General features: G+C 41.3%; 6 protein-coding genes across 9 annotated transcripts in view; 4 read left to right on the top strand and 2 right to left on the bottom strand.

Moving 5' to 3' along the window:
- The window catches only part of RAB29 (RAB29, member RAS oncogene family), a 4,533-nt gene extending 1,114 nt beyond the window's left edge, over positions 1–3,419 (top strand). The window contains exons 2-5 of the mRNA XM_053457718.1: positions 11–82; positions 1,766–1,947; positions 2,234–2,355; positions 2,866–3,419. Coding sequence (XP_053313693.1) covers positions 11–82; positions 1,766–1,947; positions 2,234–2,355; positions 2,866–2,980 — 491 coding nt within the window. The 3' untranslated portion in view covers positions 2,981–3,419. The remainder of the gene's footprint in view (positions 1–10; positions 83–1,765; positions 1,948–2,233; positions 2,356–2,865) is intronic.
- Positions 3,420–13,526: 10,107 nt separating this feature from the next.
- SLC41A1 (solute carrier family 41 member 1) lies at positions 13,527–39,411 on the bottom strand. Of its 2 annotated transcripts, none has more exons than XM_053457708.1 (11): positions 39,355–39,411; positions 36,660–37,236; positions 21,561–21,668; positions 16,634–16,705; positions 16,267–16,411; positions 15,999–16,145; positions 15,665–15,812; positions 15,410–15,489; positions 15,174–15,308; positions 14,085–14,233; positions 13,527–13,840 (listed from the first exon to the last, which is right to left on the bottom strand). In XM_053457708.1, the coding sequence occupies exons 2-11, from the start codon at positions 37,029–37,031 to the stop codon at positions 13,655–13,657; spliced, it is 1,542 nt and encodes a 513-aa protein (XP_053313683.1). In that variant the 5' UTR covers positions 37,032–37,236; positions 39,355–39,411; the 3' UTR covers positions 13,527–13,654. The 2 variants fall into 2 exon arrangements, with proteins under 2 accessions (XP_053313683.1, XP_053313685.1); XM_053457710.1 differs by lacking the exon at positions 39,355–39,411 and adding an exon at positions 39,086–39,135.
- A 4,573-nt stretch (positions 39,412–43,984) lies between these two features.
- PM20D1 (peptidase M20 domain containing 1) lies at positions 43,985–66,935 on the bottom strand. 2 transcript variants are annotated; one of them, XM_053457712.1, is made up of 14 exons: positions 66,496–66,910; positions 65,312–65,398; positions 63,197–63,429; positions 61,844–61,930; positions 61,406–61,539; positions 60,271–60,390; positions 59,571–59,646; positions 59,401–59,462; positions 59,238–59,316; positions 56,956–57,027; positions 56,621–56,786; positions 50,204–50,303; positions 44,149–44,310; positions 43,985–44,030 (listed from the first exon to the last, which is right to left on the bottom strand). In XM_053457712.1, the coding sequence occupies exons 1-13, from the start codon at positions 66,689–66,691 to the stop codon at positions 44,181–44,183; spliced, it is 1,542 nt and encodes a 513-aa protein (XP_053313687.1). In that variant the 5' UTR covers positions 66,692–66,910; the 3' UTR covers positions 43,985–44,030; positions 44,149–44,180. The 2 variants fall into 2 exon arrangements, with proteins under 2 accessions (XP_053313687.1, XP_053313686.1); XM_053457711.1 differs by lacking the exon at positions 43,985–44,030 and having other exon boundaries at positions 44,043–44,310; positions 66,496–66,935.
- A 12,098-nt stretch (positions 66,936–79,033) lies between these two features.
- Positions 79,034–86,487, top strand: NUCKS1 (nuclear casein kinase and cyclin dependent kinase substrate 1). The gene is made up of 8 exons (XM_053457715.1): positions 79,034–79,499; positions 81,322–81,365; positions 82,991–83,096; positions 83,217–83,272; positions 83,629–83,775; positions 83,886–84,047; positions 85,506–85,652; positions 85,959–86,487. Exons 1-8 carry the CDS (start codon positions 79,483–79,485, stop codon positions 86,159–86,161), a joined length of 882 nt encoding a protein of 293 aa, XP_053313690.1. The 5' UTR covers positions 79,034–79,482; the 3' UTR covers positions 86,162–86,487.
- A 39,393-nt stretch (positions 86,488–125,880) lies between these two features.
- SLC45A3 (solute carrier family 45 member 3) lies at positions 125,881–129,103 on the top strand. The gene is made up of 4 exons (XM_053457707.1): positions 125,881–126,063; positions 126,599–127,408; positions 127,637–127,902; positions 128,532–129,103. Exons 1-4 carry the CDS (start codon positions 125,886–125,888, stop codon positions 128,922–128,924), a joined length of 1,647 nt encoding a protein of 548 aa, XP_053313682.1. The 5' UTR covers positions 125,881–125,885; the 3' UTR covers positions 128,925–129,103.
- Positions 129,104–142,744: 13,641 nt separating this feature from the next.
- The window catches only part of LOC128475251 (Krueppel-like factor 15), a 10,484-nt gene continuing 9,049 nt past the window's right edge, over positions 142,745–144,179 (top strand). Inside the window, exon 1 of one of the 2 annotated variants that reach the window (XM_053457723.1) lies at positions 142,745–143,040. In XM_053457723.1, coding sequence (XP_053313698.1) covers positions 142,868–143,040 — 173 coding nt within the window. In that variant the 5' untranslated portion in view covers positions 142,745–142,867. The remainder of the gene's footprint in view (positions 143,041–144,179) is intronic. The other variant, XM_053457724.1, reaches the window with a different exon arrangement.

Genomic DNA, 144,179 nt, shown 5'->3' on the forward strand with positions numbered 1-144,179 from the left:
TCTCGTACAGTGGATTTTGCCTTAAAAGTTGTGCAATGGTCAGATATGGAGACTATTAGACTTCAGCTATGGGATATTGCAGGTAAGAATAAACGCAAGCACTTCTACCCAATTGCATCCTTTCCCATGTCTGTATACTAGAATAACCTTTGTAACAGTGGTTTGATAATAATTATATATATATACTATACTATACTATGCGTACCTGAGAACTAACCGCTCATATAGGAAGCAGAAAGGTGGATGAGTATAGGTGGGAATTGGAGTAACTAAAGCTGTCCCCTCTTGTCTGGCAGAGATATATGTTGGGAAGGTGTATGATAAATGGAGATGGGCAATGTGTTGGAGGGGCCTTTATCAGGGTCCTGGTTATGTCTCAGCTGTCATTGTATTTGGTTCTTTCAGAGGTATTCGCAGGTATTTTTGGTGCAATGAATAGTTTTTACAGAGGTGCATGTTTTTTTAATCATGAAAATCTCCATTCCCTTTTGAATAGTGAGAAGGTATCTTGTGTGCGCTGGGTACCAGCTGTCGTTAATTCTTGTTTTCAGGATCTGAATGACCCCCCCCCCCCCCATTACATTATATATCTCCCTCTCTTCTTTTGTTAAATTGGGGATCGGTTCAGGCTGCTTTTGTAAAGCTGAGGAGAGGTGAGAGAACTTCAGACCTGGAAATTGATTAGACATGCTAGGCTAGCCCTGTTGGGTTCTGCTGCAGATCTCGGCTTCACTGTGGTGAATTTGAAAAGTAAGAATCGGGTTAAAATTTAGCAATTTAAAATTATGCTATTTGCTACATCACGTTAATGGTACAGTAGCCATGACAAATGTGTCAGAGGCTTATTCTGCTGGCATCTAGGTTCAATACCACAGGCTCTAAATTGTGCCTAAATGATGCCTAAATTATGCGGCAAAATCTGTTTTTTTTTATCTTTATTTTAGTACTTTGCCATAAAATGATGTCCTTAAGTCAAATCTGATTGTGTATATCTTTTCCTTAGAGTTTAGTGATATCGGTGCTATTCATGTAGATTACAAAGTCGCTATGAGGAATGGAATAACATCAAATATATATTTCTGAAGAATACCAAATTGTAAATGCAGCCTACTTTTATTATCTTTTATTGATATAGCGCCAACAGTTTACACAGCGCTTAATACAATACATATATTCAAGGGGTATGACAAGACAAGAATTGGCAGACTAAGGCAACCCGATACATTAGGTGGAGAGAGCCCTGCTCGCAAGCTTACAATCTTGACAAATAAAGGGGAAAAAAATGAAAATATTGGCAAAATGAAATGCCTTTTTGGTAGGCAATGAAGGTAATGTGTGTTTGTGGGGAAAAATGGTCTCTTTCCTTTAGACAATGGAGTAAAGAGTCACTACTTCTTTATAGTGGGGCCGAGTCTGGAATGCTTGGTCAACCCTCCTTTCTGCCTTTTGAGTTATGTCACACAGCCTTGGAACTCCTTTGATAGATTAATAATTGTGTTTTGGAACCGTAAAGCATTATGTAAATCAACTGAATTGTGCCACATACGGTCTTTGTCTTACTGGACAAGATATAAAACTGTGGACTGACTGACTTCTGGTTTTGTATCTTTGAAAGCCAATGGTTATATATTTTGATTTAATGTATTTTTTTTAAATATACATAAAGGTAAAGTATGCCCTAGATTGCTAACATCTGTTTCGTTTAGTGTCATGTTGCCCATGTATTCAAAAATATGTGATGCTTTGTCATTTGTATCTTGCTCAGGTCAGGAAAGATTTACATCGATGACCCGACTGTACTATAAACAAGCATCAGGTTGTATAATTATGTTTGATCTCACTAATGCTGACTCGTTCAGGAGCTGCCAGATGTGGAAGGAAGACTTGGACAGTAAAGTGGCGCTACCTAGCGGGTCGCTTGTGCCATGTATACTGCTGGCCAATAAGGTAAAATGCATGTGCTGACCTGTTGCTCTTTATCTGTGTTTACATGGGATTCTGTTATCACATATACATTTTTTATATTTTGTGCCAAGACTGAGTGATCTTGCACACATTTTGCTTGCATGTAGAACCACATACATTTGAAACCTTTATTAAGGGGAAAAAATATGTATGCAGCTTTAGAATAGCTCCTTAAGGGATATTGTTACGCTTCTCGTACCTCACTTTAGTGTTTGAAGCACTGTTGACTGTAATGTTTGACTATTTTTTGTGGTTTTGTCCCTCGTAGTGTGATATGACCCAATGGGCAGTAAGCAGAGAACAGATTGACACATTCAGTAAAGAGAACAACTTTATTGGATGGACAGAGACATCTGTGAAAGATAATATAAATATCAATGAATCTATGAGGTAAGTGTAATGAGCAGATATGTATCATTGAGCAAAAAGTAATTCCTTGTACTGATATGCATCACACTGAACATTTTAGTCATTTGTCCTTTGTAGTATTTCACAACCATGTGTAAGGTCTGAGACACATGCAGAAATATCTGTTGTATTACATCGTCCATGATGCTCAATTCAATGGACACTTTAGGGTCACAGTCAGCCTTACCTTAATAATATAAATAAGGAGCCAATAAACAGCAGGAAGGTGCTCCCATTGAAATCGGTGGAATAGTTTATTGAACATGCACATGGCGGGAACCTTCCCTGAACCATCGCTGGAACATACTGGAGATGGGTAGTCACATGGCCGTTGGTAACAGGAGACATCCTTTTAACAACTTTCCTCACCTGCTGCAAAACCGGCAGATAACTACAGCATACACTTACTACATCATACTGCAACTTGTCTTATTTCTGTCATCCTGTAATTGATTTATTATTATTATTATTTTTTTTTTTTACTTATTGTAGAGTCCTCATTGAAAGAATGATGGAGTCAAGAGATTTAAACCAAACATCTTCCCCACCCCAAGGAGAGTATATTAACCTAAAGGACATTTCTGGTTCTGGTTCTGGTTGCTGCTAGGACAGAATGCTTAGGACTTTGGGAGAATTGTGAGAGACACTGACTGGTACATTGTTTTGTTATGCAAGGGCATTGTCTAACCCTAGCAACAGTTCTTCGTTCCAACAGCAACTTATTTTGTTTTGTTTTGTTTTAACATTTTTTGTTTCATAATATCCCTTTTTTATTTTCTGCTTTTTTTATTGCTTCATTTTGATATATTTGGAATTCTATTTATAAAAATAAATCCAAATATATGGAACTCGTATATGTGTGTATGTATATATATACGTGTGTGTATATAATATACACACACGCACACATAGAAGCACTTTGTTATTGTATTATGCTCTGGTAGTTCTTGAACCTTAAATTCAAGTATAAATACCCCGTTGTGGGGCAGCTGGTTGAAATGCAATAAAATGCTTCAATGGAAAGAGATGTCATGACTGTAAGGCAATGTTGCGCTTTGTAGTGCGTTCTCAGGCTGTACGGATTTTGTTTGGTGCCGTTGTACAAGGGGGGCACAATTTGCAGTCCCTATAACCATATACAGCTCCACTGTAAAAATGTTGAAATTTATTGAAGGACTTAAGACAAGGGGAGAGTTTCACAAGCACGGGTTGGGAGTTTCAAAGAGGCATAGGAAAATGTCTCTATGTGCGTGAGAGATGAGGGAATCACTATGAAGAGCTTTGTGTGTGACAGAGTTTTAAGTTGAATCCTGAGGTGTACAGGCATCCATTGAAAAGACAGAAAAGGGGGGAGAGAGGCTTATATTTGTTGCCGATCAGCAGCATTCATGATGCGTTGTAATGGAGCAAGATTGGTATAGGGGAGACAAGCTAAGATTCTGTACGCAGGACTGGACTGGGGTTGACTAGGTGGCCCAGGCCAGTGGGCACTAAATGACATAAGTGCAGCTTCCAGTTGAATATGCATGGCTGAAATTTTTAATCATATGGCCGCAGTCAGTTACCTGAGAGTCGGGGTAATGAAGATGGAACATAATAGATGCTTTAGTCCTTTAGTTGTATCTGTGCTAAACTGTCAATATGGCCATATCTTTTCTGAGGACAGCTACTTAATGAATTCACTAAGCGTTATAGCCATACACCCAACATGTATCTGCCTCAATGGCTTAGCTGGCTCTGCATATTTCAGTCAGTCACATGACCTTCAAAAAATCTTATCTAAAGGTTTTACACCGGGGCCAACCAAGCTTTTATGGGAGGAGAAGCTCACCGTCGTGGCATCTTTAGAGAGCAAACCCAAAAAGAAGTAATAGAAGGGCTTATTGGTCTTTATCTGCCAGCTTTTAGCACAACTACATTAATTTATTAGGACTTCCCATATAGCATGTATGAAGGGACACCTGCCAACCTACGCTTCCTCCTACACCAGCGGTTAACCTTTTCAACACCAGACAGAACCAGTGTTGTAGAGAGAAGGGGAAAGCCGTTGCACAGGAGCTGCGTTAGTGCTGTGGCTAGCTGTAGCTTAACATATTTAGTGCATGTACTGTACTGAAAAGAACAGTGAGTTATTACAACAGCCCACCCCAAGCATCAGACAGCACTAATGTTGAGGTGAAAACAGGGCTCAGTTTTATTGAAAATACACCAGTATTTAAACCATACAAGGGGGTAATTTACATACAATAGACACAGCAAACCACACATAGTTCTCCATCAGGCCCTCCATTTCACACAGCTCAGTATTTGCACTCGGCCCACCTCAGCCCAGTAGGGGGTCGCTATTGTAGTATGTGGGGAAGGTGGTAAACACGGCAGTTCCCTGACTTCTGGCTGAAACCAGCTTAATATCAGATCTTAGTGCAAATACTAGCGATGGAGGTCTTTGTCCTGTAAGTCTTCACCTGATGGAGAGTAACAGCACACATAAACCCCCTCCCTAAATGCAGGTGCTCCAAATATGCGTCCGAGCTTTACAGTCTTTAGAGTCTCTGGTACTTGGGATACGTGGCACTCTGTTCTAGGGGTAAGAAGTAGACCCAATGGACCCCCTGTACCCACCTCCCACCCAAAAAAACAGAGCCCCTTCCAAGGTCAGGGCCCATAGTCTGTAGGAAGGAGACTGGCCTCAGGCCCCTTCAGGAACCCATGCCACAGAGGCTTTCGTGACAGTGTGCTTTGTGTCCTGGAGTTCTTTCTTTTACTTACCACCTTAAAAAGGCTTCCTGAATCAATCAACAATAACCAAGGGTGGATTAACAATGGGGATAAATGGGTGTTAGCTTCAGGATCTCATAGTGGCAATGGAATCTACTAGCCTACTTATATATTTCCTGGCCTTTAAAACAGAAAGCTAATGCTTGCTGTGGGTGATCTGGGAGCCCACTAATTGCATTGGATACTTCTCCTGCAGCTACAGAACAGGTGCCGGGCTGTGCCGTTGATGGCTAGATTTTGCAGCTGCTGTCCTTAAGGTGCCAGGACAACTAGGCACCCCCAGTCCAACCCTGCACACACATTTTTTTTAAATTAAAGTGATGGCAAAGAGAGATTCACTTTGTTTTTTTGTGATAGGATCAGCCATTAAAAAAAAATCCTTGTTTACCTGCTCGTGTCACCACTAGGTGGCTGTAAAAATCTCCCATGCTCCGGGTTACTGACGCCTCTGCCACAGGTCCTCCAAGGTAGTAATCTTGCTCCGCACTGATCTGCTACTTTCCCTGGTGTGCTGTCTTTGCAGTATGTCATGTCACACCTTGTGACCTTCGATAAACTTGTTTTTGGCTTGGATTTTTTTATTTAACTTTTATGGCATTCAGTCTCAATTTGCCATTGTTTTTTTTTTTGACCTCCTACGCAGTTCATAGCACGTGATGATAGTCACATGCTCTCTGTAGCATCAGTAACTACATGTCCAAACTGGCCGACTGTGTGTCCTAAGCCTTATAAAATCAGTTATCCTGCTAAAAGAGGCCAATGAGATTAGGGAATGCCTTGTCCATGAAAGGGTGTACATGGTCTGATACAATGCTTAAGTAGGTAGTACGTATCAAAGTAACATCCAGATGAGTGGCAGAACCCAAGGTTTCCCAGGAGAACATTGCCCAAAACATCACACTGCCTTCGTCAGCTGGCTATCTTCCTTGGTGTCATGTGTCCTCCGCGTAAGTAAAGCATGCAATCCACGTGATGTAAAACAAAATGTCATTTATTAGACCAGACCGCCTTCTTCCATTGCTCCATTGTCCCGTTCTTATGCTCACATGCCCATTGTAGGTACTTTCAGCAGTGGACTCCTGATTGGTCTGTGACTATGCAGCCCCATACACTGCAAAATGCGATGCAAGGTGTGTCCTGACACATTAAATCATTAACGTTTTCAGCAATTTGAGCTACAGTAGCTCGACCGTTGGTTTTGACCATACAGGCCAGGCTTCATCCACTGCGTGCATCAATGAGCCTTGGCGGCCCATGACCGTGTCACTGGTTTACTACTTTTCCTTCCTACTGACCACTGCAGACCACGGACTCCCCACAAGAGCTGCAGTTTTTGAGATGCTCTGACCAGGTCATCTAGCTATTACAATTTGTCCCTTGTCAAGGTTGCTCAGTTCCTTATGTGTGCCCATTTTTCCTGCTTCTAACACGTCAGCTCTGAGGATTAAATGTTCACTTGCTGCCTAGTATATTCCTCCCACTGACAGGTGCTATGATAACAAGATTATCAGTGTTATTCACTTCACCTGTCAGTGGTCATAATGTTCTGGTCGATTGTAAGTTAATGAAAAAATGCCAACATTTTTAAATTAGGCAGAGAACGATCACCTGACACATTTTATCTGCATCTAATTGTAGGTCTGTCCCAGCTTGATCAGGGTAACTATAAACTCTGGGCACACATTTGGAATTTTAGATACGTTAATTAAAAGGAATGTCCACCCTGCATAAACACTTACCATGACGATATAGAGGTAAACAAGTAAATGTATACAAGTTTGTATACCCAGTCTACATAAACGATCCCAAAGAAATACAAAATGATACATTGAAACCAGAAAAAGGAGAACAAAGTTTCCATATAGCACATTGATTCAGCATTTGGTACCATTTTCTGACAGATGGCAATATTATGTAAAAGATCATAGGAACTGATTCGTTAGAGTTGAAGGGAAATTTTTTTTTTTTTTTTTAAATATTTAAGTGAGAAAATTGATAGACACCGTATAAAAATTAATACTTTTAACTAATACTATATAAAGTTAATACTGGACTCCCCCCTGACAGCAGAAGCCAGCGTTGCTGGCTTTCTGCTGCCCGATCTCCAGTTGGAAATGCCCGACCGGGTGATCGGGCTTTCCCTTCCAGGTCACGTCACTACTGACGTCACCCGGAAGTTCACGGGAGGACAGAGTATCCCCTGCAGGGTCTGTCTAGACCCTGCTACCTGATCACGCTGATGAGGGACCTGTAACAGTTTCCGGCACGAACGCCGGTAACATCTATGCCCGATCGCGCATTCTCTCCGGACTGCTCCAGTGCCACACATCCGGCAGTAACGTCACACGATCGCTGTAATGACCAATCACGGCGATCGTGTGACCGTTACTGCAGATACTTTTCCTCTCTCCTCCATCATTGCGATCTGGAGGAGAGAGAGACAGAGCATCGTGAAAGAACAGCAGTATATATACAAAAATAAAACACAAAAATCAAAAATAGGTTTAGTTTGGTGGGTGGTTAGAAGGAATTGGGGGTAGTGTAGGGTTTAGAAATAGGGTAGGTAGGCTAGCGTCTAATGGAGCACCGTGTCTTCAGCGCTGAGGAGGCTTACGTCTTCCTCACTCAGTCTGATGACACAATTGCAAGTCCTGTCTTCCATATGTTGAACCAAGTATAGTATATGCTATTTTTTATTTTCTTTTTATATATTTATATAAATTATAATAAAAGCAGAAGGTTGACAAGTAAAAAAAAAACAAATGTCTGTAAGGCCAGAAAAAGTATAAATTAAAGTGGCACTAAACTTTTTTAACCCTTGTTAAAAGTGTGGTTTGAGCAAACATTTTCTTAAGAGCTTGTTCAATGAAAACCTTTACTTACCTAACAATACTGAGGGACGCAGGGCAGGGCCAGACTGGGGATCACATAGCGGCCCTGGCGCTTTAAGGCCTGTTGCCACCAAATGACACAAATGTGGCTGCACATATCCAGCCGGTTACATTTTAATGCTTACTCAGTGTGCAGTTGGGCATAACGAGTTGGAACATGCACAATACTACACCTGATTTGCTGCGGGAGCACCAAATCGGGTTAGTATGGGGTGCATTTGCCTGATGCTCCAGATCGTTACCAGAAATAACTATAGCACGGTATCAAGAAAAAACACAGGTCAACATGGTCCTTTCCCACAATGGGCCAATAACCTGTCACAAAACTGGCTTTAATAAAATATCATAAAATTATATGTATGATGTACTGGGCTTGTTTGTGTGGCATTGGAATGCTATCTTGCCAGTGGTTGGAAGGTGTCAACCAGCTCTACAGAGTGTTTCAAAATGCTCCGCATGGCAAGCATGGGTCTTCAATTTTTACTCAAACAGGAATAGTTGTGTGAAAAATAAAATGACAGAACTGTGTTTAGACATGCCCATATAGGCATAAGTGCATTTTCTTTATTTTGTCATTTTGTAATATTTTGATTTAAAAAAAAAAACATGCACACTTAACTTGTTATGATTAATAAAATTAAAGGTAAAATAATAATACTATTAGTTGAGTGCTTTCGGTGAATTTGTATTAATAATGATCATATGCAAAAAAGAACACCAATGGCCACTGGGAGGCATAAGAATTACTACAGTTAACGGCCTAAGATTAACATTAATATGGAATTGGAAGGGAACCGCTGTACATGGATCAGCTGTCCCTGGGATTACTGTGAGAACCATTACGGAGTCACTATAATAACATTTTTTATGGTCTAATAACGATTTAAGAGCCTCAGGGTTCAGCCGCTTAGTCCCCAGGTATGGTAATTAGTCTAGAGAAACGCACACTTTTCAGAATGTGACGATAAGAAAGTACGGGGAATGATGCTTAGCACAGTAAGATAAATGAACAGTATTAGCTTTGTACAAGTAGTAATATGTAGCTCATTTCAAGAATAATAGTTCAAAACAGTAGTTAGCGTAGTAAGGGAAATACCTATTGTTAGTGGGAGACAGAAATAGATAAAAGCTGAGTACGAAGACACGAGTGCACACAAACCAGACAGGAAATGGCCAGGACAAGAAGACAAATATAAAAAGGATAGGATATGATGTGTTCACAGGTGCACAATTCATTACGCTCTGAACTTAAAGTGCGAGTCCTCCATTTCTGCGAGATACGATTCAAGAATAAACTACACATCATAGAAACACCAGCAGATAAGTTATACAGACATTCCTTATTGTCACATCAGCATACCTGGGAACTTTCTAAACGAGCTGACCCTGAGACGCTTGGAATATTAACCATTTAATAGCCCATTGATAATATTTTTATGTAGTGACTTGCCAAATGTTAACCAAATGGCTCTAATACCGGTTCTCATGGGAACATTGACGTCAATTTTTGAAGATACACTAAATTAAATCATCTACTTTCATTCAGGGATATCAAACACAATATACTGGTAGCAAGAACTCCAACTAGGAGTCTTATATATGATCACAACAGTGTAGAATAGGAAGCAGTCAACTCTAGTCTGTGTGACCCTAAGAATCTGCCTCAGAGGTGGGTAAAGAAATCTAAAAATGGTGGAAAATGATACCCCATATGGAAAAAGTGTGCTTCCTCATGCTAGTTTTCTTGCATGCCATGTTTTTTTCTCATCATGGCACATACATGTGATGTTTAATAAGCAGCATTCTATTTTTCCACATTACATCAGTTTTGCTAAATGTAGACAGTTCTTTAGTTATTTACGGTAAGTACTCCTGCTTGGAAGGCTCTATGTTTTAACATGCACCAAGTGAAAGGTTTAAGGGGTTATATTTCACAGCAGCTAATCAGCAATAGAAAGAAATGTTTTTAACAAAAATATGAGGAAATGCATTTACTACCCACTAAAAGTACCCTTCCAGATATAAGGAACAAACCGTAAATATAAATTGAACTCCTCCCAATGGATTCTGAATTGAGTTTTCTAGACAATGGAATTAGGTATACCAATGATTCTGTTGGAACAATACTCTGTTTGGGTAGCTGTCCAAAGGGGAGCAGATTTAACCACGTCACTGGAGTCACTGCTTTTTTTAAACCTGCTTCTTGCCTGACTGACCTTTCCGAAAACACCTAGACGCAGGGTGATTCTGCGCAGTCATGCTTAAATTTCCATTTACAATGGAACACTCTTTTGACATGTTTGTTGACCCTTTTGTAAATTAACAGCTTGCAATCTATAACCTGACATGTATCTCTAAGTTAGCATTATACTAACCTACGTACCACCTCCTTCATGGCCCACTTCAAATGCACTAATCATTTCTGCCTGAAAATCTCATCATAATTAAACCAAGCTAAATCACCAAAATAAGCTTTACATGCTGCTTTTGAATGTTGAAACAACCCTAAGCTATGTTCTGTATGCCTCTTAAAGTATACGCTGTAAAAAATACGAAAATCTTGCAACTAGTTATTAAATGATCTGGCTACTACTCTACATCTATCTTCATTTTCATGTTTTCATAGAAATTCTTTTGAAGAAGGCAGCAATGACAAAATATCCACATATTTTCATTCTAAATTTTCTCCTTAACCAAAAGGAGAATTCTCACAAGAAAGAGACTCTTTCATACAAAACTCATTTATAAGATTAACTTTAGTGCTAGCAATCTGCTTATCCCAAGGCTGAACCGGACTTGTACTTTTTTGCACTCACCCACTGCAGCACCAGTTCTGCTTTTCCCTTGTAACTCAAACTCCTGGACTATATCCTGCAGCTGCTCGGACCCATGTTCTGCCTGTAGCTGATACCTGTACAACTGTCCTGCTGCTTGACACCGTTCATTTCTTCTTGCGTTGGCTGCCTCTTCCTACTGCATGCCCCATTCCTTACTAACGACAAGGGCCTCTTTTAATGAGGTCACCCTACTCTTCCTACTTCCTCAGTTGCCTTCTTAACAAGGCTTCCCTTACGTTTCAGGTCGTTCCTCTATCTTCTCGTGATGAAAGTATATTCTCCCGCGGGACTTCTGCTGCCGATGATGCTTCATCTACCGGCTCCAACTCAGTTTTCCATCCAAGCCAGCAGGGACAAAATCCGAACTCCTCCTCAACAATTCTTCTTCTTCCTGCTGCACATTCCCAAAGTCTATTGAGCAGCTCCTACAGCACCCATGGCTCTCCTGCGTCACCACTTTTCAATAGACTCCAAAAGGTCAGTACAGGTAGCTAGCAGTTCACCTTGGCCACTGCCTAGCTCCCACATCACACCTATTTATATTCTCTTTTCCAGCCACTAGAGCAGTACAAGCTAGTCAAAAGAACTAAAGCAGGCAAAAAATGCAGACAATTCTTATTTTTTTTAAATTACCTTTTGACCTTACCCTAAACTTCACTTAACCAAACTTCTCTATCCCCACAAACACTATGGAATCAGGGCTTCTCTTAACATAATAACATGACCAAAGCAAAACCCCAGCAGACCCCTGCACGGGACTGTTCTTCTAATCCCGCTCCCGCTGAATTTCTGACCATTACCGCCTCCTCCCGCAAACGTGTCCAAAAACGCCCACCCCCCTACCTGAACTGCAGATTTCCCATGCACTCCCGCAAGGCTGCCTTCGCTTTGCTCGCACACACTGTCTCTTGTCCCGCCCAAGAACCCAGCGGAGTCACGTGAAGTGACATAAATTCACGCGACTCTGCTGGGTTCCTGCGCGGAACAAGAGAAGAGACGGGGTGTGCGAGCAATGCGAAGGCAGCCTTGCGGGAGCGCGTGGGATTACTGGGACACACAGGTACATTGTCTGAACGTCCGCATCACCCGGAAAACTGCCCGCAAGTTTTTTTAATGGGTCCCACTGGACCCGCATCTCGATGCAGTCCTCTAAACCCCAGTACTAGTTTGTGTCCAGCAAATGATTATTCCAGAAGGCATTTCCATGGAGAGAGTGCTAAGGCTACCTCAGACCCACTCCTGCCTTTCCCAGAAGGCCGAGCCAGTTCATCCAGTCTTGTATGTACAGTGGGTTTATAAAGTTAGAAGTGTATTAATATGAAAAACACCAAAATGTTTTATTCATAATGTACTGTAAAAAGCAACCTATTGAATGATTCACATGTCACTATATTGTACAGAAAACATTGTCCACTGTATTTGCCTCTGTATTAACTCTAATATTAGCCAATGGAGCGGTAATGTAAGAGCCATTGGACACTGAAGAAAAAAATACTGCCATCCATGTTGTATTTAAATAACTTTATTTTATTAAATATATCTTAATTTTTCTTACACAAATATTTAGTCAATTTCATTCATTCAACATCCCTCAAATTTTTTTGTGCCTGAAAGAAAAAGAAAAAGAAGTTGACCACTACTAAACTAGTGGGTTAATGTAGACATTTGCTTCCAACAACTAAAGTCCCAAACTCCATAAAAGTAAGGAGGGAAGAAAAAAAAGTGAAACCAGCAATTGATCTTACGGCTCAATAAACCAATTGATCTGAAATGCGAAACTGACTTGTTTGAAAAAAATGTAGGCCAACTGTAAGGTTAACACAGCAAGCCGCATTAAATCAGACATTGGTCCAATGCTTATTGTACACCAACAAAGTGTCAGGATTATCTTTTTGTTTTTTTGGAAAATATGTTCTACCCTATTTGTAAGCATACCCCCCTCCATAAAAAAAAACAAGTGGTATAATGACACCAGAAGTAAATAAATAGGGATGTAGGCATTGATTACTAGGACCCTCTTTTATTTTACTCTTGAAAAGGAATACCGCTGGCTACATTAGCCTGAAACACAAGGGGTCTGGTTACCGCAGCATTTACTGTGCGAAATTAATTTTGTGTCTTGCTATGCAGATTGTTAAGATATCAATACCATGAGATGTCAGTGTTGTAAAATGAAATGCCAATACTAAACATCATTGGCAGAGATTTGTGATCTGTAGAAAAATGTAATTATGTAACTGAATTGTTTTCCAAATGTTAACTTTTGGGTCAAAATTAGATGGTAAATGAAGGCATGTTTTACAAGCTATGCAGATATGAATGTAAAAATGGTGTGGAAAAAAGAATTTGTGGTGATGAATGGGTTAATGAGGTCAAAGTCAGGAAGCCACAAAGATACTTTCATCACACTGGAAAAGGAAGACTAATGACAAAAAAAAAAAAAAAAAAAAAAAATCAATGGTCCGTATTACAGCTTCCCTGTGGCAAAAGTGAATCACTTTCATAATTACTTTAAAGAACATTTTAGAAGTCCCAGCTGCAACCTTTATACAGGTTGTAGTGCAATACAAAATCTGGGAGCTTCCAACTTCACAATAAACACACATTGCCTCATACAGACGCCTGCATGCAGAACTAGCAGGGAAATTGCACTTCCAGTTTTTTTTTTGTTTTTTTTAATGAGGAGGTCCTTCAGACAGACGGTGGTGCCCATCTGTTGAACCAGAGACCAACTGTCCAAGTTAAGAAAGACATTCACATATAAAAAGGTATGAATCAATCTCCAACATCAGTGTCTCTGTCCCCGATAAGCCACAACACATGAAAGCTGAGAGCCAGAAGCCCAGTTCCGAGAAGGTCTCCCAAAGCAGTGAGATATGGGATTGAGTAGTTATCTGGATCCATCCCTCTGCGCCACATCCAGTGTACCATCCAGTCAGCAATGTAAAGGAGAATCAAAACCTGTATCAGAAAGAACAAGTCATCATTCACCATAATGAAAACAAGATCATAGGACGATCTGATATATAAAGGGGTATATGAACTTTACGCTTTTTTGGTACAAAATCATAACAGAAAGAAACTACAGATTTTCTCTTTGTATGCCATCCAAAGGCTTGTTCTCTCATAATTAAGAGAGGAGATTACTAGGCTGAAATGATTCATGTTTTATGGGTTATTATGCAATGCAGCAAAATATACAAACCTGAAACAATGCTGCCGCCATGTAGAAACCAATGAAGATAGGAGTCATAGTGGTGTGCCCACCCTGCATTGAGCTGATAGTGTATAGGAAAACAAGATGTCCAGGTATTACCAGTAGGAAGAGAACACGTGTGGAGCGGGAGTTCACATCTATGGGGGAAATCAAAATTAAGCCCAGAACCAGCGTTTAGTGCAAATAAACAATGTGTAATCAATGTGGGCACTGTGGAATATTGACCATTTGGATTTAAAATGCAGCAAAAAGAAAACACCCCTAGCATGTATACCCTCCAAACATGCCTACAACACAAAAAAGGAGGGGGTGCACATCTAATATTCCTCCACCCTACGCTGTGATGTCAACGAGTTTCGCCATCAATGCTTCATCGATGTACTTCTCCATTGGCGTGTTGACGTAACCGCGTCAGGTGGAGGAACACGGAGAGGAGGAGTTAACGGGGCCAGGGAAGCTTCCACGACAAAGAAGCTGAAACCTCAACTCACGCTACAGGAGTACATTCGGAGACTGCTTCCCAAGAGTGGGATAAGCGACTCTTGTTTTTACAATACTTTAACTTATTTATTTTTACCACACATTTATAAGGCACACAGTGTCATATTAAAGCTATTTTTAAATACCAGTTACCTTTTCCACTATCCCTGGTTTTAGTGGCAAGTTAATTGCCAAAATCTATGACGTTTCCTCCTGAATGCTGGATATCTTTGAGTCTAGATCCTAAAGGGTGCATGATTGTGAGTACACTTAAAGGAGGATTTGGGTTCCTCATTTGAACATGCTTCACCATGAGGTACTCTATGCCTTATTATCTAACATTTCCCTGAAAGATAAGTATTGTCTTTAATATTGTATGCACACTACCACTTTTCACTTTGTCCCAGAACCAATATTTAGATTACTCCCCATCTTGGAGGAATTGGAAAAAAAGACAAACCAACCAACAAAGATGGGGTAGCTTTTTTATGTTCTAAATCGTTGGGATATTTTGTGTTTGCTACCCCTGTTCCCCCACACATTTAGGCCGGACATTGTAGTCACGTTACAAAAATCAGAAAGCACTAACTCGCTAACCTGAGCTGAAGAAAGTCTTGCATGGACTCGGGCACTTGCGAGGAATGAGTCCAGAATCTTCTCCTGGAGACCCTAACATATGGAGGTAGGTGGATATGCGGCTGGCCTGAACAGCAACAAGGTTTCCCCCAACACCTGTAAAGGTGAAGAAGGTGTGTAATGGTAAATGTTTTTCTTGCTAGAAACAGACAAGTGACAGAACAACTAGATATTAGATAAATAACAAAAACACTTACCATTTATAACAGGTGTAAAGACAGCCATTCCCGCAAAATTTGGATTGGACACAGTCTTATCCAAAATCAGCCCTCCGATACTAAGATTACAAACATTAGAAGATAACTTAACAATGTGACAGCAAAGCCACATTTCATCTGCCTCCAAACAATTTGACCTTTCCAGAAAAGGCATTTCATATGGGAAGTCCTACTGACTACAGTGATAGTATGAATAGAGTCTATTGGCTATGCATAACAGCATCATATACAAACCTGCTAATGGCCATGGCAATGATCACCGGCTCCCATCCTGAAGCAAGCACTTCTCGTGTTGCTGGGTTCTTCCTTGCAATCACTATCCAGATGGGCAGCAGGCCAATAAACAGCACACAGACAATTGGATTGATATAGATATGATTTTCTATGAAAGTTAAAAATAGACATCATAAAGGTAATTTATTCACATAAAAAACTCTTATTGAGCCAAGACGCCCCACCTCAGCATATTTAAGATCTTTATTTATACAAAAAAGGTACCCCTTGAGCATCCAAGTACCCCCACGGGGACACAGGTTCCCTTACTCAAGTGCATGGATATGACACTTACTCATCTCTTTATAGAGTCTCCAGCTGATGCTAGACAGCAATGCCAGTGTGACCAGGTCTCCTAAGCTAGCAGCAATGGGTGTTGCAACATTATCTGGGTTAATACCCAACTTCTTGGACCCAATAATCACAGCAATCATCACCAAGCCTGCAAAAGGTATATATTGATATTAGGAACAAAAGTGTGATATTTGACTAAAACCAAAACTATGGCAATGAGGTTTGAAATGCTGAACAAGAAAACGCAAAACAGAGGCCAACATACTCACCCAGGACCAGGGAAGCTATAAACGCAGTGGAAACACTACTTGCACACAACAAGACAGCATGGCTGATGATAAAGTGGCCATCAGGAATCCAGCCAAAAATAACTGCAGCTATGGAAGCTAGAAAACCAACAACTGTGGCTTGAACCTGAAAAAATATGAAATTTCTCTAGAATCCAATCTCACACACAAACACTAGAAAGGCCTCAAATAAGAATAAACGCAAAATATTTGTAAAATTAAATTAGGCAATGCAATCTGTTATTTAAACTCACAATGCTTACCGTTTATGACAAAGGTAATAAAAGTTCTTTCCCTTATATTATATAATACAATTTAAACAACCCATTCACATAATGGTGCAGCCTACCTGTATCAATGCCATGTTGCCAGTAATCATTGCCCACTTTTCTTTGGCAGTTTCCATTTGACCAATGTTGGCCTACAATGAAGATATAGACAAGTATTTATTTCTATGATAAACGTTCCCATCTGTATTTCTGAAGGTATGATATTAAATACACAAAAAGGACGGGTAAATAGTTCCACAAAATATTTTTTAAATACTACTATAGGAAAAATTCCTTTAGGAGGGGGTTAATGCAAGGGCCAGAGACAGCATTTCACCATCATTTGCTCCTGGACACCTGAGAACAAAACTGTTCATAGCACAGCAATTGGGTTTGGCAAAAGCAGAATTTCTCATAGCCTACAGCGATGTTCTTGAAAGCATGCAGTTAAGTCTTATTAGCCCACAGAACCTAATGGAAAATCATTTACCATTTATGATTTAGTCGGTTTAACTGTCTGGAAGATATCGGGCTTAAAAGAGTATAGTTTGCCAAAGATCTACAAGCAAAAAAGTAGGGAAATAAAAATAGGCACAACCCTAAAATATGTTTCTAACAAATCATATTGGGGTGTATCCTAATGGAGAATTCACATTTAGTTGCTGTAATGGCTAAACATGCCAAATCCATAAGGAAGACTACAAGCAGCCAGGTTATGCCCTTGAACATATTTTAAGAATGGTGTTTCCTATCCACTACATAATTCATCCACTGGTAGAAGCTGGTCAAGTTCCTTTAAACAACTGGCGGTCAGAATGGAATCGGCTTTCTGTTCCATGTAGGGGGTCGCTTCCAATACAGGCAGGTCGCCTACTCCAAATGGCAATACGTGCTGTGAGGTCTGTTGCAGAAAATAGCCTACTGCTTTGCGTAGGACCAGCTGTATACCTCAAGTCTTCAGTCCAATACAATTTCTGGAAACCGTATCAACTGGGGGTGTTTCAGAGCAGACGATTATTCTTATTCAGCCAAGTCAAAAATAACTCACTCAACTTTTAGGACTAATTTGTAGACAAATCTCTAGAAAAAAACGGGTATGAAATCCTTTTTAACACTCATTAGTGGCTGTGCCCATTTCTCTTTAAGAAAAGGACTGCCTTTTTTGTAAACATTTTTTTAAAACAATGTCCTATGACCTGCTGCGGTCAAGCGCTGGTACGATTTGAATCAGCAGAGATGACACTAGGGTTATGTGACCAGGTCATTGTGACCACAGAAAAAATTCAAGATAGTAAGGGCAAACTGAGCAAATGATCAGTTACAGATGTACATGGATTGTGGGGGGTGGATTTGTTCTATACACAGACTCACTAATACACATCCTATTTTAATGCATGCTCAGAAAGGAAAGGAAGGGGAAAGCAAATAAGAAAAAAAACCATTAAAAACAACCTTAAAAATCTCTTTTTATCAGCTGGGAGCCAAGTATTACATTTTAGCTCTCAATATTAAAGACAGATTATATGCTGTTTAACCTAAGGACCAGAGCATATTAATATACGTAAAACATTTCTCATAAATAAAATAGTTAAAAACAAAAACATTTATTCACAATTTTACAGGTATATAAACGATACACAGCTAGTATTAACGGGGAAAAAAATACTAAAAATATATTCAATCTGCCTGATAAATAAAGGAAATAAAACCTTAAAATGTTTATTTTTTTTTAACCCTAATTCTCCACTAACCTTCACCACATTAACTACATGATATTAAGTAAAACTTAAAAACTTTAACCCTTTAGGTAAGGGGAGGTGTTTTGAAACATAGGTCTTGGGACCTAGATAACCACCGTTTCTTACGGTTCTCTGGTTTTCTCCAGCTCACAATCATAGTGAAAAGAAGGGGGCAGACATGGCTAGACCAGTAGGCTGGTCTTCAAATTATACATGCTTCTGCAACTTTATTGGCGACCTCAACACAGATGAAAGTTGCAGGCTCATGGCTCATAAGAGAGAAAGCTGGGGCGAGGTGAGGGAGTGCTCTGTATGTACGCATGTATGTATGTATATATGTATGTAGGTATGTTAGAATGAGAAGGTCAGCCATAACATTATGACCACTGACAGCTGAAGTGAATAAGGTTAATCTTGTGGCACCTATCAGTGGGTGGGATATATTAGGCAGCAAGTGAACATTTCCTCCTCTAAGCTGATATGTTAGAAGCAGGAAAAACAGCTTAGCCGATGGGTCATGCAGGGTCTTTTTGCAGGAAGAGCATGCTTTATGTTTGGTTTTCCCCGTAAACTTTTTATGAGGGGAGTTCTCTGTCGGGTTGTCAAGATTTTTATCAGACATATCTGAGAATAAAACAGAAAGAAGTTACCAGCAGGAGGGATAACAGAGAAAAATCCCTTTCCAACTTAAAAGCTAACCAGCACATACTCTAGCAAGGACGCCAAAGTCCTAAGGCACAGGCACAGCAGAGAAGACACAGCAAAAGCAGAAATACATGCAACACAGAGACAAGGAAAGATCTCACCCATATTGGCGTTTTAAGTGTACAGGACCGGAAGTACACCATTTCAGGAAGGCCCTGCTTCAAATTGACCTTCCGTGACCTGCTCCATGCGCCGGAAGTGACGCGCGATGGGCAAAAAAGGGAAGCGATTGCACTAGGGGCGGACCAATCCCAGTGTGTGCTTGGCGCGAACGCCAGAAAACTGCAAGGACGACTTCTGTCCATGGGTGTAGGAACCCCTAAAAATCTGGGGGGGGGGACAGCATGCTATCTACCCTCTCCCTACCCCCCCCTTCTCGCTAGCTACCCTCTCCCTACCCCCCTTCTCGCTAGCTAACCCTCTCCCTACCCCCCTTCTCGCTAGCTAACCCTCTCCCTACCCCCCTTCTCACTAGCTAACCCCCTTCTCACTAGCTACCCTTACCCTTCCCCCCTTTGTAGGTCACTTACCGTGCAGTCCTGTGGTGGGAGCGCGTGGCCTCTGTCTCGCTGCTCTGCCACGATACGCGCAGCTTCACTGCTGAGTGCCGGCATATGAAGTCTCACGCTCCCACCACTGCAGTCGGGTGGCAGCAGGGAGCAGAGGTTGCTGAAAACGACCGCTCAGCACCCCTCTCTCTCTTCCTGCGGCGTTTCCTACGGCCCTGGGGGGGGTTTCTTTATTATCGGTCCCCCCCGCATGAGTTACTGGGGAGATCTGTCCCCCCCCCGTCCCGCCAGGGTTCCTACTCCAATGCTTCTGTCCTGCAAAGCTTCGTTCCTCCGTCAGAAGGTGCCCGGTGCCTATAGATAATCCCAGGAAGCCCCCTGGGCTGTGGGTAGTGCCGAACGAGGGATGAACCACCGTGACCATCAAACTGCGACATCGCGGTACCGCTGCAGCACAGTTCCCTGGATCCTCTACGGGACCTCTGCCGGGAAAAATGGACCCCCCCCCCCGGGGCTCCAAGAAAACAAAAAATGTAAGGAGCAAAGCTACAGACTCCTACCTCAGTAGGGCAGGAAACAACAGGTCTCCTTTCCTGCCCTACCTGGTAGACGGAGCCTTCTTCACCTGTGCCACCTGGAATGGCAAGGATAGGTACAGAGATAATGAGAAGTTATTTTAAGGGGCATGAAGATGGAGGGGGTGATTGTGGTGTCATATAGGGTGATAGGGATCTTGCTTTGTGCACCGAGTCATGCTGAAATGGAAAAGTGTCTTCCCCAAACTGCTCCCCCAAAGTTGGAAGCATAGCATTGTCCAAAACATCTTGGTATGCTGAAGCATTAAGATTTCCCCTCACTGGAAGTAAGGGGCCTAGCCCAAAGCCTGAAATCAATAATTAAGATGTGCATCCCAATACTTCTGTCCATGCAGTGGTGCACAAAACAAGGTCCATAAAAGACACGGTTGGAAGAGCTTGGTGCGGAAAAACTTGACTGGTCTTCACAGAGTCGTGATCTCAACCCAATTGAACACCTTTGGGATGAACCGAAACAGAGATTGGGAGCCAGGCCTTCTCATCCAAAATCAGTGCATGACCTCACAAATGCTCTACTGGACAAATGGGCGAAAATTCCCACAGAAACAGTCCAAAATCTTGTGGAAAGCCTTCCCAAAAGAGTGGAAGCTGTTATAGCTGCAAAGGAGGGGGATTTCAACTTCATATTAATGAATATGTATTTAGAATGTGATGTCATAAAAGTCCCTGTTGGTGTAATGGTCAGGGATATCCATACACTCTGATAATCGATGTAGCTCGCACATGTTCCCCCTCCCTCAGGCTCCCTCTTAAACCTTTAGCTCTAATTAATTTTTGGGAGCGCTACATGTTTATTTGCACCGTTTATTACCTACTGTGAAAATAACCATTTTCAGTCATTTAAATACATTTAAAAACTTAATATGTCCCCCCCCCCATACTGGTGCTCTCAGTTGGTCCCAGCCCATTACATGATATCTTGGGCCACAATGATACTAGGATACTATGTATTTCATATGTATTTTACTGAAGACTATTGTATTTTTTCAAATATATTTTAAAATGCGGGTTTTGTCCCTGTCCTGCACAAAAATATTGGGGCTAGAACCTGATATGTGCAGTGTGCCGAAAAATGGCTCCAGGAAATATGGGGTTTGTATTCAATTATTTCCAGGGGTGGTTTTAATTCCCAGTCCGGCCCTGGAGCCAGAGAACAGAGGTAAAAGGAAAGCTTGTCATCTTACTGTATCAGTGCATGTGTTCGCTGTGGATCACATGCAGGCGACCCTGCAATCACAGTGAGGCAGGACCCTTTTTAAATCAAGACATACCACATACGTCACTGGTTCTATAGGGACATTTTTTCATGAAGTACCTGGCACGTCGTTGGTCACAAAGGGGTTGATACATACAATAGAAGAGTGTCCTTGTTAAATTATTTATTTCCTCACTTACTAGTATATTTCAGCAGGACTTGCCCAACCTTTCCATAATAAAACAAAATAAATTGGAACTTACTGCAGTAGAAAGGCGAGATGCCAGTGTCATTTCCAGGTTTCCCTTCAAGCCTAGCAGAGCCGGGACTAAGATAAAAACTTCTGTCACCTCTGTGAAGACATCCCAGTGCTGAAAAATAGACAGGGAAAGATTTTGAGCCAGATATTAAAATTCTGTAGGGAATCGCTACCAAAATATACAAAGGAGTAAGAGCGGTGAATGCTGTCCCAAAGCAGGTAGAGACCTGCGCGGGACGGCTTTTTTAATCCTGCTCCTGCTGATTCTTTTCCCGCTCCTGCAATGTGGGTGTTCTGCTCCCACCACATTTGTGGCCAATCCCACCCACCTCCTTACCTGGACTGCAGAGTTCCCGCGCAGTCCTGCAAGGCTGCCTTCTCGCTGCTCCCTCACAGCTTCTCTTGCTCCGCCCAGGAATAAGGCAGAGTCACGGGAAGTGACGTCACATCACGTGACTCTGTTTTGTTCCTGGGCGGAGCAAGAGAGGAGACACTGTAAGGGAGCAGCGAGAAGGCAGCCTTGCGGGACTGCGCGGGATTACCGGGACCTGGAGGTACAGTGCCTGACCGCCCGCTCCCACCCGCCTCCCAATGCAGTCCTCTAAAAGCAGGGATTAAAAGTCTGGTGCTTTACAGTGAAAGTTTAGATTTTCTACATGAAACCAAGCTGTGGACCTCAAAGTGCCAACACTGCATGTTGGTGCCTACCCCTGGTGAAGTGCAGTGTTTTCACCCTCCAGAAGAACAAAAAACAAATACACACACACACATCAGATAGCTTGGCAGATACCGTTTATTTTGGCAAGACAGATAAATGATTCTGTTGGGGATAAATGCAGGAATTTGAAGAATAAGCTGCATTATGTTTAACCCTTCTTTTCTTATATCTTAACCAACAAAAAGGCAGTGGTAGCAGCACAAGGGTTCCATCTGAGAAGCCACCAAATGCCTTGTACCATCCTGTTTAAATGTATATAAATATATGAATGGATTTAGATTAAATAGGACGGGTGCAAGGTGTTTGGTGGCTTCTCAGATGGAACCCACTCTCTCTCCTCAATATCATTCTCTGTATCTCTCCTCTTTCTCACTATCACTCACAATCAGTGCACTGTTTCAGAGCAGTGAAACAGTGGTCTGTATGAACAGACCACGTGCTCCTTTTATTTTGGGACAATTTAAAAAAATTAACCAGTCAGTCACCAACCAGGTCGCATGGCACAACAGAGGCCTTGATGTGGTTGGCCATCACCGGTTTGGATAGTGATAGCATCCCTGCCCCTGCTTATGAGCTGTATTCACCACTGTACTCTTGTAAGTCTTCCAGGGTGTCTAATGATCCCACCAAACACGCATTCGCACCAACTGATTACAATGGGAGCACTTTATTGCCAACAAAGACTGGTGCGAACATTGCACAATGGAGGTGGTGCTGTGCCCACACACTAGAACTAAAGTGTTCCTATAGAACCTATAGAGTTTGATTACAATTCCAGGGCCTGAAATCATATCGTAATTGTAAGAATCTCACAATTATGGCTCCAATCCTGTCAACATGCTATGTACACAATGCCACAAACAAAAGTATGGGATCACTCTCCTTTATATATATATGACTGACAATGTCACATGACCCTAAACAACACTGACTGCACGGGAAAGGGGTTGCTGAGGGAGAGACACTTACGCAGATGTTGCCCATGTGGTTGCATGTGCTTTTTTTCCTCACTCGCAATTTTGCAAAGACTGACGTTTTTGGTGAAATAAATGTATTTAGGACTTCATTAAGCATGGGAGGCAGCCCCTAGATACACTGGGTTGTTTTCCTTTCTATCATCGAGCGTGAAATCGGTTTTCCATGCTCATCAACACTGGCTCTTTGAGGGTCACACACTTAAAACTAGATAAATAACACCATTTCCAGGGCTATGGAATTTGATGGCGCTACATAAAACAAATATTTTCATTTTGTGGATTCAGGGCTTTTAAGTTATTTCGGCAATTTTATTTTATGCTTTAAAAGTTCAGTGTAATTGTTTTCATGTTTTTATGCATTTATTGTGGACAATCAAGTTCGGGGGCTTTTCGCTCTAAAAGTGTATAAGAACAGGCGCTGCTTCCGATGTGAATGATTTTCCAGCTTCTGTCACCCTTATACTAGTCACTGTGTGAAGGCTCAGAGCCAAAAGCTTTAAAAAGTTGCTGATAGCCTTCATCCTGAGCTTACACACAAATTTAAAGCGCATCTGTCCCACCACTACATTATAATTTACACTAAATAAATCTAGGAAGCAATGTTAAAATGGGAACAACTCTCTTAAAAAGGACACACTAGCCATCCAATGCACTTTAATACAAAGCTGGAGCTCCTTATCTCCTCCATAGTCCAACGATTTTTCCCACAGATCGGCTACTTGGCTGTGCAACCTTTGCTTAGTGCTACAGCCGATTAGCAGTAAGTTTATCGCCTGCCAGGAGATGTGTTAGGATGAATGCAGAAAATAGCTGGGGTTTCGAGCAAAGGGGCAAACGCATATGCACTTCTGCAAAGGGGAACAGCATTTAAATTTCAATGGACTTCTCAGCTATCATGTGCATTAAGTGAGGAAACCACGGTTAGGTGAGATCATTCACTCACTGTAACCCCCTGCCACTTTATCATTAAGTAGAACAATGGGATATGATGTCAGAAAGCAGTTTTGTTTCAATATACAATGAGGTTGGTACATGTTTGCTGCAGCTGGGGTCTGTGTTGACCAGATATTTTTCCAAGGTCAGCTGCTGTAGTCTCTATTTGCACCATATACAATAATAGTGTAACGGGTTCACCAAGAGCGCTGTAGTAACTCCCAGAGATCACCCACATGTATCCTCCTGTTGTCCCCGGAATCACTTCCAGCACCAGTCAGCATGCGCACCTTGGAACCCTGCTATGTGTACCCAATAAGTAGACACACAACTACCTTGAACTGAGTAAGGCAGGAATGAACAGTTTATTGTAGTAAAACATAGACTCATATAGCCACAGAACGTCATTAACATAAATTAACAGATACATGTATTCAACCCAACCTTTAATCCCCAATCAGCAATCGTATTGATGGGATTAATTAAACAATGGAGTTCCTGCCTGTTTGGCAGCCAGGCTGGAGCCATCTCTGAGTACCTTGAGCCCCTGTATGACAGGTCATTCTGTCACAAATAGCTTGTTATAAGAACCAATATAAGAACTAGAACATCAGTGCTTCTGCGAAATATATATATATATATATGTATATGTGTGTGTTAAGTAGCGCACATTATAACTATAATTAACAGGTGTTTTTTTTTTTTTTTTACCTCGCTATGTACCCTTTCAATTCTCCTCAACTTCTTTCTAAAAATATGGAGAGTGTACTATTACTGTTAAGGCAAAGATTACAAATAGAACCACAATCGTTTGAGCGATTCCTGTTTTTAGGATTGGAACTAAATTTGTACCATGTGATTTTCCTCCCCAAGTCATGCAACGTTCTTGTAGTGGAACGGTTAAACATTATTAAGGGCGAGTGGGAATCATACATCCTGTAGATGACAAACACGTCAAAAGGCGACAGACACGTGTCACGGAACAGGTCACCTCGGTATATCCCCTGCACGTCCAGTTCCAACTGCCTTGGCAGGTCTGGTGTAAAGTTATCCGAGTGAGCTTTAACACGTGTGACACGAAAATGACAGACATACCCATGACTTATCCTGCCACATGGGATGGTGGGTGGAGGAAGGGGACATGGAGAGGGAGTCAGGGAGAGAGGCAGATTGTCATAAAGCGGATACATTTTCGATATCAAAATATCACGGAAAACAGGCAGACTAGATGGAACGAATGGTTCTTATCTGCCGTCAAATTAATATATATATATATTTGTGTTAGGGGGGCAAACGAATAGGATTAGTGGAACGGAGAACCAGAGACCAAGAGAGGGTCCATTCGGTCTGAAGTGTGCCATGACCGACGTACCAGGTAGGCCTATAGAGGGCCACACCATAAATAGAAAATGAAAGAAAGGATAGAGGAGAAAACAGGAAATAAAAGGAAGGAAATAAATAACCATAGCCCCTCCCACAACCACAGGCTAATATACATTAGCCTTCACATTTGTGCTAGGGGCAAACGAATAGGATTAGTGGAGATAATTGGGCAAAAGAGAACTAGCTCTCAGGTTCCCAGTCAAAACCCAACAAAAAAACAAAACAAAAAAACAGTGTACCCAATGGCATCAGTGCAAATATGCAGTAGCCTGCATAGACTAAAATGGCAAGGGGGGGGGCAACTGCCTAGTTCAAGGAGACCGACTACCTATGCGGTGACGTAACGAGGTCTCTGTAATAGAGGATATTTCCTCCTATCTGACTCACTAAACATGACACTCTAAGGTTAGCAACCCCACGGAACATCTGTTTCTTCCAATTATTGGAAGGGGCCCGGTTGTAATGACAGGAACTGACCTGCCGGCAATCTAATTATAGGAATGGGAAACCAGACAGCGAGATAAAACCAAGTACCTCAATAAGCAACAAAAGGAAAAAACAGTACCTAAGGAGGCAAGTCCCCTCGAAGACTGCTTAAGAGGTGACCTATAGCAGAAAGTACTGGAAGATCAAAAGCAACAAATCACGTGACCTGGACACTTATCCTAAATAACACGCAGCACAGTGAAAACATAAAAACCTACACGACTTATCACACGGCCAAGCTGTAATTGTGTCGAGTAACGTGAAGAAAAATTTCCGAGCGGGACGGTTGATACGTGGAACCGCCTCCCAGCAGAAGTGGTAGAGGCCAACCATGAATACCCGAATTAGCAGCAAGAGGCAAACAGCAGTACCTGAGGTGGCGGTCCGCTTGGTAACTGACTAGACGACTAGGTAAGACCTATAACAGAAAGTACTTGAAGACCAAACGCAACAAATATACATAAACAAACCACGTGACCTGGGCACTTGTCCTAAATAACAAGCACCAATAATGAATAAAAAGGGGGGCCAGCGAGCGAACAGCAACAGTGCCTACAACCAGAAATACACAACAAATGTAACCTGCACATACAAGAACCAGCACAGAGAATACATAAGAACATACAAGATTTATCACACGGCCAAGCTGTAATAGAACCTCTGTAAAAGTGCAGACATAGTAACATGAGCTCAACAGTATAAAAGCATGAAGGAAAGAGAGCGTGCTTAATGATGTGTAGTGCAGGACAAGAGCTATCTAACAGGTATCAGTAGTAAAAAGGTTAAACAGGCTTAGTAAAGTTTGAGTATGAGAACTGTACCTGTGTAGCCATGCATCCATATAAACAATTCAAACCAAGAAAAGTACCCAGCATAGCTCCAGTGTACTGCTAACAGTAAAAACACCTTTAACACAGATGTTATAATTAGGCACTGTTAGTAAAAGGAACACAGAGATTTTAAATAACGTGTAAGAGGCTTGGGAAGGTTTATGTTTGAATTAACAGCACCTGCGTAGCGCCATGCATACACAAAGCAGTCTGTACCAACAACAAAACCCCATGTAGACCCCGTAAATGAGTTAATAAATGACCAAGCAAGCAACGAGAAAACAAAGTATAACCGGAAGGGGATGCCCCCTCTCGAATAACCCGAAAAAAAACCTGATTTGCAAGCAGTGGCGATACCACAGTCAAACTGGGGGGGGCATTAATAATTTCCACCATTAAATCATACCACTGAACAAAACTAATATATATATATATATATATATATAGTGCCAAAAGTAATGTGCTATGGAATGATACTTTTGTTATTGGACTAACATAATACTTGATCATTCAACATGGGAAGCCTGAAGCCACAATTTAGTGCGACTAATCCTTGAAATAAATATTATAACACAATAAATAACTTTTCCACTAAATGATTTTAGGGTCTTGAACGTTTTGTCCCCTGAAGTCACTACAACTTCAGGAGGGCATTTTATCTCTGGATAAGTATAAATTAAATAATTCCTATTGTAAGTTAAGTGCCAGGAAACAGATGACCAAACACACACACCAACACATGCTCTGTCACACCGACACCCAGACACACACACCAACACCAACACCTATACACACACACACACCCCCCAGGACAGGCTCTGCTACACTGATAACCAAAAACACACAGACAGCAGGACACAATCTACGTCACAGACATCTACATCAGGATGGATTTTTCACACTGCATTGTTGTTTATACCCCCTTAGTGTTTTTGTGCCCCAGCCAGCACCCTTTTAGTGTAGATTAATGTGGTGCCCCCACACCCTTGTATGATCACCACCAGCCACCACTATTTGTATTAATGCCCCGAGCAAGCCCCTCCCTTTATTATTGATTTATGTGATGGCCCCATCGTATATATACCGTGTTTCCCCGAAAGTAAGACAGTGTCTTACTTTCTTTTTATCCCTAAAAGCCCCACTATGTCTTACTTTCGGGGTATGTCTTATATTGGGAAAAAATTGAGTGATGGGAGTTATGATGTACTTTTAGAGCATAATTAGATCATGAAAAAGACATTGGAAATGGTACAGCATAACACCCATCACTCTCACACACTTACCAATCAACACACCTACCAATCCACACGTATACCAATCCACACACATATACACCAATCCACACGTATACACAAATCCACACACATATACACTAATCCACACACATATACACCAATCCACACACATATACACCAATCCACACACATATACACCAATCCACACACACATATACACCAATCCACACACACATATACACCAATCCACACACACATATACACCAATCCACACACACATATACACCAATCCACTCTCACTTAATGCTTTCCTACCTTTCCTTTCTTCTTTCAGCTTCTTTTCCTCCTCTTCGCTCCTCTTCTTCAGTTCTTGTCTCCTTCCGGGTCAGAGGGCACGGACAGCGGTGGGCGCGGCTTCAGTGTTGTGCGCCGGGATCTGACAAGAAACCCCGGCGCACAACAGCTGTTGCCGCGCAGATCACAAGGGAGCGGTATCGGAGGTCATTAACAGACCTCCGGCTCCCTTGAGTGATTTTAAGCCGGGTTGAACCCGGCTTAAAATCACTCAAGGGAGCCGGAGGTCTGTTAAAGACCTCCGATACCGCTCCCTTGCGAGCCTGCTCCTCCAGCGGCGGACATTACTATCCGTCTCTGGAGGGGTGCCGGGTGCCGCAGGTTGGCACCCCCTGGAGTGTGGCGCCCTGTGCGGTCGCACACCCCAAAGGTCGGCCCTGCTCTAAGGGGCCGGCCTTAGGGGTCTGCGGCCGCACAGGGTTTAAATAAAAACATCGGGGTTTTTTTTCAACTTTATTTAACATCCTCCATGTTAAATAAAGTTAAAAAAACTTTATTTAACATCCTCCATGTTAAATAAAGTTTTTTTTAACTTTATTTAACATGGAGGATGTTAAATAAAGTTAAAAAAAACCCCCGATGTTTTAATTTAAATCCTGTGCGGCCGCAGACACGTAAGGCCGGCCTTGGTGGGGACTTCCCGGCCCCTTAGAGTGGCGGACCCGGCAAATCCCCCGTGTTTCCCCGAAAGTAAGACATATGTCTTACTTTCGGGGTACGGCTTATATTAGCTGACCCCTCTGAAACTCCCGATACGTCTTACAATCGGGGGTGTCTTACTATCGGGGAAACACGGTATATATATGCGTTAGACATGCATTTTTAACTACATAATTGGTACTTATCTCTGAAGTAAAGACTATGATTGAAACATTATTTCAAAATTACAGCTGAACTGGCATATTCGTTAATATTAGATCCTGCTGCATATATATATATATATATATATATATATATATATATATATATATATATATATATATATATATATATATATATATATTCGCCCCTGCTGCAGATATATATATAAATATTAGACCCTGCTGCCTATAGCAGGTATAGATCAACACACAAACCGAGCTTTGCATGTATAGATCAATTGAAATTCACTTGTGATCTCAGCACTGAAGGTATATATCAAATAAACAGAATCAGACATACAAATCCTGTATTTGCAGGTATACAATAATAATATATGAAACATAGCATTACAGGTATAGATCAAATAAATACATGGAAACAGCATTGCAGGTATTAATCAACTGAATAAGACATAAAAACCCTGTATTTGTAGGTATACATAAATAATGCATGGAAGCATAGTAGATATGGATCTACAGAAAAACACAAAAACCCAGCTTTGCGGGTATAGATCAATTGGAATTCACATACAAACACGGCATTAAATGTATATTTAAAACCCCTGAAATTACAGGCATAGATCACAGGTTGCACACCCAAAGCCAGCCCTGGCGTCCACACTGCCCACACTGCCAGCACTCAGATAACATACATAAGATTTGCCATCTTTGTCCCAAAACAGTCCAGCACAAGGTAACTTTGTCCCATATACACCCTGCCTGTGCCATCTTGGTCCCCAAGGCTCAAACATCTTGCTAGTGCCATCTTTGCCCGTCCACAATTATACATCTATGATACACACAAACACTTTTACAGTCACTCACTAATTCACACTTTCATTCAGACAATTCATCCACACATTAACTCACGCTCGCCCTCATTCAGACAACTCATCCACATATTAACTCATGCGTTCCCTCACTCAGACAATGCATCCACACATTAATTCACACTCTTTACTTATTTCAATATTCTTACTACCCTCTTCCTATCTACCCCCTCTCCCTCTGTAATCACTTTCTACCCTCTCTCCCTCCCCACTCCCCCTTTGTCTTCCTGCTCTGCTGCGGTGCCTACTGCTTCACTGCTGAGCACGAGAATATGATGTCATATTCCGTCGCTCAGCATGAAATGCTGGCACCGCGACGGAGGTAGAGGCCTCGCAGAGGAGAATGAGAGGCGCCGAGCAGTTCCTAGGCGCCCCTCTCTCTCCTCTGCATAAAAAAAAAAACAAAAAACGGGATTTAAAGTCGCATTGCAAAGTCGGCGGGGGGGCAAGGAATAACCTGTTTGCAGGAGTCGTTTGGCTCCTGAAACACAGACATGCCGCACTGCCAATACTAGCCGAAAAATGGCAATGTCCCTTCCTGAAGTTCCGTGACATCACTTCCTGTATAGCATCAGCCAACGTTAGGCGCTGTAACGTAGCTGTGGAAGGGAGAGGCGTTGGTTAAGTAACCATAGCCCCTCCCACAACTACAGGCTAATATACATTAGCCTTCACACACACACACATATATATTCCTACACACATGCAAACTTTTTGAACCACTATTGAAAAAGCTATTTTTTCTTAGTGTAGACATGCAGTGGCATTGGCAGGGGGAAGCCAGAGGGGGCCATGCACCCCCCTACATCATGCTGTGCCCCCCCGTGTGCCCCCCAAATTAAAACACCATCTTTTTTTTTTAGTAATAGACACTGAGGAGAGGCGCACAGAGTGGTCGCTGAGGAATACGTTTTTAGCAACTCTCATTCTTCTCCGCGAGGCCATATGACGTCACATTCCGGCTCTCAGCAGTGAAGCCGCGCGCACCGCGGCAGAACAGTGAGACAGAGGCCTCGCGATCCCACCGCTGAATTAGTGAGTGACTGTAAAAGTGTTTGTGAATCATAGGTGTATTATTGATTTGTCAAAAAAGCAAAGATGGTATAAGCAGGATGTTTAAGCACTGGGGACAAAGATGGCACAGGTAGCATGTTTATGGGACAAAGATGACGTACGCTCAGCTGTTTGGGGACAACGTTGACTCATGCTGGGCTGTTTGACGACAAAGACGGCACGTCCTATGTATGTGTAATTTGGGTGCTGGTCAGGTTCTATGTGGGCAATGTGGACCCCAGGGTTGGCTTTGGGGTGTGCGACCTATGATCTATGCCTATAATTTAGGAGGTTTTATCTATACCTTTAATGCAGAGTTTATATGTAATTTCCAGTTGATATGTACCTGCAAACCTGGGTTTTGTGTTATTCTGTAGATCTGTATCTGCTATGTTTCCATACATTATTTATGTTTACCCGCAAATATAGGATGTGTATGTCTTATTCAGTTGATCAATACCTGGAGTGCTGTTTCCATGCGCTGTTTATTTGATCTATACCTTCAGTGCTGAATTTACATGTGATTTCCAGTTGATCTATACCTGCAATGCTGGGTTTGTGTGTTCTGTTGGTTTATACCTGCAATGCTATGTTTCCATACATTATTTATGTATACCTGCAAATATAAGGTTTTTTTGTCTTATTCAGTTGCATGTGCTGTTTCCATGTGTTGTTTATTTGATCTATACCTGAACTACACGGTGTAAGTAAAAGAGCGGTATGGCTTAGTGACTGAGGGGACAAAGGGACTCTGCGGATGATTACAGGGGAGAGGACCTCTCAATGTCACGGTGCAGTCAGGAGGAGGGAAGACTGCACTCACTCTCACTGTTTTCCCCTGATCTGCAGTCAGTGTGGCAAATATATTTTTTTTGGGGTGGTAGCGGAGGGAGTGATTGCATGCAGGTCCAATTTTTTCACTATAAAATATACAGGCAATAGGGTCTAATATTTATATATACCGTATTTGCTCGATTATAAGACGACCCTGATTATAAGACGACCCCCCAAAATCTGAATATTAACTTAGGAAAAAAAGAAAAAGCCTGAATATAAGACGACCCCAAAGGAAAAAAGTTTTACCAGTAAATGTTAATTCATGTAAACTATTTTTTTTAATAAAAGCTATGATTGAGAAAAAGATTTTTTTTGTTTTTATTTCTTGTATTTTCCAACCTGTCCCCCAGTTACGCACATCTGCCCCCAGGCTTGCCACTCCAATATGGCACTGTGGCCCATGATATGCCTTTTAACCGTCTATATGCCACTGTGCCTCCAGAAATGCCTTATACCCCTATATCCCATTCTGGCATTTAGGGGGTTAAAATGCATATTATGCGGCAGAGTGACATATAGGGAGGTATAAGGCATTTCAGGAGGCAGAGTGGCATTAAGGGAGTTAAAAGGCATTGTATAGAGCACTCTGCCTCCAGAAATGCCTTATACCCCTATATGCCACTCTGCCATTTAGGGGGTTAAAAGGCATATTATGGGGCAGAGTGGCATATAGGGAGGTATAAGGCATTTCAGGAGGCAGAGTGCTCTATTAAATGCCCCCTTAACGCCACTCCAGAAATGCCCTATGCCCCCATTTAACACACACACACCCTATACCGGCACCGGTGCGGGGAACTCTGATCTCTGACAGTCGGGGAAGGTCTATGCGACGGACGCAGACAACCCCCGCTGCTAGCCACACCTCCTTCCGGCTGCAGCGGACGTTGTCTACGCGGATCGCGTAGACGTCAACCTGCTGCCCCGGCAACATAGCAGGAAGCACCGGTAAGTGTGTGTACGATGGGGGGGGGGGTCGGTTGAGACAGGAGGATCCAGGTCCCCTGCAGCGGTGCGGGGGATCTGGATCTTAGTCTCCTAATCAGACCTCTATTTGAGGTCTGATTAGAAGACGACCCCGATTAGAAGACGAGGGGTATTTTTCAGAGCATTTGCTCTGAAAAAAACCTCGTCTTATAATCGAGCAAATACGGTATATTGGCAGCAGGGGCAAATATTTATATATGTTTTGGCAGCAGTGCTAGTATTTATTTATATATTGGCAGCAGGGTCTAATATTTGTTTATATATTGACAGCAGGGTTTAATATTTTTATATATATCAGCAGCAGGGGCTAATATTTATCTATATATTGGCAGCAGGGGCTAATATTAACATATATTGGCAGCAGGGGTTAATATTAACATATTGGCAGCAGGGGTTAATATTAATATATATCGGCAGCAGGGGCTATTATCAATAAATATTGGCTGCAGGGGCTGATATTTATATATATATATTGGCTGCAGGGGCTGATATTTATATATATCGGCAGCAGGGTATAATTTGTATGTATATCCGCAGCAGGGGTTAATATTTATATATATATTGGCAGCAGGGGCTAACATTAAAGACTGAAAAATAACTGCCAGTTCAGCTATTATTTTGAAATCATATTTCAATCACGGTCTTTACTTTAAAGAGATAAGTACATATTATGTCGTTAAAAATGCACGTATAACTCAATATATATTACCGTATTGGCTCGAATATAGGCCACACTTTTTTCCCCCACTTTAAGTCTTTAAAGTGGGGGTGCGGCCTATATTCGGGGTCTAGCGCCCGACGCCCGGAACATGCAGTCCCGGGCGCCGGGCAGGCAGCAGGGTTAGGATACAGATCCCCTGCATCGGTGCAGGGGACCTGCATCCTACTCCCCGATACGCTCAGACAGCCTCCCCTGCCAGCACTTCCCACGGGGGGGGGGTGCCGGCACGGGAGGTTGTCTAAGCGCATCGTCCGCACGATGCGTTTTACCACCCCCCTTGACTTACCGGAGCAGACTCCCGGGTGTCTTGCGGGGCCGGCGGGGGACATCTACGCAATACGCGTATACAACTTCCGGTGCTGGCACATCCAGTGCCGGCACCGGAAGTTGTATTGCGTAGATGTCCCCCGCCGGCCACGCAAGACACCCGGGAGTCTACTCCGGTAAGTCGGGGGGGGGCAGAGGAGGACAGTGGTAGCATATCTCGGGGAGGGAGGACAGTGGTAGCATATCTCGGGGAGGGAGGACAGTGGTAGCATATCTCGGGGAGGGAGGACAGTGGTAGCATATCTCGGGGAGGGAGGACAGTGGTAGCATATCTCGGGGAGGGAGGACAGTGGCAGCATATCTCGGGGAGGGAGGACAGTGGCAGCATATCTCGGGGAGGGAGGACAGTGGCAGCATATCTCGGGGAGGGAGGACAGTGGCAGCATATCTCGGGGAGGGAGGACAGTGGCAGCATGTTTTTTTGGTGCTTTTTTTAAAGAAAAAAAACTTTCTTTAAAAAAGCACCAAACTTTTAGAGTGCGGCCTATATATGAGCCAATACGGTATATAGAGTGTATATGTACCATTTATAATTGGCCCCCCTACTTTGGTCCCTGGCCCCCCATTGTGCCCCCCCCCTAAATATGAAAGCTGGAGACACCACTGTAGACATGAAGCCAACTGGCCCTGTCATTTCACATAGCTAAGAAGGAAGGCTCAGATTTCTCTCAAGGGACAGAAAGGTAACGGGGAGTCTGTAGGAAGATACAGATCAAGAACGGCATAGCTCTAGGTCAACGCTGATCCTAGTTACCAGTAACACAAACAGAGTGAAAAGCCCACGTAAAAGTTACGCAAGGAAGTGCCAAAGTTACATTTAAAATGGTCTCTCAGATTTAACAAAAAAATGAAAATAATAAAAACGGATCAAGTTGAATCACCGGTTTTGCAAGAGAGGTTTAAAATAAGAAATTATTAGTATTCAAGAATCAAAAGTGATTCAATTGAAACAAGGAATATAACTAACAAGGTCCCTCTGTTAGCCAAACTTTGCGTTCCAAACCTACTAGGATTTAGAATATATAGTTTAATGCTGGATATAACCAGAATGTTATTTCATATTACATCCAATGTTCTTGCACTCCTTTCTCAAAACATGTATTAGAAATTATACACTTTGTGCTTTAACCTTACACTCAAATATTTTTTCCTGTAAAGCAAACAGAGTTGGCTTCTTTGATTTGGATGAAATCTGATCATCGTTTCAGTGAACACTCTGCTTGTTTTCCTTCCCGGTTGCCTTGCTTGGCAACGTCATAAAGACGTACAGCAGGCCATCAGAGGTCCAAGAATCTAGAACTGGGGGTAGAGGTACATTTTTGCTGTGCGAGTGGCCAGGGCATTTTTTTTTTTTATTTTTTTTTTAAACCGATTCTCTTTAGAGTTTTGCTACACAGTTTAATACTTTAACTTGGGAAACCAATATAGTGTATTTGTTTCAGGTCATATTAAGCTATTCAGAGATACCTAGTAAAATCTGATAGACACATACACACATTCTTCCCCCTTGAATTCCCCATAAATTCCAAACTAACCAGTAACTTAAACAGAATAAATTTTCTTAAAAGTATTCAATAGATGTGGTTTTACATTCATGTATATTGTACATACAGCCGATGAAGGTCACAGTACACAATATAGCATAGAGTAGGTACAAACTCTAGGGAGAAAACGCATTTGACCCACAAAGGTAAGCGGCGGCATTAGAGTTCCGTAAAGGGGAATCCGTAATCTCTTTCTATAATGATATAAATCTATTTATTCCTAATCAAACAATAAAAGGTATGGTGACACACTTTTGCAACATCTCTGGCTCAGTGTCCTCTTTAATGTTTGATTAAGGATAAAGTGATTTATATCATTATGGAAATAGATTACCGATTTCACTTTACGGAAATCTAGCACCGCTTACCTTTGTGGACTGAATGCATTCATGTGGAAGGTCTCAATTCGACCTTCAGGTTTGCAGAGCACCAATTGTTCCTTTTGGGGAGGTGGATTTTCCATTTGGAGTGGAGACACTGGGTGATTGGGAGTATTTTCAGAAAATGCATTTGCCCTTGAGTATGCCAACCTCTTTACACCTATAGGCCAGGCCGCAATAACGGCGGAGCAATTGCGTTCTGAGGGGCCCTGCACCAATTGCTCCAGGTCCATATCTCTCACCCGTCTGCCAAGAGGCAATAATCCTCCCTCACTGACACTGCGTGCCTGGAAATGTTACCTCTTCTCTGCGCACAACGTCAGTGAGAAAGGATGAGCAGAACGTCAAATGACACGCAAGGCAAAATAACCCCTCTTGGTCAATGCCTCTCACTAGGATTTGTCTTTCATAACAAAGGAGTTTGTCAAAATTGGTAATTGATCACATTTTCGAAAAAATGAAAGTGTTTCGCCAAATTATTAGGCAACCATATTATTATGTAAGTCAGCATTTAAAATGTGTATTTTCACACATTATTGACAGTACGAAGGCAGCAATTGCCACTCAAAGGAGCTATCTGTTGTCAGTATAATAACACCTAACACTAGCAATCATCTTAAGGGTTAAGATTCATATTTTATTTTTCCTCACCTGCACTATATCCAGAACCATCCCCGCTGCCACCGTTCCAAATCCAGCCAACAGAAACGGGAAGAGTACTTGTAGCCCTATGGAGACAGAGGTCTCTTTCAGAGGCACCACTGGATCGGAAGCTAGGTCTGTGTTGGGGTCCTCAGATTCTGTACTCTGGCTCCCATTTTCCAGCAAGGCATCCTCCTCCTGCACCCCTTTGGTGTTAGCTCTGGATCCTATGATAATTACTTGTGTTTCTTCTGGACCCAGAAACCCTGGAGTCGCAATTAAAGAGTCATTTTCTACATCCAGCTCTTGAAGGTTCTCAAGAGCAGGATGGACTTCCACATTGGTTGCACACTCTTCCCTATGATCTATAACTGGTGCCATGGTAACAACCTCTAGCAGTTACCAAAGTCAAGACAATATTTGCCCTTTGAGGACAACACTAGCCAGCACTCCAGAGAGAGCCTTCCAATATAGCCTGTGCCCCCGCTGGCTGTGAAGAGTGAAGAAACAGGAGTGCTCCCCATTAATCACCCAAGTGGGATATGGAGTGAGTAACAGAAATCCACAGGTTTCCAGGAACACGGTCCTAAAACAGAGCAGAACAGAGATACATGCATTAATGCACAGAATGCCATCTTACCATCCTAGCAAAGAACTAAAACTAAGCAAACTTGTGATTTATTCTTCCCAGTGACAAATATTCAGATAAAATTCATACATTCTAGAGCAGTGCTATCTAGACTGTTATGTTAGCATTATACCTAATGTTCAGAAATGTGAGCAGCAATACATGAGCATTCAGCCTACAAACTGGACACCATTTTGGATGTCCCGCCTGGTCCCTTAAGCGATATAACTTAGTTATTTCAGCATATTTATTTAGCACATTACTAGGATCAAGAAATAATCTTATACAATAATAGTCTAACACAGAGTTTGCAGTCTACAAGCACAGATGAATATTACACTCATAAAGCAAGAGGACCATATATAGCGCTATCATATTCAGTAGCACTGTACAATAGATCTGGTACCATCTACAGTTCGGGCTCCTTAATAGGATTTAACTTTCGCATATACCCATGTGCTAGCATTTTGTTTCTATGTTGCGGAAAAATGAATGGGGCATCCAAGGCATGCACTTGTTTTCAGGATAGTACTAACAGCATTGAGCCCGGGAAGGGGGGGGGGCAAATCCAGCAATAAAGCACATCAGATGAAACCCTCAATATGTACTATTTAGTCCTGTTTAAAAAAACATTTAAAAATAATACATAGGAAGCCATTAAAAAAAAGCACAAAATGGATCCACATAGGATGTAAATGCCTACTTTAGGGTTGTGTTATCCTAGTAAGTAGAACAGAAATGCTTCAGAAGCAGGTCATGGTGGTAATGAGGGGCTGACCTCAGGTGACCTCATGTCACCCCTCCATTCAACAACTTAGACAGGAACTTTATTTAAAGTAACAAGAAGCTTCCACCCCAAATCTGCATTGACTGTCCTACAGAGACATAATGAGTCCCAGAATATCTCGAAAGCACCCACCAAAACACTTTGTTAAACTAGATTCCAGCATGCATACTTCTTGGGCATTTCGCTTATACGAGACTGATGACAAACATAACTTGCGCCCGAAAAATTTTCAGCAGACTAACTTCTAATGCAAGTGAACCTGAACAGTAATTTGATCTCATCTGCAGTGCAGATTCCTAGTTACAAATACAGTCTGGCTATCTGCAAACCACCAATTACCGTACCTGGGAACTCTCAGGGTTTTCGCTCCAATCCCAGGCTCACACAGTCTGGAGCTGACTCTTTTATACTCTACATTGATCTGATGATACCTAGAACTCCTAATTAGAGTGTTTGCTACGAGTATGTCACCGTTCATATCCCTGCTTGAACGCAGGTGACTCAAATCAAGCGTACATCTTTAAATAACGAGGGCTGATATTAGAGCCATTCGGGCAACGCACTTGATGAGTCAATACATGCAATCTTCATGATGGGCTATTAAGGGGTTAATCCCAGGGTCAGCCCATTTACAAAGTTTCCAGTTATCCTCATCAGATATAAAACAAGAGCATACAAAGCCAACCCTGTTATGGAACAGTGTAGCAATTCTCACTTTTGCTGAGACAACATACAATCCCCACATGTCCTAGAGGGAAAGGATCTGAAGGATTTCCTGCAGTGTCTGCCATCCTAGCTGGTGGTGCCACAGGGCCAGTTAAAAGATCCACTGGGGTCCCACACAGTGATAGACACATATAGATTGGGGGATATACAGTATACGCAGGACAGGGCTGTGAAATAATTGCCAGAAAAGAGTTAGTCTTTAAACTAAAAAGAACTGGCCCCGAATACCTTTACATTATGACATATAGTAAAATACATAAGGCGATCGCCGCCGAGCCACACATTGTCATATACCTTTAGAAAGCAACAGGGGAAATGCACATGAAATCATCTGTTGCTACGGAATCCGTTCACCAACGCAGCGCCTATAGACAGGAGAATCTCTCCAACTAGTACTACATACATTCCATCGGTAAACGCGTTACAATACACAATGCCCAAGTAGTGATATTAAACGCACGTTAACCCGGACCGGGGTTGGGATTCACACCGGCAGCTTCACAGCAAGACTCAGCACAATCGGCAAGCACTGCAGAGACGTGCGATAAGCTCTTTACACCCACCTCCTTCTCCCCAGGCTGGCAGCTCAAACACTGCAACGTTTGGCCACTTCACTTCCAGTAGGACCTCAGATGACATCATAGGTCATGTGACTGTGGTAGTCACATGATGCAGGCAGCTACAGAGGAGAAACCAGAGTGGGCATTTGAAAAGAATTTGGGCATTTTTTTTATTTATTTATTTATAGGGATTAGCATCCCATACAGCTCCACCAGTGAAGAATACATTGTAATTTGTATGCTTTACTAGTATGGGTGGGAAAACAATATGCCACTTACCTTAATGAGAAGTTGCAGCAAACTATGCCTTCCATGGCAGCTTGAAGCAATCAGTTTTATGAAAGCACTTCTGCTGAAGTCAATGGAAGCATTTTCTGTGCATGCATGCGGGTGGTTCATGTTGGAGCTCATGAAATGCTCAATAAGCACCACCTAATCTTAATAATACTGTAACAGAAGGGATGTAGGAAGGAACAAGGCTGATAGAGAGACCATTCTTTTTTTGTGCCACTGTTAACCACTTGAAACGGCCAATCAGAAACTGGGAAGCAGTCCCATTGTCATTTCTGTCTGGCGTGTTCTTTTAACAACAATACGAATTCAGACTGACATGAACCATCTAAATGTTGATGACTTCTCTAGGTTAAGAAAGAGAAACAGTGTTCCGGTTATTTATAGTTCATAGGTTTATAAATCATACAGAACATTCAACTTTAACTGATCCTTAGTATTATTATAATTCCCCCTAAAGGACAATGGGTTGTCCTTAAACCCATTAAAAACAATGCATTGTGAGCCCTACATGTACGGGCTTTGTCATGAAGGGGTTAATATAGAAGCATCGTATTCCTCAAACAAATGGCGTGTGATAAAGGTAATTGTTGCAAACTTTCCAAACTTAGCACACTTTCCCATACCCCGTTCCAGTTTTTTCTTGAAATATTGCAAAGTAGGTGTCATGCAGGGTATGAATTGTTGGTTCTGATACATGAAGGGTTAACCTCCATATGGCTTGTGTTTTCAGACATTCTAGCTTTATCGGGGACAACCCATTGAGTAACCTGCCATAAAACTGTATTCCCCTGGGTTATTTACGTTTGTCTACTGTCACCAGCACCGTGGCTTAAGATGTTGGGCGCCAGTCATTTAGAGGGCACCTCAGGAGCCTACATAAATAGCCTGGAAGAAAGACGTGACAGGGGGGATACAATAGAAGCATTTAAATACTTAAATGGAGATAGTTTAGTTAATAGGAGAAATACCACAAGAGGAAGTAGCCTTAAGCTACTTTTGCTACCAGTATGTTATGGTCTAATGAAGTCAGGGCTTAACAAATTTGTTGTGAATCTAGGCGCAAGCTAAAAAAGTTAGGAGCCAGGATTTTTTTTTTAAACTAACAGTTGGTCAGGAGTGATCTGATCATCATCAGCCCACTTACTAAACTCACAGCGCTTGACCTGGAAGCACCCTGGACTTTCAGGTCAGTGCAGTTTTTTTTTTTTTGATATATTTTTTTTTAACTCTTTCAATGCTGGTGTTCCATTGGAGCACATCATTGACTGATATTTAGTCCCCACAAGCTTGTGGGGGACAAATGTTAACCCCTGCAATGCCACAAATGTGTCATACACAATTGTTGCATTGAAGAGGTTAACGCTGCACTGTCACTCTCATGGAGCGATCAGGCAGCAGGGGGATGTTGTGTCAGGTCCCCACCCCCTTTCCTGAAGCTGTCTGTGGCAGCTGAAAACGCAATTGCTGATTTGCCGGCAATCGCGTTTTCAACTTACAGAATCAAAGGCTCGGGGTGGCTGTGCTGGTCTGCCCAGACATCTGGGCAGACAGCAGCTGCGCCCCCGCGATCACCACGATTGTGGCAACAAGGGGGCATTTTTTGGGGATGTAACAGGCTGACAAACACCTAGGCGCCAGGACAAAATTCTCAGTTGCCATGGCGACCTGTGATTTGTCGAGCCCTGAATTAAGTGAACCTTTTAATAATGATGTCAATGTTCCCATGAGAACCGGTATTAGAGCCATTTGGTTAACACGTTTGGCTACATCACTACATAAAAATCTTGTCAATGGGCTATTAAATGGTTAATATTCCAAGCGTCTCAGGGTCAGCTCGTTTAGAAAGTTCCTAGGTATGCTGATGTGACAATAAGGAATGTCTGTATAACTTATCTGCTGGTGTTTCTATGATGTGTAGTTTATTCTTGAATCGTATCTCGCAGAAATGGAGGACTCGCACTTTAAGTTCAGAGCGTAATGAATTGTGCACCTGTGAACACATCATATCCTATCCTTTTCCTGTCTTGTTTGTGTGCACTCGTGTCTTTGTACTCAGCTTTTATCTATTTCTGTCTCCCACAAACAATAGGTATTTCCCTTACTACGCTAACTACTGTTTTGAACTATTATTCTTGAAATGAGCTACATATTACTACTTGTACAAAGCTAATACTGTTCATTTGTCTTACTGTGCTAAGCATCATTCCCCGTACTTTCTTATCGTCACATTCTGAAAAGTGTGCGTTTCTCTAGACTAATTACCATACCTGGGGACTAAGCGGCTGAACCCTGAGGCTCTTAAATCCTTATTAGACCATAAAAATGGCATTATAGTGACTCCGTAATGGTTCTCATAGTAATCCCAGGTTAAAGGAGTTATCGGTCAAATAATGTTCAGTAAAGCAGGGACAGCTGATCCATGTACAGCGGTTCCCTTCCAATTCCATATTAATGTTAATCTCAGGCCGTTAAATGTAGTAATTCTTATGCCTCCCAGTGACCATTGGTGTTCTGTTTTTTTGCATAGGGAGATCATTATTAATACTAAGTCACCCAAAGAACTTAACTAATAGTGTTATTATTACACCTTTTGAGTTTATTAATCATGTGTTAAGTATGTCTGTTTTATTTTTAATCAAAATATTACAAAATTGTAATGTATAATATTTTGAGTTGTATATATGAGTTTTAATGCCCGATATATAATTCTATGTTTTTTTCAAAGCCAACTTTGTGACGGGTCAATATTGATCCATAATGGGAAAGGACCACGTTAACCTAATGCTTAGTTTTTTTCTTGATACAGTGCTATAGTGACTTCTGACCAGGCCTGGTCATCTGGCACAACAGGCAAATGCCTGGTGGGTCGCTGGCCTATAGCACCCCAAATTCACAAAAAAAAAAGTAAAAATGTAACCACCTGGAAACACACAGCCACACTTGCAAACTCAGGTAGTTTAATCTTATGTTCAGCAAGTTTCCCCAGGAACAAAAGCATGCATAGATCATGGCCCCCTCTGGAGAGATACCTACATTAAGTTGATTACGAAGCAGACAAATAAAATAGAATAACGGATGAGAAACAAAAATCTTTATTCACAGAAAACAATTTAAATAGTATTAGATTTGTTATATTAGTTTTTATTTATACTTCTGGTTTGCTGTTTGCACTAATTAAAATAAAAATTCATGTCACTTTTTTATTTTACAGCATTTCATAAAAGCAAACACAAATTGCCAAATAAAGTTAAAAAGCAAATTTGTAAAATAATTGTTCGGGTCACAACTGAAATGTTACTATAGTAACAATAGATTTAATGATTGCAATAAAATAGGCATCAAACTATATCTTAATTAGACTCATAACTGCCTATGGTCATTGTACAGCTATGATTTTATATATCATACTAACGGGATACAGCATACTTGTCATTCTAAAACCTTTGAGTGTAAAAGTGTAAGGACACTCTTTTCCCCCAGGCAGTTCTGCAGTATTGCTATAGGGAATTTTAATATATATATATATATATATATATATATATATATATATATATATATATATATATATATATATATATATATAAAAAATTTGCTTTGAGTGTGTATTTTCTACTTTAATAAATGCAGAATTTAATAAATAAAACCAAAAATAGGTTTATGTACATTGTTGTGGTTTAGCTAATAAATGTGAGGCTTTCCTCGCTAATGGAAGACTCATGGATACACTAACACATACAGGACTTCTGTAAGGAGGTAAGGTTTGCTACAGGAACAGATTTAGAACATTCACTTGTAGCAACTGCCACTATGGACGACGTGACAACACTTTTATTTCTCATGTCTTAAAATTTCCCAAATGCCAATTTTTTTAGGCAGTGAAAATCAGGGGCCAACTAGGGTAATCAAAGATTTACCTGTGACTGTCCCACTGAGCTGTAGGAGCAACTGTGGTCGGTGTGTTTGCGGCATAGACTTTAGAGACCTCATGTGGCTGCCTCATGACCTATTGACGTGTACAGTCAGAATATGACACCACATCCTGAATTTATGCTTCAACGGTTCACAAGGAGCAGTAAGTTTTACTTTTCTCCTTTTAAGGACCTGAATCTGACTGCCCCCCCATCAAAGCCGCCACCATTCGGGCACCACAAATGTTGGAGGGTATATAGAGTATGTTAGTAGCTAAGTAATCTCATACAAGAAAAAATAGGTCATACTTTCTAAAATGTTTGGCAATTTTCTTAGTACCTACATTTGTGAATGGAATACATTTTGTAACGAGAATAACTGTCTTCTACTACAGTATTATCGACTGAGCCAGTGGATCTCCACAGTTTTTTTTGTTTATGTATTGTTTTGATGGCCAAATCTTTTACATTATTCTAGTTACCCATAAGAATGATAAGCAGATAAAAATCATTAACTTTTTTAGACTGCTGCTTTTTTTGGTATTGCATGGTATAATGTAAGCAGCCTAACAGATGTTTTAACCTTTCAACGCAGGTTAGATGGTTTCAGTCTTTCCTCTTGCAGACTTACAGCTCGTGGGTGGCACGGTGAGACCTGGGTACCTTGTCTGAATCTGAATTTTGAATAAACTGGAAATAAAACTGCACAACACGTTCAAATCCTTCAAATGAAATTCTTTCGTTCAGTCCATGGATTCTGTGTGAATACATACATTGGTGAAAATAAACAGAAATGTCTGTACAAAATAACAAGGGCCTTTGTGTGGCCCAACATTACAATTCCTTCTCACCTCTTACTATAAAACACGTGTGGTAATAACAAGATCTAACATTACAAGACATAATCATCCTGGTTTCTGCCTACACACAAATCAAAAGTTCTTATTCCCTCCTTTCTTTTAAAAATATTTTTTACAAACCGTACGCCAACACTGTGTCTTCTGAGTATTTTCAGCAAACAACACTCCAAATAAATGTAAAGACAAGAATAGATTTTTAATAAATCCCATAAAATATCCTCTGGCCCGACACTGCCACTTAGTGGTCACATATGGGGTTAAGTATAAACACTGATTCTCGTTCTACCAGAGATTTCAGTTTCCCTTATGTGAAATAGTAAAAGTAAAAGCATCAAATATAAAAGTTGTACTTATGTATTTATTATGTTTATATTTGGGATATATATTTATGGAGATTATTTGGCCCTTTTTCTCCCTTTTTGAAATAATTGGTTTGTATTGATCTCTCTGCTGCTTTTGTTACCGTTGATCACCACTTTCTTCTGCAAGCATTCGAGATACAGCTCTCTCTTGGATCTCACATCTGTCTAATCAAGCCTTCTCTGTCAGCTTCTCTCACAAGACATCATAACCTCTTCCACTTTCCGTTGGAGTCCCCCATGGATCAATCCTTGGCCTCCTGCTGTTCTCACTTAATACTTCATCTCTGGCAAACTAATCAACTAATTTGGGCTCAAGTATTATCTACATGTAGATGATAACCTAATCTACTTGTCTTCTCCTGATCTCTCTCCATCTCTCATGTCCCATTTTACCAACTGCTTGTCTGCTATTTCTCCATTGATGTCACAACGCTACCTGAAATGTAATCTTTCTAAAACTGAACTCATTATCTTGCTTCCTTCCATCTCCAGCCTGGTACGTGAATTCCTTATCACCATTAACAACACGGCTGTTTCTCCCACTAACCAGGCCCGTTGCCTTGGGGTCATCCTGGACTCAAACCTCTCATTTATCCTTCACATTTAGTCCCTCGCCAGATCCTGATGCTTGCACCTAAAATAACATCAGTAGCATCCGCCCATTCCTCACCCAAGAATCCCCTCTTCTTCTGCTTCCCCACTCTGTAAAAACCCTCCACTGGCTCCATATTACATTAAGAATTTAAATTTCAAATATACCAACATGTAAGGCCCTACATAACACTGCTCCTCCATAAACGTCTGCCCTCATAACAAAATACTCCCCTACTTGATCTTTAGGTTCTTCACAAAAGTATGTGGACACAAATACTTTTCAGCCGCACCCATTGCGAATATGTATATAAAATCAAACACATAGGCATGCCATCTATATAGACAAACATTGGCAGTAGAATGGAGCGCCCAGTAACTTTAAATGTGGCACCTGGGTGGATGCCAGGAGAACACTACCTACTGGAACACTTAATACCTACTGTAAAGTTTGGTAGATGAGGTATAATGGTCTGGGATGTCTCTCGGGGTTTGGCTAGGCCCCTTAGTTCCAGTGAATGATACTCTTAATGCTAAAGAATACAAAGACATTTTAGACAACTGTATGCTTCCATCTTTGCGGCACCAGTTGGGGGAAAGTGTTTTTCTGTTCAAAGCATGACTGGGCCCCTGTGCACAAAGCAAGGTCCACAAAGACAAAGGGTTTGGTGTGGAGGAACTCGTGTGGGGCTGCACAGAGTCCTGTCTTTAACTCCACTGAACACCTCTCAGATAAATTAGTTATACAAATTGCAAGTTAGGCTTTCGGATACAACATCGGTGTCTGACTTCACAAATATCCAAACACTCACTCTAAAATCTTGTGGAAAGTCTTAACAAAAGAGTGGAAGCTGTTCTAGCTGAAAGGAGGTATGCAACTCCATATTAATACTCATGGTTTTGGAATGGGATGTCCAGCAAGCTCATATAGGTGTAATGGTACAGTGGCCCCATACTTTTGTCATATAATGTATGGGAAGCTGCGCAGATTTCATCCCTTTAGTGATAATGACCAATGCCCTCTAAAGGTGACTCACAAGTTAACTGTACAAAATAAGGCACATTCTAACTTTTTTCCAAAAAAGTTTTACAAAAACATATACTGGTGTTAGGGCTATTTGGACTGAAGGCTGATGCTCCACTCCAAGTGTGACATAGGCCCAAGAAAGCCAATATATGGGCATGTTTCTGTAATCTGGAGATGCAGCTGAAGAATGCTGGGTGAATATCTCTGCCATTGCACATAACCTGTTCAAAATATCCTAAGCAAAGCAGAAGCATTGTGGGAAAAAGTGCAGAGGCTATCTGGCAGTGATTACGGGGATGCTCCTTGCTTTTCAGAAATGTACACTTCTGTGTGTACCGTATTTGCTCGATTATAAGACGACCCTGATTATAGGACGACCACCCAAAATCTGAATATTAACTTATGAAAAAAAAAAAGCCTGAATATAAGACGACCCTATAGGAAAAAAGTTTTACCAGTAAATGTTAGTTCATGTAAACTATATGAACAATTGTTTGTTAATAAAAGCTATGATTGAGAAAAATATTTTGTTTTTATTTCCTTTTTTTTTCAACCTGCCCCCCCAGTTATGCACATCTGCCCCCAGGCTTGCCACCCTGCCCCAGAAATGCCTTATACCCCATATATGCCACTGTGGCCCATGATATGCCTTTTGACCCTCTAAATGCAACTGTGCCCCATGATACGCCTTTTAACCCTTTATATTCCACTGTGCCCGATGATATGCCTTTTGACCACATATGTGCCACTCTGCCTCCAGAATTGCCTTATACCCCTATATGCCACTCTGGCATTTAGGGGGTTAAAAGGCATATTATGGGGCAGAGTGGCATATAGGGAGGTATAAGGCATTTAAAGAGACAGAGTGGCGTATAGAGGGTTAAAAGGCATTTCTGGAGGCAGAGTGGCATTAAAGGGGTTAAAAGGCATTTCACAGAGCACTCTGCCTCCAGAAATGCCTTATACCCCCCATTTAACACTCCCTCCTCCAAACTTACCGCTGCTTCTGAGTCCCCGGTGCTTAGTCCGGGCAGCGTGTAGAGCTCTACGCGATTGAGCGGAAGTTGTCTACGCGAATCGCGTAGAGCTCTACACACTGCCCGGACTAAGCACCGGGGACTAAGAAGCACCGGTAAGTTGGGGGGGGGCATAACACAAGAGGATCCAGGTCCCCTGCATCTGAGTCCCCAGTGCTTAGTCCGGGAAGCGTGTAGAGCTTTACGCGATTGTATCGCGTAGAGCTCTACACGCAGCCCGGACTAAGCACCGGGGACTCAGAAGTACCGGTAAGTTGGGGGGGGGGGCATAACACAGGAGGATCCAGGTCCCCTGCATCGCTGCGGGGGATCTGGATCTTAGTCTCATAATCAGACCTATTTGAGGTCTGATTATAAGACGACCCTGATTAAAAGACGAGGGGTATTTTTCACAGCATTTGCTCTGGAAAAAACCTTGTCTTGTAATCGAGCAAATACGGCATTTCATGGGTCCTTTGTTCACAATTACAGTTACAAACTCACCACACAAAATTAAAAATCCAAAAGCAATTGAGACCCTGTATTTCCCAGAAAAATTTAGAAATTCTATCTAAATTAGCCAAATTTCCAAAATCAGGACTCTCAACAATTTTGGTTTTATTTTGGCAACTCGTTGAGTGATGCTTTATGTAAGAACTACAAAGTGTGTGTTTTTTTTCCTATTATTGCTTACTAAAGCATATGGTAAAAATGTACTTCGCCTCTGAAGGGGTGAACATTTTGAGAGTTATGCCTTTAATTCTGTTACTACCTCATGGAGACCACTGGGATAAGGCTCTGCCTTTTTCTAAGTGTGCATGTGTACATTTGTTTGGCACACAGGTGAAGTTACCAGTTGTGTTTACCTCGAGTGCTGACCCAAGGCAGAACACCAAGGGCCTTCTCCACAGCCGCATTCCTCACAACTAAGTGCTTGAATATTACGTCATATCCCATGGCTATGTGTCTTAAAGGTGAAAGAGTCTTCTATAATCATTCCACTAGGGCTGCAACTAACGATTTATTTTTTCGATTAATAGGATAAAAAAATGCAATTTTTTAAAATTTTAAATAATGTAATAAAAAACTCACAATTTACACTTTCATCTCTTTATCACAATGGCCTCTCTCTATTCACCTTCTTATTTTACATAATAATAAAAGCTACGAGAACCCAAACACAGTGTTTCTCAAGCTAGGTTTTAATACAAAGTTATTAGTAAATATTAATTCATATGTTAACTATTTTTCATATTTAATAAAAACTATGAGAAAAAAGCCTTGTTTGTATTTTCTTTTATTTACCAAACTGCCCCCAGTTATGGACATCTGACCCCCAGCTTGCCACTCTGCCCCCAGATATGCCTTATACCTCCTATATGCCAGAGATTCCACTGTGCCCCCTGATATGCCACTGTGCCCCCGATATGCCAGTGATATGCAACTGAGCCCCCTGATATAACTTTTACCCCCAGATATGTCTTATGCCCCCTGATATGCCTACTATCGATATGCCTTATACCCCCTATATGCTACTGTGCCCCCTGATATGCCTTATAACTTCCAATATGCCACTCGCCCCCCATTTATGCCTAATATCGATATGCCCTATACCCCCTATATGCCACTGTGGACCCTGATATGCCACTCCGCCCCCATAAATGCCCTGCACCACTCTGAAATTCATTATACCCCTAATACACCACTCTACCTCCCCCAGATATGCCACTTTGCCTCCCTGAAATTCATTATACACCCATACACAACTCTAAGTCCCCCAGATATGCCACTTTGCCTCCCTGAAATTCATTATACCCCCATACACCACTCTGCTACCCTGAAATTCATTATACCCCCCATACACCACTATAACTCACCCATATGCCACTCTGCCTCCATCCCCCCTCCCATCCATCACTCTGCCTCTCTCCCCTCCTATACACCACTCTGCCTCTCTCCCCCCTCCCATACACCACTCTGCCTCTTTCCCCCCTCCCATACACCACTCTGCCTCCTGTCTGCAACGGGAGGTTCACAAGACACCAGGGTGTCGGGTAGAGAGGCAGAGTGGTGTATGGGAGGGGGAGGAGGCAGAGTGGTGTATGGGAGGGTGGCTCCCATACATCACTCTGCCTCCTCCCCCTCCCATACATCGATCTGCCTCTCTCCCGACTCCCTGGTGTTTTCTGAACCTCTGTTGCTGACAGGAGGCAGAGTTCATAGAAGCCCCAGCGGAAGTGAAGGGGAGTAACCGAGGCTGTCTGTGCGCATCGCGCAGACCCCCACCAGCTGACAGAGAGGATGATCCTCTGCAGGAGACTTCGATTCTCTGTCAGCCGGTGGGGGCCTCCGTTACTACCCTTCACTTCCGTTGGGGCTTCTACATCATGTGATGCTGGCGCTGCATCGTAAAAGCCCCAGCGGAAGTGGAGGGGAGAGACAGAAGTTGTCTGTGCGCATCGCACGGACACCCACCGGCTGACAGTGAGGGGAATCCAGGTCCCCTGCAGCATTGCGGGGGATCTGGATTCTAGTGTTATAATCCGATCTCTGTTTGAGGTCGGATTATATAAGGAAAGGAGTTTTTCAGAGCATTTGCTCTGAAAAAAACCTCTTTTTATAATCGATAAAAATCGATTCGACTAGTCGAATCGATAATGAAAATCGTTGTCAACGATTTTCATTATCGATTATTATTGATTTTATTGATTCGTTGTTGCAGCCCTACATTTCACTGAGTTGCGCCACTATGTCAGAATACGTCGCCCTAAGTAACCATAAAGTACCTTCCTACCTGCTTATATCCTCAGGTTTCATAACTACAGGGCTGAATCGGTAGGTGCTGTCAGTCAGGTTCACAAAATGGCGGCTGTCAGTATTTCCAACACATACACCTGTAAAAAGAAACAATGTTTCTACATTATGATAAAACAGTGACGTTGCTCGCGGTAGCTTTCCAGTCATAAAATAAAAATGTCAATGTGTCATAAGACTCTGATTTGTAAGTTTCCAATATCAGCAAGAACCAGCATTGCTTTTAAATCATTGCCACCATATTTGTGAAAGAAAGAGAGAATTCTTACCTGGGAATTCCTTTTCCTTGTCCATTTCCAGGTGGCACATGAGAAGAAGGCTCCGCCTACCAGGTAGGGCAGGAAACACTATAAAAAAAGGACACCTCCCCCTTCCTCCCCAGTGTGGTTAAAAAGAAAGACTCAGACAAATAATAGCAAAACCAATAAATTTTAATGGGCGGGGAAAAAGTGTGCCACCTGGAAATGGACAAGGAAAAGGAATTCCCAGGTAAGAATTCTCTCTTTCCCTTGCCATTCCAGGTGGCACATGAGAAGAATTAGCAAGATAGGGAGGGAAGGATTCCAGTCTGAAGGACACGACGACCAAATTGAGACTCGTCTGAGAGATGAAGGTTCAGCCTGTAGTGCCTTACGAACGTATGAATCGACCTCCAGGTCGCTGCCTTGCAAATGAGAGACGGAGACACCCCGGAGAGTTCGGCCCAGGAAGTTGAGACGGATCTGGTCGAGTGAGCCTTCAGGCCGGAGGGAGGTACTCTTCCCGCGGAGACGTAACATAAAGCGATAGCGTCCTTAAGCCAGCGGCTCACGGAAGCCCTGGATACTGATCTGCCCTTGCGGGGCCCCGCAAAGGACAGAAAGAGAGAATCGGATTTCTTCCAGGCCGACGTACGTGAGAGATATGACAGGATACATCTCCGCAGGTCTAGCGAATGGAGTTCCAGTTCTTTGGGATTCTTGGGATCCGGACAGAGTGTAGGTAGGACGATCTCCTGATCCGCATGGAAAGGGGAGACCACTTTAGGGAGAAACTCTGGAGGCAAACGAAGGATAATGCAGTCCGGCAGAATCCTGAGAAAAGGTTCAACTCTGGAGAGAGCCTGGAGTTCGCTCACCCTCCTAGCGGAAGTGAGGGCTACGAGGAGGACAACCTTGTAGGTGAGCAGCTTAAGAGAGGTATCTACTAGAGGCTCAAATGGAGACAAGGTGAGTTGATGCAATACGAGATTAAGGTCCCAAGGAGGGACCGACGGCCGGATCCTAGGGCGAAGTCTACACATTCCCTTAGAAAATCTGGAGATCCACGGATGAGAAGCCAGATTGAAATCCAAGAAGTTACTCAGTGCTGAGATCTGGACCTTGATAGTAGCAGGTTGAAATCCTTTATCAAAGCCATCTTGAAAAAAGTGCAGCACCTCGCGGATAGATGGAGTGGATACTTCATGCACATTGCACCAGGCGATGAATGTCTCCCAAACCTTTTGGTACTTGGTGGCCGTAGAAATTTTGCGGCTGGAGAGAATGGTGTTCACCACAGATGCAGCTAATCCTTTGGAGGACAAGATCTCCCTTTCAGAAGCCATGCAGAGAGGTTGAATCGGAATGGATCTGGGTGGAGAACAGGACCTTGAATGAGAAGATCCTTCACCTGAGGAAGAAGCAAAGGTTCGTCTATGGACAAGGTGGTAAGGTCCGAGAACCAGATCCTGCGAGGCCAGAAAGGAACAACCAGGATGACTTTTTGAGGGTTTCCCCGAATTTTCCGGAGTACTCTGGAGATAAGGGGAAGCGGAGGAAAAACGTATGCGAGGTCGAAATCCCAGGTCTGCGAGAGTGCTTCCAGTGATCGGGGATGACCGACTGGTGAAAGAGAAAAAAACTCCTTTACCTGAGCGTTCAGGTGCGTGGCCATCAGGTCTATCTGAGGAGTGCCCCATTTCCTTGTTATGAGGGCGAAGACTTTTTTGTTTAAGGACCATTCTCCTGGAGGTACTGATTTCCTGCTGAGGTAATCCGCCTCCTGATTCAGAGACCCCTTGATATGAACCGCAGAGAGTGTGCAGAGATTGACCTCCGCCCATCTGCAAATCTGAGCAGTCAGGGTCTGCAGGCGTCTGCTTCTGGTGCCACCTTGTTTGGAAAGGTAGGCCACCACGGTGATGTTGTCTGAAAGGATCCTGATGGACTTGTGCCGCAGGATTGGAGACCAGAACCTTAGAGCCCTCCAGACCGCCAGTAGTTCTAGAAAATTGATGTGTAGGCTTGATTCTTGGGGAGACCAGGATCCCTGGGCAAAATGGCTTCCCATGACAGCACCCCAGCCTGTCAAACTGGCATCGGTGGAGATTACCACCCAATCTCTCGTCTGCCAAGGGAGACCCTGCGAAAGATTCTTGGTTGACAGCCACCAACGGAGTGACTCCCGAACGAGGGGAGAAAGCCGGACCTTCTTGTATAGGGATGTCTGGGAGCGATCCCAGTGATCCAGTAAAAATTGTTGAAGGGGTCTTGCGTGAGCCAGTGCCCAGGGAACCGCCGGGATGGAGGAAGTCATGAGACCGAGCAAGGACATGACGGATCTGAGGGACACTGACTTGTACTGCAGGACTGTATGTGTGAATTCCCGTAACCTTAGGATCTTGTCCTGCGGGAGAAACGTCTTCTGTACTTCTGAATCGAGGATCATTCCCAGAAAAGACCGACGTCTGTTTGGCAGAAACTTTGACTTTAGGGGGTTCACTAACCATCCCAGTTTGTGGAGCGTCCTGAGGGAAAATTCTAGATGAGATTGGAGCAATGATGCCGAAGCTGCTATCAGGAGCCAATCGTCCAGGTATGGGACCACCTTTATGCCTCTTTGCCTCAGGAAGGCCACGACGACTGACATGAGTTTTGTGAAGATTCGTGGTGCTGAAGCAATTCCAAAGGGAAGCGCCCGAAACTGAAGATGCCGAATCCCTTGAGGTAGTGGAACGGCCAGACGGAGGAATCTTTGGTGGTCTTCCCTGATGAGGACATGTAGATAGGCGTCTCGCAGGTCTATAGTGACCATGAAGTCCCCCGATGAAACAACCTCCGTGGCGGACTTCAGGGATTCCATCCGGAACCTGTTGTATCTGATGCAGGCATTTACCAACTGTAGGTTAATTATTAGTCTGAATTTCCCGGATGGTTTTGGTACGACAAAGACGTGGGAATAAGTTCCCTCTCCTATTTCTTGAAGAGGCACCGGGACCAGAGCCCTTTCGTGAATAAGGTTGTTGAGTGTGGAGAAGAATCCCGCTCTTTTCCAAGGATCTGTGGGAGGCATGGACAGCAGGAATCGCTGGGCAGGTAGGTGAGTAAACTCCGGAGCATAGCCTTGATTGATGATGCGAAGAACCCAGGGGTCTGAGGTGATCTCTTCCCAGGCATGCAGGAAACCGGATAGCCTGCCCCCTACCTGAAACCTGCTGGCGTCAAAACTTTCCTGATTTGCCGTCCCTGCCTCTGCCTCTTCCTCTCTGGAATCTGCCTCTTGCGTAGGGTTTACCCCGAAAGGACTGGTACTCTTGATAGGGTGTTGAGGGCCTGTAGGACTCCCTGTCTCTTGGAGCTCTGAAATAATTGGACCTGAAACGCGGTGGTCCCTTCCTCTGAGGTAACCAGTGCTTATCGCCCGTGGTGGATTCTAGAATCGTGTCAAGGTCGCTGCCGAAGAGGTGGTTCCCCTGGAACGGAATGCTGCACAGCTTGTGTTTAGAGGCGTTATCTGCAGACCACGACTTGAGCCAGAGCGCTCGTCTAGAAACCGCAGAAAGTGCCGTAGCTTTAGCAGATGTACGGACAGATTCAATGGAAGCATCGGAGATGAAGTCAATAGCTAGGCAGGTGTCGGACAAGTTTCTTGCGACCTGCTCAGACCCTGGGATAGCTGCAAGATCTTCCACCGCTTGTTGGAGCCAGATCTTAATGGCTCTAGAAGTTGACGCTATTGCAATGGCTGGACGAAAGTTCGCCGCTGCTGCCTCAAAAGCCCTCTTGGCGGCATTCTCAGCCCGCCGGTCCATGGGGTCTTTGAAGTGGGACGCGTCCTCCATCGGAATGGCTGTTTTCTTCGTAGCCTTGGCTACTGCGGTGTCTACTTTCGGGACTTCCCAGGCCTCAGAATTCTTGCCATCAAAGGGAAACAGCTTTTTGGTTCTGGAAGACGTGAAGAATCTCCGGTCCGGATATTTCCACTGCTCCGTGATTATGGCCGAAAGCGAGTCGTGAACTGGAAAGGTCTGCGGCTTCCTAGAGTGACCCTGAAAAGGATCCGGTTTTGAAACTGGTATATCATCCTGTAGAATTAGAGTAGATCTGACTGCAGAGATTAGCTTCCCTGTTTCTTCGACTGGGAAGAAAAAGGTTTCTTCTTTAACTTCCCCCTCCTCATCCGAAGACTGGGGGTCATTAGACTTGTAGTCGTATTCAGAAAAGGGTGCCGAATAATCTTCCAGGGTATCTGGTAGAACATTTGGAGGACCCTGCTGGAAAAGATGATGCTGAGACACCGGCCCCTGAGCGGAGCTTGCCATGGCACGAAAACAGTCAAAGGTGGACTGCAGCTCCCCCTTCAACCAGGAGGTAAATTCTGAATTGGAAACATCTTTAGGCCGAGAGCAGGAGCTGCACATTTTGGCCGTAGGATCGTGTAGGGTCTTTTTACAGGATGAGCAGGCTTTATGTTTCGTTTTCCCCACAGACTTCCTATGTGGGGAGGCCTCAGAAGGAATGTCTGGATTTTTGTCCGACATAACTGAGGAGAAAACACAAAAATTATAACATCAGAAAGCAATGGAATAGGCCATAGAAATCTCTCTCTAAACTAGGAGAGAAAACACCTACTTGAAAAGGCAATATACAGTCCTCAGGCACAGGCAGGCAAAAAAAGAGGAGTAAAAAATCCAATAATACAGTACAGGTCGAAGAGCATGGAAAGATCTTACCCATTCTGGCGTTTTTATAGAGGCATTTAGGCGCCAAGGCCCGGAAACCGTCACATCCGGAAATTCCTCGTCAATTGACCTCTCGTGACCCCGGACGGAAGCCGGAGTAATAGCAGAGAGGAGATAATAAAACCGGGTGCCGAGAGATCGGCACTGCCGGCTTAAAGAAAACTGCTCGCGCCGGAGCGCTCTCCTGCCGCCGCACGCTGAGGATTCCCCCTCCCCGGGACGGAGAGAACCGGAGCCCGGGGATGTACGTCCCAGTGAGCCCCCTGGGCTGTGGGCAGCGTATAACGAGGACTGAGCCTCGTGTTACCGCGATTACCGCGGAGTTTACAGCCTCCGAGGCTGCCGCATCACCCTGGATCCACCGGGACCACTACCGGGTGTCGGGAGAGAGGATGCCCCCCCGGGGCTCCAAGAAAACAAAAAAAGAGAAGAAGAGGTAAGCTTCAGCCTAACCGCTACCTGAGTAGGGCAGGAAACAACACTGGGGAGGAAGGGGGAGGTGTCCTTTTTTTATAGTGTTTCCTGCCCTACCTGGTAGGCGGAGCCTTCTTCTCATGTGCCACCTGGAATGGCAAGGGAAATTCTAAAACTGTAAAAAAAAAAAAATAATAATTAAATATTTAACCATTTTTTTTAAAATATATAAAAAATAAATAATAAATTTATATATATATATATATATATATATATATATATATATATAAAATAAAAAAACCCTTACATCCCATTGCCCTAGCACAACATCTACCCAGTATAACTCTCCTGCCCCCCGTTCACAACCCCCAAACCCATTTGCCATAAGCATAAAAATTCTACAAAAAATGTACAGCTTATAGTATGTTCCCTATAAGTGCTGGGAAACTATGGAACAGCTATATAAATTAGGTTTTTCTGAAATCAGGACACCTGAATTGATAAACTTGGAGGGGATTTTCCATCACTTTGCCTTTTATGAGGATTCAGAGGGAACATTTATAAAAAAAAAAATTAGGTGTTTTTTTTCTAATTTTCGTATTTCGATCGAAAGTTCTATCTCTCCTTGAAAAAAAACAATATATAGTTTACATGGGTACACTATTAGCAGCAAAAGAGAATAATCGCTGAACCGACAAAAATGGCAAAATTGCTCCAGGACGTGAGGTACCAAAAACCCCTGGGATTGAAGGGGTTAAAGAAAGCTTCAATAAACCACATTTTGCTAAGGTGTTAAAATGCAGTTAAATGGAGTTTTATTGAACAGAATTATGTTCTGTTACTTATTCCCCTCCTATCTCCTGCACCTTCGACATGTTTATCATTTATTTGATGACTCTTTTGTAAAAAAAAAAAAAAAAAAAAAAGAAAAAAGCAACATCTCAATACAATCTTTTTTTTCATTTTTTTTACATCTGGATAATAATTCAGAAACGGACTCACCCGGAGCTACCGGGGCTCCTGAGAACACAGCTTGAATGGTGCGTTTCAAAGTTTGGTATCCAAAGTTCTCGTCATCGTAAGGACTAACTGGAAGGGGATCGAATGAGTTTACAACAGAAAGTACAACTCGCTCATCCCTGATCGTGTTCCTCACAATGTCAAGCGCCTTGTATTTCAAAGAGAAAAGAATTAACTTTGTGACATATGTGTATTCAGCAATAAAGCAGGCGATATTAAAATAGAAATGGTGTATCAAAAAGGTAAGAGACTCCTTGGTGGACATGTTTATAGGATAGGAAAAAGGACATATAAAGAAATCCCCCATACTTTCTTACCTGCTTTACTGTTTGTGCAGGGTGAAGTCTAAAATTAATGGTCGCTCTGGCGGTGGGTGGGATCACATTGGACTGTAAGGAGGAAATGGATTAATTGTGTATCTTAAACCTACAAATGAGTATCTATATTCTTTTTAGATACTGACATAAGCACTAAGAGAATGATATTCAAATTTAAATTGAATTACAGAAATGGAGACCCGGAAAATAACCTAACATATAGTATATATTTATTATATTTATTACAGAGCATTTATAAACAGGACTGCTGAAGGTTCTACAACCTTTTTCTAGCACAATGATAATTAGTATAAAGGGAGTGTGTCAGGATTGTGAACCTCATGATCTGGATCATAATACAGCTAAAAGCATTGTTGTGTACATCACTATGCTGCTATGTGGAGCTGCACTAGGCCTGACCAAGTGCTGCACCTCCAGCCACCCCTCCAAGACTGCCATTCTTTCCACCATTGACATCATACCTATGTGCTACAAATCAAGATTTGTAGGATTCTTCTTACATTTCCATTAACATCTTAATGAGTTTAGCAATATCATCAGAAAGGCACTTTCTCTAGTTTATATTTCGAACAAAGGTAAGTCTGAGCAGGCTAAACATAAGAACCTCTTTGAACATGTATGGATTAGCTAGCTTTGGCAAGCCAATTTTTTTTCTAATACAGCAAAAGATGTAACAGTACGCTACGAAAGTGACATGGGGAGCCCCTTGGTGATCTGGAAGGATGACTGAAATGTAACTATATCATTATTGAATTTTGATAAATGGATCAAGACCTTTTTTGGGGACTTTCTTGTTACTAAGCGTTCCTGAGCGTAGCAACTAGAGAATATAAATACTAATATAAATAACACCTTGATGGCAGTATTATCATTGGTGCAGCTGTGCTGTTTTTGGTTAATTAAATTAATTTTATTATGCCAGTACAACAAACCTCAGACAGGGCAGTAGGACTTCGGTGCTGCAGCTTATTCTACAAGCGGCTTTTTATTTCTTACTTACAGGTAACAAATGTATATTAAAGTAATTACAAAATATTCTAATATGCACTCTTCATTGGTGGGCCTCCATGGTAAACCAGAATAACTCTGAACATCCAATTGATAAGCAAAAAAACTTTACAAAAAGATATGAAAACTGTGAGGAGGCATGTAGAAGTACAGCAGAGTCCAAAAGGACCATGCCAAAAAGCTCACCGTCTTTCTTTGTGCGGCCTGGTATACATGGCAGGAGGGTGATTAAAAGGACTTAATGTCATCCTTCATACCTCCTGGGTACATCATTAGTAGTGGAGGGATTTTACACGTTAATAGCAGCAGCCTTTACTAATTCATGAAGAAATGTTTTGGCTGATCAGTCAAGCATGTTAGGTGCTTACTACTTCTGAGTATCCAATGGTTTCCTGAACATTTTCAGTTTTAGAATAAACGTATCAGTATCTAATCCAAATATTTATTTGGTGTGTTGCAGATACGTTGTGTTTAATGTATGGGCGATGGTTCTTTGCTCTATTTTTGTATGGGATGTTATAGTTGAGTAGAGGTCAAAAAGCTGCCAAAGTTTACAGATCCAGTTATGAGCTTTGCAGCAGGGGCTTTCTAGACTATGCAGTATTAGTTTCTTGATTCATTTCAATCAGCTCCTTTCCCTCAAAGAGCTATTCCGACTATTTCTCCCGCCTAAACGTATCTCTTTTATCACTGGAAGGGGTACTCATTCCTAGTAAAGTCATATGAGCTGTGGTCTTTTCCTCCATTGTCACAGACCTCCATGCAAAACATCCCTTGAGTAGTGCAATGCCATTCCCATGATGCTCAATATCAATAGGCTCTGCAGAGCACCCCAAAAGTATAGTATAGGAAGTCTGTGCCAATGGATGCCTCCTCTTCCTTGACCAGTAAGTGGGACATTTAGATCTTCCCATCAGGCCTGTACCAATACCTACTTGCTGTACAATCTGTGAAACTTAGTGTGCCCCATGAACAGACCATATAAATTACTATTGGTCAGTAATTGACTCAAGAGTAAAGACAGACCTAAAAAGGTGTATGTGGACACTCTATGCCTCCTACAAAACTATACAAACCATCACTGTGAGAGTTCCCAAATACGCTTTGTTGTTACAAAGGGATCCTCACATTAAAAAAGTCTGAAAATCAATATAAACGGTTGCTCTAATGATCGCTGTAAATTCATCATAATGACAGTTCCCCTATTTTCACAATGGAGGAATTTTATGACAGAACAAGAAGACTAATTTCACCTTGATTCCTGCATTAAACATGGTAAGGGCGGTAGTTGTGCGAACCATGGCATTGCTGGAAGGTGTTCGCTCCAGAATCCTAAATTTAAAAATCCTTATTTTAATTTTGGCAAACATTTTAAAGGAAAAGCATGCATTTATGATAAGATTTTTTTTTTCTGACCTGCTAATGACTGGTGAGAATAACCACAGATTTGCCATCAAGACATTCAATGGGAAGACAAACTGAAAGATAGAAAGGTGCCCTATTTTAGTAGAGTTTGCAAAATACAAAGTGTAACAATGTACTGAATAACATTTCCATTATGTGATTAGGTATATGTTAGACCTTACCTCCCCAGCAAGCTGCTCGAACATGGAAGACTCTGGGCCTTCACCAAACATATTGGGCATAGGATTCTGCTCCAGTCTGTACAGTGGCGAGGGAAATGCAATTAGATTATTGGGAAGTGGTGTAGCATGCGCATACTTTAAGAATGACCTAAATGGAGCATCTTTATGCAATTATAAAAGTGATCTAAAGTGTTCATAAAAACAGAATATGGATAATGTATTATTCACAAACAAACACAAAAGTCTCTTCCCGACTCCATCACACCATTCCACATCCTTAACTAAATAAGGAGAGATGCAACTGCCGGGTATCAGTGGAGGTTGTCTGCATGCGTCGCACAGACGTCTACTGGCCGCCTCCACTAGACACCAGGGAGTCTGAAGCACGGGGAGCAGTCTGGGGATACATTGGTAAGTCTGGGGGGCAGGGGGGCATATAGGGGGCTATTAGGCATATCTGAGGGCAGAGTGGCAAATAGGGGGCTATGAGGCATAGAACCTTACATAGCAGAAATTCCCATTTCTTTGAGTGGAGGAGCTTCACGTCTTTTTTTTCCCCCATATATCCCTAGTGATCCCTAGGAACCTCTACTCAACTATAACATATTTGTCATTTGCAGGTGGCATGCTTTTTAGAAGACATAAAATACAAACTAAAGAATGGCATGTAGAGTGTGCTTAGGATAGTGTGTGATTTCACCTGGACACGGCTGCAGAGAGGATCCCAATGCTGGACTCTGGGGGAGGCATGGAGGAATGGCCAGGTTGTCTGTCAACTGTCAAGTTCAAAGTGATAGAACCTTTCTCTGTCGTTCCAACCCTGGGGATGTCGATGATGATATAGAAGTCAATGTGAGTGACTACACATTGACAACAACCAGACTAGAGGCTGTGCGTAAAACTACAGCTAGTATTAACAATGGTAACTAGAGGGTTTTAGTTTACTTTACTGAGAGGGTGATGGACACATGGAACAGCCTCCCAGCAAAAATAGTAGAGGTTAATACAGTGAAGAACGTTTAAACATGCATGGAATAGGCATATGGCTATTCTGATTCTAAGAAATCACCAAACACTGAATCTAAGAAAATACAAAGGATCTGCTATCAAATTCTACGCTTCCATGAGACATGTTCCTCAAAGTGGACATGTTACTTTCCCCTTGATGTGCTGGTTCTACTATATCTTTAAATGGACTTATTTAAACTACATTGATATTTCTACAGTGTATTTGTTCACAAGGAACTATTTTAATTTAGTTATACCAGAAGTACCAGGTATCCCTTTAAGGAGAAAATATGTTGTTGTGTCAGTAAATACGGTACTTTCTCAGTAATTGTACAGCAAAACATGAAATCCATTACTTTTTCTTTCAAAGCAAGTATTCTACCTACAGAATACTGAAAATGCTCCTTCTGAGCAATAGACAATTAAACCTTGTTTCTCTTGAATAAGGGTTAACCATTATCTTAACATTTTGCTAGATAATGGCAAAGTCCAAGGGAACATTAAACTTTAATCGTATGTCCAAATGTTCACCCTATGATATAATAAACATCATAGCCAACGGAAAAAAAAGCAGTGTCAGAAACACAAAGTCATAAAAAGCCCTGTCATTCTAACTATAGTTAACATTCATAGAAAGTGGTAGTGATATATATCTGTAGTGGTATTTAAACGTAAGCTAAAACCTTTACCATGGCATGCCTTTTCAAATTATTTGATATCATATTAGCCAGCAGATTCGTCTATACAGGGCATTTTACCCTATACATAGTGTTGAGTCATTTTATCTGTAATAGTAACTTTATTTTCATGCGCAGCAAATTACTTACAGGGCAATAGGTCTTCGTATGCCTTGAATAACACCATCTAAGACGGCCAGCCCTTCATCCAACACAAATGCTAACTTTATTCCTTGGGACTGCAACTTCTCAACAATCTTCATGGCTCCTTTGTGTCCAGATACCTATACAAAGGCATTTGAGAGGGTTTAGCAATGAACCCTTTGTGGCACTCTCTGAATTTCCTCCAAGTATACAGAACATTCAATGCGAGGTCATACGAGTGATCCGTAAGGGACATCACCATATCCCTCTCGTTATGTCCCGACTACCCACTAATTCCTGCTTTGAGATTTTTTTTTTTTATGTAACTAACTTGAAATAAATAAATCCATATTTTTGTGCATGCCATTCTCTCCCTCAGGGTCCACATGTAATATTAAAGCTTTTAACATACTCCCAACAGAATTGTCGGTATTCACACATTACCTCTTCATCATGTCCTATTCCTATGTAGAAGGGACGACGGGGTTTGTAACCTCTCTTCAGCAAGAATTCAAGAGCTTGAAGAATTCCCTGGAAAAATCGAAGAAACCAATATTTACCAATAGTAAACGATAAGCTTTTAGTAATTAAACATTTTCAATGGTAAAAAGTATTTCTAAAGAGGTGTTAGAAAGAGAGTGATCACTGGCATAAACTTCTTGAGCACTGGGAATCAGGGCACAATATTTTGTCATGGAAAGCTGGGAAAATATTTGTAGTTTTGCGATTGGTAACAACTTTATGAACAGTTTACACTATAGGAGAACCTATACTTTTTATGGACAAGTGAAGCCATTTAAAGATATCTAATTTAAGACAAACTGTCAGGGTGGTAACTTTCATATTTTCAAGATTTTTTTTTTAACCATTTCAATGCTAGTGTTCCCTGTGGGGACTAAAGACACAACCTTTAACCCCTTCTCAAGCCACTAAAGGGTTTAACCCTGCACAAAATCGCTCTTATGGAGTGATCTTACAGCATATTTAAACATATTTACTCTGGTATAATATACAGCAGCTTTTTAGCTCTCTTGAAAAAAAGACTAAATTGTACATATTATATCGGAGATTTTACAGAGGATTGACCACAAGTTCTCAATGGGATTAAGGTCTGGGGAGTTTCCTGGCCATGGACCCAAAATATCCTCTTGGGGTAGGGCTGAAATGCAGTGAAAATGTGTTTTTGGGATTAAGTTGATTTTCATGGCAAAGAGGGACTTTGCAATTGATTCCAATTCATCTGATAACTCTTCATAACATTCTGGAGTATATGCAAATTACCATCATCTAAACGGAGGCAGCAGACTTTGTGAAAATGAATATTTGTCATATCCGTCACAGTACATTTATGCTATAGAGTGCGGTTATACAGGATATACATATAGACTGCCCAGAAAGCCCATGTAGGTTATAGTAGCAACATACTGCACAGGTAGGCGGACATAATTACCCAAGAGTAAAAACTATAGGTAGGAAACTCACATATCCAAAAACCTTATAATGACTATTTAAATAAATGAATGTGCCTGTGTGTTTTTTTAGTTAGGAGAACCACCATTAACACCACAATCACTGATCCCTGCATGTGAAGTGGGATTAGGCCTTTTTATTTTCAGCAAACTGGACAGTTGGTGCCACAACAGATTTTTAATTCATGTGTACAGCTAAATAAACAAGAATTCCACTGTAAGCCCCAGAAGATGGCTGTGATTGGATAAAGTTCAGATTACCTTTTTTTTGTTAACTATAGAACATGAACAAGAACAATAATAAGATAAAACTGCATTTCACACTTACAATCACACAGTTTTTGTCATCGAGGGTTCCCCTTCCATAGATATACCCATCAAGCTCACCGCCATCAAAAGGTGGCACCTCCCAGCCTTCGTGAGTAGCTGGCACAACATCCAAGTGGGCAAGAAGCATGTATGGCAGTAGTTGTTTGTCTGTGCCTTGAATGGTGAAGAGATGACTATAGCCTCCAACAACCTCATGCTTAATTAAATCAGAAGAGAACACTCGAGGAAAAACTGGTATGGAAAGAGGAAAAAGATCATAGATTATCTAAAACAGTACGGCTTACCAAAGAGGACAATAACGATCTTTTGTCCGAAACACGAATACGGGAATACGCCTACTTATTTCTACATTGTCATTCAGTCTATTTTGCCTTTGAGTAAAAAAAATCCTAAACAATTCATATTTTTTATTAGACTTGTGTATTTTGATTCATATTTAATTTTAACACATTTTGCCAATTGGTGCATTTGTATGAATTTACAATAACAAGAAGGATAAAATGAATGAGAAACCTCTGAATATTCATTGTCATTTGCTGTTGCTCTGTGAGAGAGAGGAGAGAGAGAGAAGAGAAAAGATTGCACCAAATTTCACTTTTAAACACAAAACCTTTGACTTCTTTCCAAACCATAAGGGTAGGAAAATACATTTGTTGCCTAAAAATGAACAGAATTTTAATTATATTGTAAAAAAAAAAAAAAAAAGGAAAATTCATTATTGTATCACAAATGCTAGAAAAAGGGAAACTCCAGCCCCCAATTTCAACAAGTTACCAGTGAACATAAACTTGTCATTCACATTGTGGACAGCACAGGGATCTGTTTAGACCTCGGTGCACAGACTGACAGCTTCAAACACCCAATCGGTGACAAGAAGTGTTGAATCATAGAGGAAGAATGGCTGCAAATTCTGTGTAAGGTAAGGGCTTTCATTTGTTTCTTTTGTTGGAAGAATGTATTATATGCCGAGAGTAGTTTGATATGCATTTTTTCTATAGCAGGAGTGCCAGTGATATTAGTCTGTCCCTTTAATGATAGATTTTTGATACAGTCAGGAAAAATTTCTCTGACCTTTTTCTTAAGAGCGTAATTGGGCATTGCATCAATGTGTGTGATTTGTCCTCTTCTGGATCAACAGCAAGGTTAAGCTTGATGGCCTTGTGTCTTCCTTTTTTTAAAAAACATTTCAACATAACAAAACAATGCAAAAGGGCTCCCCACATACCAGCTAAAAAGTGAAGCTCAAATGTCCATTTAGGAATAGCCAAAATCAGCGGCCTTAACCATGATACATTCCCAGAGCACTTTCAATAGGAGATCAAAAGGAGGGAGATAAAATAGAGGGAACTCGGGCCATTGTAAAAGAATGTCAACACCACATGGTACAAAGGAGTGGTCAGTGTGCACAACTCTTCAAATACAGTTTCATAGTTTTATTTATTAATTTAATCTCATCTGTCCATAGAACTTTGTTCCAGAACGCTGAAATGACCTATTCTGAAAAAAGCAGTGGTACCACCTTGCTATTCCACCATGAATCCCTGGTTTGCTCAGTGTCGTCGTGATGGCAGTCATTGACGCTGACCTGAATGAATTTACAATTTGCTCTTTATCAGTTTTTAGTTGGATGGACTCTGCTTGGAAGATTGACAAAAGTGTCAAATTTTTACTACATTTTATATAGACCGTTTAATTTATCTTAATATATCTTTGGAGTCAGAAAGCCATAAAAATTAATGTTTAACATTCTCTAGACTGATACGAATCAACATTATTTTCTGAATGTCTTCAGAGATGGTTTTTCAGTGTGGAATGACTTGGCTCTGGAACCTCTGGGATGAGTTTCCTATTAGGACAATAACTTTTTCACATCTGAAGATCGTATTCTGATTATTGAGCACCTCAAATAAACAAAAAATGCCCCATACTTGGGTGCGATCTGTTCTTTGTATTATTACAACCTACAGAATAACCTGAACAAACTTTTTGTGGAAAACACAATAAATCAAGAGAAGTTTCTTGTTCTTCCGTAGTCTTTACTACTTTTCCAAACGTATGCTTGTATGGATTGAGAGCACTAGAAAAACAAGTTAAGTTTGCAATGAACTGATACCTTTTTTGATATACTCTCCAAACTCAGCAAGAGCTGTGGTGTTCTGATGATCCTCCGAGAAAGAGACAGTGGGAATGCGAATTGCACCTAGAAAAAACATGAAAAGGAATACATATATGAGATTGCGATACATATCTTCAACATTTCAGATGTCCAAATTGGGACAACCGTGTTTGGAAGTCTGGAAAGAGGCAGCGGGTAGGGTTGGGAGTAGCAATGGCGGTGAATGCTGAATCAAAGACCTCCAGTGATTTTACAGCGCCAGTAAACAAACTGTTACGAAAAACATAAAAAACTGGGAAAGACGATGGTGTCTACTTCTAAAACTGCCTGCTGGACTAATAGCCCCTAGAAGTCAGTACAATATCAGCCAAAAACAACAAGGTGAAAAAATTAACTGGCATAGAGTTTAAAACAGAGAGTCAGGGGATGCAGTTGGCTGGATGCACCTCCTTGCACCTGATGGCTCTGCTGAACGTTGCATGCTATTTAGACCCCGGGGCACATGCGAGTTTAATTGGACCACTTTCCTGCCACCATATCTGCCCTTCAAACATGATGAATAATTTCAGTAAAGATAAACAAAACGGGAATCATAGCTAAACAGACATATCATAAAACAAAAAAAGGCTCTAGGCTTTTGGGTACGCAACACCCATAGTAAAGGTGTTGTTATGGATTCTTCTATAGCGGGCTGTCCTTCTAGGGATAATCTAGCACAAAATAGCTTTCATGACTATTTGTTTACGCAGAACACTAAACCATTCACGTTACTTTCTTACATACCTGAAGTCTCTTAATATCACAGGTAAATGAATGAATCCAGTTAGTCCGAAGTGTAATAAATGCTCCACTAATAACCACAACCCTTTCAAAAACCATGCCTTCTCTATTCATATTGATTTGTCCAGAGATGTATGCATATATGAAAACATTGATAAAAACATTGATAAAAACGAACAGCGGAGAGCATTCCACATGTGCTAGTTATATTGCCTATACTATAACATCTTCCATTATAAAAAACACAAAACACACAAACTAATGTCAGACCAAGTTTACTGAACCATACACTCACTGTGAACGGTTATGGTAGATAGTTTACTGACATTATAAGTACCATCATGCTCTGACTGATGGGATTCTTTACTACAGGTTTATGTGCACATTTATGATCCACTGACCTCTCAGAGTTTCTGTCAGTAGTCTTCTCTCATCCTCCCCAAGCTGAGCTCCTGGGGCTCCTTCGCTCTCCCAGACCCCCACACTCTCAGGAAGGGTGTAAGTCCTGATCAGCAGTACTGTCACTAAAAGCCCCAACCCAGCCACAGTTGACCACACCAGGGGTCCCACCAGACCCTTACAGTTCACCCGGTCCATAGCAAAGCTTTAGAGTGTGCAGCCAGCTCCCATCCAGCCACAGTACCTGCGCGATATCAGCAGGTCACTTGACTTCTGTAGTCACATGGTACTAAAAGATAAGGCTGCAAAACATATTTACTATTACAATTGTTGCCTTGGGTGGGCTTTCCTCATTCTCTAGTCAGGGTAGTAACTGACCCAATACAATAACTACCCCCAAAAGCTTGAAATGTCTTGGTTGGGGCTTGCTACAGCAGTGCTGTGTAACTATGCATTCTGGGAGTTGTAGTTTCATTTGCACGTGACTTTCGCAGGCAGCAAACTCCTCCTCCACCCTCCATAGTGAAGTGAAAGCCTAACAGCAACACATTGAGCAGAGCTGTAACCCTTTCATGACCAATGACGTTTCATAACTAAATCGCTTAAAGAATAAGGCAGTTTTTTTCCTGTTTTTACAATTTTTGCACTTTTGCTATATAGCTTTCAGTCATAATGTCCTACCCTCTCATTTAGTTTAACCTTACTAATCATGTATTGTTTCATTCAGGACAGGTAGGCCCAGTTTAACCTCACAACCTATGACAACTATACATAACCTATGTAAATGAATTACTCTATAGTGTTCAGAAATTTTCTCTGTAAGTCAAATTGTTATGTTATATACTACTTGTTATGTCCTGTCCACCTATTGTACAGTGCTACAGAATTTGATGGTGCTATATAAAACAATAATAATAAATTATTACAGTAAAATGTTAAAAAAATAATATTATAACCTTAAATAAATAATTTTTTGTTTTTTATGTCTTAATGTGAGTGCTCTTTAAAAACATCACTGATTGTGATTTGGTCCCCATAATCTTGTTTTTTTGGGGTTTTTTTTGCTTTTTGTTTTGGCCCCCACAAGCATTAACCCCTAAAATGCCTAAAAGGGGTCAAGGCTGTCCCCATAAAAATGATAGCTTTGCCCCTGAAGCTGCCTGTGGTGGGAACTCTATTACCTTGTGGATGGTCTGCCCAGACTTCCAGGTAGACAACAGCAGAGCCTCCTCCAATAACAATGAGAATTTGCTGCCAAATGTGAGGATAGCAGAGGACGTATTATTACATCCCCATTGCTTAGAGCACAGTTTTGCAGGGACGTGATATTACATCCTCCTTTCCTAAGGAGTTTTCTTGTTTTACGTTTTTACTATGTGAGGTTAAGCCATTATTCCTCTTTCCATGAGTGTACCCATTCAAATTACATTGAAAAATATGTTTTTGAAAAACAAATTAATATATTTAATACAATATTTTTGAATATTAATATGTAAAAATCAATGCTTAAAAAAACCACACACATTTATATTCAGCAACATCCTCTTATTAAATTGACCCAGCATTCATGTTGTTTATGTTACAGAGGGCCCCATTGCTCCCTTATCTAGTACCCAACTTTTTTATTTAATACTTCTGTTTGTGAGTAGTGTTTTTTGTTTACTTTATATATTTAATAGTAAAGGTACCAGGTATTAGGGCATATTTTTACATGTCTAGAAATACCATTTGACATCTTTCTTGTATCTTAGGGGTCCCAGTATAGGGGGATGACATTTTGTGGGTGGGGCGTTGGTTGTGTTTGTACGTTCCACAAAGGTGTAGAAAAACAAAATGGTTGATTATTTTCAAGGCAGCAAACAACAATCTCTTGTGGAGGGAATTGTGACACCTACAAATAGAATACATTTCATATAAAGACAACATAAGTGACACATAGATCCAATCATAATTTTAAGCATCTTTTAAAAAACCCTGCAATGCTGTTACCTAATTAATTTTAAAATGTATTAATTTATGCTGCATTTTAATCTATGAATACTTTATATGAAGATATACGTTTGCTTTGAGATATAAGTATGCGTTCAGAAATCTTGTCCCCAGGTATGTTTCAAACATCTAATGATTCCAGTAGGGCTCCTCCATGGCTCATAGCCATTGGTTTCTATCGATGCGTACATAGTGTCTGTATATGTTGTGATCATATGGAGGTTACAAAACCTTGTAATCTTACAGTTAGTGGTATGCAATACGATCTTAAATCCTACTCGAACCATAACTCCAATTTTGTAATCTAAGTCTTTAAGTGTGGAATATGTAGAAAACAATACGTGGGTCACACAAGCCGTTCTCTTAAATATAGGATGAGGGAACATCTAAGGAGTATTACAGAAAAAGCAACTACCTCTCCAGTAGGAAAACACTTTAGAGCCCATGATTAAGGGAACAAAGCTCTTTTTTGTTTAGTTATATTGTTATGTTATATACTACTTGTTATGTCCTGTCCACCTATTGTACAGTGCTACAGAACAACAATCTCTTGTGGAGGGAATTGTGACACCTACAAATAGAATACATTTCATATAAAGACAACATAAGTGACACATAGATCCAATCATAATTTTAAGCATCTTTTAAAAAACCCTGCAATGCTGTTACCTAATTAATTTTAAAATGTATTAATTTATGCTGCATTTTAATCTATGAATACTTTATATGAAGATATACGTTTGCTTTGAGATATAAGTATGCGTTCAGAAATCTTGTCCCCAGGTATGTTTCAAACATCTAATGATTCCAGTAGGGCTCCTCCATGGCTCATAGCCATTGGTTTCTATCGATGCGTACATAGTGTCTGTATATGTTGTGATCATATGGAGGTTACAAAACCTTGTAATCTTACAGTTAGTGGTATGCAATACGATCTTAAATCCTACTCGAACCATAACTCCAATTTTGTAATCTAAGTCTTTAAGTGTGGAATATGTAGAAAACAATACGTGGGTCACACAAGCCGTTCTCTTAAATATAGGATGAGGGAACATCTAAGGAGTATTACAGAAAAAGCAACTACCTCTCCAGTAGGAAAACACTTTAGAGCCCATGATTAAGGGAACAAAGCTCTTTTTTGTTTAGTTATATCAAATGTGAGAGTGCCACCCAGGGGAGGAGATAGACATTGTCTACTTTGTCAAAGGGGAGTCTTCTGGATTTTTCAATTGGCTACTACTGTAGAAAGCCTGGCAGTTTAAATTGGGAATGGAATGTTGGACATTATTTTTAAATTCTAATAATATTATTTTTGTTTATATACTACATAAAGTCACTACTGTATTTATACTGTGAAGCCACATATAGGGTTTTTTAGTAATTTATTATTTTTCTTATTTTGAGTATTTACTATTATACTTTGTAGTTATCAACTTAATTAACGATTTGCTCTCTCTATATATTTGATTGCACAGTGTATTTATTATGGAATCCTAAAGGTTATAATAAAAACGTATCAGTTGTTATTGTAACTTATTATGTGCAGTTTTCATATACAGTATCTAGTCCTGTGTGTTTTTCTCTTTGTTACTTTTTTTATTTATGTAGAAGTATCACCTTTTTAAATTTAATATATAGCTCTACGCACATGTGGTAACCCCATTCATAAAGGCATATATACCAGTCTTTTTAAACACACAAATGTTTTCTTTGTTATTATAAAGTTTTATACGGATGGATGTTTTTATGTGCATGCCCATCAACACATAACACAAGCAAATGTGCAAACTATAAGAAAGTTTTTATAACATATACACAAATGTTGTAATATGTCAAATGATAATTCATACACATATTTTCTTAAATTAGATTTTCATTCTTTTGTTTTGTTATATTTCTTCTTTATTAAGGTTACTGACAAGTGAGTACACCCCTCAAATTTTTGTACATACTTTATTATATCTTTTCATGTGACAACACTGAAGAAATGACACTCTGCTACAATCTAATGTAGTGAGTGTACAGCCTGTATAACAGTGTAAATCAAATATAATTCAACACACCATTAATGTCTAAACCTTGGCAACAAAAGTGAGTACACCCCTAGGTGGAAATGTCCAAATTGGGCCCAAAGTGTCAATATTTTGTGTGGCCACCATTATTTTCCAGCACTGCCTTAACCCTCTTGGGCTTGGAGTTCACCAGAGCTTCACAGGTTGCCATGACAACATCACAGAGCTGGTGGATGTTAGATACCTTGTGCTCCCCCACCTTCCATTTGAGGATGTCTCACAGATGCTCAATAGGGTTTAGGTCTGGAGACATGCTTGGCCAGTCCATCACCTTTACACTCAGCTTCTTTAGCAAGGCAGTGGTCGTCTTGGAGGTGTGTTTGGGGTCAGTTATGTTGGAATACTGCCTTGCGGCCCAGTTTCCGAAGGGAGGGTATCATGCTCTGCTTCAGTATGTCACAGTGCATTTTGGCATTCATGGTTCCCTTAATGAACTTTAGCTCCCCAGTGCCGGTAGCACTCATGCAGGCCCAGACCATGACACTCCTACCACCATGCTTGACTGTAGGCAAGACAAACTTGTCTTTGTAGTCCTCACCTGGTTGCCGCCACATATGGTTCCAGTAATCCATGTCCTTAGTCTGCTTCTCTTCAGCAAACTGTTTGCGGGCTTTCTTGTGTATCATCTTTAAAAAGAGGCTTCCTTCTGAGATGACAGCCATGCAGACCAATTTGATGCAGTGTGCGACGTATGGTCTGAGCACTGACAGGCTGACCCCCCACCCCTTCAACCTCTGCAGCAATGCTGGAACCACTCATATGTCTATTTACCAAAGACAACCTCTAGATATGATGCTGAGCATGTGCACTCAACTTCTCGACCATGGCGAGGACTGTTCTGAGTGGAACCTGTTCTGAGAAACCGCTGTATGATCTTGCCCACTGTGCTGCAGCTCAATTTCAGGGTCTTGGCAATCTTCTTAAAGCCTAGGCCATCTTTATGTAGAACAACAATTCTTTTTTTCGGATCCTCATGGAGTTCTTTGCCATGAGGTGCCATGTTGAACTTCCAGTGACCAGTATGAGTGTGAGATCGATAACAGCAAATTTAACACACCTGCTCCCCATTCATACCTGAGACCTTGTTACACTAACGAGTCTCATGACAGCGGGGAGGGGAAATGACTAACTGTGCCTGTGACGGACCGACCAGGGACCTCAGGTTGTCCCTCTCCGCCAAGAGACGACTTCTCCCTTCAGGACAATAATTTCACGTAATCCGTAGGCAATATCCCCAAGCAAAGTAAAGGGATATCGCTATCCAGTACCCAAATAACCAGCAAGACTAGTCTTTAGGTACAACAGGAGGAGAACTGATTTATTTTAGACACAGACAGCTGGATATATCCAGGAAAACACACTTTAACATAAAACAAGATACTGGGATACAAACCGCCCCCCCTTAATCTGCATCCCAGAGACAACAGGGGCAGTAAAGGGATTAATAATACAAAGGGACACAGACACCACTAAAATAAGGAATACACATTGTCTTGATTAGATTATCTCCCAGACCTTAGTGTGTCGTCACAGTCCCAAAATGCAGGAACCCCAAATCTCCCAGACCTTAGTGTGTCGTCACAGTCCCAAAATGCAGGAACCCCAAATCTCCACAGTCTTTAGAGTCTTTTATGATTTGGATAACGTGGCACTCTTTACCAGGGCCCATAGTCTGTAGTAGGGAGGCTGGCACTCAGTCACCTCCAGGAGCCCATGGCACGGAGGCTTCCACTTAGGGGTGTACTCACTTTTGTTTCCAAGGTTTAGACATTAATGGCTGTGTGTTGAGTTATATTTGAGGGGACAGCAAATTTACACTGTTATATAGGCCGTACACTACTTTACATTGTAGTGTGTTGTCACATGAAAATATTTTTTCCGGCGTATAAGACAACTTTTTAACCCGTGAAAATCTAATCAAAAGTCGGGGGTCGTCTTATACGCCGGGTACTGAAACTTACCGAGCCGGACTGGAGAATCACGAATCTCTAGGGGAGGGGCGAGCGGAGAAGCCGACTCCCCTGGGCCGGTCTTCAGGGCCGCGCCGAGGTAGGTGCAAGATAGTGATCTCCCCACCTAGCCCTGATCAGCGGGCGCCCGATGAGCAGGGCTGGTTGGGGAGATCACGACCTCCCTCTAACTAGCCCAACATTAGGGAGCTCGAGGTCTGGCACTTCAGACCTCGGCTTCAGTGCTCCCTAATTAGTACGCGCCGGCTATTGATGCCGAGCGCGGGGATGACGTCATATCCCGGCGCTCAGCATCAATTGCCGGCGCGTAGTGATGAGGGAGCAGTAAAGCAGAAGTCTGAAATGACAGACCTCACGCTCCCACAACTGGATGGAAGATAGAAGATGAGAAAGGTAAGAGATGGGGAGAAAGGGGTCTAAGTGCAGTGTATGTGTATATATGTTGGTGTGAGATGGTCAGTGTATGTGTATGGTCAGGTGTGTGTAAGAGCAGTGTAGGTATTTGTGTGTTTGTAAGCTGGTGTGTGTGTATATGTATATGTATGTATGTATATATATGTATATGTATGTATGTATATATATATATATATATATATATATATATATACCGTATATATGTGTGTGTGTGTGTGTGTAAAGGCAGTGTATAAATGTGTATGTATGGACAGGCGTATGTTAGTATGTGTAGATATATATATATATATGTGTGTGTGTGTGTGTGTGTGTAAGGGCAGTGTATGTATGTATATGTCTGTGTATGGGCAGTGTATGTGTATGGACAGGTGTGTGTAAGGGCAGTGTATGTGTATATGTGTGTTTGTAAGCTGGTGTGTACGTGTATATGTGTGTAAAGGAAGGGGTGTGTGAGGGCAGTGTATGTCTATACATGTGTGTGTGATTGGCTGGTTGTTGTATACTGGGTAGAGGGGTAGTCTTATACAGCGAGTGTAGTCCAAACTCTATATTTTAACTGGAAAAGTTGGGGGTCGTCTTATACGCCCAGTCGTCTTATACGCCGGAAAATACGGTAATACAATATTTACAAAAATGTGAGGGCTGTACTCACTTATGTGAGATACTGTATAAATGTCTATGTATTTAGAATGTAATGTCACAAAAATCCCTGTTGGTGTAACGGTTAGGTGTCCCAATACTTTTGTCCATATAACGTATATCTATAATGACATCTCATTAATGAGTTCTAAGCATAACCCTTAATTAAGAACAATACAATGAATCCTCAACTCTTCTCACCTAACAGTAAGATACAACAGCATCAAATGGTTGTTGGCGTTAGAGCCCCAAAGATTAGAATTTTTCAGTGGGAGACCGAAAAGAAGTGTGATTATCTTGCCAAGTTTGCTGCTACACTTTTCTTCCTCACCCACTCCTTACCTGGTCTATTTGGTAATAGACAGATTTGATGGGCTGTCTGTCCTCCGGACCGATTTCTACTTTTCATGAGAGTTTACAAGATTTCTCAAGGGCTGCCCCCATTATTTAGAATGCCCTTCCCCTGCTTATCTTTCTTTTTACCTGCCTTTGGTCCTTGCACATTAACTCCTCCAGCCTAATTTTATCTTAATTTTCCTAATTTCAGAGAACACTTGTCCAATAATAATAGCAATTTTACCTTTTGTATAATATACACTAACTCCTTCCAGGTTATACACTTGTTAGAGCAGGGCCCTCCTTTTACACGACTGTTGTTTCTGTAAATCTTCTTACCCAAGTATTCATGGATCCAGGATGGTGATGATGGGAATCTATCAAAATACATCCCCATTTTGTAATAAGCAGATAATCCTGTTAGTCTCATATCTTTTGCTTCATAGTGCGAAACTCTACTTTTCCTATCAAAAAGCCTGGATCTCAGATTGTAAAGATCAAGGTAGTAAGGTAAACGTGTAACAAGAAATATATGTCAGCAACCAATTTAATCACAAATCTCACTCATATTCCTTACCAATTTTAATGATCTAATATCTCTTTTCCCTATAGAATATCATATGTATCATAATAAATCATAGTTACGCAATCCTATGAGCTAAAAGATCATACCTAAACGATGAAATCACTTTACACATTTAAACTAATGTAACGGTCAGATATTTGTGTCTACAGCAACACACCTTTGGTAGCGCATTATAGAGAGGGCCGGCCCCACAATGGAGCCGAGTGGGGCAACTGCTCGAAGCCCTTTTTTTTTTTTAAACGGAAGAGAGAGAGGGGGCGCCGAGTGGTTTTCACTTACCAAGTTGTCAGTACCCGCTCGGCGCCCCTCTCCCTCTAGCTCGGTCTCGACTTGTAATGCTGAGCGCTGGAAGATGGCGTCATTTCCGGCGCTCAGCATTACAAACCGGCACCGAAACCGAGCAGGGAGACTCCCCGCAGGACTGCTGAAAGGTAAGTACAGGGGGGGGAGAGGGAGAGGAAGGGTAGAGATAATGGGAGGGCGGCATTTTAAACTTCGCCCCAGGCGGCATTTTGTCTTGAGCCGGCCCTGATTATAGAAATTCCATCCTTTATTTAAACCATAAAGTGATAATATCCCGACGCTATCCTGTACAACTCGCTTTGTAATACTTCTTTACACCAGTCACCACCTCTAAAATTTCTAGTGGCGTCTTGGTTCCACAGAAAGTTGGTGGCTGACCCTAGTAAGCTACAAAATATACCTTCCAACGGGTACAACTTATACATTTAATTTCAAAAGACCCACCCGAATTAGTACTTCAAGGCAAATATGTTTACAAGCTTAACAATACCTCTCTCTGTAAAAGGTTTTAGTTCTAAAAGAAAGACATCCAATATCCCTTCTCACATTAAGAATGTACTAGAATATCTTGTGTATTTTTAGCTCTACGTAATGTGATGTTTGACATTGGTGATAGGACCTTACATAAGGAGGCATCTTGCTATAAAGTTGTCAGTTTCTTGACATTTTCCAGAACCTGTTGCCATAGTTTGTCACAACTCCTGATGCAGCATATTACATTTGTTGGGGAACAATCATTTGAAGAGATGGGAAGTAATTCAGATCTATTAGATATCAAAGCTTGCTTATAGATTTGTTTCAACCATGTTGCTCTGTACTAATCCCCTGGGTCATCAATTGTACTGTCCAAATCTGTCTGATCTCTGGTCAAACTTTTTGTCTCTATTCTCCAATGTTTCATCATTAATATATCTACTCTAGTAAAGAATGTTTGCTATATTGTGTCATGCCAACATTCCTCCCATCAGCCACCCCACATAGCCCTTAGCTTTGATGTGTCAAAGAAACAGTAGCAAGAACATGATCTTTATGTAGAGATAACATTTCTCCTTTCCTTGATATAAAGACACCACTGCAAAGTCCTTGTTATGTGTATTACTATACAGGGGCACTGTATCAAGGCTTGGTAATCATGAGATAGTAGGATAATCATGCCTTCCAATTGCTTTACTGCACTCATTGTCATCAGTAGATAACGCATTTAACTCCCACAGTATATTGGCTATGATTTTATGGGGCAGCCAAGTGGTTTCTGTCATTTGGTGTAATCATTAATTATTTAATTTCTGTTCCTGTAATAACTGTCATGCCCGCCACTGAACGAACACTCACCAAATAAGTTCTTCAGCCCTGAAGCCCCAAGCTAAGAGGACAGGAACTTAGATTATTTTAACAGTGAGGAGGCTCAGGTTGTAAGCAGGTAGTTTGGTACTGAGTGTTGTGGCAAAGCATGGGTGGATCCAGATACCTGTATAGATAAACTGCAGACTGGAGTCACACAGGGTGCCAGGGGTTAATGCAGAATTGATGGTCAGGCAGAGCCAGGTTCAGTACAATAGACATGTAGTCATACAAGCCAGGGGTCAGCACGGAGGCAGGTAGCCAAGACAGGAACAGAGTCACCAGGCAGTAGAGCAGTCAGGCAAGCAAAAACGCCATCTCCAACTTAGCAAATGCAATAGCAGGACCACACCGGGTTATCTGTGCTGAGCAGTTCCGAAATTTTTAATCTGCCGTCCACCTTGCCCCGCCTCCAGCTGCGCATCAAGATGCACCCCTGATCTAAATAACCAGCACGCCTACAGTATTTCCCTGCAGGTGGGGACATGCAGACGACCGGGACCCCAGTTGTCTGGGACAGAGTAAGTACACGCTACTTGGTGTGTCCACACAGACCAGCTGCAGTGGGTTGCAGAGGCGTGACAACCACCCTGTCAGGTATTGCATTTTAACAAGTTTGACCTCAATTCTGCTAGAAACTGTGCTATAAGCTTTCCTTTTAAGCTGACGTATCTACCATAGCTCAAGAACAGACATTTCCATACAGCTCGAGCTATTCGCAACCACAATTTCCACTTCAATGAGAAGGCATTAGATTTAAGATTCCCTGTAAAAGTATCAATGATATTATATTGCTTTCTATATACTGTGGTACCGATATCAAGCAATCTCAAAAAATAGAGATACAAAACACGATCCGCCAGGGATGTCCCTGGTTTTAGTTTATTTACAATGGATATTTTTTTGTTTAATCTGTGTGTTACCTCGCACTGCATTCCTGGATGAAAATGTTAAATTACTGTTTGACTGGAGGTAAGAAGGACCATGTTGTGATGTTATAATTAACCAATACTCTACTCTGGGGGAAAATACCAAATCTAAAATATGGCCATTGCCCGCGGCAAGCCAGGCAGCCAATCAGTGGGCACAGTCAGACTACTGAAGTCATGTTTTTATTTTTAAGAATTCATTTTAAAAGTACTCATAGGTTTGAAAATAGGTATTTCCATTGGGACCTTATGGACTCAATTTAAACCATTGTAGTTATATTGCATGCCCTATTTTTAACGTTTTGGGCCTACAATTTAAGCATTAAAATTTAATAAACAGAAGTCACGCATACAAGAGCACGGACATCTACAGTAGCAAAGGTACAGTATACGAATGCAGCGAGTTAAGTACATTCGTTTTAAGGACACTCGGGCATAAAAACAGTTGCAGCACAACCATACGCTCGCTTCAAGAAAACGCACACATAGCAACATGACTCCAGCACGTCTTCTTATTATTTACTGTTTTATATCAAATTCCGTAGCGCTGTACAATGGGTATATCAGACATAACAAGTAGTATGTAACATAAATTGACTAACAGAGACAACAGGTGAGGAGGGCCCTTCTCAAACGATTTTACAATCTAGAGGGATTTAGGGTGTATTACACAATAGGTAAAAGGTAAAAGTGCCATTGTAAGGGATGGACCAGCCACACTACTGTAAGCATTGCATTAGAGGGACTAGGAGAGGTGAGCTAAGGGAATATGGGGGCGTTAATGTGCAATATTATAAGCGTCCTTAAAGAAGTGGGTCTTGAGGAAGTTTTTGAAGGACCAAAGGCAGCAGGAGAGATGGATAGACCTGGGGAGGGCATTCCAGAGGATAGGGGCAACCCTGGAGAAATCTTGTAAGCGGGCATGAGAACTAGAAATCAGAAGAGAGGATAGAAGGAGATCATTGGATGAGCGGAGAGACCGGTTAGGAGTGTATTTAGAGATGAGCGAGGAGATATAGGGAGGGGAACCGCTGTGAAGGGCATTGAAAGTCTATTGAGTATTTCCTGGTCAAAATTACCTGACGATTTCATCCATAAGTGCAAAAACTAGCACATCACTTTAAGTACATTTTCATTTTACATACATGCTCTGGACCCTTATGTACATTAAAGTGTGGTAACGCCTGTATCCTTTTTGCACCCACACAATCCCCACTTATTTTGTTCCCCACACTTCGCACAAGGGTCTGTAAAAAAACGGGCACAGTGGTATTGTCCTATGACTCATGTTCAACAGGGATACGCCATCGGAACCAGGTGCCCATCGGTTTTGCAGTAGTCCTCCCTTTCCATATTAATTCAAAGACAGCATAATAGAAGTAACAAACTCACTTGAACAGAGACCAAGCATGCATTCTACAAACATGAAGTAACGTCCTAAATTCTGACTTAAACATGATTAAAATAAAAAGGCAAAGCTACACAGGAGAGCTGACACACGTTATCTCCTCAGAGTACATTAGCTCTATAGCGACGTCAAGGGGCCTGACAAATCTGAATGAAAAGAGAAAATAGATACAAGGTAGTTAAATACATACAAATATATGTATTTACTGCCTGCTCTCCGCAAATTAAAGAGCATACAAACGTCCACTCGATATATTAATAAAAAAATAATTTCGTAACAAATCGACAGCACTTTCTACTGACGCACTGACTCCATTTTGTGCTACTCCTTCTTTGAGTCATGCGCAATCAACCACATTTGATCCTCCTCCCCCTGTGGCGTCGTCTACTGCTCACCAATGCCGTGGCTCGATGATTATTTGAATTAGCCACTTGATATTCTAGAAGCCCACCTTTATCCAATCCGAATGCAAGACAGCTTTCCAACGAAATAGGCGGCGCCCTTGGCTCAGGGGCTTGAGGCGGCGGTTGGGGAGGGGGGGATAAGTGAAGTAAAGCAGTGGGCACACTGTATTTTAATCCGAATTAGGTATTGGGGAGGGTCAGTGTAAGAGGAAAGGTCAGGCGTAGAAAGACAGAGAGGGCGGCATCCGTTAGAATAGGCCAGGTTTTGTACCTACAGGTAGGCATCGAGTCCGGGTGGCGCTCCGCCTCCCTCCGGTTTTCCCGCCTCTTTTACTGCTTGCACGGACGGCCATTAAATTGGGCTTTTTTTTGAAGAAGAAAAAGAAGGTGGGCTATTGCAGACTTCTTTCTCTTCAGTAAGGAATAGAAACTACGCCTTGGGCCTTGTCGTTCTCAGTCCCCTCCTCCCCTTACCAACCCCCACAATTCCATTTAGCGGCCTCCTGGGGGGTTCTTACAAAGGAAGCCGTTCACCCCCCTCTCCCCGGTCTTAACGCTTCCTTGTGTCGCTGCTACTCGCCCGGTGTTTGTAGGAGCCATGTCCAGGCCGGTCAGGTGAGTACCGTGAGGGGTGGGTGTAATGCAAGGCCGGGGCCTGTGTGTCACCGTGAACCAGTCGTATGTGAAGGAATCACGTGTGTGTTTTAATGGCCTGTTTTGATATTCCGCATGCATGGTGGCACGCTACTACTGATGTATGGCTAAGTCTTCGTTGATTGTAAGATGGTGTAATGTCTGGTTACATGATGCAGCGCCCGTGTCTGCGTTCTTATGTAAGATGCATGTGTTTGTAAAATGACACTGGTGTTCTACAATCCTGTTTCGCCTGGCGTCTGTGCTGCGCTTGCTTTCAATGTGTGATCCAACACTCGGGGTTATACCTGTGGCCTTTGTTCCATTCGATCAGTCATTTGCTTATAGGAATGCATATTTATGTTGTGCACGTTTTTATAGTAAATCCATTTAACTTTGGCGATCCCTGTTATGCTATAACTCGTGCGTATGGATTGTTGCAAAGACCCTCAGATCACAGAAGCCATTTCACGGTGGGGGTCTGAAATAAACCCGATCTACGCCATGATTATCGTGTGTAATTATAGGCGATTGGATAGTAATCGGGTGGCGAGCCCACTTCCAGCAAGGAGAACCTAGCTTCCCAACGGGAACGTGTGTACGCAAGGTTACGGTGGGCCGGGCTTGCAGCTGTTCCTGGGGGAAGGGCGAATATTGTACACATCCTAAGTAACACATTGCCGTTTGTATTGACTTCAAACAAAGACTTGTGTTACTGATAATTAAGAGTAGATTTGCCGTTTGCATTCATGATTTCAGTAAAATTGGGTGTCCTTTTAAAAGTAAGGTCTATGGATAAATCGTTTGAGCTAACAGGTTTTATCTTGTCCCAGTATACTTTCTTTTAGGTTGCCATTGTAGGTGGGCCTGATATTTCTGTGTCTTTTCAAAGCTTAATCGTAGTATGTCGTTGAGACGAAAACCTCCGCTCTCCCATTGGTGTTTTAATTTGCTTTTGTCGTTCTGTAATCGGTGATTTGCCCAACATAGCTAAGTCTATAATAACACGATTGCTGTTCATCAGTACAACCCTTACCAAGTAATGTTATGTTATTTTACCCAGAAAGCATTTACACCAAAAAGTAAGAGTTCTTTTGGGCAAAATTTCATAGAATGAGGTAGCCACGCAAGCTTTAAAAACATTTGAGGACTGTTTATCGGATGGAATCTATACCAGAATGGGTTATTGCAATGACCATGGACCGGTAAAGCAATTGGATGTTTGGTTACATTATGTACATTATAACGGTACACCATCCCACTGTGTTACATCAAGTTGCTGTGTACAGTGTTTTATAGGCCCTTTGCACATGCCCATTCATTAACTATTTTTGAAATGCCAAAATTGTGCATTGCTCATCAGTCTGTTTCTGAAGAAAATTTCACAAATTCTCTTACAGAAATTTTGATTTGTAAAGGAAAGTACCGTGGCATTACTTTTACAAACTTTTAGGGTAACCTAAAGTATGCCTTTAATTTATGAATGCTTAATACACTGAGTTGAGGGCCAGTTTGCGCTTGCTTTAGTTACCAAAAAACATGGCTTCTTTTGCTTAAATAAAAAGGGGAAAGTGGCATGTTGGTATACACATCCATTGGGGGTAGGTGAGCCTTCTTAGCCCTACTATTTCTCCACCCATGTATCTCTGCATGATATGGTCCTTGTTGTGTGTGTGTGTGTGTGTGTGTGTGTGTGTGTGTGCATGGCCAGCCTTGTATAACAAAATTGGTCTGTTTTTGTATGTTAGTCAATTATATATACCATAAAATCATCACATTGATATATATTATTTTTTTTTAATAGGAACAGAAAAGTGGTCGACTACTCACAGTTTCAGGACTCGGATGGTAGGTTCTCAATTGTATTTCAAGAATATTAACTTAATATAGGAAATCTAGGTTATTCAGTTGGGGATCATTCCATTGGTAAGTCATGCAAACCATAAATATTCATCAGATGGCGTATCAGAATATACGTACATATTGAAATATTCCATGACTCCTCCAGCTTCCTGTCCTGTGACATCACTTCCTGCAAATGGTGCATGTCTTGTAACACCCTTGTCCCTGCGCTTGCATAGTAAACAGGTGTCGTCCATTTAAATGATAGTCTGCGGCATATGAACCGTACTTTGGCAACTATGGTGTATGAGCTGGATCTACATGTTAATCTTGGATTTGGTTTGACAGTTGTGCTTTTTAATATACATTGAGAAAAAATGGAAAATTGGATCTCAATAAAATGTTGACTTTAAATGCCGGTTGTGTGTTCCTGGTTGAGCCCGTAGTGTGTGCTGGGCCTTAAAACAGAACTTTTTGCATCTCTGCACAGATAAGTTGACCCCATTAAAAAACATGCACATAAAATGCACTCTTAAAAAAGTGCTATTTTTCAAACTAATTTTAGTTTTTTATCTGTTTTGCATGGAATAAAGCTTAGTATGACTTCAAAAATGGCTACATATTTCTTTAAAAGAGGAAAGGCGCACAATAGTTTCATATTGCATAAACCTGCACTGAGGCAATCTGCAAAATCTCATAACACTTGTTTACCTCTTGGCTATGAGAAGTACAGTAATGTAAATTTGTGACTATTGTCATCCACTAATAAGTGACAATACGTACCCCCCCCCAGCAAATGTTGGAACCTAGACCTGTGACGTTCTAAATTTAAATGTTGTGGGGTTTTCAACGTTGATTTAGTCTGAATTCCATAGTGTTTGGAATTATCTGATTAGTCTATCTAGATTGAATGCATAGGATAGCCGTGAGGTCCCTTTAAAATATTATTGTTCCTACACATGCATTGCCCTTTTCCCATCCTCCAGATATGATGTGTTTTGGCTGAACACTTCTCCTTTCACATGTAATACTTGCCTCCATTGCTTGCCTGGCAATTGTTTCAGGTGAGGGCCTGAACAGATTGTGCTTTCTTACTGCTATCTGGCTGGATAAAGAGCGGCTTTATCTAGTCAGAGGAAAGCAAAACCTTATTGCATCAATGAGGAGACAGCTGCAGGGCTGCAGCTTCTTCCTCAAGCAAGTATTATGTGTGTATAATATATGTAATTATTACACATGTGGTGAGCTGTCCCTTTGAGTTCAGCTGAGCTAAATTTTGTTTCATTCCTGGAACACAGGTTGGAAAGTGTTGTTTTTATGTTTTCTTTCCCCTGAGATAAATGAGTAACATAGGATGCTGTCACGAAACTAGAGGGCTTTAAACTATTTTTGGTGGCTTGGTATCTGGCTTGGAGGAAATAAGCTTAAAAAAAAAACCACACAAAACCTATTAACAGAATGCCGGGAACTGATAGTTGGTGGGAACCATCGGTAGACTCTCTTACCAGCCTCATATTTAATTTTCTAAGTACACCAATAGTACTGTTTGGGAGAAACCAGCAAGATCTGTCACCGGTCTTTACTGCCTCTGTCTACATTCAACTTGTGTTTTTTTTCCTTTATACATAAAGATGAAGACTATGGAAGTGCAGCAGCCCCACCCTCAAAGAAAGCTCGAGCATCTCCAAGAGACGTTAAGGAAAAGAGGCGGACTGGGAAAAACCTGCAGGAAGAGAGGTTAGAAAACTCAGGCTTAATAGCTCGGTCTATAAGAGCTAGTCATACTACCTGCCTACGCTGGGACTAAGGCATGTTGTTTCCACACAGTGATTCAGTTTAGTTCAATTGTCTTTGCAGTGAGGAGTCTGATGAAAAAGATGTGAAGAAAACCAAAAAAGAAGATGATTCTGAAGGTATTGTGTTAATCTGAAGCCATCTGATTTGGTCACCACAGCACTTTTGATTCGCAATGCACTGTTTAAATTGTTATACTGGTTAATACTAATGCAGTAAATATATTTCAATCTATGTTTTGAAATGTAACCTGTTATACTATAACAAAATTAATCTATTTAACAATGATACCCCTTGCTTTGCTTGCTATTTGTTATTGGTCCCTTTGAGCTTTATTTTCATTGCCAAAGATTTAATTCTTAAAAACCATGGGGTGGATGTTAGCATTTTGTAACTTAAGATGGATGGTTGCTTGCATTCTATGGACTCATTAAGAGTCTCTGTCAACTAGTTTAATAAAAACATTTTTTTTCAGAGGAAGATTTCGGTAGTAATGATGATGTAGAAGGAGATGATGGAAAAGCAGACAGTGATTATGAAAGCCCAAAAAGGAGTAAAAAAGCCAAAAAGGCCACACCTGACAAGAAAAAGATTTCTAAACCAAGAAAGAGATCAGCCCAAGGTACCGATCATTTTAAATATTGGAACATATCTGGGGATATCCTGCTTATGTTAAAGAGGGGTTTCATTACGGTTCTAGACTTGAGGGGACTTCTGTATTTTTGTTTATAGATGACAGTGATGATGAGGATGAAAAAGATAAACGCAAAAACGTCCGTCAGCAAAGGCAAGCGGCATCCAAAGCTGTTTCTAAACAAAGGGAGATGTTGATGGGTGATGGAGGCAGTGAGGAGGAAGAGCAAGAGGATGAAGAAGAAACACAGTTTCTAGAAAGTGAGTGAAGGAAAAATCAGTACATTTTATGCATATGAAACCAGACAACCCTACAATCCTCTCTACTTGTCATATATTGGTTGGATTAGATTGTTGCATGTTTTTTGTTGTATGATTGTAGCCCCCCACACTTCTCACCAAACATGGTCCTGCACGTTTGCGGTAATACTGTACTCAGTAACCCGAATACCTAACATTTTAATTCAAGGGATAAAAAATAGCAGGCAGACTCAGAAGTAAAATTAAAAGTGTAATCCCCCCCCCCATACCTAGGTATGACCCTTTGAAACTGCAAAGTGAATTTACAAAGTAGAAAGCTACCGGTCTTATAACTTAAGCCTCTTTTGACGGCCATTGATCCATTACGTATTACAAATATATTTCCATGTTAAAAAACAAAAACAAAAAAAGCTGAGAAACCCAGTTGATGTATTAAAAGCCGCCATCTTCTAATCGCATGCATTAGCCGATTATTTCTCTATTTAGTGGCAATAACGTTTATGTAATTGAGATACTGGGACTGAAATGTTTTGTTACATTTTAAATCAAGTACCTCACACACATGGCAGAATACAATTCTATGAAATTAAGGCTAAAACACCACTGTGGGAACAACTGGTTTCTTGTTGTTGATTGGTTCAAACATCCATTCTAAAGTGGTGGGAAGAGGAAAAATTGGTTAGACGTGCTAATTTTGACACTGAGGTTTTATTTCTGAGAACCTGAAATCAATGGTGAACCTCAAGACAATTTTTATTGATTTACAAACACTTGTTGGTGGGGCAGGGTTCATTTCTGGACCAGCTGCCAACCAAAAAAAAAGATTTGGTAAACGCCGTTATGCAGTAGAACCTGGTGGTGCTCGCTTGATGTTCCTGGAAGTGGCAGCTTGAGAAATGTCATGTTTCTAAGTAAAACTCCACATATTTAACACTAAGCCGGGGATCATTGAGCAGATGTAATTTTGTCATCTTTCCACTTAAATCTCTGCCGGTTGGTGCATTCAAAACCAGTAACTATTATCGCTCAGTACTAAAGAAAACATTTCATCAAAGGACATAATAGTTTTACTTGTTAAATATAACTCATGTACTAATCTATGCTTAGCATTTACAGGCAAACATTTGTTTTATCTCTGCTCTCCCCAAAATATATTATACGGGACTACAGGCTTATCAGCACTTGCAGTCTAAAACTGCCCATCCAAAGTGTTTGGAAATTGAGATTAAGCTGCATCCCTGGGTACATAATACCCCATATCCATAAAGGGCCAAAAAACTCCTTTGCGTAAATCATAATGTAATTCATTTGGGTTGGACGGCAAACAGGGGTTTTATTTGAATACATTATAGCATCATGGGCTGGTTTGATTACCTGGGACATGGGTTTGACTTCTAAAATCCATAATTGTAGATTATGGGGAAATTTATCAGTCGCTGTGCCATTTCTTGTTAACAGACGATTCAGGCAGTGATGAGGATTTCATGGTGGAAGATGATGATGACAGTGATTATGGTCGGTCCAAGAAGAAGAAAAAGGTGGTGAAAAAGTCTAAGCCAGAGAGGAGAGAGAGAAAAGTTCCTAAGCCCAGGCTTAAAGCCACAGGTGAGGATCATGTCCCAGAAAGCCTTTTTTGAATGTCGCTCATTGACTAAGTCCCCATGACTCTGTTTACTCTATTACATGTTTTTCTAAAATGAGGTTTAAAAGCATGGCTAACGTATATATGTGAAGTGTGGTACAGCAACTATTTGCTTAAAAACGTAGTATGTAATTTCCTTGGTAGTCAACGTTACTGGAGTGAGTTAAATGTGGCATTTTAATGTAATGACTTAAGTTTTGTGAAGGCAATTGCATGTTGTAGGCTTCTGTTTCAAAGGCCATAATTAATAATTGTAACTTATTTTGCAGTAACGCCTAGTCCAGTCAAGGCCAAAGGAAAGAGTCGCCCAGCCTCAAAGGCCCCAAAGGAGAAATCTCCATCTCCTAAAGCCGATGATGATGACGATGATGAGCCAGACACCCCCCCACCAGAGAAGAAACCTGCAAGCCCTGCACAGGAGAAATCTGGGGAAGAGGGTTCTGATGAAGAAGCTCAGTCCACAGAGGACTAGTCTGTTGTGTTTTCGAGGGGGCGGGTAGGGATATGGGTGTGCGGATGATGGTTTGGGAGATTTTATTAAAAAAATTACAAAAAACAAAAGATAAAAAAATAAGGAAAAAAGAAGCCAGGATGGGTATGAAACATGATTTGAGCAGTTGGCTTGACTCGTGCACCACCAATTCTGTCTCATTTGTTTTAAGAGTTACATATGCGCTTTTTTTATTTTATCCAGCAAAAGGTGAAACTTTTTTTTGCCATTTTTGGGGTTGGTCAGTCGTTCCATCACCTGTATGAAATAAAGCCATGCACATTTTTAATAAGTTTGCATTGCTAAAATGTATGTCTTGATTTTATTTATCATCACTGTATGTGTGGGTGTGTGAGGTGCTGTTACACATATATAATATACATACACACAGCTGCCCCCCCCCCCAAATGCTTCCCTTTTGTTTCCTTATACTGATGCAGCTCAATAAAATTTAGGGTAATGCCAAAAATGTATGGTCTAGAAATGATCTCTGGATTATGAGCATCGCTTACTTGCATTAATCTGACCGCTAACGGCTCCTGGTCCTTGTTTTGACCTAGTTCAGTCTTATTGAGATCTCCTACCAGCTCTGGGTCGAAACGCTATGTGGAGGAGAAGTTTGTATTTTAAAGGGGAGCTCCATGCTATAAATATGCGGATGAAGGTTTTTTGTTTTTTTTTTTCTCCTAGCTTTGTGTAGGGCTTAAGGCAGCTGTGTTTTTAGTGATTTGGGGGTGTATTTCTCCTGTTTTAGCCCAGTCTAGCAGACAAGCACCCTGATCTTGTTATGCTGCATCATGGTAAATAATAGGATGTTTAATCTTCATTAGCATTACCATAAAGCATCAAGTCGGTGTGTGTTAGCAGGGAAAGTCACCCAAAATAACACATAACTGACAACAATAGCAGCCTCCAGGGCTGCAGATACAGGATTATTGGTCTGAAACAAGCTCAATTTTGTCAGTATTGACTTGCATTACTGTAATATATATATATATATATATATATATATATATATATATATATATATATATATATATAATTTTAATATTTTTTCCCACCCCTTCTATCTGTTGTAAATCTGGATGAAGACAAATGCTCACATCACAAAGGCTGCGAGTGCTGTCAGACGGTTAGCCGAAATGAGTATTTCTCTTCTCATTTTGCTCTTCGATCCTGTGGCAGTGATGTTAACTTTTTTTTTTCCTCCCCGTGGGTTTTTTGAGGAAATAGCGCTTTACAGATCAGAATGTTTAAACAAATTTAAGTGCACCTGTCCTACTCATAACTTTTTTGGCTATAGTTCCTGAACCAGGTCTAGTAAACGGAGTAGCTCCCCAGGTGTAGAACTACAACTTCCTAAGCCGACTATATACAGGACCAGACAATATATCTTCCCCAGGAGCTCACCTGTAATGGACCTACATAATGTTTAGTGATGTCTTGTTGCTTAACGCATGTCGTGCGTGATAGACAACGTTGCTCTAAAGTGTTTCAACTACATTGGTAGTATTATCTTCCCCTATGTTTTAAAACTTGTTTTGATAAATAACGTTTACATAAAATAACTTTTGCAATGGTATTCGTGAGCCTGCACAACAAAATGAGGATCTAAATATTTGCTGCTAGCTTGTGGTGGTAACCTAAAAAAAAGCATTATAAACCTTTTGTTTTGGAGAAAGACCTAGAATGGGAATGTATGGAGTGCCTGTTTCTCAAGTCATGAATGTTTGAAAAAATGTGTTACCTGTTGGCATTCGTCAAAACAAATGCATTAAACCACTTCGATGCTTCCTTATTTTGTGTTTTAGTACTTAAGTACTTACGTTTCTTACATTGCCTGATAAATGGACGTTATAAGAGATTGGCTTAAACTGCTTTATTTTCCTAGTGACTTTGATTTGGAAAGCTTGTGGGTTTTTTTTTTGTTGTTTTTTTTTTCCCACTGCAGAATGAAAATTTGTCTTTCTATTAGTAGACTGAAAAGTTGAAGGTTCGCTCGCGTGAAATTACATTCTGTACTTCTTGGTATATGTAAATGGATAAGTTTTTAGTACATGTTGCATTTTACAGCACCTTTGCAGACAGCTGTTTTTTGGGGGTTTTCTGGCGTTGCTTCACGTTTAAGATTTATAGCGTTTTCTGATACCAAAATTTTGAGTGGGTTCTTGGATTCTTTTTGTTTTTGCGTAACTACTTCAGAAGGGTTCAATAGAACTATAGGAATGGTAAAGCTTCAACATACATCTTATATGGAGAGAGACACTTAAATCTAAATGATGCAGGACTTCTTATTTTTAGCTATCTTTAACTGTGTGAGTAGGTCCACTGCTATGTCTACGTAGAAAACCTTCATGATTTAACTTATTTCTGTTTGATTAGTTAGATGCGCTCCTAGTATCCAATTTTAACCCTTAAGGACAATGGGTTGTCATTAAACCCATTAAAATAATGCATTGTGAGCCTGTGCATGCACAGGCTTTGTCATGAAGGGGTAAAATTTTGGCTGTGGCTGCAGTTTGTCATGTCTAGTTTTATTCGTAGATTCTTTTCGTATAATTATGCCATTTAACACCGTATTATGTGTATGGTATGTTGCGTGCTGTCACATACGTGGGTTTTATGTTCAACAATATATACGTGCGATACATTTGAAAAGAAAAAAATTTTTCATTAAGTTTAAAATATACAGTTAAACAGGGAGAATGTTTTTTTTTTTGTACCATTACATATTGCAAAGCGCCCTTTGCGTTAAACTCTGTCTTTGAATAGTTTGCATGAAACAAAACTAGCTAGGTTCTGTTTTTAATATTCTCGGTCACGTATAACTTAATGGCGAAAGAATGAAAGCTTACCCGGCTCCCAGGTAGGAACAATATGCCCCAACCACTGGCGCTGTAAAGGTTTAATAAGGTAATACAAAATGCATTTCTGGATAAGCATGGTTGCAGATGTTTCAGAATGTTAGACACAAATCATGCAGCGCAGTGGCCAGTGCCCAATTTATACTAAAAAGTGAGGCGCTGATCACAATAATGGATTTTGATCTGTGTGAACAGGAAATATATGGGAGAGATAACAGAAACTAACCTTTTTATGAAAGGCTACTCCTGGCAGTAAACCCTGTATTAACCAGTCCTAGATAACTTGGAAAATCTTACTGTTTTAAGCATAAAACTAAACGTTTGTTATAACCAAAAAATGGAAATAATTCATAGAAAGTATAGGCTGATAAGTCAACACGGCACAGAGGTATTGTGGAGAAACTATTAGCTAATTGTGCAAAGGAACCTATCTAAGATGCCTGCTGTTATCTGGGCCACGGTGATATGTTGTCTATGCACCATGGTAAAGGACCTAACTCTACGTGAGGCCTAGCTGTGTATGTACCTCGTCGAAACTAAAGACAGTGTTGACTACATGGCTACAGTCTCCTCAATAAGATAGAGTTGATGGGAATGCTACGAGATGTATTTTTTGGCAGTAAGTAGTTCCTTTCGGTTGTCGTTTCCTACATGGTACATACTTTGAGACTCGCTCGTCTGGGTGTGAATATGGAGCTTGATCTATTTGATCTATAGAAATACCACTGGCGAATCTTTGGGAGAAAGTGCTTGTCTGGCTAAAAGTAGCAGTCAAATCAGGTTTTCTTTGGTTAGGTAGATTGGATAAGGAATTAAAAAAAATAAAGCTTTCACCTGCAAGCCACGGGGTTGACAGTATGATAAAAACAGAAATAAAAGTATTTAAAATTATCCCTCGAGGTGATTCAATGTTTTGAGCAGTTAGAGATTGAGTTAACATGCCAAAGTATCTCTAGTCTGCATTGCACCAGAAGTCAGCACTGCTGCCTCAGGTGGTTTGTTTTAATCCACTATACCTGCAAAAAAACAAAAATCAATAAAGTGCCAGTTAATGTTTTTAGGTAGATAGGATCAGGTGAAAGCAATACAAAAAAAATAAGATAAAAAGCTATAAAGCAGCATGGTTAAAATGGATGTACAAAATACACCTAAAAGCCTCTAACAGATGCTATCAGGAAATTATTGGGAACTATTTACTTTGTGATACTGCTTGACTATGTCTCTGCTACGGAGGAAGCTTTTCCATCTCATCAACAATATTTTATGGTCGTACCCCTGGACAGCACAGTTCAATAGGAAAATAAATGGACCACGCCTCAGCTAAATCCAGCACAAACTTTTATTCCATACCTGAGCCGTGACACACATGCTACTGGCAATCTCCTGGAAAGGCTCAATGTTGCTGCTTCTACCACACCAGGAAAACTTACAGCTCAACTTCTTGATATGAAGGACAATTTTTTGAATATTTGACAAATATGGTCTCATACAGCAAGCCCCTGCTTTAACAGTTGACACTTTACCCTCAGGGAATGAAAGAAGACTTCCTCCATAACCAAAGAGGCTGCTTAACACCTTGGAAGGGGCCATAGATCCTTCATGACTCAATGTAAACTCAAGACACGTAGTCCTAAGCCAAGGTCCAGGGTGTTAGACCCATGTTCTCTGAGTGGGTATCTTTCTCCCTTTCATCTCATTCCTTTGCCAATGTCTTCCCATATTTTGTTTCCTCTCCATTATTATATTTATCTGTTTTAATGTAAAACAATAATTGCAGCACAAAATGTTAAGTACCTGACACCCCCACTGCAGATAAATGCACATTAAGGTACTCACAGAGCAAAATAAAAATAAAGCACTTACCTGTTTTGTGGCAGACTGGCTAACTGGCATCACTTTACACATATGCCCACATGGGTCTGAACCCCTAAATTCAACATTCCCCAAAGTGATACCAGTAGTTTGTATACTGCAGATGTTTTTACCCTTAAGGGTTATATTTTTAACTTAAAGGTTTTTTTAAGTAACTAAAAATAATTTAATCATGGTATTTTATTAGTTTTAAATAATTAGATTATTTGGATTTAAGTATGGAATCTGGTGTATTATTTGGTTAGTAAGTTTTTTGTAAATGGGGAATTGTTAGGTTAGAGTTAGGGTTACTTACTTTAGCTAGTATATTGTATAAGTTGCATGGGTGAATTGTAAGCCATTAGTTTAGTTAGTGCGGAATGTTGTAATGCTAACTAAATTCGATTTATTTTAATTTATTTAATTTGTATTATTTAATAGGATTAAAGGACAGAGAGGGAAATTATACTTGAGACATTGACAAAGCAAAGTTGCCAAAAATCCTTGTGTTCTTTAGTGTAACACAGCCTGTGTCCTTAATTGGTTAGACGTTAATTAGAATGGAAATCAAATGTCATTATAGACATGAAGACACATGGAAAGTGAAAAGAGCTCAGCCATTTTTCCAATGTGGTAGAAGACAGGGCTCCACCTAGTGGTGGATATTTAAACTATTGGCTCACCAGCAGACAGCAATGTTTCGCTGCTTCTATAGAAATGTTTGGTTTGATTTGATTGTGAAAGATTCAACTTGAGTTTCTTTGCAGATTGCTTACTTACCAGGTATACTACAGCATAACTCCACCAAACTACTTGTATATTAATTTGAGTACAGTGATACCACTCATGCATGGATTTTTCGGGTTATTTGGGAGGTAAAATGCCACCTTTTTTGAGGTGTGCATTTTTTTGGAATTTGGGCATCTGGTCAGTCTGTGCCCATGTCCTATATTTGGGACATCTTTGAATCCGACCTATTCAATTTACCCTATCAAATCATACATTTACCCTATCAAATCATACAACCAGACACCGCATGGGCATTTAACATGCCAGTATTTTAACAAACATTTTTGTAAAGATATAGTGTTTATTTTACAACTTGATCATAAAAATAAAATAAACTATATATATATATATATATATATATATATTAGACTTCTATTTTTAGATTTTGTTGTGACTAGATGGTTCTCCTGATGGTGACATGAGTTGAAAAATACATCATTTTTACATATTACCAAAATTTAATTTTTACGCTATTTTTTACCTGTATTCAACCTCCAGGGGGAGTTCAGCATTCTCAGGAAAGTCTGGAGAGACCCTCTTGGAAACATATTTTTTTAAAAGACGCCGCCATCTTGTGAGAGGCAAATCCGGAGAGTTCACAGTGCGTCCTGGAGTGGGTTTTCAGTGTCACTGAATGCCTCGCTATTGAGGCATTTCAGTAACACCGTTTAAGCTTAGGAGGCGATCAATGATCTTTTAAATCAGGTGTCTGCCACCATATTATATATGGCAGACACATATTATATATGGTGGCCACATAGGGCCCCCCTCCTGATCTTGGTGTTGCTGAATGCCTTGACATTACAGCAAGAACGTTTGGGTGGGGAAAGCGATCATAGATGCTTTCTACACCCTTTTAAAGTCATGACGTGCCAGGCATGTCAATTGTCACCAATGGGATGCGTTTCCATGTCGTGCCTGGCATGTCAATTATCGTGGTGGGATTAACAAACATGGCAAAATTGTTAAATTAACAGAAAATACCCCCAACGTTTTGCAATTTTGGTGTCCTGATTTTTCATATACTTCAATTATAGGGCACATATAATGTGTGCATCACTGTTTCAAATATGTTGTTTTGGTTGCTGGGTTTATAATTGGGATTTTCAACAAAGAAACAAAAATACCCACAAGTACACATTTCTGTAAAGCAGACAAATGCTTTTTCTACGTGCATTACTCTATGGGTGCTATGGAGGGCTTGTTGGGACTCTCCTAGGCCACAGAGATAAGAATCACTGCTGGTTTCAGGGGTCTCCATGGGCATATTTTTACTGTTATGACACAATCTAGTAATGACAATACTTCTTTGTCCTGGAAAGTGGAAGGTTTTAATATGCCTGTTAAGCGGAAGAAGGTTCTCACCCATCTTAAACGTCTGCACCCTGATGTTACTTACCTCCAAGAGACACATTGGTGTGACCCTGATAGAAACATGTTGAAGGCTCCTTGGCTTAGTGATTGTTACTCGGCTATGAATGCTAAAAAGTCTAGAGGGGTTTCCATATTACTCTAAAAACTATTGCCATTTATCGTAGATTCCGTTATCCTTGATCAGGAAGGGAGATATATCATGAGACCTTTGCGTTTATTAATGTGTATGCCCTAACCAACTTACCTTTTTAGCTGAAGTTTATGAACTTCTTACGGAGATCTCTGCGGTGAATGTGGTCCTGGGTGGAGATTTTAATGTAGTGGCTAACATTGTCTTCCCTGCCATTGCTGGACCACTATCATCTGAGGGATACTTGGAGGTATCTTAATCCAATTGATAAACAATATTCCTTTTTTTCCCACCCACATGACTCCTTCTCCAGAATTGATTATTTATTCCTTCTGAAATAGTTTTTGCATGGACTGTTAGATGCCCATATTAGTCAGATAGTGATATCTAATCATGCTCCCATCTGAATGGATGTCAGGCTGGCCACTCCATACCTGTCCTCCCATAATTGGCGATTTCTAAATAATTTATATCAGTCGGAGGCATTCAGATCTTTTCTGATTGGTAGATGGAACGACTATGTGGATGATAATCATGAACACTTGGGTGATCCTAATCTGATTTTGGGGTGCGTCTAAGCCGGTAATGAGAGGGCATGTTATTGCGTATGTAGCGGGGCGCAGGAGGGAGGCTGAGGCTAAGTTTGCCCAGCTGACCAAGGATCTTTCTCAGGCATATAGTGCCCACAAAACACTTAATACGCCGGGTATGGCGAAGACTTACAAAGAAATTAAACTGCTTTATGAGGCCTGGGGCACTGAAAAGGCTCAACTCTCAAAATTATGCACGTAATGCTTTCTTTCATTGGGGTAATCGGTGGGCTTCTGGCTAACTTGATCAGGCACTCTACATATAAACGCCATGCCGTAGTCCAGGTTCAAGACGCTTCTTGGGCTGTGGTGTCTGTGACGGGATGCCCTTTACCCCGACTGGGTACTCCCGCTAATCGTTGCTTCCTCCTGCTGGGACACCAACAATTAACCCCTTCAGCGCCAGACAGAACCAGCTTTGTAGATAGAGGGGGGACGTCGCTGCACAGGAACTGTGTTGGCACTGTGACTATCCGAAGCTTAGCTACACAGCGTGGCTATTGTCCTGAAAAGGGCAATAAAGGATCATAGCAGCCCACCCCAAGCATCAGGCAACACTCATGTTGAGGTTAAAACTGTTTATTTGGAAACACAGGGGTACTTAAACAGTACAAGGGGTTGATTTACATCCAATAGACACACATGGTTCTTCATCCTGCCCTCCTTTGCACATGACTCAGTATTTACACTGAGCCCACTTCAGCCCAGTAGGGGGTCTCTATTGTAGTCTGTGGGGGGAGAGGATGATAAATACGGGCGGCTCCAGGAAACCTGCTGGATATCAGATCCAGTTGCAAATACTGATTGAGATAATGTGGCACTCCTTACCAGGGCCCATAGTCTGTAGGGAGGAGGCTGGCACTCAGTCCCCTCCAGGAGCCCATGGCATAGAGGCTTCCGTCACAGTGTCGGATCCTACATCTATCACGCAGCTTTTTGCTAACTATTTTGAAGACTTCTATAAGGTAGATTCATCTAATTCTGATTTAACCTCCCGTATTTTTTAAAAGGCTGGTATTCCTAAATTGTCCCCGGATGATAGGGAGCGTCTTACTGCCCGATCAGGCCCCTGGAAATCTCCTCTTCTATCAAATCTCTCCCTAATAGTAAAACCCCGGGTCCGGATGGCCTAGGTGCCGAGTATTATAAACTCTTGTCCAAGGACTTACCGTCGCACCTTGCTGAGGTTTATAACCTTTTCTGATTGGGGGAGACCCGCCTAATGAGTTCAGGGGCTCACAGGTTATAGTTCTCCCTAAACCACATAGGGATTATACTCTGATGTGCTCTTACCGTTCTTTTTCCTTGTTACATCAGGATCTTAAAATATTTGCTAAAATAATGGCTTCTCGTTTGCAGCCTATCTTAATGAAAATCACCTCCTCCTCTCAGACGGGGTTTGTGAAGGGTTGTCATTCCGCGCAAAATGTTAAAAACCTTATTGCCGCCATCGTGACCTCTAAACTAACGAATAGTAAGAAGTCCGTTGTTATTAGTTGTGATGCGGATAAGGCCTTTGATAGGATCTCTTGGGCCTGTCTTGTTAATTTTTTTAAGTTTCATCACTCTGGTCTCCCATTTATATATATATATTCAGGGAACTGTACAATTCCCCTATGGTGCAGGTTACTGTGAGTAATATTAATTCTCGTTGGTTCCCCTTGGGAAGAGGCACTCGTCAGGGGTGTCCTCTATCTCCGCCTTTTTTTTTGGCAATTGAGCCCTTGATTCGTATCATTGAGAAATTCGGTGGGAACTGATGAGTTGAAGTTTGCTGCTTTTGCAGATGACCTCCTGTTGTTTCTATCTGATCCCCAAGCAGCGATGCCTCCTCTCCTTCAGCTGTTTGACGAGTTTCATAGGGCGTCTGTTTTTTGATTAACCCCCCGAAAGCTGAGGCACTTCCCATCTTTCCGCAAGCTTGGCAGGGCTGAGGGGGGGGGTCCATTCCGTGGACGTATTCCCCTGTTTTGAGGTATTTGGGCCTTTTTATCCCAATGAATTTAACTCAGCTGTACAATTTAAATTTTTTCCCTCTGCTGCGTCAAATGGAGTGTTCCTTTAAAACGTGGTCTGAATTCAATGTCTCCTTTATGGGACATTGTCATCTGTATAAGATGATCTTCTTTCCAAAATAAATTTATCCAATCCAGATGCTCCCCATGATACATTTTGTATCATAATAAACTGCTGCGACAATTTTTGTGGCAAAATAAAAAGGCCAGAATAGCGATGTCAAACTCGAACAGCAGGTCTCTAATGGTGGCGTAAACCTCCTAAATTTGGCTATAACCTAGCAGCTAATTTCACTTGATTGGATACTGACTCATACTAGGTTTGCGGATTCAGGTTTGGAGCAACAATTGTCGCCTAAGGTTTCCCTGGCCTCCCTCCTGCATCTTCCCAGATCCTTCTGGCCTGAGGATCTTACTTCTAATCCTCTGTTGTACCATACTTCGAGGGCATTGGGAGCGTGTCAGATCTCGGTTGGGCTTGGAGTTTTGTTCTTCCAGGTTCCTCCCATTGGTCCATAATCCACAATTCCAGCATGGCAGGGAAGATTTCATTTTCAGGCATTTAGCCCGGAATGGTGGCCATTTAATTGACTTCTTAGATACAAATCCTATACACTACTTGCAGCTGCGTAATTATGTTCACATGATCTTGCAGGGTCTTTCTGGATCTTTTTACCCTGGTGTCTTCCTCTAAGCCACTCAAGAGGGCGATGATTTACAACTCTATTAGGCACCTGATGGCGTGGGATAGGCAGATAGCTGGTGCGGCATCTTGGTGTAATGAGTTCCCTGCTCTAAATTTGGACTAAGTACTCCAAGCTTATGTTAAGAACTCGAAAACCCTGGTTTCTCGAGATTACAGTTAAATATTTCTAAAGATATTACATAAGGCTTACATTACCCCTAAGCTCAGCTTCTTGATGGGCCTTGCTGAGCACTCGCTATGTGCCGAAATGCCAATCGCCAGATACTGACCTTTTTCATGGCCTATGGTCAGCTCGGTCATTCCCTTCTGGAACCCTAGGCAAACCTTTTCAAACCACTGTGGAATGGGCGATTTTTGGCTTGGTACCGCAGGTTACATGACCTTGTGTGATGGGAGTTAAGACTCTTCTCCTCATTCTATCTGCTGTGAGTAAGCGCGCCATACTATATCCCAACACCCACCATCCCTAACAATGGCCCTCTCTCATTTGCAATTTGTATTTCGCATGGATTGGCTTGAGTTCATCCTTCATAAGGAGAGTAGAGCTAAGCAGTTCTTTAACCGCTGGTCGCCTTTCATTGTCACCTTAGATAGGGATACTCGCCAATCGCGACAGAATGGTATTGCCTGCAGGTTCTGAGGGGTCTTCGTCCCATTGTTGGGTTTTAGTGCCGTGCCTTTGTGTTGGGGGTCTTGGCTAGGTTGGGGTGGGTTTTGACTGGGTTTGCAGATTTCTCTGTATCGTATCTTCATGTAGTTGTTATTATATGATATTACCCTCCTTGTCCAGATGTTTGCCATGTGTAGCCACAGTGTTTTTTTATTGCCTTCCATTTATATGACACTGTATTGTTACGGCATTCATGCTAGTAAGCAAATTCAAATGTTTTAATCTTTTTTCCTCAACTCTTTTTTTGAACTGTTATCAATTAAAACAAATATTTATGGGGCACAGTGTCCAGCAGCAGACCAACAAGGGAAACCCAGCACACCACTTATGAGAGTGGAATAAAAAAATGGGCATGGGCTTAGCAATATATGGCTAGATAGTGTGATGAAATCCCCACATTTTATGCCTTAGATATGTTTTTTGAATGGCATTCATTGGGCATGCACTGGATTCTTGCCTTGTTGTGTGTACTTATTGGTCATTACTGTTCTAGCAGAAACACAGGAATCTGAATTTTTAGGCTGTACTGCCCTCTAATTTGTATTTAAGGAAGCCTATGCATGTGGGATATTTCCATAATGTGGAGATGCAGCTGAACAAATTTGGCAGCTTTTTTTTTTTATTCTCTTTTTTGATTCACAAATAAAACAGCTGTAAGAAAACATACCTCATATTTTATTTTGTTTAATTAGTACAGTTCTTGGAGTAATATGTAAGGTATTGATGAAGCAGGCTGTAGGTGGCGCTGAATGCTGTAATGAGGGGGAAAAGTGACATTCTGGCTAAAAGCGGTCATAAAAAAATAAAGCCAAACAGCTAGAATGACACTGACTGCAAATTGCTCCTGCTTCTCATTATTCTACCGTTGCTGCGTCTCTTTCCGCCATGTTTTAAACCGGTAACACAAACAGTAACGGGCATCTTCCAATTTTCTGTCTATAAAACCAAACAAATACCTATGCATGTGGGAGATCTCTGCATCTGATGATGCAAATAAACAAGTTTGGCTGGATTTCTTTGCTACGCCTTGTGAGATAGGTCAGGGATCGCCCCTCGCTGAGGTCAAGGGACAAGTGCCCATCTTCATTCAAACCAAGCAAACAGCAGTAAGTTCGTGCAATCTGACACAGGGTCAGGTTTATTAGAAAGGTTGCAAAGACAAAAGAAATATAACACAGCAACAAAAGAAATACCTTGCCTGTCCGGCACTTACTATACAAGGAATGTCCCTCACTACCAGCTGGAGAGCTTCTCTCTGCCAACTTAACACAATACATCCAGCAACCTTTACTCACTTTACTCAAATGTCTCTCCCACAGACAGGCTTTCCGTGTCCTCAACCAGAGAGCTACCTGCCCTCCTGGCTTCCCTTTTATATCCGCCCTCTCATTCACCTAAATTAATCACCTAGCAGGTGGAAGACTCTGGTGTTACTTCACATAGGAAAGGAATCTAGAAGAAACATACCTCCCTTCCACCACCAATCCTACATAAATGTCACAGCCTCCTAACCTGTGCAAAAAATCATGAGCAACACAGAACTGTTGGTAAAAAGAAAAATGTATGGAAATTCTATATGATTGAGGGATTTCCAAAATCAGATCATCTGAATTGTTAAAGTTTGAGGGTATGTTCTCTCAATTTAACTAATTTAGAGTTGATTCACAGAAGAAAATATATTCTATTATTCATATGAACATCTAATTAAGGAATCAAAACAAAGCATTATATATCCTTATAGAGGTTATTATAATACAGACCTTGTTTAAAGGAATACTTTTATTCTAAAGTGAACGTATATGAAAATGTACCCCTACACCAACCATTTAACCTGTCTCTTTAACTTGATATTGGGACTGTCTGACCTTTAGAACAACTGTTGATTCCAGTGTTTACCACAGTCAAAACTACATAAAACTAGGATGTACAAGGATGCAAAAAGAGTGGTGACTGATTTACCGTATTTGCTCCAATATAAGACAAGGTTTTTTTTCAGAGCAAATGCTCTGAAAAATATCCTTGTCTTCAATTCGATGTTGTCTTATAATCAGACCTCAAATAATGGTCTGACTACAAGACTAAGATCCAGATCCACTGCAGTGCTGCAGGGGACCTGGATTCTCCTCTCTGGCAGCCGGTGAACATCTGTGCGATGCGCGCAGATAACCTCAGCTGCTGCTGGCACTTCCACCGGGCTTTTATGACGGAGCGCCAACATGACATGACCTTTCCGGCGCTCCACCATACAAGCCCTGGCGGAATTGTTGGGTAGCAGCAGAAGTTGTCTACGCGCATCACGCAGATGTCCACCAGCTGCTCCCACTGGACATCAGGGAGTCTGGAGCACGGGGGACAAGTCTGGGGATGCGTTGGTAAGTCTGGGGGGGCAGGTTGGCATATAGGGGTATAAGGCATATCAGGGAGGCAGAGTGGCATATCAGGGAGGCAGGGTGGCATATCAAGTAGGCAGAGTAGCATATAGGGGTAAAATGCATATCTGGGGGCAGAGTGGCATATAGGGGGATATAAGGCATACATGGGGGCAGAGTGGCATATCTGGGGGGAGAGTGGCAAGCCGGGGGTCAGATGCGCATAACTGGGGGCAGGTTGGCAAATAAAAGGAAACAAAAACAACAAATGCATTTTTCTCAATCATAGTTTTTAATAAATATGAAAAAAATAGTTTACATGTGAATGTATATTTACTAGTAAAACGTATAGGGTAGTCTTATATTCAGGCTGTTTCCTTTTTTCCTAAATTAATATTAAACATTTTTGTGGGGGCCTCTTATAATCGAGCAAGTGCGGTATTCTCCTGCTCGCCCAATTGCATGTTAAACAGCTGTGTGTCCAATGACAACAGCAAGAATTTCCACTGGTGTCAGCAGGACTGCCCACATCCCACAAGGGATGACTCCAGGTAGCCAAAGCCATAAAGTTCACAGGTATGGCTATAACTTGTATCATTTTCTCATCAACACACCGGTTGAGACACTGGTGTAATGCAAAATGCCTGGGCCCCGGATGCTTTGATGTGGGGTTGGGGAGGTGGGGCCATTCCCTGTGTGTATTTTCATTGTATTATTATTGTTTTATATAGTGCCATCATATTCCACAGCTCTGTATAATGGGTAAACAGGAAAAGTTGTGTATAACATAACAATTTGACTTACAGGAACAAGAGGTAAGGAAGGCCCTGCTCTACTGAGCTTAGCTTGTATGTTGTCTTATGGAACACGTCCCTGTGTACACATTAAGTGTATTTGCTTATAAGCAAGGTGTTGGCTTTGTACACTCAAGTACAAAAAGCCAATGATAAGTTAGTAAAACTTTTATACATGCATTGTAAGGGTCGGTAGGAGCATCAGACAGCCTCCTTTGTGGACCAAGGGGCTTTGGGCCCCCTCTGCAATTAATATTACATTGCTGGTTAGTGATTTTCTTTACACTGAGCAACTTTTTAAGATGCAATACATTATACTATTGGAGACTTTCGCACACGGCTCTAATCATATAGATGAACATTTAACACAGATTAACACATTTAACAGTGTTAAAAAATATATATTGGCCACATACACATGATACAAAGCTTATATAACGGTTTGATCTGCAAACAACAGATGGTCTTTATCTCCTTGTGATAGGCAGCATTGATAACATAGCCATGTACATGTAATAGAAGTGATAAATGCTTCATGCTTCTTTTTCAGAGTCTCATTCAGTTTAACGATAAAAATTTGTATAATCAGACACTTATTTTCACAAAGCGACATGAATCTATTAAAACTTTTTGGCTTTTCTCAGTATAATGCATTTAGTATTCTTACTTGCTACTTAGTGTCTGCTCTAGACGTTTAACGTTCATGTAACATTTAATTTAGAGTGCTATCAGATTGTGCTGTTACAATGTGAGGGGGCATTGGTTTGCCCGAGTACTGCTATGGTTACCTTGGAAGATGTTTGAGGATAGGTTTGGTCACAGCACTTTTCCAGTAAATGGCATGTATTCAGGTGGTGTTTCTTCTGCTATCATGCTTTTGGTGAATATTACCAAAAGCCATGTCCATTTCAGCCCTTTTGTTTTGTTAGGCGTATAATGGAGTCCAATAGGAGCTTTAAAAATAGCACAACATCAGTGGGTGGTTCCGCTGACGTCGCGACCCAGTAACCTGGAGAAGTGGCTATTCACCCAGAGTCACCGGGCAGAAGCCGCAGAGTTCCCAGGTATGGTAGCAACACTCTGGGGCCTCTACGCCACGATCACTGCAGCTACTGTGTTGAAAACATATAGGCTCCAGAGCCAACCAACAGCCATCTTTCCCCCTCTAGGAGGAAGTCTTGTGCGTCTGAAAGTACAAGAGAGACTTCTATGAAAGAGGAAAGCTAATTTCAAAAGACTATGTAACAGATGCTATAGGAGGGGCATAGAGATATTGAGATTAAAATTGACATCGGCACAGATGCAGTGGTTTTTCTTATAAACAGTATACTTGTTCTAACCACTATGAGGACTCCATTTCTTTTTATTGTGAGTAGAACTGATAATAGTTGAGGAGACACACAAGTCTGTGCAGAGACATATTTACCTCTGGTGCTGGTCTATGTGTGACTAGAGTTGCAACTTTTTCCTCGGTTTGTCTAAATAGGTAATTCTTACAGGCACTGAAATCGTAAATTGTCATTTGCATATTAATTATGCTACCCAGAGAGTTTAACATTCTACTTAATGTGTGAAATAATTTACTGACAGAGTGGTGGATAAGTGAAACAGCGCCCCAGCAGAAGCTTGAGGTCCACAGAACCCCTGAGATTTGTACTTTTATCTAATGAAATAAAATATTTGGTGTATTTGCTAATACTTAATAAGAAGCACCTGTTACATTTATTGGACCTAATTTAAAGCTTAACCACATTTTATGTGAATGCTGCCAAAAATGCTAATTACAGCTTGTTTTAGGATGCCTGACCCATCTTGGCACTGTTCCATAAAATGTGTAAGTGTCCCCACTGTACAAAAAAATACCAACTGGTTGGTTGGCAACCCTAGTTGTGAGTGTGACCCAGGACAGCGCCACCAGCCACCACTTCTGCAGCTGCCATATTCACTACACAGCTACATGTAATATCCTGGCACTTTGTTTCTTAAAGGCGTGCAGTGCCTTTAAATGCAATTAATGAATGCAGAGGCCTGTGCCAGAGATGCCTGTGTCAGAGATCTTCCCTGTAACAGGCCCACTGAGCAGCAGCACACTGAGGGGCCTGATCACCCAAGAAGCCTATCTGCTCCCTGGTTTTGCAGCAGGGGGCTCCCACCCCCTGGAACTGCCACCCTAGACTCAGGCCTAGTTGACCTAGGCCAGAATACATCACTGGCCCTGAGTATTCAGAGATATGAGCAGACTCTATAAGTCAGGCAAAGCATTTTAATCTTAATCTGGAGGCTATGTGAAACCAGTAAAGGGACTGGAAAAGTGGCACAGCAATATCTTTTTAAAGGCAACTTTGCATATGGAATGTAACGTCCAAGATATCTATACATGTGGTGTGCTAAATATCTGACTATCCTATACAGAAACAAAAAAGAATGACACTTGAGGGTTATCAAAGGACAGCACCTATGGTGCATTTTAAAGTGTAAATGCACCATAACATAAGCATTATAGCAGAGAGGAGGTATTTGTGGTATGCCTGCACATGAAAGTGCGGCTAATTGGACTATGCCCTAATGATCAGAGGTATATGCAATCTTATGGGTGGGTATGTTGTCCATTAGAATACACGTGTCTTGATTCATGATTTACATTTTGGACTTTAAAGGTAATCACATTAAGTGGTTAAAATTTTAAAAGAGCAGCATGGTAAAACCCAATTGCACAAACTATTTGTCTTTTAAATTTTAAATTAGGTGCTGTGGTAAAAAGGTATGAAAATATGAAATCAAATATAAATTACTTTATACATATCAATATCCACATTATTATCTCACTTCTAAAATATCTCTTTCTCCAGGTCTCTGGAGTGCCGTTCTCATGAAAAAAAATCCCAAAGTGCACTTTTCAATCAATTCCTTGTCAGTCTTAATAGGTAAACTAGTATAAAAAAAGTTTTATACAGAAAAAGTATAATATGTCCTTTGCCATGATGCCCATGCCATGATATATGTTTGGAAAGCATGTAACTTATTGACTTAAATTAAATGACCATAAAATTGATACAATTAATGGGGATTATGGGGCTCAAAAGGAAGATTTCTCAACCTGAGGTATGTGTGCTCCTCGTGGCTTTTCTGAAGAGTTCAAGGGACACATTAGAATCTCAAATGTTAATAGTATTTAATGAAACAAATTGGTAAAAACATTGTTGTACTTTGAGGGGGGCACAATGGAGAGTTTTGTTTTTTCTAATTGGAATGTATTCACTAATAGAGGTTTTGTATGGAGTAAAAATGTTTTACTCCATATCATGCAAATCTTGTGGTTTTCAACTGTTTGCAAATTCAGTTACCAACTTCAAGAGCTAACAGGAACAGTCATGCCAACTTGTTTTGGCACCTCCCAGTGAAAAACATTTCATACATTATGTCTATGCTTATGATTCCCCGCTTTTTTGTAAATTACATTTTCTTAAAAGTTTTCACATAGCACAGAAATACCAAAGAAGAAGGGAAAATGGAGAGTGAAAAACAAAGCATTCATTTACAGTAAGGTATCACATGAAAATAACCATGATACATATCTTAACTGCGGACATACCCATGTGACACAATTTCCATCCTATGCATATGCATAGAGGAAAGTGATTTAAAAAAAAGGAGAGGGAAGAAAATGAAAGGAATATGGAGAGAAATGGGAAACCCATCCTAGGAGGCACTCCCAGATGTCCAGGCAAAGCAAGTCGCCACATAACCAGCGTATGGTCCGCATCTTGTTTAACCTGTATTTCTCTATTTCTCTAGCCTCCAATCTACCTATCCATTCCCTAAGGGAAGGGTCTTATTAGTTTTCCAGTACAGAGGTATCATAAATTTGGCATCACAAAGGAGGCGGATCCTCAATCACTTGTGTAATCATAGAGTGAGTCCACTCTCAGAATGAGCGCCTGCTCACACTTCCACTAAAAGTGTAGGAATGTGCCCTCTTTCTTATGACAGTGCCAGCACACTGTTGGTTGGTATCTGGGAACATCCTATGAACCCTGAGAGGCAAACTACTCCTTGAAGAAAAACTTCCTTGGGAGTCCCAGACTGCAAACAGGAAAAAACATTTTTGTTGAAGTAATGGTCCAAGGTCATATTGGTCTCGGAAACCACAACAAGGTGTGACAAGGAGTTAATCTGTGACCTTTTTGCTTTAGCATTTCATACCGTTTGAAATTAACTTCCTTCTTATGTTATATGTAATTCCCTTATGTATTTAAATGTTTGTCATATATGCTATTTCTCTGTGTTTTCTTCATAACATCTGTTAGTCCTTAACCCTTATTTTTAGAGCTAGCTACCAGGCCCTTCACACCTTCTCTCAGTTTATATTGATTTGTAATTATCTGTATCATTTTTTCACCTGTATAATCTGTTGGTCCTATATAAATACAAATTAACAGAAAAGCAATAATAAAACAGTTCTATAATAAACCCACATTCTGGGTAGGTGGACGAAAAGGCCCTGGCAGATTGAGGCATATTCAGTCACCGCACACATGAGCAGCTTATTGGGTGTGTATGGAGTGATGTTGGCTAGTGACCCACCAGCATTGCTTCTCCGGGTCTATACCCAAATCCTCTGGGCCGCAGGGTCCTATTACGCCCCACTCCCTGGCCATTTCCCATTTAAATGGGGGTGTTTCCCGCGATGTCAGAGAATGACCACTAACGCCAGCAGGAATGCCCATTTACGGTAGCAGGAATGCTCACAGACATCAGCGGGAACACTTCCACATCACTAGAAATGCCCACCAGCGTCAGTGGGCAGTCCTGGCCACATCCTGCAAGGGTAGGCCCACAGGTTCTCAGATATGCCCACTGCAAGTCCAGGCCTGCTTTCTGAGTTAACATACTGAGCCAAAAGTCGATAACTCATTTGAGGAAAATAGTATCATTAACCCCTTAACGACAATCCACGTACATGTACGGGGTGACGATGCAATGTGTTAGTGACAATGCTCGTACATGTACGTGGAAGCGTTATTTGCCGTTGATCGTGGCATTGCGGTTTTCCTGGAAGCCTCACAAGTGAGGCTGTCCAGGCAAACCAAAAAAAAGTTGTTCCAACCTCCCGATCGCCGAGATCGGCCGTTTAAACAACAGACCAGTGATGCAAATCACCGGTCTGTTAAACATGCCCCCGAGCCAGATGGAAATCTGGTGAGGTGCATTCCAGGCTGCCTCTTCTTTGAGGCAAGCCTGCAATGCCCCAGAGGGGGCTTCACAACTTCCCGATCCCCGTGATTCAAAATCACTGAAATCACCGGTCTGTCAATCATGCCCCTCCCCAGTCAGATGCAAATCTGGCAAGGGGCATTCCAGGATGCCTCTTCATTGAGGCAAACCTGCTAAGCTCCAGAGGGGGCTACACAACCTCAGTGTATAGTAAAAAAAAATATATATATATATATATATATACAGGCCCAGACTGGCCATCGGGCACACAGGCATTTGCCCGGTGGGCCGGGCCGCGGCAGGGCCGGATTGACTTAGGGGCTGATAGAGCTGCAGCTCCAGGCCCCCACCCTAAAATAGGCCCAGCCAGGACCGGACTGACTGGGCCTATGCGGCCTTACGGCCGCATTAATGCAGGGCATAAGGGGCACCTGCCCCTTAAGCCCGCCGCAACTGCCTCACTATCTAACCCCCCTCTGCCCCTTCTCACTATCTAACCCTTCTCACTATCTAACCCCCCTCTGCCCCTTCTCACTATCTACCCCCCCTCTGCCCCTTCTCACTGCACCCCCCCTCCCTCACCCTACTTACATTGTTGCTGGAGCAAGCAGCAACTGCGACCGGGCCCGCAGCAGGGCTGGGTTGACTTAGGGGCTGATGGAGCTGCAGCTCCAGGCCCCCACCTTAAAATAGGCCCAATCAGGACCGGACTGACCGCATTAACGCAGGGCCCCTTAAGCCCGCCACAACTGCGACCGGGTCCGCCACTCAAAGGGGCCGGGAAGCCCCCACCAGGGCCGGCCTTACGGGTGCGCGGCCGCACAGGGTTTAAATTAAAACATCGGGGTTTTTTGTTTTTTTTTACTTTATTTAACATCCTCCATGTTAAATAAAGTAAAAAAAAAAACCCTATGTTTTAATTGAAGCCCTGTGCGGCCGCAGACCCCTAAGGCCGGCCCTGGTGGGGGCTTCCCGGCCCCTTAGAGTGGCGGACCCGGTCGCAGTTGCGGCGGGCTTAAGGGGCCCTGCGTTAATGCGGTCAGTCCGGTCCTGATTGGGCCTATTTTAAGGTGGGGGCCTGGAGCTGCAGCTCCATCAGCCCCTAAGTCAACCCAGCCCTGCCGCGGGCCCGGTCGCAGTTGCTGCTTGCTCCAGCAACAATGTAAGTAGGGTGAGGGAGGGGGGGTGCAGTGAGAAGGGGCAGAGGGGGGGTAGATAGTGAGAAGGGGCAGAGGGGGGTTAGATAGTGAGAAGGGTTAGATAGTGAGAAGGGGCAGAGGGGGGTTAGATAGTGAGAAGGGGCAGAGGGGATAGATAGTGAGAGGGGGTACATATTGAGAAGTGGGGAAGGGGGTACATAGTGATAAGGTGCAGATAAGATGGGGAGAGGGGGTAGTGTGAATGAGTATGAGACTGAATAAATGTGTGGATGAATTGTGTAAATGCGTATGACAATTAATGAATTTATGTGTGGATGAATTGCTTGAATGATTTGTGAGACTGCATTAATGAATGTGTTAATGATTTGTGTGAATGAGTGAGTAAATGCAAATATGGTACATGAAGGGTGGGCTTTAACAATAAATAAATAACAATGGGCTGCTCAGGCTTAAATGCCCGGGCCTTTTTTTTTGTCCCAGTCCGGGCCTGTATATATATATATATATATATATATATATATATATATGGTTACAAGTAAAAATAATTCCCCACTGTTACCAAAAAAGTGCAAATTATATATATATATATATATATATATATATAAAACGTTTTTTTTCCAAAGGTGGCCTTTTACCTCCCAAATAACCCAACAAACCCCATGCATGTGGGGTATCACTGAGCTCAGGAGATGTTACTGAACACATATTGTTTGACACGGACATACACCAGGAGCGGTAAATTCATACCTGGAGTACAACATGTGTGAAAGAAATAGAAAACATTTTTTTACTACCATAAAGTTTGACAAAGGCTAGTGGTAGAATTAGTGCATTGAAAGGGTTAAAATACCAGCATTTCAAATACCTTGGGGTGTCTAGTTTTTAAAAATATATGGTTTGAAGGGGTAAATTGCATTGGCCGGCCTCAAAGATACCTGAAATAGCACATGGGGCAGAATGACCAGATTTGGGGAAAAATGGTTTTGAAATAGCAAAACGCTACTGGTACTTATTGCCCCATAACGTGCAGACAAAAGCAAAAAAAAAACCATAAAAACATTGGGTATTTCTAAACTCAGGACAAATAGTAGAATCTATTTAGCAGGTCTTTCGTTAGTTCTTGCAGATGAGTAAAAGATTTTTCAAAGAAAAGTGAGAAAAAGTCATTTTTTAACAAATAATCACCATATTTTATCATTTTTTCAAAGTAAATTTGATGATATGATCAAAATAATGGTATCTTTAGAAAGCCCTGTTTGTCCTGAAAAAAAAAAAATATAATGTGTGTGGGTACACAAAATTAGAAAGATGAAAATTACAGCTAAACAGCAACACTGAAAAATGTTAAAAGAGCCATTGTCCCAAAATGTACTATGAGAAAGAAACAGTCTTGTCATTAAGGGGTTAATAACCAAAATAATAATTTGTGTGCAAATAATTTGAGCATTTTCATTGTCACAACAACTCACTTTGTTCCAAAAATATATTTGCGGATTTTGCAAGTTTTTATAAATAATTCATCGCTTTGTCCATTTTTTGCTATTCCTTTTTTTTTTTGCTTTAAGGTTTATGAGTCTTATAGAATTATAATGACATCTCAGTTCACAGAATAACCAGCAAAGTATTTACATGGAAGGTGTTTATATCCTAATGCGCCAAAGGCATACCCGAATAGTTAAACTGAAAATATATGCTGCTGTGAACTTTAGAGATATACAAACAAAGAAATAGTGATCTGCTCATATGATCTTTAACCCCTTAAGGATAGAGCTGTTTTTTTATTTTTTTGTACCCTTCGTGACAATAGCTGTTTTAAAATGTCTGCAGTGTTTGTGTTTAGCTGTAAAAAATTTTGTTTCTCATTTACTGTACCCAGACAAATTATATATTTTTTCCAGGACAAGAAGGGTTTTCTTTATATCATCTAATTTACTATAAAAAAAAAGAAAAAATAGTAAACTATGGTGAAAATTTAAATTTAATTTGAAAAATACTCATCTACAAAGGCTAATGAAAAAAACCTGCTAAATATATTCTAATATTTGCTCTGTCTCTTTCAAGTGGCAATTTTAAACCATCATAAGAGAGATCTAACAGGGCCCCTGACCCTTTTGTGTTGCTAAATGCCTCTATATCGAGGTACTGCAGTAACACCAGCTGAGCGAAGAAAGCAATTGTTGTTTGTATATGTCACTCATTGAATAAAAAGCCAAAAATAAATAAATATATAACAATCTTTATACAAAAGATTGGGCAATGGGCAGTGGAGCCGAACAGTCTCAGGGTATCTCACAGCACCTAGCCAAGGCCGGACTGTTTGGACAAACAAGCTGTTTAGGGGTTAAGATGGCATATGCAGGCTATCTGGTTGTAAAGGTGGCACTGGCAAGCTGTTTTGGGGCACAGACAAGCTGTTTGGGGCAAAGCTTGCCCTGACATTCTGTTTGGAGGCAAAAGATGGCACAGACAAAGTTGTTTGGGGGCTAAGATGGCACTGATAAGCTGTTTGGGGGCAAAGATGGCACAGGCAAGCTGCTTGGGGCAAAGCTGGCACTGTGGTTGCATGTGAAATTGGGGGCCCCAGGGCAATTTTTGCAGCAGGCCCTGTGGTTTCTATTTATGCCCCTGTATGAATTTATGAAAAATGTTTTTGAACATTGTACGCATATGAAGGGGGCATGCTAAGGGAAGGGATTTAAGATGATGGGGAAATAAAGAATGGGTATAAAGATAAAAGGAAGTTATGTTAGGGGGGCATGAAGATGGTGGGGGGTGATTGTGGTACATACATACAGCCATTCTAAAACAATAGACATACATACATATACACATACATGTATATACACACTCGTATATCATTCACATTACAATTACACATACATAATCACACAGCCGAACACCATCCACTTATACATACATACACATAACCACTCTTATAACATACACACATTCACTCTCTCTCGTAATCCATGCAGTTTATACATGTTCTCCTCCCTCAGCCTTTAGTGCTAAATTTTTGATCTACATGTTTATTTACCATTTTTATTACCTACTGTCAAAGTCATTGCAAAGTAATTTTAAATACCGTATTGGCTCGAATATAGGCCGCACTTTTTTCCCCCACTTTAAGTTTTTAAAGTGGGGGTGCGGCCTATATTCGGGCTCTAGCGCCCGACGCCCGGGACATGCAGTCCCGGGCGCCGGGCAGGCAGCGGGGTTAAGATACAGATCCCCCGCAGCGGTGCAGGGGACCTGCATCCTTCTCCCCGATACGCTCAGACAGCCTCCCCTGCCAGCACTTCCCACGGGGGGGGGTGCCGGCACGGGAGGTTATCTAAGCGTTTTACCTCTGCCCACCCCCGACTTACCGGAGCAGACTCCCGGGTGTCTTGCGGGGCCGGCGGGAGACATTTACGCAATACGCGCATGCAACTTCCGGTACCGGAAGTTGCATACGCGTATTGCGTAGATGTCCCTCGCCGGCCCCGCAAGACACCCGGGAGTCTGCTCCGGTAAGTCGAGGAGGGGGGGGCAGAGGAGGACAGCGGCAGCGTATCGCGTGGAGGGAGGACAGCGGCAGCGTATCGCGTGGAGGGAGGACAGCGGCAGCGTATCGCGTGGAGGGAGGACAGCGGCAGCGTATCGCGGGGAGGGAGGACAGCGGCAGCGTATCGCGGGGAGGGAGGACAGCGGCAGCGGATCTCGGGGAGGGAGGACAGCGGCAGCGGATCTCGGGGAGGGAGGACAGCGGCAGCGGATCTCGGGGAGGGAGGACAGCGGCAGCGGATCTCGGGGAGGGAGGACAGCGGCAGCGTATCGCGGGGAGGGAGGACAGCGGCAGCATATCTCGGGGGGGGGCAGAGTGGCAGCATGTTTTTTTTGGTGCTTTTTTAAAGAAAAAAAACTTTTTCTTTAAAAAAGCACCAAACTTTTAGGGTGCGGCCTATATACGGGGGCGGCCTATATCCGAGCCAATACGGTAACTTTGTTTTCATTTATTTATTTAACCCCTTAAGGACCGGGCTCATTTTTCGTTTTGTACCCTGTGGGACCGAGGCTGTTTTGACACTTTTGTGGTGCTTGTGTTCAGGTGTAATTTTCTCCTCACCCATTTAGTGTACCCACATAAGTTATATATTGTTTTTTTCAGGACAAGATGGGCTTTCTTCAGATACCATTATTTTGATCGTATCATCTTATTTACTATAAAAAAAATAAAAAAAACATGGTGAAAAATTGAAAAAAAACACATTTTATGACTTTTATTTGAAAAATCTTTTACTCACCTAAAAAAGCAAGTAAAAAAACTAGCTAAATAGATTCTACTACTTGTCCTGAGTTTAGAAATACCCAATGTTTTTATGCTTTTTTGCTGTTTTTTGTAAGTTATAGGGCAATAAGTACAAGCAGCGTTTTATGATTTCCAAATCTTTTTTAACAAATCTGGTCAGTCTGCCTCCATCTCTTCTTTGGAACATCTTTGAAGCCAGTTAACTCAATTTAACCCATTCAAACCATATATTTTTGAAAACTAGACACCCCAGGGTATTCCAAATGCTGTTATTTTAACCCTTTCCATGCACCAATTATACAACTACACTTTGTCAAACTTTGTAATAGTAATTTTTTTTATTTTTTTTTCCACACAAATTGTACTTTAGTTATAGATATACAGGTTCTGGTATATGTCACTGTCAAACAACACCCCAATGTGTGTTCAGGAACATCTCCTGAGTACAGCGATACCCCACATGCATGGGTTTGTCAGATTGTTTGGCTGGTAAAAGGCTACTTTTGGGGCATGCGTAATTCAGGTGGTCATTTGGTCAGTCTGCCTCCATCTCCTCTTTGGAATATCTTTGAAGCCGGTTAACTCAATTTAACCCATTCAAACCATATATTTTTGAAAACTAGACACCCCAGGGTATTCCAAATGCTGTTATTTTAACCCTTTCCATGCACCAATTATAGAACTACACTTTGTCAAACTTTGTCATAGTAATTTTTTTTTTTTTTTTCCACACAAATTGTACTTTAGTTATAGATATACAGGTTCTGGTATATGGCACTGTCAAACAACACCCCAATGTGTGTTCAGGAACATCTCCTGAGTACAGCGATACCCCACATGCATGGGTTTGTTGGGTTGTTTCAGATTTAAAATGCCACATTTGGGAAGTGCGCTTTTTTTCTCCATTTTGGTCAGTCATTTTGGATAGGTACACTATGCCTTATCTTTGAGCTAGGCCACTCCAATTTACCCCATCAGCCATTTTTTTTATATATTAGACACCCCTTGGGTATTTGAAGTGCTTTTATTTTAACTCTTTGTTGAGATTTTTGAGAAATTTTAGCACTTGCTCAAAATAATAAACTTTATTTTTTAATTTTATTTTTTTAATACTTTTTTTATATTTTTTTTTTTACACATTTTGCTGGTACTGGATGGTTCATCTAGTGACATCACTGCATAATTATTTTTAAATGTTAGCACATTTTTTTTATTTTTTTTTTCCATTTTTTATTTTTTTTTTTGAATATTTTACTAATCACATAGTGATTAGAAAGCTGGGCTCCATTGACTTGCATGGTTGAATGCAGTACCTGTATTCAACCAGCAAGTGGAGCCAGTTCTCTAGAGGGTCTGGAGACCCTCTAGCGAACTTTTTCGTCTTTATTGTTGTAGTTCCCGGGCCGCCGCCATCTTACTTGATGGCGAAGATCACCGGCAGCGGCGGCTGTGACCGCTCTCCGGAGCGGTCACAGCCCACCCAGAGGTAAGTGTTCGGTGTCGCTGGATGCCTCCCGATCGAGGCATTCCAGCGACACCATTTAAGTTTAGGAGGCGATCGTTGATCGCCTCCTAAACGCTTTTAAAACGGGCGTCCGCCGCCATACAATGTATGGCGGCTGTTGACGCCCCGGGGAGGGGCCAGACATGGCCCCCGATGCCGATCTCGGCCTTGCTGAATGCCTCGACATCGAGGCATTGCAGCAAGGCCGTTTAAGCGAAGAAAGTGATCCTTGATCACTTTCTAAGCTTATTTAATTTTTTGACGGTTCAGGACCGTCAAAGGTCATTTAGTGACCTTCTTGTTATGACGGTCCTGAACCGGCAAAGGTCGCGAAGGGGTTAAAGAAATTGGAAAACTGTTGATATGTTGTTTGCTCTCCCAGTAGGTCCCAGCCCATTACATGATGTCATAGGCCACAGCAATATTAGGAAGTATGTTTTCATATGTGTCTTATTTGAGATTAAAGTGTTTTGCAAATATACTTTAAAATGCAGGTTTTCTACCTATTCTTAACAAAAAACATTGGGCAAGTGTGCTAAAATAGCCAATTGTAAGGAAATTGTAAGAAAAATAAATGGCCGTTCCCCAGGAGGCAGAAGTTATTTATATTCTGGAAGATAGATCAAGTTATGCAGAAGATGTCTCACAGATGTAACAATACAATGCACATGTATGATAAATTATAGTCTGTTTGGATGTTGAGTGTGGGGGGGAGTCAGGAGCCAATTTGTAATTCATAATGTTATGATAGTTTTTTCTGTTTTACCCTTTTTTTAATTTAAGGTCTAACCACTACTCGTTGAAAGTATTTTACATTCCAGGCACAAGAAACACCAGGGCCCAAGCCTTCAAACATAGCTGTTCTAATTCTAGTGCCCTATTGGTAGAAGGATGTCCTCTCTCATCCATCTATTGGGATGACCATAGTATGGGTTACGTGGCTGATGTCTTTGTTTTAAGAGGATATGAGTGAAACTTTGTTCATTTATGTGTTAAGAAAAGGTACGTGGCCACAATGTCTCTTAAGACAAGATGGGGTATGGTATGTAGCCTTCATGTCGATGTATTAGGAGGGGAGAGCCACGTTTCTTTGTTGCCTATGTATGCTATGGACTCACTTGGTCCGGTATATCTGGTTGGAGCCATTTGTAGCAGTACGTACAGCATAAATCAAGCTATGGTATTTGTACCCCTCAGGGCGTTACTAAAGCTTCAGGGGTTTACTACTTTCAGCCGTTCCAGGAACACTGCCTTACGCCATAGAGACAGTTCTGTGAAACTGCGATTGTCATAAGATAGATACATAGTCTTCTGGTGCATTGATTTAGTTTTATATAGTTTTCTGGAAAATGAAAATATCTGCTGTATTGATGTCACTATCTATCTCTATCCCACCAAATCTTTTCTTGATATCCCCCTTTCCTCTATAGATACTTTGTGATGTGCTCCCACTAGAAGCAAACTGTTCCTGGAATTGGCAAATATATCAAAACTTGTATGAGTTAAATTTAGAAATCGTGAATATCATTGCCTGGAAAAGAGCATCCCACAGTCTGGGAAAGTTAGCCAATTTTTAGAAGCACTTACTCCTCCTAGTGCATGTAGCTGGGTGGTTAGGGTGTAACCTCATAAGCTGAAAGAGATGATGAGACAGAATTTCAAAGTTTCATTATTTAATACAACATATCAAGGGGGCTATGAGACATTATCAAGATGTGGATCCCTAAACAAAGCACTTAAGTATACCGATGAATAATAGAAGTAGATTAATATAAATTGTGTGCTCATCCTGCTCTTAAACCCAAAACCCAAGTGTCAGAAAAAAAACACACACATAAAAAAATACTTACAAATACTAACAACCTAAAATCAGAGGATTCCCCTACTTCCTCTTCCACCCCTGAAAAAACTCCAAATATACCATGTAGTGCACTAAAATCTTAACTCAACCCAATTCAACAAGAAATACCCAAATAAGGGAACAAAACAAGCCAAGGGGGAAAAAAATACAACAAGCCGATAATTAATATAAATAACAATGAAATGTAAACAAACACGTTCAACTGGCAGCCAGGAATGTGTCTGGCTCAAATGTGCTTCTTTCATATATATTCCATAGGCATATTTAATCACTCCTCAAGGAATTGATCCAATTATGCAGATAAATTGTGTATGTATCATCCTCTTAGTAATTAAAACAAGACGTGAAACACGCATAAACATACACACTGTCAGACGTAAGGATCCAACAAAACGTGAAGCCCTAACTCACACATAACAGCAAGTTGCGCATGTGCTTGTTAGTATGATATTTCTGGTACTTCTTCTTATTAGTTGTTAAATTTATAAGCTGTGTGGGTCTTATTACTGCATATGACAGCCTTGCGGCCCCTCTAAATTTGTGGTGTCTCTTTTACAAATTCAATGGGGATTATGCAAAATAAAAAAACACATTAATTTGCCTCTTTACCTGCCCTCAGCTACCTGCATATGATACGTCAGTGCCGCCTCGCAGTCTCTGCATGCAGGGGTCTGTTTAGACCCTCTGCGCATTCATGGGAATCCCTTATTTTGGCTGCCCTTACATTAAGTAAATGTTTTGGAGGGTTTTTTGTACTCACAGTAATTTAATATGCATTTGCCTCTCATTTACTGTCCATTTAAACTCCTGGAACACTCACATGGAGCTGGCTGGTGGTGAGTATGCACTACGCACGCTCACACACTTATGAAGTGTAAATACCTGGGATATTTGTATCGCAAACACACAGATCGGACTACCAGGATTTCCTATAGGCATGCATGCAAAAAAAAAATTAATTTATTAAAATAAGCTACAACACATGATTTTTTTGTTTAGCAATCACTATAAATATTTGTTATATATTTATAGAAATATTTGGTTTAAAAAGTAAACGCGCACGCAGACATACATAGACTATAAACAATCCGCAAAGGTGCATTTAGTGTACTGAACTGTAAAATGCAGGAATTTGAAAAAATCACATTAAAATCAGGGAAAATTGTATTACTGTAAAAAAAAAAAATAGCGAGCAAAATTTAGTCACAAAAAAATGCTACGTAAAATGTCAGAGGAAAAGGGGCTTTTTATTAAAATAAAAAAATAAGGTTTCGATTAAATTATAACAATTTATTTGTATTTTTTTTCTATTTCTATGTTTTATATGCTGTCATATGTTTTATTTTTATATGCATAAAATAAAAATAAAATAAAAAAAAAAAGGTTTCTAGAAGTATTGACGTTACATTGTTGTTGAAATACTTTTCGGGATGTAGGCTATGGGACACCTCAGAACCGATGTGATTCATGGCGGGACACTCCTATTATTAAATGTAGGTCAGAGTGTCACTCAATGGAAGACAATACCATACATTCCTCGGCAGACTGGCAGACCGGATCAGTCTCACTGTCACTTGCCCCGATCGGTCAGTTCCCGCGTTGCCTGCGGTTTCAAAGGTCTCCGGGTTCTGACAGCTCAGATGGTGTGGCGAGTCTCCGAACACACCTCCTCGCACAGGTTGCGATAACCCTTCCCAGTTACTCAGTGCGCATGCGCCTCAACTGAGGTTTAAAAGGCAGGGTGTGCAAGTGAGGCAGCAGGAAAGGTGCTGCTGATCACTGACCGGGACGCAGTGTCTATGGAACGCGATCTACGGTAAGAGACTTCACGTTAGCAAGTTTCCTCATTCACATTAACAGGTTTTTCTTCCTCCTTTATTCTATGCCATTCTCTGGCATAGAATATGTCTGGATACTTTGTTAGGCTTTTTGTGCAGGACCCTGCAGGGATCCATCTAATGTTACTGCGACTAATTGTCCTGGAAGCCGCGATCTGTAGGGGGCAAGAGCAACAGACAGCTCCTGTGTGAAATGCCCCCTCCTTTCAGTTTGTACAAAGAAGGAGCATGGGAGCATTTCCTCCAACTCAAAACAATCAGAGCTCTGTATAATAAATCTGTTTAACCCTCACTCCAAAATGACAATTACCTTTTTCTGCACGGTGAGGATTACCTGCTGAGATAATAGTGAATAGCAAAGGACGTTTAAGGATAACTGAGTGTTAGCTCTTCAATTCAGTGTTACATTGAAGAAAGAATTATATATATATATATATATCACACATACATACATACATGACACACATAGTTTGACAGTTACACAACTTAAAGTTACTACTGCAGAATAAGTGATTTATCTAGTCTAATATAAAAACACTGAGTCAACAGCTTAAGATTTTTAATTATTTTTTTTATTGAAGATTTGTGTTACCATTTAGAATTTTTAGTGCTGAGCGAGCCGGTTCATGATGTAACGCGGGTTCTGCCCCTTGTACACTGGAATCATACACCTCCTGTTTTCCAAGTCATCCTCTATTTCTGTGTAAGGGCCGACGTTCTTCCTAATCTTCCGGATAAAAAGGGTGACTCACTTAAAATGAATACTTAGGATGTTATTTTGTGTGTTTCCCACCTCCTGAAGCCTTAGCTTCCATGTCCCACAGTTTAACTCTTTACCACCACAGTATTAAATTATTATATTTTTTTTTTATGAAGCACTAACATGTTACATAGCCCAATTTAAATAAGGAGTGGTTAAGTGTATATATACTATAAAAATAAACTTGTACATACAGATACAACAGAAGTTGAGGACCCTGCCTATGAGCTAGCTTTTAGCAATATAAAACTCTCACCCCAGACACATTTTTAGAGAACAGTCCGCATATTGTTTCTCTCTACAAATATCCCTTCTGCACTGAACTCAGCGGATTTAAAAGGAATACAAGAAAATATTTTGAGATATGTAAACTATAAAAGTTTGTGTGTGTATATATGGGTATTGATGGATGAAACAATCTAAAGCATAAAGTGCTGTAATATGCTTTGATTGATGAATTTGTGACCCCAACATTATGACCCAGAAGTGCCGAGGAGTGCTGGGCTGCCATTGAGGTGCCCCTCTTAAGTGACAGCACATATCGTCCACCAGAACAGTGCACTAGGTCACGCTCAAGGGGGCCAAGGTGTACCTCTGCAAGAGGTGGATGCAGACCGCAGTCCATCTATTTATCTTAGCCCTTACCTTGCAATGTTTGTGCACGTTTATGACAAAAAACATGCGGCGTACATTATAATTTGACAGCCTGTATACTGTCTGTGTGTGTAATATAAATTTCTTTATTATAAATAAATTTATTTTTTTGAGACCATAAATTATAAAAAATAAGAGGCCATGTAATCTGGCCTGGCCCTGGATGATTATAGGATTTCATTGTGGTTTTTAGGCACTGTGTGGGGTTCTGGTGATGTGAGAAATTTGAGACATCATAGGTGGTACATGAATTTAGATGTATATTCAAAATCCAAGGGTGTCTAGGAATTAAGTGATTTTGCAGGACCTCCCCCCAAATGGACCTGAAAACTGAAATGTATGATATAATTGTTGGATTGTCCCTTTCAAGTTCTTTAATATGTGTTTATTAAACTTGTAGAATTTTTTTTACTTAGATTTAGGAGAAGCTGCAGCTCCAGAGCTGCAGAGTAACACCAGATTTGTAGCATGGTGTTTAGCTGGTTCAAGCCAACCAGTGGCAGGAAAGTGTTCCTATTCAAATCAGTGAATGTTTGCTAAGCCAACACTGGTGCTGATAAGTATAACGTGGTAGGAGATGCAGGCTGGGAAAGGGTTCATGCATTTGCAAGGGGACAACGCATAAAATGACCTGAGTTGCTAACAGGTCTTTGCTATCTTCCTGTCTAACGTCAAAATGAATCAGTTCCTTCTAAGTAGTGAAAACATGGGAGTTTCTGAACAAGAAATTCCTTTTCAGATAGTGTATTGCTATGAAAGGTGTTCATTTACAGCAAAGTAAAGAAGACAAGATTTATTGTGATTATCCAGGAAAGATAAGACACAATTCTAAGCACTTTTACGTAAATAGATAATCAGGACTACTTTCAATGTAGATAGTCCTGCCCATGTGACGGAGCTTGCTAGTAAGGTGAAACCAAGAACAAGCTTGGGATTTTTTTTTTGCATCTATCTAGTGTTACAAGTCGGCCACTAACATACTGCCCCATCAGCCATAAAAGAGAAGTACATGGTGTTTCTGCACCTTCGCAAAAGAACAGAGCCATGGGGACAGCCTCTCTCCTGTTTCTCTAATTGGGGGGAAAGAAGAGTGTGCCCAAAGGCTCTGCCCCTTTTGTTCACCGGGAGGTCAGGTTCTAGGAGAAGCAGAGAAGACGACGCTGGGAGAAGTGGACGAAGAAAGAAGATAGAATAAAGAAGAGGCAAGAGAAGAATCCAAGGCTGCAGGAAAAGAGACAGGGACACAGAATTAGTCGGCAAAGAAGGTAGGGAGACTTAGAATGAGGATGACAATGAATTTTGTTTCAGAATGGAAGAAGCCCTCTAAATTGCGTGCAACCCCAAAGGGTAATAAAAAAAAATTGTTGTAAAAATGAAAAACTAATGAACCAAAAACAAAAAATAAACGGAATTGTTTTTGGTCTATTAGCACAAGTCTACAACAAACCTTTAAAATGACAGGGAAATAAAAAACAATAAAAAGTATCAGTTTACTGGTGCTGCAAATTCTAGTTAACTGGAAACAAGTTTACCTTTTTAGATGTGTCCTTGTGTGGGGAAAGGGAAGAGTTGAAAAAAAGAGGTCCACATACCGTATTGGCTCGGATATAGGCCGCCCCCGTATATAGGCCGCACCCTAAAAGTTTGGTGCTTTTTTAAAGAAAGTTTTTTTTTTTTTCTCTAAAAAAGCACCAAAAAAAAACATGCTGCCACTCTGTCCCCCCCCCCGAGATATGCTGCCACTGTCCTCCTCCTCCCCCCGATATGCTACCACTGTCCTTCCCCCCCCCCCCGAGATATGCTGCCACTGACCTCCTCTGCCCCCCCTCCTCGACTTACCAGAGCAGACTCCCGGGTGTCTTGCGGGGCCAGCGGGGGACATCTACGCAATAAGCGTATCCTAACCCCGCTGCCTGCCCGGCGCCCGGGACTGCATGTCCCGGGCGTCGGGCGCTAGACCCCGAATATAGGCCGCACCCCCACTTTAAAGACTTAAAGTGGGGGGAAAAAAGTGCGGCCTATATTCGAGCCAATACGGTATATGGAGATTATAATTGAATATGAAAATGAAAACCATGCTATTTAAGAGTCCTTTAACAATGTTGTATTGCTATCACAAGCTGAAGATCAACCAAAGCATTAATGATAATTTTATTGTCCTTCAATGACAATGATGGATAATCCAGGATCTTTTGTATTGGTATAAGAATGGCTATGACAGCTAAGGTCTTTCTTCCTTGAAGGGAGGTGGGGAATCTAGTGCATCTCCCATGTTCTGTTGTACAGGAACAGCACCTCAGATACCATGGATGTTGAAAGATCAGCTCCAGACTGACCAACAAGACCCAAAGTCGGCCAGATTTCATTGTCACAGCATTCAACATGAAAGTGGAGGTTTTCTTCACGATGGTTACCTTACAACTATAGCTGCCTTTTCCCAGGTATGGGATTTCAAGCTGGCCTACATGTTTCATCTTCCCTGTAATCAAGTAGTGCACAAGTATGGTGATTCTGAAAGATTTAGATTGGGCCATGAGAATTAGGTACTGTGAACTGGACCAGAGCCGGCCAAAACACATTCTACCCTTTGACACTTTAGTCCTTGCAAATGTTTATATGGTGCAATAATTTCCTGTATTGGACTGGGATTGTCCACCATTGCTCACTTGTGGTTCTGCGTTAATCCAGAGTATGACTTGGGCCTGGTTGAGCAAGTCAGTTCACCCGGCTCTGGCAAAGGACATACGCTTTTTGTTTTCAGTTTATGTTTTAGAATGCCTTGTATAAAAAGCCAGCGCTCTGTGCGTATTCTAGAATTTATGTGCACAGGCAGACTACACAAAAAATGGCAAATGTGTTATCTGTTAAAGTTTAGTTAGAGCTTTAAACCCAATGTTTTTATATGAAAATATTAACTAAAATGCTCAGTAACAAAATATATTTTTTTGGCGCTTCTAGGCAGTCCAGCACTGGCTGAAATAGCAATGTAAGAACATGTCATGCTTCCGTACTGGAAAGGGATACAGAGTGGGTGAAAGTAACTTGCGTCACACCCTCCTCTGTGTAAATATGTTTAAGGGACTTCCAGGATATGGGTGCATTTTTGTTCTCTTTTAGAGAATGATTGTAGTTTGAAATCCCAATTGTTTACTTATACTAATTATAGTCCATTTCCAGAGAAAGGGCTGGGAGGAGATGCATGGATGATTAGTGATGGGCAACACCTGGCACAAGTCTAGGTAGCTATGTAGCAGTAGAACAGGATGACCACATGTTTCTAGGACATGTATGCATTCTACATGTTGCTGATCATCGCATTTACTGAGCTGCCTTACAGGCTTTGCAATGTATAGAAAAATGGAAGCAATCCCTTTTTCTACTATACATCCCATCTACCACGTGACAACATTTTACACGTGACGGAAAAGTATATGCACAGGTAATAAAACCTGTTTATTCACCTTGGTTAGGATTACTACCCTCAGTTATGCCCATCCAGTGAATTTCTGAGCAGGATGGGACGTGCACTTCTGTAATGTCTACTCTTACACTATAAAGAGATGTATGCTCACAGTGTAGGAGCTGTAGACCCGTGCAGTTTATGAATATGTTGTGATTGCCTGAGGGGCACCAGGGAAGGCCATAATGAATCTCCTCACTCGTGTCTGTTACCTGGGATTCTGTTGCATATTTATCAGTTGTGAACTTTGCTTCTGCAAATAGGGCACAGATGGGAGGGGAGAGACAGCGAGAAGACAAATGGAAGAGGAAATTAAAAATCTGTGTGAAATAAATGTTTGTCTCGTGTTACAGTGCTTTATGTTGTCAGTATGTTTAAGGGCACAAGAGTGCATTTCTTTGAAAGCAAAAAAAGTGAAAACATGGAGAATTTACTGTTCCATGCTAGATTAGACCTCATCCTAGATGCAAAATCAGAGATTGGTGTAACTGCAATGGACCTTGTTGATACAATTTAGTTCAGATAACTTTGTGAAAACGCGCACGTTAAAGAGCTTCCTTACAGCCAGACTTGGTGGGCACCAGAAATGTGAGGGGATCCCAGGAACAATTGTAAATGCTTTGTATGCAATAATAGCCCACTGCTGGTTGATATGTTTCAATGACGTATTGTTCTCACCTGGGAGTAGACATGGTCAGTTACCTGACCACCTATCCATCATACTTGCTCAGATTTGGAGAGTCGCAAGCTGGCCAGGTGGGAGCTGCAATGGAGGTCGATACTGCAACAGACATCCATTGATTTTTACCTGGGGTGATCAGAGGATCTACCCAACGGGCCCATGATCCCCACCGCCTTAAACAGGGCAGCAGAGCAGCTACACTGCCTGAAAATTGTCACTGTTATGCAAAAAACATAGCTACCTAGCTATGCTGCCTCACACAATCCGTTGCCTGTCTTATGTCCTTGACACTCCTACTATAAAAGAATGCATATTAATGCCCAGGGACATAGGTGATACCTCACAAAAAAGACAATAACGTGTCCATCACAATAATCTCATAGATGTGATGGACATTTTAGAAATCTCAGGCAGTCAAATGACAACCCTCTGACAGCTGGGGCCAACTTTGTGGCCATGAGCGACCGGATGGAATTCAGTGTGGATTTAAATGCTGGTTACTGGAGGAGCCACTTGCATGGTCTGTATTGATAGAAAAAAACATGAAAATTCTCCTGGTTCTTAAGAGGTTAATATTATTTACTACTTACAATACAAACATAATAAATAAGCTTAGCCATTGTAAGTGGCTGCAATAGATTTGTATCAAACAAAAACATGTTTATTTTCAAATAATGTGATTTTGTCATTAAATTTAGGGGTTTTTTAGAGTCGTAATTAGAAATTTGATATACCAGAAGTGAAGGACTAGAATTCTGAGATAAATTAGGCATCCACAATAAAGAAAATATGTCGGCAATTAAATCATTTCATACGATCCACAAGTCTGACTTTGATATACATTATGCTAGCAATGTACACAAAAAATGGTATATGCTCAGTTCAGTTGCTTGTAAACATGAGAGCTGATGAGGTTTAAACGTAAGCAAGGTTGTTGCCATCATGTCAGATGGTCATAATTGGTTTGAAAGGAAAATTGTTTAAAAAGTAAACAAAGGCAGTGTTTAAAGTTGATGATCTACTTGAGATACAACTCTTGACAGGTTGTTCCTCCAAGGAACCAGCAGAGATAGGCTGTGGGCTATCTCAAACAAATATATATTATTGTTCTAACATCCATTATACATTTTGAAGACCACGTTAACCAACATGGAATGCATAGGACACCCATTAAGAACATAGAATAGATTCATCCAGGATTGCAACGAAATGGCTTCTTTTCGTTACCTCTTATCTTCAAATAAGAGAAACCCAGGGTTACCAAAGTTACCCTCTTTACCACTGAACTCAATGACCCAGTCCGTAATAAAAGCAACCTGATAGTGTAGTGTAACTATGGTACTACTTGCCCAACACCGTCTAGGCGGAAGGAGGAAACAAAAATGTTTAAGGAGTGCCTTTAGTTTTGTATACATAGCACAAAACTGTTTAAAATGAATATTCTTATTTTCATCAGACTCTTATTGTTCTTTAGAATTTTACTGAATATTACAGGTGGCCAAACCACATTTTAATCACAGAAAATATCTTGTCTGTCTTCCTCCCATACTAAAAGCTCCTTGCCATGGTGCAGTGCACTTACACTTGTGACCTGTTTGGCATTGTCTTGCTGAACTTCTTTTGAATAGTATCGTTATTTGTTGTTTTATATGGTGCCATACAGCAATGCCGTAGAATGAGTGAACAGGACATAAGTAGTATAATGTAATTTGACATACAGGAACAAGTGGTAAGGAGGGCAATGCTCAAACAAGCTTACAATCTAGTATAATATACATACACTCCTCCAGGTTTCCCCTGGATACTCTGGGTGAAGTGGCCCTTCGTGAGGTCACTGGGTCACGGCCTAAAATCTTCAGGTCGTTAAGACAAGCCCCGCTCTCCGCCCATGGCCATTTCCCCCCCTCCCACCCCATAGAAATATACCCCTGCCCGCAATGTCACCGTCCTCTCCAACTGACATTGTCAGCCCCACCCGACCACATATGCATCATCCACCAAGCACACGGGGATACCGATGAGATAAGTTGTCAGGAATGATCCGGTGTGAGCAAGTAAAACTGGTAGATCTGGCTTGCAGACTGGGGCGCCGGCAATTGGAGATTGAATGGAGGAGACGGTGTGCCCAGAGGCTCCACCTTTTTGCCTGAAGTAACCACACGATGAACTTCCACGAAATGGTAGAGCTTCTGGGCACATCCTCTTCCCCAGATTGAGAGAGAGTGTGATTAAGAGTGAAAAAACAAACAACATTTAAATGAAAATTCTGAACTCTTCTTCCTTTTTCTTTTGCTTCATTGGTGGTCCCTCCTCATTTTTGTATGAATTGACAAATTTTGTTAAAATTGCAATTTGTATTAATCTGTATGCATAAGGATATGTCCTTCCTTTACAAGGCCAGTATTTAGTAGGGGCTAAGTTCCTGATTTTGGGACCCAAATTCCTCTGTCCCTCTTTTCTAGTAGGTCAGGATACTGGGTACGAGTGTATCACAGTGTTTTGCTGGGTCACAAGTCACTTGGGGCATTCTGAATATTTATGATTAAGTAATCATTTTAATAGTGTATGATTATAGATCAGTTTACCTTACAACTAAAAATGAATGAGTCATTTTAACTCTTTAAGGCAATCTAGGAGTGGCAAACCTGGTCATTTACCGTTCGAGCCACTTGTGGTAGCTGGCTGGATACACCTGGCCGCACTCTACAAGACGATAGTGGCATGTGCATCATTTATCAGCTGCCGGCCTTTAAATGTCATTGCAGATTTTATTCCCTAGTCCAACCCTGCTTTCAGGGCATACAGGTTCAATCTGATAAAATAGGTGCATGTTTAATCTCTCCTAATGCTACTTGTATCTCTGCACCTGTTCTCCCTTGCTTTGTAACACCTTCCTGGTCTGTGTCATCTCATAGTTATTGGAATTTTAATTTCAGCCGTGAGTAGGTTACACGGAGACATGCGGGTGGATTGCAGAGGAATGTAGAAATACCTGCTGCTCTCACAAAGGATGGATAATGTTCCCTCCCTGCTCAGTATCAGGTGTTCTGCCCTGTACACACAGGAAACATACCAAAAAGCTGCCCAAGACTTCAAAAAAAAAAGTTGGGGCTAACCAAACCTGATCTCCTGCTATTCTAATAGAAATTGCTCTAATTTTGAATAATTTATCAACTATTTTTATCTATGCCTGGGGGAACCCCAATTGTGTGTTGAAAAATAACTCTAGCCTTTCCCATGTATATATCAGTTTTGTGGTGCCATTTGGTTCATTTTTCTGGAATAACATCAATTAAACTCCTAGAGTCCATGGTATGTAAGCGATAACATAGTAGGGTCCTGTGCTGTCACAACTCACAAAACAGATTCTTCCTCTGGTGCACACATGATGGGATTAGGGCTTTACAGCTTTCATAGTTTTTGATCACTTTCTTATTAACACAAAAAAGATTCTTGAGAGTTTACAAAGATCCCAAGTAAAGTTGTAGTGCAGTGAGATTTGGAAAAAAAGTACAAAGTTAAAAAAAAAATTATATATATATATATATATATATATATATATATAATTTTTTTTTTTTTTGTAAAAGTTCCTCATCGAAATAGTACTCCTCGCAGCAGAAGTGTGAAGTAAAACCTTTGTTGCCACTCCAAAATATTTTGAGAAATAAAAATGTTAAATACCCCTTTTAGTGTCTTTAGCACCTCAAAACTTGATAAAAACCCCAATGCTTATGGGATAATGCTGTGTTTATGTTTGTTTGATTATATATCCTGTGAAAGGAATCTTGCACAATGTATTTTGTTTTCATTTTTCATCGCTGTTTTTATATAATGGTGTTATGGGATGGTTTCATATGTAAAAATATGATTTCAAATAAAAGCTCTAATTTATCAAACTTATATTTTACAGGTTACCATGTTGACATCTGGATGTAGCTTTACAGCATAAGGATATCTCTGACTAGTGACTACTGTCCCACATGATCTGAAGAATATTTAGTGCCTTCTACAGTTAAATACGTGAACTTCTTAATTAGATATGGACTTTTGTTATTGGAACCCAAGCTGCAGAAGCCCAGCATGGGGGCAAAGGTTTTACTGTGGAACATAGGTGGATAACAGCTGTAGCAATGATCCAGATAAAGAAAACGGAGATCAGCACCTACCTCTACAGTCCCAAAGTACAGCTATTGCTAGTAAACTTTCTAACATGTGGGCTAGAGGTGTGTTTGGCTGCAGGGGTAACTTTTGTACCCCCTTTGCTGCTCGAAGCTGGAGTAGAAGAGAAGTTCATGACAATGGTATTAGGTATGTAAGATCCAAATACAGCAGTGCTGGCTGAGCATTATACACGGCTTAAATTTGCAAGATAAAATATCCTCATGTAGCTATTCATTATGTTGGCCAAACTTAATATTATAGTAAATGTCTCTTGTCATTAAAATTGCTAAAAATGGCAAAAATATTAAAATTGCTCCAGCCTCCCACAGGAAAATGTGTCCTGACCCCAGCACTCAAGGGGTTAATTGTGTATTATGTGCTCTTGCAATTACCACTTGCACAACATACACAGGTAATCACCAGCTATATCAATTTGTTCAGTAGTTGGAATGTTTCTCGACCTTTTATCTAACCCAATAAGTGCCCCAATATTACATTTTTAGTTATTAAATACTACCGTTCAAACCGTTTCCTGGAAGTACCACAGTTTGACAAACACTGCTTTATTACACAATAACACACGTCCTCTATAACTTTCTCACAGTTGTGTATGCAGAGTATACAAGCTGGTGATATGGGCATTTAATAAATCTAGTCTTTTTTTTTTCTTTTTTTTCTGCAGCTATTGGACCCATTCTTGGCCTCTTGGTTGTGCACTTCATAGGCTCTGCCAGTGACCGTTTAAGCAGCAGATATGGCCGGCGGCGGCCTTTCATTTGGCTTTTGTGCTTCGGAGTGATGTTGAGCCTGGTTATTATCCCTTATGCTGGCCATCTAGCCACGCTGACAGGTAACCATCGTGCTGGAGCAGAGGTAGCTTTCCTAGTGCTGGGTATAGGACTACTGGATTCCTGTGGACAGGTGTGCTTCACTCCGCTGGAAGCTTTGCTTTCTGACCTATTCCCAGAAGAAGAAGCATGTAGCAAGGCATTTTCTGTTTATGCCCTGACGGTTGGAATAGGTGCCTGCATCGGATACTTGTTGCCATCTGTGGACTGGAGTGGTAGCTGGCTGGCACAACACTTTGGTGGGCAACAGCAGTGCCTCTTTATTCTGCTTCTTTTCATCTTTGCTGGTTGTGTCTTTTCCACATTTTTTGTCTCTGAAGAGGTAAAGACAAGCGTTGGGCAGGCAGATATCAAGGGTGATATTCCTGCCAGGAGAGGACATTGCTCACAGTTCTGGACTTTGCCACTCAGAGCATGGCGTTTGGCTCTGGCACTAAGAGGTGTGTGTGCCTTGTTGCCTCGACTCAGAATGTTTTGTTACAGGGTGCCAGTTGCCCTTTGGCGCCTGTTTGTGGCTCAGCTTTGCTCCTGGATGGGTCTAATGACCTTTATACTCTTTTATACTGATTTTGTGGGCGAGGGAATTTATAACGGAGTACCCTTTGCAGCACCAGGCACGGAAGCCAGAGCTCGCTACGATGAAGGTGGGTAATGTTAAAGAAGGTAAATTAAAAAATCTGGTGAATATTTATTGGACATTTCTTTATGTACTTTGTACATTCTGATTACTGATTCCGATCCCATATGCCCCTTTATCGATGTAACTTGTACTTACAACTCACCCCTTGTAACATCTACACAATGCCTTGTACTTCTTTAAGAGATATCAATTTTATTTCTCTTGTGCTGACTCTATGTATCTCCCAATTTAGGAGTCAGAATGGGGAGTCTCGGTCTCTTTCTTCAGTCTGTGACATCTGTGATATTCTCTTCTTCCATGGACCACCTAGTAAAGACCTTTGGAACCCGATATGTGTACATTACAGCTGTTGCCTGCCTCCCACTGGCTACGATAATTATGTGCTTCTCTCACAGTGTTATCGTTGTAACAGCATCAGCCGCCATTACAGGTTTCCTCTTCTCTGTTCTTCAGATTTTGCCATATACTCTGATCTCACTTTATCATCATAACCGGCAGGTAAGTGTATCCTGATGTTGAGTGGTCACCTGTAACAATTAATATTTGTACAGATGGGATAACCAAATCTATAGGTGCTTTGCATCTCGGTCAAGAAAATCTGACTTTTTTTCCCTGTGAGTTTATTACTGAATTTGACCCATCGTTTAGTATAAAAAATCTAATTAAATGGAGATAACCACTAACATAGTATTACAAATTTGCAAATACGTCCAGTCAGAGCAGACCTTATGCCAAAGTTACAGATGATATAAATGTTTTCTATGAACGGAGTTTTTTCTCCCTCTCTCTCTCTTTAATTCTACTGACTGCTATATCCTCCCATTTTTACTTCTTGATTTCTCTTTTTTCATGCTGTCTTTGGATGTGCTGTTCTTCTGTGGATACAGAAAGTTATCCTTCTGTTGTGTAAGTTTCTTTTTCAAATTCCGGTGTTTTTCTTATTTCCCAAGCTCTGCGAAATCAGTGTTTGCTCAATTTTAAAGGGACAGACCAGCGATCAAATCCATTTTAATGTATATGATGGCTGCATGGTCCCTTTTTAATTAGTGTTGTCTGTTTTGCAAATGCATCTGGGGATTCTACAGAATTGAGTTCATCCAAGCATTGAAATGTTATTTGTTTAACAGGTATTTCTTCCCAAATATAAAGATGTGGCTGAAGATGTAATAGAGAAGGAGAGGATATCTGGATTTACAAAAGAAACCCCAAACGGCACTTCCGTTGCTATGTTCGCTTCCCAGAACATTTCACTGTCCATTGGTCCCTCCTGTGAGGGTGCTGTTGTGGCAGCGGAGCCTGTTGTCTCGAACCATGGGGTCTGTCTCGATATGGCGATTCTAGACAGTGCTTGTCTAATCTCACAGATTGTCCCTGCTCTTTTTGTGGGTTTAATTGTACAAATGACTCAGACTGTCACAGCCTACGTTGCATCGGCTGCAGCCTTTGGACTGATTGCAATATACTTCTCCAGCAAGGTGGTGTTCGAAAAAAGCGATATGGCAAAAGTGACTGCATTATAGGTGGTGCCAGAAACCACTGGGTGTTCCAAAAAAAGTTAAAGCACTTTTATTTGGCAAAGTGCGTTCATAAAAGTTTATTCAATATGTTTACTGTGCATAGAGACATTTAAATTAAAATTAATGTCCATTATATTTTAAGGGAAATAGTGAAAGTGGAATAAATCGGGTATTCCATGGGGCTTTTTCTAAAGGATTTAAATATATACTTTTTATTTATTATCTATTCTTCAAGGGCAATCATAGTAATCACATTTTTGAACATATTCACCTTGGAATACAATTGTGTAATACCAGAACTCAGGACTGCTTTTGGTTCACAAGCCAGTCAGAGGACCACATTCGTATAGAGCTTACATGTGCTGCGTTGTGGTCTGTATTGTACGGTCTATAGTACAATAGTTTCCTTGGTTTTACCAAGTAAGTTCTCTAGAATGTTCTGACACTGAAAGCAAATATTCCTTAGTGGTGTTTAAAATGTCTCTTCGAATCAAGCTGGTTCAACAGGTAGGTGTAGGGTTGCTGTACTTATAAAAATCCCTTAATCTCGACGTACTCCATGAATTTATCTCAATAAGCCTGATTTGTTGAGATAAACCTTCGTGAAGACTTTGGGTTCATATTCAGCTAGGTAACAGAGACCTGTCATTTGTTCATAAGCGCTCCTCCTGAAAACAATTGTAAATATATAGAAGCAATTGGCCTATTCGCTACACCATAATTTATCAACATTGGTTCACATTTACCCTATAACAATGGGATATTTTGTGTGCTAAACGAGCACAGGTTTAGTTGGTGTTAATTGAAAGGTGGACTCTGATGCTCACATGCTCCCCCGAATACAAGATGAAGGCCTGCATTTTCCCAGAGACTTCATAGTGATGCAGTAGAAGGATCCCATGCCTTACTAAAGTTTGGGCTGCCAATCTTTTGCACTCTTTAATTATTTGCTCAAAGGGTTGAAGGTGTCCAGGTGTTGTCTGCTGGTCTGGTGTGGGATAGAGGTCTATGCCACCATCGCAAATATCTTTCTCAACTCCTGCTTTCTGTTGGTCAGTGTAAGCAGACCAAGTTGAAACACACATTTATAATGTTGTAAACCAGTGCCTCCAAAAGGGCCAGTGGCCTTTAGAAAATTGTTTCCCTCATCAGCCAGACCAGAATGTCTGTGCCCCCTGAAAATGTAAGCGTGTTTTCAGTTGCAACCCTAAACTCTTTAGGTTTTGGAGTGAATATATATATTTGCTAAAGAACCAATGAAACAACTGTTTCTTTTAGCCTTACAACCTCCCATACAACATTTTATAAGCAATCTTATAACGTTTGTAATCCAGATGCTTGCTTTGAATCTACCTCATTTGTGTGCGTTGATAGAAACATGAAATGCTTTCTTCAGCAGTCTTACTCATACACTTAAGAATACTGCAAATACACCCACCCTAAAAGCTAGTAGCAGAAAGCATTGCACACGTTTTAAAAAAAAAACCTTCCTGAGAAAATGGAAAAAGATTGCTCAAACAGGTTTGACCTGCTTCTACAACTAATGTGTAACTGTACAGGTCAAGTCAAATTACAGATGCTATTCAATTCTAACAATGTAATGTGTATTTGCTAATAAAAGCAGGCATTGTGTTCTTACTGCATATAATTAACCATATTGTACACTTGCTGCTAGGTGAGACAAACATCATTTAGGTATCTATAAACTATTTATTTAGCTGTAATTTTATTTTTAATGCATTTATGGTACAAATGAATCACAGATCCTGTTTTGTTAAAAAAATAAATATATATATATTATAATAAAATATAAAAAATATATATCTCTTTTGGCCAATGTGCATTTACCTTCTTGAGGTAGTTTACACTAACCAAATGTTGTTGTGTTTTTTTTTTTGTTTTTTTTTTTGGTCCTGGTAAATATAATATGAAGGATATCCTAGTGTTTAAGATTACCTCTACAGGGTGCCTGTGTTTTATGTGTGAAAAGTGAAGGGTATTTTATTTTTTTTAAGTATTTTACATTTTTATTTGCAGAACTGCTATTTAAAGCAAATTTCATGGTATTAGGACACTCAACTGTCTTTCCTAATACTACAATTAGAACTGGATTACTGCGATACATCTATCTCAAAACAGTATCAGAGTATTTGGAAAGATAATGGTTCATCCTAATGCCCTAAACGTTTCATGTCTGTCTGTGTAGTGATGAATTGGTACAAGCAGACACTTTTCTTTTTTCTTTTATTTTTTTACAATGGGTTTATAATTTGAAGGTTTCTTGTTAAGTGGGTTTGCTTTTCCAAAGATTTACATTTTTTTGTTTGCATCTGCAGTTACAATTTATTGTCTACTAGGGCTTTGTTAAATGTCTCTTGTCTACTGGATGAGAAAGACATAGGTGGTCATAGGCATTAGTCTGGCTAATGCAAATGGATTTTCTGCAACCAACCGCTTAGAACTCCACCAACGGTCAAGCAGAGATGTACTTAAAACCAGTGGGGCTTTTATTAGTACGTGAGATAAATACAACTGGAAAAATGAAGGGTGCATTGTGGAAATGATGAGGATTACTTTTGCACTTTGTCCTTCTGTGCAGGAATACAATGTTAACAGTTTATTGAATATAAATATAGGCATTGTTTTTCACAATCCAAATGTTCATTGAAGTAATTATTTCTGTAAATGCTGATATTTCTTGAAGTATACTGTATTTATTTTGTGGGAATTAATAATATATTTGTGGATAAATAAAGATTTGTTAAAAAACAAATTGAGATTCTGATTATCTTTAGTTTTAGTGTGGAGACACCAGGGTCCTAGTCTGGTGAAGATTTGTTTTAATCTATGTATTCAACTGGCAAAAATACATGGGTAATTGCATACTTCACACAACTTAAATAACCGGCTGGTTATAAAATTCTAGTTATAACAACCAGAAAAACCTGTAACTGTTAGTGACACTACACTTGCAAGGTTTATTGATCATTTACTTTAAACTGATTTTGTGTATCATCACTTTTCAAAGTAAGGAAGCCTATCCAGACCAATAAAGTATCTGAAAGTAAAATAGTTAATTGACTTTGTGGAGCCAAAAAATACCTAGGTTGCAATCAGAGGGAGTCTTGCATATTTTTACTAATGACCAAAAACAGGGCACTGGACATTACTAGATTTAAATAAAATGTTGAATATACAATAGGTTCACTTCCTCAATGGGAGAGACTATGAACCTGAGGAAGCCGATTGGTGGAACGCGTTGTGCTGAATACGCCCATTGAGGAAGTGGACACATAGGAATCCTGTGAGAACCAAGCTGTTACTGCTACAACACAGCATTATTCCGGTCTTTTCCGTGGGAGCGTTAAAATATTCTTATATGTAAGATACTACTTTTTTATTTATATTAAAGCTACTACTTTTATTTTTAAACGCTCTCTCCTCCGGTCTTTTCTGTTACACCGGTACAAAGAAGAAACTCCATTTCATTCCCCAGAAGAGGCTCTATGGGCTTCCCAACAGAGGAACCTATTGAATAATCCACTTAAATGAATATAAGTATTTAATTTTCGCACATATTGTGGTGTCGTTTGTAAATCTTGTGCAGCACTTTATTTCTTTGTTTTATCAATTTCTTTTTTTAGTTTATTTCAAAAGACACCATATTGTGATCACTATTACCCAAGTGCTCCCCTACTTACACTAAGGGAGGACATATTGGGAGCTTACAGAGGTTCCAAACCCATAGAGGACGAAAGGGGCCCAAATTACTTCAAGACCTGTTCCTTTACCCTGCAGCAGAGGAAAGCAATGATTAATTCTCCCTGCCTGCCATTCTAGACAAACTAGGCTTACCAGCAGTGGAGATCCAGGACTGGGTCCAGCAACCAATAAAGGGTGTAATGTCGGAAGGAATTGGATCACATAGGGTGGAGCGGACCAGGAAACCCAGGAATGGAAAATAGGAGCAGTAGTCAACAAGCTGACTCGTATCAAGAGAGCAATTTGAAGCCAAATTGGAACCAGGAGTGCAGTCAGCAAGCCGAGTCAAAACCAAGAGCCAAATCATCAACCAAAAAGCAGGGTTAGCAAGCTAGGTCAAAAATGGAAATTCACCACAAAACAGCACAGGAGCAAATGCAATAGGTTACACCAACCAAGGGTATCCCAGTAGTGAAAGTCCCAGAAACAGAGAATGGGGCATCTGCTGTAGGCTGGGGTCACCCAAGGTCATAAATGTTTGTCATGGATGCCCATGACAAGGAAATAATTCTACCATTGTACAAGTCACTAGTCAGACCACACATGGAATACTGTGTACAGTACTGGGCACCAGTGTACAAGAAAGATATAGTGGAACTGGAGAGGGTTCAAAGACGGGCAACCAGAGTAATAAGGGGAATGGAAGGACTGCAGTACCCAGAAAGATTATCAGAATTAGGGTTATTTAGTTTGGAGAAAAGACGCTTAGGGGGGACTTAATAACTATGTATAAATATATAAGGGGGCAGTACAGAAATCACTCCCAGGACCTATTTATACCCAGGACTGTATCTATAACAAGGGGACATCCTCTACGGCTGGAGGAAAGAAGGTTTCTACACCAGCACAGACGGGGGTTCTTTACAGTAAGAGCGGTGAGACTATGGAACTCTCTGCCAGAGGAAGTGGTAATGGTAAACTCAATAAAAGAGTTTAAAAGGAGCCTGGACGTGTTTCTTGAAAGCAATAATATCACAAGTTATGGATAGTAGATTAATAGGGACAGAACGCCCTTACGAAAAAATTACTGCAGTTTTTCTGAAGTAATACTGCAGTTTTTTGGACATGAAAAAACTGCAATACTGCACTTTTACTGCAGTATTACTGCACATTTACTGCAGTTTTACTGCATTTGTACTTCACTGTACTGCAGTTGTACTGCAGTTATTTTTGTACGGAAGTACAATTGCAATAAAGCTGCAGTACATTGAAGTACAATGCAGTATAATTGCAGTAAAAAAAAAAAGCGCAGTAAATGTGCAGTAATAATGCAGTACAGTGAAGTACAAATGCAGTAAAACTGCAGTAAACGTGCAGTAATACTGCAGTAAAAGTACAGTATTGCAGTTTTTTCATGTCCAAAAAACTGCAGAAAAACTGCAGTAATTTTTTGTAAGGGCGTTGATCCAGGGATTTATTCTGATTGCCATATTTGGAGTCGGGAAGGAATTTTCCCCCTGGTATGGGGCAATTGGCATCTGCTTCATAAGGGTTTTTTGCCTTCCTCTGGATCAACACGGTAGGGACACAATATGTATATAGGTTGAACTTGATGGACTTTGGTCTTTTTTCAACCTTATGAACTATGTTACTATGTTACTATGTTACTATGTTACTGCTGAGACAGGTGTACAGGAGACCGCGGGGTGGCGTTGTTCTTCGGTTCAGTCTGCAGAAGGGTAGCGGATTCAGCATGAGTACCCGCTACCTGAGGAGATCTGGCACCAGCCCGGGGAGCCATTGGAGGAGGTCCTGCCGTGGGAGCAGGTGGGATGCGGCAGGATTGGGATGCCGCAGGATGGCGCCGAAGGTAAGTTTTTACTAAGGGTTTACTGGTTACGCTGATGTTTTTCATTTTCTTTGTTTTTCTGTTTTTCTCTTTTTTTTATTTTGGTTTTTGGGCCTTCTTTTCCACTGACCTTTAATAGTAATGTGGTTCTAATTTAAACCTTATCATGGCTAGAAATAATTCTTTCCTGGTAAAGTACACTTCCCTGAATGCCTGAAGTCTTAATACCACTGAGAAACGCTCTAAATGGTTTCACACTATTGGATCCAGTTGGAGTAAGGTGGCCTTTATACAGGAAACCCACTTCAGAAGAGACAGAGAGCCCAAATTCTCAACTGGCTCTAAGACCAAGGGGGTAGCAATCCTGATGGCCAAAACAACCCCCTGGGTGGTCTCTGAAATCTGGCGTGACTTGGAAGGACATGCTATATTTCTATAATGTAAAATAGGCTACAAGAAAATTACCCTAGCCACCATCTATGCTTACTGTCCTGGGCGGGGACTTCAATATGATCCTTGACCCTCTTCAGTGAGGTCACTTATACCTTACTTGAAAATTCAGTGAAACGTGCTTTACATGATTCACAATTGGTTGATGCTTGGCACCTCCAGCACCCTGTGACACAAAACTACTCCTTTTTCTCACAAACCCACCCACACTACATTAGAATCGATGCTATCTATATCTCCCACTAGCATTTCCCGCTATTACGAGAATCTACGATCTGTATGATGTCCTGAAGTGACCAGGTTCTGATCCACGTCTCCATAGAATTACTCCCATGGTCATGGAGACTAAATGGGTGTCTTCTAGATAATCCAATTCATAAGCAGGAGATGGCTAGCCACCTAGAAAACAAACTATTTCAGCGAACACTATACAGATGAGGTCCCTTTGGTAAGCTTCCCGCCGATGCCACAAGGTCCATCCTTCCAGCCCGCCGGCGAGGGAGGCCTTCCGCTAGTGCTTCCACTTCCATCCTCCCTATCCGCCAACAGAAACTGTTGGCTATCTGATTTCTGGCTTCCTGACCTTGGCTTGATTTATCATCTATCCTGATCTCTGGCTCCCTGACCACGGCTTGTTCGCTTATCTTCAATGTGTGCCTGGTCTCGAAGGATTATCTGAAAGTCCTGAGGCTGCTAGAACCCAAATTCACAACCCGGGGGGAACCGATTGGAGGTTGAAGAACTCTTCTGGGACCAATAGAATTCTATTATGGATACACATTGTCCCATCCTGCATTGGTGTCTCCTGCAGAATGTTGAGCATGACAGATTCATTGCCATTCCATCCAGCTGGGCTCTATGATCAAGCAACAGACTAGGGAGGAAATGCATATGCTGGTAGGGCTAACTCTGTACTTAAACGCAAATGTGTCAGGGTTCAAAACGCCTTCTACAAATTTAATTTGTAATAAGGGGGAAAGCTGTTGGCGAGGGTCTTGAGAGAGGAGGGCATTAAAAGGCCTCCCAATCTCTGATCATTTAGGATCCCACTTGGTAGCTATGCTAAACTTGATGAATGCCCAGGTTGGGCTTGAACCAAAATCAAACACCGCACACTTTTCAATTATGCATTACAAAGGGTAAGGATTCTGAGCTAGATGGTTGGTATCACCCTATCTCCACTGACGTAAATCTTTGAAAAAATTATGGTTGAGTGTCTTGGACAGTTCATCCCACAGCTCATAAATGCAGACCAAGCAGGCTTTGACTTGGGAAGGGTGGTGAGGGACAACACCAAAGCCATAAACCTAATTCACCACTCCATTCGGGCAGGGATCCCTATCTTCCTGGTCTCTACTGACAGCGAGAAGGCGTTTAATCAGGTAGCATGGCCTTACTTACATAAAGTGTTGGAGAGACTGGGGGTTTTCCCGCAGCTTATGAGCTGGTATAAGAGTCAACAGGCAGCTCTCAGCATGGGTTATCCTGTGAAACGGTACCACACAGGGTTATACCCCGTCAACCCTGTTGTTTATACTACCTTCTGAGGGAGGGCCCATGAACAAGAATTAAAATAGTATCACTGGTTGAATTTTCTCTCATCTCAATTAAGTTGTTCTCATAAGACTTAAATTGTTACTGTATATCATGCTATGTTTTCAGGAGTTGCACCTCCGGCTAATCGCACAGGATGCCATTTTTACCACAAGTATTTTTTTTTAAAGTGCCACAAGTCACTTTCTGTGCCACAAGTCACTTAAGTGAAAGCCATGAAACGGTAGACCACTTACAGAGCAGGGCCGCTGATTGCTGTAGCGCGTAAAAATTGCCCGTCCTCTACAGCATCAATCACTACAGAGTTCCAAACTACGTCTGGAAGCAACATCAGAACAAGCAGTGTGCGTCAGGGGCATCATGAAATGGGTTTCCATGGCTGAGCAGCTGCTCACAAGCTGAAAAATATCTACTGGTAATACCAAGAATCGGCTAGATTGGTCTAAAGCCACTGGAAATATGTTATCTGGAGTGATGAATCAGACTATCTGGACCACTTACAGAGCAGGGCCGCTGGAACTGTGGAAGCCAGGTGGGAGGTGGGCTGGGTTGGGTTCTGGCTCATTCTTCACTTCAGTCACTTTGTAAAGCAGTAAAGAATGAAGGTCCTGAATGACATAGTAAGATATCATTATGGAAAATTCTTGTTGCAATAGGCAATACAATAGTCCATCAAAATGTTTAATGCTTCTTTGACAGGGAATTTCTGTATAAAAGAGCACCAGGTCTCCTCGGTCATCTGAATAATTGCTGGTCATTTTATACAAGATATGTGTAACTCAGAATTATACAAATATGAATCTAGAAGCAACCAAGTCAACCTGGTGTTTAACATCTCAACTCCGTCCTTACCTTTTAAATTGCATGTATACCACAACAAATAGTTTATTGTGTAAATGTCCTTTCTTTTTTTTGCTCCTTCTCCTTCTCTCTCTTGCCCTTGTTCTCTTTAAAATACCTCTATATCTGCTCTTTTCTTTCTTCTGTCACTTCTCTTTTTTATTCTATTGTCCCCCACATAAACAACACTATGTCGCAGCCCCGATTCAGTAGCCCCTCTCCTCCCCGCACACTCTATCTGACAGCCATCTTTCCTTCCTGCACACAAGATAATCCAGCGATCCATTCTGCACCCAACACCATCTGGCATCTCCTCTCCCCACCTGCACAAAACATGATCCAGCGGCCCCTCTCTCTTCTGTACACTGTAATACAGACAGGGCTTTGGTTTGAAATTTCTGTTACACTGGGCAGAACACACAGAAAAGCTCTTAGAAAAGATTTTATACACTACATTTGAATACATGCTTATTCTTTCCACATTTCACACAAATAGGTGCCTGACAGTAAGCTAGCAATCATATACCAATCCAGAGAACTCTAAAGTGGGGTAATGGACTCACAGTGCCTTAAGGCTTCCAATTCGGTATAACAGGTTAGCAGAGGAATACCTCTGCTTTTAACCTGTGTAAATCCAGATTATCTCGTCAGGTCAGTTCATTTTGATCTGTCCCTGGGCAAATATCTGTGTTCTGGATGTTATAGGCTATTCTGTTTAAAGTTAAAGTGCAGATTTTGGATCTCCTAAAAAGCAAATATAAAATAAAAAAAAAAAAAAAAAATGTTGTTCAGTGTATTTGTTTCTTAAGGTTGATATGTCCATTTACAAATATTTTGAAGACATAGATATATTCTATATATTCTGAAGTTCTGCCATAAAAATATATCTCCTCGCATGTCAACATTATTCCCTGTGGTCACTGAAGGTTACCAAAATAGCATTTCTAAACACAGGGGCGTAACTAGAAACCTCAGGGCCCCGGTGCGAGAATCTGATAAGGCCCCCCCAACCCATCTATCCCTTTCTCACTATCTCCCCTCTCCCTCCCTACACCCCTTCTCACAATCTACCCTCTCCCTCCCTATCCCCCCTTCTCAAGATCTACCCTCTCCCTCCCTACCCCCCCTTCTCAAGATCTACCCTCTCCCGCCCTACCCCCCTTCTCAAGATCTACCCTCTCCCTCCCTACCCCCCCTTCTCAAGATCTACCCTCTCCCTCCCTAGCCCCCTCTTCTCACGATCTACCCTCTACCTCCCTACCCCCTTCTCAAGATCTACCCTCTCCCTCCCTACCCCCCTTCTCACAATCTACCCTCTCCCTCCCTACCCACCCCCTTCTCACGATCTACCCACTCCCTCCCTACCCCCCCCTTTGTAGGTCACTTACCGTCAACTCCTGTGTTGGGAGCGTGAGGCGTTTGTCTCGGGTGCGGGCGCTTCACTGCTGAGCGCCGGCATATTCTGAAGTTCTGCCATAAAAAATATATCTCCTCGCATGTCAACATTATTCCCTGTGGTCACTGAAGGTTACCAAAATAGCATTTCTAAACACAGGGGCGTAACTAGAAACCTCAGGGCCCCGGTGCGAGAATCTGATAAGGCCCCCCACACCCCCCAACCCATCTATCCCTTTCTCACTATCTCCCCTCTCCCTCCCTACCCCCCTTCTCACGATCTACCCTCTCCCTCCCTATCCCCCCTTCTCAAGATCTACCCTCTCCCTCCTTACCCCCCTTCTCAAGATCTACCCTCTCCCGCCCTACCCCCCCTTCTCAAGATCTACCCTCTCCCTCCCTACCCCCCCTTCTCAAGATCTACCCCCTTCTCAAGATCTACCCTAGCCCCCTCTTCTCACGATCTACCCTCTCCCTCCCTACCACCCCTTCTCACGATCTACCCTCTCCCTCCCTACCCACCCCCTTCTCACGATCTACCCACTCCCTCCCTACCCCCCCCTTTGTAGGTCACTTACCGTCAACTCCTGTGTTGGGAGCGTGAGGCGTTTGTCTCAGGTGCTGGCGCTTCACTGCTGAGCGCCGGCATATGACGTCATATGCCTGCGTTCAGCGTGAAGCGCCGGCACTCGAGACAAACGCCTCACGCTCCCAACACTGCACTCTGGGAAGTGTGGCGGCGGCAACGGTGGCGACGACGGCGGCAGCAGCGGCGGGGAGCAGAGGCGAGCAGAGGCATCCTGGATTTCTGTCAGTCAGGGGGGCCCAAGAGTTGCCGAGCGGTCGTTTTCAGCAACCGCTCGGCACCCCTTGGGCCCCCCCTGACTGGCAGAACTCCAGGGCCCGGTCGCAGTCGCGACCCCTGCGACCCCGGTAGTTCCGCCACTGTCTAAACATAAAACTAATACTGGATCTTGTAATTTTTATTTGTTGACAACAGGATACATTTGTTAAGGATGTCAAAGTAATGTGGGGTCTGTCAGTATAAAAAAATAATTAATAAACACTGTTAGAAACGACAAGAAAAATATATTTTAAAAAAAAACCTCAATGCTCACATGGGTAAAGAAAAGTGCTAATGGTATAGACATTTTGCCTAGATTGTTGGTGAACACATACACTACAAATTAGTATAATTTACTTTTATTTGAATATATGAATTTGTCTTTGCAGGTGACCCTTCCCTCTTCCATGGTTCACAACAATACTCAGAATTAATTCTGCTGTAATGTCTGGTTTTATATTGCAGGGTCAAATTCCAGTTTTGTCTCAGTATCTTCCATTTTTTTAACATTAACACACATAATTTGTGAGTGCAAGGTCACTAATTGTAGACAAGAAACTGGTTGCATGAAATATGACAGGGGGATGGGTTTCAAAACTAATCAAACTAGAATGAAAGTATCAGATAACATTAGGATGAGGAATCACCCAAAGACGGCATCAGTTATATTAACCCAGTAGACAAACCCTACCCAATATTTCTGCATGAACACAGCCAAGCGCCCTCCTCCCATAGTTTGCAACTACTTTTGCTGAGCTGTTTTGTGGACACTATGTGAGTGGTTGTTTCTGGTGGTATGGCTGGGGTGTAATCAAGGATGTAGCCTTGAGTGTGGTTTTACCGATGGTGGCTGATGACATTTGGACTCCCAAGCAATATCTATTATCTAAAAAAAAAAAAAACCCTCACGTTTTAGTGCTCCAAAAAGTGTAAGTCGCTCTCTTCTTTCTACAGAATCTGCAATTACATTTGTCTCCACACGCTACAAACAGCTAGCACATGCACACATCGATAGTGCTCACCACACCCATGCTGAACATTATCCCTCCACGTGAGTTACAAAGGGCTTCTTAATGTGACAACCAGTCACTTTCACTTGCCCAAAGACTACCAGAGCTCTTCTGAGAGAGTGGCTTAGCATGGGGCAGGGCTAACCGACAATAAGAGCAGGCTAGTCCCCGATAGAAGAGAATTGTATGGCATTCCCGCGCCAGCAGGAACTCAAGGTGAAACTCGAACAGTCTCTCACCTGCAGAATGCAGACTAATATGTCCAGAAGCTAATATACACCCATACAGTTTATTAAAGGATTCTGTAGTGTTCATTAGCCTATGGGCACCAGAGATATCCATTCAGCTTTCAGATTAATCACAAGACAAACTAGTAAACTGCCCAAATATCTTGCAGGATCCACTGTGGGCCACTGCAAAAAAAGTAAATGGCTCTGCAAAAGTGGGTACCTCTATACACAATAATTTAGAAAAGATGGGGGAGACAAGAGAAACAATAGGAATAGTAAAAGAGAAAAAAATAAATGAAATGAGAGAAAGGTCAGAGAAAGGAGGGAAAGAAGAGAGAAAAATAGAGAGAGTGGAAAAAAAGGAAGATTATTGTATTAAGCGCTACGTAAATTGTTGGCGCTATATAAATAAAAGATAATAATAATAAGAAACGAAAACAGAGAAACAGAGAAAACCTATTTATCTAATACAGCTTAGAAAAAAGCAAAACCTGCACAAAGTTTTAGTGCTCCAGACAGCATCAGTCACCACCTTCTTATGACAGAATCTGCGGCGCCTACTTTGCCTATAGGTGGCGCCGGCCCTGTACACAACCTACTTCCATGCATCAGCGCAAGAATGCATGGCACATCATCTCTCTCTCCTACCCATGCTGAACATTGTCATATATTCCAGGGCTGTTCTATTGCGGTCTAAAGACTGCTGGTTCCCTTATTGCAGAATCCTTCCCTTCACGTTATGTGACTATGGCTTGGGTGTTACTTTTTAAAAAAAGTTTAACTTTGCAAAGATATACAATGTATAATTATACTACACATTATCATTATATTTTATTATACAATAGTGTCTTATACTGAGGCTTAATAATATCTTTTACTGTATATGAGGTCCGCGTTGTCAAGCAACACACACACAAATAATTTTTGCCTTATTAAGCAGATTTAGCAGCCGCTTGGGGCCCTCACATAATTTAAAAAATAAAAAAATCAAACTGGATTTTATAAGTATTATGTTGCTTAATTATGTATAATTATTCTTTCCAACATTTGCATTACAGATGCATTTTGGTTAAGACTCCTAATAACCTAGATCCATCTCCGGATCTAAATATATTTTTTATATGCATTTTTGTAAGGTTTCTTCCTATAAACAGCAAGATTGCTGTTTCTTTGATGAGAAACTACTTTTAGTTAGACACTTCTTTTATGTATTACGTGTTCCTTGTATTTGTTTCTGTAACACATGCAAGATACCCTGCCACCCAATTTAGAATGATACACAGCAAAGATGTCAGTGTGTTACTGAGGTGTGTATAAGTGTACAAAACGTTGACAGCAGGAGATGCACAAGTGTCATAACACAAGCAATGCATCAATGTGTTGCTTTGCCACCCAAAACAGCCCTCTGTGACACCTACTCATGTCTAAGGAACTTCTTTTCGGTTAACTGATAGCAGCACCTTATAGGGGCTATGCTGAGTGACCAGATAATCTTGTTGCAACATTTTGTAAATCATTTTTTTTTAAAAATCGTTAAAATTAGATTACACATCCCCCATGCAACATGTCACCAAACAAAATGTTTCAAAAATAATTGTCAAAAATATATAGAGCGGAGTTCTCTGGCAGCACGCGGATATAGGCCATGTTGCAAAACGTCATCGTCTGATTACAATGCAGACGCACTGACACGTGGCTTTCGAGTAATACACAAAGACCACGCTGCAAGGATGAGAAGTACTTTGATCCAAGCCAGCTCCGTGCTGGGTGATGTTAATTAAATGCCTGGCAAGACACACCCCCTTTAAAGACACATGGCACGCCCACAATGCTTGCGATCTCCGCCCATTACACACGCAGCACAACTTTATTGGATCCCAGTTGTTATGAGAAGAGCAGTACGGGAACTGGAGGCTGATATCAAAAAGTACATAGCGAGTATATAACATGATACATGCGATAACGTGCCACTAAAAAACGAAGGCGCGGAACACACGAAAAGTCCGAATCCGCCACTTCTTGAACTGACGTCACAATGCAGGCCATGGTCGAGCCTTTCGAACAGCGAACCAATGAGAGCCCGACTTTGGAGCCGAGCCCCCATCGGAGTCACCAATGAGCAGGCTCAATCACTGATCAAGCCTTTCCCCGGTCACGTGAGCGCTGGATGCCAGCATGGAAGTCAAGAGTTGCTGCAGCGCCATGCGGGCCCGGGGGTAGCACGGGGGATCCACTCTCGCGATCGGTAAGAGGCTGGCCTGGGCGTTTCATGGCGGATAGTATTCTCACGCAGTTGTGCTTGAAAGTTGTGGGTGATTTACTAAACTTTCTAAGGTGAAGATTGTTGTTGACACGCTGTATATGTGTAAACTGTGTCTATGTATTTGGCACTTCGGTGAGATTTATTGCTATACGATTCACAGTGAGGGTTTCTGCTGCTTCTATATAAGTCACTGAGACACGTCGCATGTATCCGGCCTAAAGCACTTCAAGGGCTGTCTTCTGCTTCTGACCTGTCACATCGCTAGTCCGTTCCTCTCACGGGACGGAGGGGAGGGGGTGGAGTTTAGACAGCTCACACGTTATCAGAGTTCTGCTGTTCGTGCTCGAAAATCTGCCCAAAAATCATTCGAGAAATCTGGTTTAAGGCAAGGGAGTGTCTCAAAGTATCTAGAGAGAGACTTTTGGTAATTCAAGACTGCCTTTGAGAAATGACAACACATCAGTCTCTCCCTTATATATTATGTGACTTGTCAAGAGCAAATAGATCAATCAGTAATCAGTCAATCACACCTTAAGGTGTTAACTAACCATATGGGTGTTGGACTGGTTCAGTGAATTATTAGAGGAGGAAAGGTTTGGGGGGTTGTTTATTTTTGTACATTTGTGTTAACTTTTTACAGTTTAAGAATAACATTAATGACACCACCTGGAAATGGTGGTTATAATGAATGTGTAGCAAATTCTGTACATTTCTGCACAACCCTTCTTATAGCTGTGGGCTCCTCAGGACCTGTACATGTGCTGTCAACTCTTGCCTGACAGAAAACATGAGGATGAATACATTTATTCACATACTTGCTATAATATCATTACAATTCCTGTTCAGAAAGGACAAGCAGGGACGTACGGTTCTACATTACATTTTACACTTTTGCCAAGAGGAGCCGCTGCCGTTTTAACAAGAGAAGGAAGAAAGTCCCAGCTTTTGTGCATCTGGAATTGTTGTCATTTCGGTTGATTGATCTGCTCTTGTCCTCCTGAATGACAGCCGGATCCTTAAAGTTTTATATATTTTATTAAAACAAAAAACATAGCAGTGTCCTAAAAAGCCATAGGAGGCTAGACTGACACCATCATGGGGATGGGAAAATTAAGGGTGGA

The sequence above is a fragment of the Spea bombifrons genome, chromosome 2 (genome assembly GCF_027358695.1).
Source record: "Spea bombifrons isolate aSpeBom1 chromosome 2, aSpeBom1.2.pri, whole genome shotgun sequence".
Lineage (NCBI taxonomy): Eukaryota > Metazoa > Chordata > Amphibia > Anura > Pelobatidae > Spea > Spea bombifrons.

Coding starts and splice junctions, on each gene's coding strand:
- PM20D1 (XM_053457712.1), bottom strand. CDS start 66,691: ATGGACCGGGTGAACTGTAAGGGTCTGGTGGGACCCCTGGTGTGGTCA. Junction 63,430..65,311: donor TGGAGAGTATATCAAAAAAG/GTATCAGTTCAT, acceptor TTTCCATACCAG/TTTTTCCTCGAGTGTTCTCT. Junction 61,931..63,196: donor ATGACAAAAACTGTGTGATT/GTAAGTGTGAAA, acceptor CGATTTTTCCAG/GGAATTCTTCAAGCTCTTGA.
- SLC41A1 (XM_053457708.1), bottom strand. CDS start 37,031: ATGGCACCAGTTATAGATCATAGGGAAGAGTGTGCAACCAATGTGGAA. Junction 15,490..15,664: donor ATTGCCATGGCCATTAGCAG/GTTTGTATATGA, acceptor TTGTAATCTTAG/TATCGGAGGGCTGATTTTGG. Junction 14,234..15,173: donor CAAGACTTTCTTCAGCTCAG/GTTAGCGAGTTA, acceptor TTTCCCCCATAG/ATGTGAACTCCCGCTCCACA.
- NUCKS1 (XM_053457715.1), top strand. Junction 83,273..83,628: donor AAAAGAAGATGATTCTGAAG/GTATTGTGTTAA, acceptor ATTTTTTTTCAG/AGGAAGATTTCGGTAGTAAT. Junction 84,048..85,505: donor AGAAACACAGTTTCTAGAAA/GTGAGTGAAGGA, acceptor TCTTGTTAACAG/ACGATTCAGGCAGTGATGAG.
- SLC45A3 (XM_053457707.1), top strand. CDS start 125,886: ATGATCCAGATAAAGAAAACGGAGATCAGCACCTACCTCTACAGTCCC. Junction 127,409..127,636: donor CAGAGCTCGCTACGATGAAG/GTGGGTAATGTT, acceptor CTCCCAATTTAG/GAGTCAGAATGGGGAGTCTC. Junction 127,903..128,531: donor TTTATCATCATAACCGGCAG/GTAAGTGTATCC, acceptor TTTGTTTAACAG/GTATTTCTTCCCAAATATAA.